Genomic DNA, 144,179 nt, shown 5'->3' with positions numbered 1-144,179 from the left:
CCCAGAGATTATCATACTAAACAAAGTAAGTTAGAAAGAGAAAGACAAACACCACATGATATCGCTTACATGTGGAATCTAAAATATGACACAAATGGATTTATCTATGAAACAGACTCACAGACAGAGAGAACAGACTTGTGGTTGCCAAGGGGGAAGGGGGTTGGTAGAGGGTTGGATCGGGAGTTTGGGACTAGCAGATGCAAATTATTGTATATAGAATGGATAAACAACAAGGTCCTATTGTATAGCACAGGGAACTATATTAAATATCCTGTAATAAACCATAATGGAAAAGAATATGAAAAAGAATATTTATATCCATACCTGAATCACTTTGCTGTACATCAGAAGCTAACACAACATTGTAAGTCAAGTATACTTCAAAAAAAAAAAAACTAAAAAAATTTAAGTGTTTCTTGTGTCTTGACTCTGGAAATTCATTCAACTATTGACAGACACTTGGATTGCTTCCAGTTTTTGCCTATTATGAAAAAAGCTTCTGTGAATAACCTTGTACATGTCTTTTGGTGCCAAATTCTCTTGGGCACATACCTAAGCATGGAATTGCTGGGTCATAAGGAAAGTATATATTTAGCTTTAGTAGATACTGTCCAACATTTTCCAAGATGGCTATATTAATTTATATTCCTACCAGCACTGTATGAGAGTTCCAGTTGCTCTATGTCTTCTCCAGCAGTTGCTATTATCCAATTAAAAAAATTATAGCTTAGGGACCATTATAAGGTACCATCCCCAGAGAGCCTTGTGTGATTCTTCTGGGGCAGGACTCATGCATTGGTACTTTTGGAAGTTCTCCCGGCTTATTCCAATGTTCAGCCAGGGCTGAGAACCACACACTAGAATGATGCCTAAATTTCACAATCAGCTGGAGAAATTTAAAAGGTGTAGGTTCTTGGGTCTTACCCCAGACCTACTGAATCAGATTTTCCAAAGGAGAACCTATGATTGTAACTAGTTCCTGGAGGTGATTTGGATGCAACTAGCCTTAAGTTAGGAAACCACAGATTTAAGACATGTTTATTAAAAATTTTAGCAACCATTTTTTTCCAATTGAAAAAGTAAAAAGCAAACAAAAAATAAAAACCGTTCATTTATATAGACAATGGAAAGTAGGTCTTTCTTTCCTAACTTAGACTCCCAGTGATTCTCCATAGAGGCAACCGTATTGTTGAGTTTCATGTTTTGTGCATATCATTCTAAAAATTTTCTGAACATACTGTATTTGTTAGGACCATTTATGTTGCAAGTGGTCAAAAACTCTTTGCATACTGGCTTAAATTTTAAAAAGAAAACTTGGAGAGAATTGCTGTGTATAACTGAATAGTCCAAATTTAGCCCTGGCTTCAGGTACAGTAAGATCCAGAGACTCAAACTCTCAGTCTTGGTTTTTCACACGTTTTGGCTTTTTCTTTATCATCATGCCCATTCCCTTCATGGCAGCAAAGTGGCTACAGCAGTTTTTGACCTCAGAACTTCACTTCTATTCTGAATGGTCAACATAAATCCTAGTAATCCCCCACTTAAGACTCACGAACTCTAAAATTGGAAGATTTGTATAAGCAATCCTAAAAATGGCTTCCTTCCTATTTCTAGTTACCATTTGTGGCTGGTATAATAGATATTGTCTAAAACTAGAGCAGAAGTTTTACTAGTTTAAATGGATTAGTAAATAGTTTTTGGAGGGTGGTAACAATATTGGAAACTCGTGTATACCACAAACTTCCTTATATACACTTTATATTACCTGCCCATTTTTGTATCATAATGCTTTTGACAGACGTAACTTATTCCAGCTGACTCTCCCACTACAATTATTACTATTAACTATTATTATAAATTTGTTTATTTTTTTTCTACCTTAACAGTGGGAATCCTCTTCTTTTTCTTTTCAAACACTAATCTAGAGCTTTCCAAAAGTATTCTTGCTTTCTGATAGTTTCAAAATGTTTTCAGCCTATCTTGCTTTCCTTCTTAGACAGGTTCCAACATCCTCCAAGGAACTCTGGCTCCTTTTAGTGAAAAAAAATGAGATCGGTCAGAAGGTGGAGTCAATGCTGCACTCTGGATGTGACTTCGACTTTGGCTGCAGGAGTGACAGCACCAAAGCAGAACATACCATAGAGCATGGTTCTCAATGTGGGTGAATTTGTCCCCCAGGAGGCTTTTATCCAGGGACATTTTTACTTGTCATGACTTGACTGGCACTGGGGGTGTTTACTACTGGCGTCTAATGAATAGAGGCCAGGGATGCTGCCAAATCTCCTCCAATACAGAGAACAGCCACCTCCACAGAGAATTATCTGGCTCCAAATGTCAATAGCGTTGAGGCTGAGAAACTTTGCCTAGAGCATTAGCTCATGTTGATGCTTTCAGTGTACCTGCTCTTGTTCCTTCCCTTTGTTTTTCTAATATTTTGTTACATACATAGGTAACTTTGCAACCCTTTTGTATATACTTATATGTACATATACATGATTTGTATATATTCCTATCAAATTTGACACTTTATGTTACACGGTATCACACCAAATCCTATATTTGAATTACAGTGCTGATGGCTTCATTTTAGGTTTTAGGGTGACTAATATGATTTACAAACAGAACACATAGTGGAAACTTCATGGGAAAGTGTGGTGGTCATGCTTTTCTTTTTCCTTCTTTCGTCCTTCCTTCTTGACCTTCAGTTGAAATGTCCAGAAATTAAATCCAAACAGTGGAGAGTCTATGATCTACTGGTTGGTACTATCCAAGAGTAGCACCAGCTGTCAGAAAAGGAAAACAAAACCCAACCTCTACTGCCCACCTTCCCGGGGCACCACCGTAATCATTAGGGCTGGCAGCCCTAGAATGACAAGAAGAGCCCTGTTATGGAACCCATTTTTATATTTTCCTGTTAATAGTGCTATTTTTTCATTCCCTCCTTATTTTTCAAACATTTTTTGAAATATACTATACATACAGGAGAGCGCACATAAGTGTGTAATTCGATGAACTTTAAAAACCTGATTACATGTATGCAGCTAGCACCTAGACTGAGACCATGACTAACAACCAGAAATCCCCTTGCATTCCCTTTCAGTCTCTACCCCACACCCCCAAGCAAGAGTCTAGTAACTTCTAACAGCATAGGTAAGATTTACCAATTTTTATAGTTTTCAATAAATGCAATCATACAGGATGTACTCCTTTGTGTCTGGTTTCTGCCACCCAACATGATGTTTGTGAATTCATTCACACTGTTGCTTGTTAGCTGATAGATCCCTCACTCTCGGTGCTGTACGAATATATCACACTATCCGTCCCACTGCTGAACATCTGTGCAGTTTCCACTTGGGGGCTACTCCAAATAGTGCTGTTATAAACATTTTTTTGGCTGTTGTTATAAACATTTTTGTAAATGTCTTTTGGTGAACATGTGTAACACATGTATGCATTGCTGTTGGCTCCTAGGAGTGGAATTTTTGCATCATAAATAAGCATATGCTTCACTTCAGTATATAATGCCAAACAGGTTTCCAAAGCAGTTGTGCCAACTTACACACCCCTCATTAATGTCAAAGAGTTCCATTTGCTCCCTATTATCACCAACACTTGATATTTTCCATCTTTTTCTTTTTAGCCATCATGGTGGGGTTATCGTGGGGGGAAACCATGTATTGCCACATGGTTTCGATTTGTATTTTCCTTATGATGAATGCAACTGGACATTTTTTCATACAGTGCTTGGCCACTTAGATATCATCTTTTGTAAGACGTCAATTCCCTATCTTTTATTTTAAAAATCTTATGGTGTTTTCTCCTTCATTCTTTTTTATTTTCCTTGCTGTAGAAAGACTTCCTCTTTCTTCCTGCCCTGACACCTAGGGAGTCTTTATAACATCTAAATTTTTAGGGTAACATTCTTTCATTTTATTTTTGAGCCTGTACTAATTCACTCTTGGTTCCTTTTTTTTTTTTTTAATGAGGCGTATTTTATTTTAATGATCAGTTGTTAGGGCACTAAAGATATAAGATAAAGGACTTCTTTTTTTCTTCAGAAACTTAAAATGTAGAAGTATGACCTACTAGGCAAAGCAAATCCTGCTCACAAGGTTTTCTTTCTGGCAGATAGATTAATTTGAAATGGGATAAAAATGCATATAAAGATTTTTTAGTGAGTGCGTACAAGATTACGGAATACAAGGCTACTTTCTTCCTCAGAAAGCTTACATAGAATGATAGACTCATAGAACAGATTAGTAGTGCTAGAGGTGTGGGGTAGGGAGGAGAAATAGATGAAAGGGGTCAAAAGGTACAAACCTCCAGTTAAAAGACAAATAGCTTGGGCTTCCCTGGTGGCGCAGTGGTTGAGAGTCCGCCTGCCAATGCAGGGGACACGGGTTCGTGCCCCGGTCCGGGAGGATCCCACGTGCTGCGGAGTGGTTGTGCCCGTGAGCCGTGGCCGCTGAACCCGCGCGTACGGAGCCTGTGCTCTGCAACGGGAGAGGCCACAACAGTGAGAGGCCCGCGCATCGCAAAAAAAAAAAAAAAAAAAAAGACAACTTCTGGGAAATAAAGTACAAACATGGTGACTATAGTTAAAAACACTGAATTGTATTTGAAAGTTGCTAAGGAAGTAGATCTTAAAAGTCCTCATCACAAGAAAAAAACAAGTTGTAACTGTGTGTGGCAATGGATGTTGAACTTGTCTGTCTTAAACTAATACAATGTTACATGTCAATTACATCTCGGCTTAAAAAGAAAGAAAAGAAAATCTCTCAACTGAAATATGACAGATTTTTAAATTGTTAGAATATTTGTTTTTACTGACTTTTAATTTTTAAGTCAATAAAAGGTTCAACATTACTTAGTGAATACATTCATTAAAAAAGGGAAACAAAACAAACACACACACACACACACACACACACAAAATAAAAAAGAGAAACAAACTGTTACTCTTCCCCTGCCCACATTATAGCCCATCAGGAAAAAGCACTGAGTTCAGGCCAAAATCATAAAAACTTTCAATTAAACTAATAATTGCTGGCATGTTTCCGTTTAAATTTCCTTGCCTCATTATCTCTGATTGCTTTTCACACCGTTAGGTCACTAAAGCCTGCTTTTGAGACAAAAACTATTCATTCCCCAAAAGTCAGGGGAACAATTAATGATAAGGATTAAGTTAATTAACACAATCATTTTGTCTTAATTATTTAAAGTCCAGTTTTATTCCTCCAGCACACCTGTCCCCTAGCTTTCAGAACCATACTGAGATCTGTAATTTTTCACTGATTAATTTATAGCTTTCACATACACAAAGAGAAGAAATAGAATCTTAAAGGCAAGGCACACAAAAATTATTGTGTCAACACACACATGCCAACTTTTACACACACACACCCCTACATATTTTTAAAAGATGTCTTCTTTAATATTAACAATGGGATTTTTGTTTCCAACTAAACAATTTTAGTAATTCTTTTGAGACACCTTTGCTATTCATTTTTTTAACTTTATACTCTTTGAATACTGTAATTTTGTTTTTACCATTGTAACCATTTTTAAGTGTACGGCTCAGTGACATTAAGTACATTCACACTGCTGTGAGACCATTACCACCATCCATCTCCAGAATTTTTTCATCTTCCTAAACTAAAGCTCTGTTCCCATTAAACATGACTCCCTAATACCTCCTTCTCCCACCATTCTATTCTACTTCTCTCTGTGTTTGACTACTCTAGGTACCTCATATAAGTGAAATCATACAGTATTTGTCCTTTTGTAGTGGGCTTAATTCACTGAGCATAATGTCTTCAAGTTTCAGCCCTGTTGTAGTGTGTGTCAGAATTTCCTTCCTTTTTTAAGCTAATATTCCATTGGATGTATATACAACATTTTTTAATCCATTCATCTGTTGATGGACATTTAGATTGCCTCTACCTTTTGGCTATTGTGAATAATGTTGCTATGCACATGGATGTGCAAATATCTGTTTGAATCCCCGCTTTCATTTCTTTTGAGAGAAGTGAAAAGAATCCTGGAAGTGGAATTGCTGAATCCTATGGTAATACTATGTTTAATTTTTTTGAGGAACTGCCATGGTGTTTTCCACAGGGGCTAAACATTTTACATACCCACCAGTTATGCACAAGGTAAACACTGTATTTTATTTGTATTTTAAATCTATGAACTCTGAATAGCTTTTGTACACATCCCATGACCCCAAGACCAGCATTTGTCTGTCTGTCTGTCGATCTATCTACATAGATATTTAGAATGGAAACATTAATTTGCAACTGGTGGAAGCACCCTGAGTCAAGACGCAGTTTTGATTGGTTTACCTAACTGGGCCCTCTCTTGCTGGAGGTCTCTTATTCTTCTGGGTATCTGAGGGAGGTTGGGATGGGCAGACAGATCCCCCTACCCAGCTCTGTAGCCAGAGGGGCAAGTCCTGGTGACTTAATTGCCCTGGGTGACAGAGATCTGGTCTCTCCCAGAGGGCTTTTCTATGGGTTTATAACAGTATTCTAGAGGTGGTCTCCAAACAGCACTGCCCGGAATGGCTCTTTATTTGCAATTTACTTCATCTTTGACAATCTAGTTGAATTCTCCTGTTTTTCCCCGTTTAGTCTTCTAATTAATTTAATCATTTGTCTTCTAGCATTTTTGCCAATACTTGTCTGGGATGGGTTTCCTTGTACCCAGATCTTTTACACCCTAGGCAGGAAGCTGCTTTATGAAAAACTTCCAGAAGGTGACCTGCATTTTGATGAGTATTTGTTAGTTATAATTGTTGTGCCCATGGGAATGGCAAGAGGGTTTTTTATACCTGAAATATATGGGCTGACAGACTTGCTTACGTTTGGTGTGTAGAACTGACTTTTGTCACTTGCGGTTGGGGAGAGGTGCAAGTAGCACAGGGGTTTATCTCACTGGAGGGAGTGGTTCTTTGGAGTCGAGCCCTTGTATTTCTTTGAACTGTTACGGCCTAAGGATTCTCCTGTGGATGTTTCTCTAGCTTCCCTATACCTTCTGATAAGGCCTTCTTCCAAATAGGACCGTGGCTTCTGTGAGGGATCCCCTTATTCACAGTCTCTAAATGGTTGGGGTCCCCTGGCACTCTTAGACCTCTTCTCCAGTCCATTTACATTCATTCCCTAGGTGATTTCTACCAGGCCCATGCATTAAATAAATCTGTAGGCTAATAACTTCCAGATATATATCTCCAGTCTTGCCCTTTCCCCAAAACTCTAAATTTGTTTATCTAACTGCCTATATAGCACCTCAGATTGGTTGTCCGAGAAGAACGTTGCACTGAACATACCTAAAACCAAACTCTTTATTTTTTCCACCCAAGTAAATGTTCACCTTCTTTCTTTTCTAGTTCAGTAAATGGTTCCATCTTTTATCCAGTCGCTCAGGCCAAAAGTCTTGTTGTAATCTTTCACTCTCAACTGTTAGGTCGAATTCAATCTGCAAATCCTGCCATTTTTACTGTCAAAATACATCCTAAAGCCTACCACTTCCCCTTCTCGCCACCTTCACCGCTCACAACCTTTCCCTGTGGCCATCGGCTCCTTCCTGGATTCCTGCAATGGCCTTCTAACTGGTCACTCTGCTTCCATGCTTGCCCCTCTATAGGCTAATCTCCATAGGGTTCCCAAGATGGATCTTTAAAAAATAATATTCAGATCATACCACCTCTGCTCTCATACTTCTAAGGGCTTCTCATTTTATTCCCAGAATACAACTCAAAATCTTTGTCACGACCTGTAGGTCATGTAAGACCCTATGTGAATTGTCTCTGTCTCTGGCTGCCTCTGACATCTTACCTCTTACTGTTCTTTGCCTCCACACCTCTACTGGATCCACACTGGGCCTCTGGATGTTCCTGACCCAGACCCAGCATCCCTCAAAATCTTGTAACTTGCTTTTCCCTTATAACTTCCCTTATAACCTCAAAATCTTGTAACTTGCTTTTCCCTTATAACTTTCTGGAACACTCTTCCCACGGTTTTTACATGGCTCGTTCCCTCACCGTGTCCCGGTTTCTACTCATATGTCAGCTTCTCTGAGAGGCCTTTTCTCACAACCTTAGGTAGAATCTCACCCTCCCAACAGTACTGCAGATGGCACTGTATGAAACTGCCCTTCTTGTAGGTCAAAAATGGTAGAATATTGTCAATTTCAATAGCTTTAGTGCACACATATAACATTATTGTACTTACCTGTCATCCTTTATATATTTACAGGTTTATTGTTTATTTATTGGCTTGTTTATTTATTACACTTCCTCCCCAGAAGTGTAAGTATATGGAAGGCAGTGACTTGGGTTGCTCCTCTCTAGACAGTACCTGAAACAAAGAGGCGTTGACACATCGTCAGCTGTACACTTCTTCCATCTTTTGCCCTTTGGTACGTTAAGCTCATCAAACTGCTCTCTGTGCAGGCACACTGGTGTTTTTGGAGGCCAATCCCTTTCACTCCTCATCAAGAGCCACACTCTTACATCCTTAGAATTTTATTTTTGAGATCCTGTCATCCTCTTATACAGATTTCTCTTTCTGATTGTCTGGTTATGGGACTAGACTACACTTTCCTCTGAGCTTCTGAGAGCTGTATACTGACATTTAGGATTCATGTCAGAGCCTCTCCAGAATTGCTTTTCTTGGGCATTTTAATCCCCCATGTGAAAGACACTCCCTGATTCCCAGTCCTCTAGGTTCCTGTATTCCTGCTTCAATAACCAGTTCTTCCTGGGAGGTCAGAATTAAATCTAGGAGAAAAGTTCTTTTTGTTTCTTCCTCTTCCTCTGCAAAATGCAATTATCACCAAGACAAGGTCAAAAATATATCATATGTTCTGCTTTTATAGAAATGAGATTTCCAGTCAAAACTCAGAGCTGGTAAATTCCCATTTTGCTATGACTTGCAATGTGTCAATTCTGTGATCTTTTTAGGAACATATCAATCAGCGCTCCATCTTACTTAGCTGAGGCTATCATATTCACTTATGGTAGGAAAGGTGCTTTCCAAACCGCTTAACAGTGAGTGGAATCTTCAATAATCAATACAGTAATGTTTAGGACTTTCCCCAGAAAATGTACCGAAAGACTGTAACTTGAGTTCCTAGTTACACTTGATTCAAACTGATTTTCGAGTGTCCATGTTAATGAAAATAATATTTAATGACACTTGTTAAAGATGGTAAGGTAGGGCTTCCCTGGTGGCGCAGTGGTTGGGAGTCTGCCTGCCGATGCAGGGGACACGGGTTCGTGCCCTGGTCCGGGAAGATCCCACATGCCGCGGAGCGGCTGGGCCCGTGAGCCATGGCCGCTGAGCCCGCGCGTCTGGAGCCTGTGCTCCGCAACGGGAGAGGCCACAACAGTGAGAGGCCTGCGTACCGCAAAAAAAAAAAAGATGGTAAGGTAGACTTTATTCAGGACCATCATGAGGGTACAGGGACCATGGCAATGGGATTTTACTGTGGGAGAGAGAGACTGGGCTCAAGGCAAATGGGATTTGTAGCCAAGGAGCAGGAAGCAGGGGGTCAGTGGATGGAAAATTATCTCTAAGAGGAAGCATTAGGGATAAAGGGGGTTCTGGCTAAACTGACCTAATAGGATTCTTGCTGAAAGCAAGCCAGGGTGATCAGACATCACTTGGTGGGACATCACTGAACTGATCAGATATCCAGGGTGATCAGATATCAAGGGGAGTAGAGGAATCTGGTTAAACTAACTTAGCAGGGTTCTTGGTAAAACTAGGCAGCGCACTGATGGCCTAGGAGAAGTTTCAGGAGCTTGAATAAAGTTTGGTCAAGCAAAGAATCTTTGTCACCAGCTTGCAAATGGGGGTGGACATGGAAGGGAATAGCACAGAACAAAAATCAAGGGCCTGCATTTGGAGTCAGACATACTTCTTTCTGAATCTTATTGCTCCTATGTGTAGTAGTCAGAAACCAAACCAATAATTTTAACAGAAAAGAACTTAATAGTGGGAATTGGTTAAAAGGATGTCAAAGACCCGAAAAGGTAAAAGGAGATATTGGGGCACCAGGAAGATAGTAACTTTAGGAAGCAGTTCCTGCCCCCAAGGCTAGTGGCACAAAGAGAAGAGGATAAGGTTATTAGAGCCCAGAAGCTCGGAGTAGAGGCCTTTATAACTGGAACCCAGACCTCTGGGAAGGGGGTGCCAGTTAACTGATGTTGGTATTTCTGAGGGGCTGGTTCTAGGAATGTGGAAAATTACTGCTGCTGAGGTGAAAAACCACTACTGGGGTGATGCTGACAGTACCAGGAAGCAAGCAGGGAGAAGAAAGTCCCTTCTTCCTCATCTAGCCTTAGACTGTCCTCACATGCCAAGAAAGAGCCACAGACAAAGCAGAAATGTGATTTTCAGAGTCCTAGCCGCAGCATCACAGAACAGAGCAGAGAAGAGAGGTTTTGAAACAGAAAGAAATTGCATAATCACGAGTTTAATGGTTTTAAAGAAATGACATAATCTCTCTTTTTTTTTTTTCTTGCGGTATGTGGGCCTCTCACCGTTGTGGCCTCTCCCATTGCGGAGCACAGGCTCCGGACGCGCAGGCTCAGCGGCCATGGCTCACGGGCCCAGCCGCTCCGCGGCATGTGGGATCTTCCCAGACCGGGGCACGAACCCGCATCCCCTGCATCGGCAGGCGGACTCTCAACCACTGCACCAACAGGGAAGCCAGACATAACCTCTTTAAGCCACAATTCCTCTACCTATGTAATGGGGAGATATGCCTCCTCTTAAGGTTCTTGTAAGGATTAAATGAGTGATGGATACAGATGACTCAAGTGCATTGTCAGTAGCTTCATCTTCAACCTTACTCCAGCATCCAGAGGGTGACAAGGAAAAGGAGAAGGAAAGATGGAAAGAAGAGAGAAGAAAGAAGATGAGAACAGAAGAAGGGGGAGGGGAGGATGGCAGAAATGTGACCAGTTCGCTGGGCATGTGTAGCCACTTGTACAAGTGGTTTACCACCACCAGAGAGAAGGGCCAAAGCCCTGTGGACCATCCCTGGGCTCCTTGGGAAGGCTTTTCCCACTTTGAACAAATTACATGCTCCAGAGCTTTTAATGATTCCTGGGGGTTGGTGTTATGATTTCTGCAAAATCATGGAAACTAATAACAGTAGCTGGAGGCATGTGATCATTTTCTAAAAAGTGAAGGCTTAGTGGCTTGGCAAAGGATGACAGCAGGAGGTCTTAATGAGTTAGACCACAAATTAATCCTGCCTTATTTTTCCTTTAACTGTTTTTTTTCCCACTGTGTCTTTGGCTAGCTCCAGCAGCTGTTCTAACTGTGTAATCAAGTCATTTCTAGGAAAGCTGAGCAGCTGGGTCAGTACTATATGTCTAGTGATCACTGGCTGTCAGGTTGAAGCTTAAATTAATATTCTGAACAGTTATCGAATTTCGGCTGCCCCATCTTCACAGAAGCCAGCAACTGGAAATGTTACTGGTACTCAGGTTTCTACTTTCATCAACACATTCAAGGAGGGATGAAATCCAGAGCCAGCCTGATACTGCCAACAATATTTCTTAGAGTTGCTGTTGATGTGAAAAATAGATAATACTAAGTTGGGTCCAAGGAACTGAAAATGTTACCATTCACTATGTTTGCCCGAGCTGAACAGGACGACTGTCATCCCACCATGCTGAGCTGTCTCCCTTACCTTTAGGTCTCGTTTCCTTCCTGGATAATAAACATAAATTCCCTATAATGAGACCTAAATAGACATTTCTCCGAAGAAGATATACAGATTGCCAACAAACGCATGAAAGAACGCTCAACATCACTAATCAATAGAGAAATCCAAATCCAAACTACAATGACGTATCACCTCACACCAGTCAGAATGGCCATCATCAAAAAATCTACAAACAGTAAATGCTGGAGAGGGTGTGGAGAAAAGTGAACCCTCTTGCAGTGTTGGTGGGAATGTAAATTGATACAGCCACTATGGAGAACAGTATGGAGGGTCCTTAAAAAACTAAAAATAGGGGCTTCCCTGGTGGCGCAGTGGTTGAGAATCTGCCTGCCAATGCAGGGGACATGGGTTCGAGCCCTGGTCTGGGAAGATCCCACATGCCGCAGAGCAACTAGGCCCATGAGCCACAACTACTGAGCCTGCGCATCTGGAGCCTGTGCTCCGCAACAAGAGAGGCCACGATAGTGAGAGGCCCCCGCCTGCCGCAACTGGAGAAAGCCCTCACACAGAAACAAAGACCCAACACAGCCAAAAATAAATAAATAAATAATTAAACAAACAAACAAAAACCTAAAAATAGAACTACCATACGACCCAGCAAGCCCACTACTGGGCATATATCCTGAGAAAACCATAATTCAAAAAGAGTCATGTACCATAATGTTCATTGCAGCACTATTTACAATAGCCAGGACATGGAACCAACCTAAATGTCCATCGACAGGTGAATGGATAAAGAAGATGTGGCACATATATACAATGGAATATTACTCAGCCATAAAAAGAAACAAAATTGAGTTATTTGTAGTGAGGTGGATGGACCTAGAGTCTGTCATACAGAGTGAAGTAAGTCAGAAAGAGAAAAACAAATACTGTATGCTAACATATATATATGGAATCTAAAAAAAGAAAAAAAAAGGTTATGAAGAACCTAGGGGCAGGGTAAGCCGGGATGAAGTGAGAGTGGCATGGACTTACATATAGTACCAAATGTAAAATAGGTAGCTAGTGGGAAGCAGCCACATAGCACAGGGAGATCAGCTCAGTGCTTTGTGACCACATAGAGGGGTGGGATAGGGAGGGTGGGAGGGAGACACGAGAGAGGAGATATGGGGATATACGTATATGTATAGCTGATTTACTTTGTTATAAAGAAGAAACTAACACACCATTGCAAAGCAATTATACTCCAATAAAGATGTTTTTTTAAAAAAATCCCTATAATGGGGACTTCCCTGGTGGCACAGTGGTTAAGAATCCACCTGACAATGCAGAGGACACAGGTTCGAGCCCTGATCTGGGAAGATCCCACATGCGGCGCAGCAACTAAGCCCGTGCGCCACAACTACAGAGCCTGTGCTCTAGAGCCCATGAGCCACAACTACTGAGCCCACGTGCCACAACTACTGAAGCCTGTGCACCTAGAACCCATGCTCTGCAACAAGAGAAGCCACCGCAATGAGAAGCCCGTGCACTGCAACGAAGAATTGCTGCCAGCACGCAGCAACAAAGACCCAATGCAGCCAAATAAATAAATTTATTTTTTAAAAAGTAAGAAAAAAAAATCCCTATAATGCAAAAGGACCACTTTCGGGAAGTGTAAATGGAAATATGCTGGCTGTATAAACTTGTGAAATTAGTTTTGCTGGTGGAAGAAATCTTAATTAAAGGGCTGCTTTGAAATAAGGAAGAGTAATAAAGCATTTTTCATTGTGTTCGCCTTGGCACCAGCCACATTCACTTTAATGATCTAATTTCCATTTTTCTTATTTAATGGATGACATTAGATTAGCTTTCCCAACACGTTCATTTCCAAAAATTTAATGAAGTGAAGCTAAGTATATATGGTAAATCATTAGTATTTCTGTTTAGAGCCACCAATATCCCACAGTCCTGGATTCTACTTTCTGTTTGCAGACAAGATAAGATTTATCAGAAAAATTTGTACTTCTCATACTAAATGGCTAATGTCCTCTATATTAGGAAATCAATGAAATATCATAACTACAGAGGAAACAGTACCTTTTCCATCACCTCCAAATGAGTAAACTTGGCATGAGATTAATTTTTGTGACTTTCCATAATAAAGAACTGAACCAAAGTAATAGATTTAATGTATGAGAATCAAAACTTGGGAATTTAAACTTTGATGTATAGGAACCACACAACAGGGAGTGAGGGACGGGGTTTTAATCATTTATTGAAACAATTTTTCATGAAATCTTTTTTTTAAAGGTGAGATTTTACCCACTCTCTCTTACATCAGGCTTCTTAAGGAAAGAGCACAGCTTTGGGGGTCAAAGATCTTGGTTAGTTAGTCTGCCATTTCCAGTCAAGATGAAATAACAGAGACTAGATTTACAATTCCTGCCTAAAGCAACCAAAAAACTAGAAAAAAAAAAAGTGGTTTTCAAAATATGAGCATTAGGAAACAAAGGGCTGTGACACTTGAGAGACAAACAATCCAATTTTTAAAATGGGCAAAAGATTTGAATAGACACCTCACTAAAGAAGATATATGAATGGCTAGTAAGCACATGAAAAGATATTTATCATCATTAGTCATCAAGGAAACACAAGTTAAAACCACAATGAGATATTACTACATACTTATCAGAATGTATAAAATGGGAGAGACCAACCATACCAAGTGTTGTCAAGGATGTGGAGAAACTGGAACTCTCATATGCTGCTGATCTGTAAAATGTACAACCGCTCTGGGAAACAGTTTCCCTGCTTCTTAAAAACTTAAACATACACCTATCACAGAACCCAGATATTCCATTTCTGGGTATTTACCTAGAAGAAATGAAAGCCTATGTCCACTACAAGGACTGGCATGTCAATGTTCTCAGTGGCTTTATTCATAATAGCCCCCAAATAGAAATAATCCAAATTTCCATCACCAAGGGAATAAATAGATTGTGGTATATCCATATAAGGGACTATTCTTCAACAATAAAAAAGAATGAACTAGTTAGTTTCAGACGTATAGAAAAGTGATTCAGTTATACATATATACACTCTTTTTCAGATTTTTTTCCATTATAGATTATAGAATATTGATTATAGTTCCCTGTGCTATACAGTAGGTCCTTGTCATTTATCTATTTTATATATAGTATCAAACACATTTCTTAATCTCTCTGAACCCAAATTCCCTCAGGGGTCAAATGGAGACTCTAGCAACAAGCCCCTCGCAACCACAGGGAGTTGTATCAGGTGAGACCCTGTAGTGACAGCCCTTAGAGAAGCAGTAAGTACATCAGGCAGGGAGAGCGTCTTGTCCTCTCCGTAGAAGACTTCATTTTCTTATTAATCCCGCAGACAGTGTTCTCTCTTGAGGTCGTATCTTTTATCTTCAGTAATCAAAGGATATGCTTTTTGAAGCTAAGGTGGCTCAATCTCTTAAAACGCCTTTAGAAACAAAGTCAGATGGGGAGAAGTGAGAATACATGGGGGATTAAAAAGTAACAGCCCAGCATCTGTAGCTTTGTCGAACACTCAGGTGGAAATTTGGCTTTCCCTGTTATCAAGGGACAAAATATATTCAAGCTATCGGGCCTACGTGTGACCCTCCAACCCTGCCTCACATTCACATAACAAAAATTATAAAAAGAAAATACATTTAAAGTGTAAAGACCATATGCTTTGGAGTCACACCTGACTCATCACTCCCTGGGTCTGTGACTCCCTCTTGCTAAGCCTCACTTTCCTCACGTGTAGACCCACTATCCCACAGGATGACCATGAAAAAGAAATAGGAAAAGCACCTTGGCAGCACTTGACACAGGGGAGGTGCTCAGTACAAGTTTCCCCAGGGTAACACATTGGATTGTGGTAGCGCTTGAGTAGGAAGCTCCTGGCCCTCATTCCATTCCCTTTTCACCATTCTCTGTTGCTAGCTCACCTGGCTGGTCTGTGATGGGGGGTGATTAGGGGACTTAGCTCAGCCTGGGTTCTTGCCACTGTGCAAGAACACCATAATGGATCAGAATTCATTTATCAATTAGGGAAAATGGCACCAAAAGATAAAATCATATTGGTTGGGAGATCAGGAAAAATCTCTTTGGACCCTACTCCAATGCGATTCATGACCAGCTCAGCCCCCAGCGTCTCTCCACGGGTACATTCTCTGACTGCTATGGGCCCTGACCCAGAACCCTTTCCAGAGCCGTACATCTGGTAACCCCGGTGCCGGACTGGGCAGGATGCTGTGGGTGCATTATTGTTGCTGTGGCAGCCCTCCACCACAAGATGGCACACAACTCTCTTCTTTCAGAAGAGAAAGGCTAGCAAAACAGTGGAAGTCTGAAACCAGGCATATTTCAAATCAGATGAAAATGCTTTCATTTTAAAAAGTTGCCTCCCTCACCCTTAAAATGGTAAGGACAAACCAAAGAGCATGAAAGGAGTTCTGATAAGGCATGAAAGATGATGGGAGAAGGGGAGACTGCAGTGGGAGACCCAGGAGGGTTGCTTAGAAGCTGAAGGACTTGCCTTCTTGGTGTCTGTGCTTGGTCTTGTCACCTCCCTTTTTGCCCATATTCTTGTCGAGCTCATAACTCCAAAATGGGCTATACTTGGGGTCTCCATCCTTGATCGAGGGTCTATTTGAGTCTTGACTAGACTTTAAAAATCCTGGATTCCTCTTCTACTCATACGAAGATGCAAGTGTGTTTCTTATTTCTTTTCCCATAATGACAAGGGCATGTTTTTCACATTTGCCCCCATGTCCTCTGCTGCTGCATGCCTTTCACTTCAGACATTGTGCATTGTCGTTGTTATGCCGATACAGGGTTCTGGGAGCCGATTCTAATCTCCAGCTCACCTTGGACGCACCTGGCCCGGGCTGCAGTGGTCCCTCCTATCCTCCAAGCCACGGCTGTATGTCGCCCTCTGCTGGTAGGGCGATCATCTTCTTTCCACGTCCTTCCTCCTCTCACAGCTTGTGAAAGGCATGTATGGAACCTAAAGCGTTGTCCTACCTCCTCAGTAGCTCATACATCTCACTTAGCAAGCAAGAGGGTATTTTGATTGCTTAAAGTAATTCAAAGACCTGAACTTAAATCTGGTATCAGCATCCCTCCTATTACATTTTGAGGAAACGTGCTATAGGCACATAGACAAATAATTGCAATGTAAACAGGAGGGGTGGAGAGGGTAGGTGAGAGATGGTTCCCAAAGACCGCGCAGGAGTAGCTAAGTGTAGATGGGTGGAGGAGTGGGGCTGGGATGAGGAAAGACACTCTCCTTGGACAGCACTGCCTGACGGGTGGGAAGGAGACACAGCAAAGTGCAAGCAACACCCACAGGCAGTCCTGTCATGCTGGAGAGTGAAATGCATTGAAAAACAGCCCCTGCCATAGGCAGTTGCTAGATAGAGGGGCCTGTGTGCCATGTTAAAAGGCTGGGGTTCTGCCTCTAAGTGATGGACTGAACCACTACAGAGTTTGATGAAGGCAGTTCATATTTTAAATAGATTGCTCCACCCTTAAGGTGGAGGACAGATTTAGGAAGGATTTCCCTGTGTGGAAGGAAACCAGTTCAGATGCTATGGCAGTAATTTAGGCAGGAGATTATGGTGCCCTGAACCAGGACGGTGGTAAAAGGTATAGAGATGAGCATTTAGGCCCACTCAAGAGGACCCCATCAACCAACTGAACGTGCGTGATCAAGGGTGATTCCTAAGTTTCTAGCTTATAGGAGGAAGAGTTGATCTAGAAGCAAGGTGATAAAGGTTTCGTGCACATTGATTCTGAAGTGCTTAGAGGACATTTGGGTGAGATGACCGCAGGCTGGTGGATAGACGTAGCCAAAGCCTGAGGGAGGGCCTAGGCTAGCAATACTGATTTGGGAGACAGCAACAGGTAAGTGCAGTTAAAACCAAGAGAGTGGATGAGATTGTTCTGGAATAGAGTGAAGAGGAAGAAAAGCAGCGGGTCAAGGAGTGGGTCAGTGTCAATCCCTTAACATCAATATTTAAGGGATAAGGAGCAGAAGACAAGCTATTGGAAAGAGAAGTCCACAAAGGAGACAGAGAAGGGATATTGGTCAGAGAGGTGTAAGGATGAGCAGAAAAGTGCACTGCCATAGACACCAAATGATTAGAGACCACCCCCCGCCCCCAAGGAGGGAGGATACAATGGTTTCAGAAGCAGCAGAAAGGCCCATACAGACTGCAAACTCTCCCCAGTATCTGGCAATGGGGAGGTTGCAGAAGTCACATGGCAGGGGACTGGGGAGTGAATGGAAGGGGAGGATGTGGAGACGGTGAGGGCAGGTTACCTTCTGGATGGTCCTGGGTGAGAAGAGGAGGAGAGAGATGGGGTGATGGCCCATGGGCTGGGGACCCAGCAGGGCTGAACTGGATATAGGGTAAAGGAAGCTTTGGGATTTTGTTTGTTTGTTTTTTAAGTACAGGTACTTTTAAAAAGTTTTTGTAGATTTAAAGAAAGTTGCAAAGACAGTACAGAGAGGTCCCATGTATCCATCATCCAGCTTCCCCCAGTAGTAATGTCTTACATTTCTGTAGTATATATTTTCAAAGCCAGGACATTGACATTGTTACAGGCTACAGACCTTATTCAAATTTCAACAGTTTATGCATGAACTCATACGTGTGTGTATGAATAGTTCTACACAACTTTATCATCTGCATGGATTTGTGTAACCACCACCACAGTTACATACAGAACTGTTCCACCACCAGAAAGAGCTCCCTCGTGCCCCAACCCTTGGCGACATGCATCTGTTCACCATCCCTATAATTCTGTCATTTCGAAAGCATTATACAAATGGTACCATATAGTGTGTAACATTTAAGCCTGGCTTTTTTTCATTCAGTTTTTTCCCCACGACATCAGCATTGCTGGAAGTATCAAGAGCTTGTTTCTCTTTATTACTGAGGAATATTCCATCATATGGATATACCACAGTTAGTTTAGCCATTCACTCCCTGAAACACATTAGGGTTGTTTCCAGTTTGGAGCTATTAGAAATAAAGCTTCAATGAACATCATGTAGACATTTTTGTGACATGAGTTCACATTTCTCTGGCATATATGCCTAGGAATGCAACTGCTATATCACCTGGTAAGCATATGTTTCATTTTCTAAGAAACTACCAAACTATTTTCCAGAAGACTGTACCATTTTGCATTTCCAACAGCAATTTACAAGAGATCCAGTTTTTCCATATTCTCACCAGCATTTGGTATTGTCACTATTTTTTATTTGAGCTGTTCTAATAGGTGTATGATATAAGAAGCTTTTGTTGTGGTGTGTTTTATTTGTTTGTGGGTTTGTTTAGTGAAGGAGAGCGTTTGACACGTTCATGGGTTGAGGGGAAGGAACGAGCAGAGATGATGAATTGAGGGTGCAGGAGAAAGGAGGTGAGTGGACAGAGTCCTAAGGGCTGGAGGAGAAGGGGTAGAGTGATGAATGAGCTCCTACGGCTGCATGCCTTATCCTTGGAGATGGGAGGAAAGGATGTTAGGGTGGGTGAGTGTGGAGAGATAAGTGTAAGTGAGATGTGAGAAGTGGACTCTAGCAAGAGAGCAGCAGAAACACGATTAGAGGTGGAGGCCTGGGAGGACACTGTCACCTGCTGGGTGACAATGAGTACTGGAGTCAGGCTGATGCCAGCTCCCACAGTTTCCAGCTATTTCACCTTGGGCACGTTATCTAACCTAAGGACTCAGTTTCCTCATTTATAAAATGGGGATAATAATAAATACGGGTAGGATTATGGTGAGAATTAAATAAAATTCTATGCGCTCGGTGAATGAGAGTGACAGCAATGATGATCACGTAGTGAATCAAAGACCTAAACATGCCAGATAAATTCATAGCCCAAATAGTTTGATCAGTTCTGGCTTATGCGTCTTTCCACTGCCTTCTGCAAGACTGAAAATAACTTGAGGGTAGGAGCCAGATGTCTTACGTTTTTCTGTCTTCCTAGCATCCAGCTCAGTGCTTTCCTCACGGAGGGCTCTCAGTCATGTGTATTAAACACCTGAATAACTGGACTGCACGTGGTCAACCCCGCAGCAGCTCAGGGTGCTGCCTCTCAGGCCACTTCCCTTCCACTGACTCTCTCGGTCGAAATTTCTCCTCTCTGCGTTTGCTCCCTTTGTTACACTAACTCATCTTGCTTTGCGGTCACTGGCCGAAAGAATCATAGCTCCCTGATTTGGGCTCTATATTTCCGTTCTGGAAACGCAAAGCACGTTATTATTCATCACTAAAGTCAGGTGATCTCTTTCTGTTGGTTATAAATGCCCAAGAATTAAAAAGGAAAAGGAGAGAGCAATATATCACTGGAGAGACTTCTTTAAATTACCTCTTTTTATGACCACTTGCATCCTGGGCCTGAGCTTCAGCAAGTTGACGGGATCAGTGTCTGGACGCTGAGTGAGCCACTCCTAGACCCCGAGGGACAGAGGAAGGGCTGCCGCAGCGGTTCAGCCATTTTGCCGTCTCGCTCCATCCTCAGTGGGTTCAGGTGCGCCGGCCAGGTGAGAGGCAGAGTGGGACCTGGGCTAATGAGGAAAAAGGCTGCGGCCCACATAATAGCAGCCACAGGCACACCTGTTCTGGTTGTCAGTTTGCTAACCTTGGCCATGCCCCCAACCTTAAAAAGAAGAATGTATTGTGAAAACACCCAACTTCTTGTCTTTCTCTCTCCCCCTCTCCTCCCTCCACGGAGATGCAGAAATGCAGCTAAAATGCCGCCTAGAGATGTCTGGGGAGGAACACTGACAAGACGAGTCAACGATGGAGGCAAAACAAGGAATTTAGAAAATCCATAACCTGCGCATCACCCCTCCTCAAATCATCTCAGTCTTGGCAATCCCACCACTTGCAAGCAGAGGTGGAGTTTGTTATAACTTTTCCTGGCATTGCAAATAGCCAAATGCTCCGGGTCCCTCCTACCAAACCCCTCGCTCTGACCACCAGGGGTCAGGCTGCAGCCAGGAACAGACAGCGAACACCCCAGAGCCGAGCTCCGTTCAGTTCCCCCCAGGCCCTGCCCTGCCTGCCTGCCTGCCTAGGAGCTCACCAGAGCGCATCCAGCAGTGGCCTGTGAGATTCCGTTCCCATTTGTAATCGAAGCTGCCTGGAGTTGGGATAGGTCCCCAGGTGAATCAGATCATTCCCTCATTTGCATTTGTTAAGTTTGAGAACCACTCACCTAAAGAATCATGTTGGGGGGTAGGGGGCGGTGGGAGGGTCGGGGGGAGCTTATGAAAAAGCGGATTCTGGGGGCTGCTTCTGGAGGCCCATTCTGGGGTGGAGGAGTTGCCTCCCGAGCACCTGCCTGTTATGCAAACTCTTTGATTGGTTCTGAAACAGACGCTGCAGAACCACACTTTGTCAGGGTGCTTGAAGCCGTTGTTCCAACCCAAGAAGTCCCTAAGTGGAGCCTTCACCTTTGTGCCATGCCCAGGACTCCAGCAGGCAGAGGACTGCCCACGTGCCCTGCCACCCCAGTGCTGTAGGCCATCACATGTATGGTCTCTGGCACACCTGAGGCGACACAGCTACTCCTGGCACATTAATAAACACCCAAGGTGGGATGAAGGCGGCAGGAGAGGAAGGACAGTTCATACTGCCCAGCACCTGAGGAACACCACTGCCAGCCCACCCTGCCCTCTCCTGATGCCCTTTCTGCTCTGTATTCCTTCCAGCTATTTCTCGGCATTGGTTTCCTTATTTTATGCCCTTTGATGTGCCTCCCTCCTCCTCATTGCTCAGCAAAAGCATCCTGGATTTAGAGGCAGCTAAGCTAGAGAGCTCAGGATAATGCTTGGTGTCCTTCATTGATGCTAAGACACAGTTTATAACATGAGCACCCTGATGTGCTAACAGCTTTTCAGGGAGGATGGGAGTAAACGGCAACATCACATACGTACATCGGTTGTAAGATGCAGCGCAGGTCCAGAATCAATAAAACGTGTGTCGTAGAACTGAGGAAAGTGTCTCTCTTGTTCTCATAATCTAATGCTGCTTTGTTCATTCGACTCGAATTCATGGACTGCCTGCCTACTGGGCCAAGAACCTGTTCCAGGTGCTGTGGGTGGAGAGTTCAGCCGTGCTGATATTATGGTGTAGGAAGCAGGTATAAGAATAAGAATAAAGATAAGAATAAGAATAATAAACGAGTTAGGAAATCAGAGAGTTAGAGATCGTGACATTTGTTATTAGAGAACTAAATAGGGACAAGGGGTAGAGATGTAATGGAAAGGCCAACCTCAGATAGGGTGTTCAGGGACTATTTCTGAGGAGGGGTCATGGAGCTGAGGTTGGAATGAAGAGAAAGACCAGAGGAAGACCTTTCCAGGTGGAGAGGACTTTCATGTGGTTCTGCCAAGCCCACCTGGCACCCTGGCCCGTGGCTGCAGACCTTCCACTCATTGCTGAACTTGGCATTTATCAAGCACCTTTTCTATGCCAGGTGATGCTGGTCCCTCAGGCTGCAGTTGTGAGCAAGAAAGACGTGGTTTCCACCCTCAAGAAGTTTATAACTTGGTGCAGTTTATAAAGGTAAGGTTCAGCTGACCCTGAATTTCTACATTTACCGTTTATCTTCTCCATCATAGGAAATCTGTTTTAGATTTTGGATTAGGATGGCCTTGATGGGGAGGGCTTTGTGACCACAAACACTAGAATCCAATAGGGAAACCAGCAAGAGCCTGAACACAGCATCTGGTGGCTCAGATAAAACAATAAATCCAGCCACTATTCCCATTTTGGGCTCTTTGCTCTCAGTGTTCTCATATTATCCCAGGACTGTGTGATCTGGGTGAGGAGAAGACACGGGTTCCAAAAGCAGAGCTCACATCTTCCAGAACTGAATTTAGCCCATTCCTGTACCATCTTTGTTTCCCCCTCTTGGTGCCGAGCACTACACAGACCTTGGAGGCTGTCAAAGGCGAAAGAAATATTTGTCTCTGAACCTCTCAGTTGCCTTTCAGAGGTTCTCACTGAAGGTGAATGATGGGAATAAAAATGGCGACAGTCTAAAGGAGAGCTTTGCTCCTGCGCCTCCCAGGAAGCACCTGCTTCTCCTATAGCACAAATTCATAACTGACAGATGTTGTCAAACCCCTGCAAAAAGCAGATTCCCCCACCCCCACCCCGCTCGCCTGGGTTTCGGAGAGTTTCTTTTGCATCTGAACAGCTAGTAAAGAAGAAAGAAGAGAAACAGCTCAAATAGAGCGAGGACTGCCTTGGAGTCATGGGCAGGAGTGGTCTGGATCCAGCTTGCACGTGGGCTCCCAGGGGTGGTGAGAAGAATGCATGTGTGCATCAAAATCCTGGGCCTTACCCCTGGAGGTTCTGATGAGCAGGTGTGATGTGAGGCCTGGAAATATATCTATCTTTCAAAAATGCCTCTTTGAGTCTTTCTGAGTATCACTGAGGTTCGTGAACCCTTGAACTAGGGAATAGACGGATCAACAGTCTCCTCATTAGCTCTCCTCCCATCCTGATATCCTCTGTGTCTCCCTGCCTCCCTCAAAACCAGGCCTCAGGTTCAATCTTCTGCCCCGCTTTGGGACAGAAACCTGAGTCAGCCCCAGCCCCCGGCCAGGGGGAGCAATTGACTTGGGCCTCTTCAGTAGAGGCTTTGGGTTACCAGACACCCATCTGCTGCCTGTTCTCACTAAGGAAATGGGAGCCAGATCACTTTCACTGGGCATCAACCCCACGCCTCCCAGTCTGCAGGGAGGAAGGGAGAACCACCCGCCTTCTGGTGCCTTCACTACAAACAGCTCCCATGTGACTCCCCCAAGCCATTTTCATTTACATCTCAACACCTCCCAGAATAGCCTGCATGCTTTCTCAGGAAGAGCCCGTGTCTGAGAACAACGGTCCCCTCTCCCATTCCGCCTCCTGGGCTTGGCACCCAGGTCTCTGTTCATTCAAGACAAACTTATAGCCCAGTCCTCAAAACAAAGATTGACCTCCACCCCACTGGTGTCCATTTGCCAGTCCTGTACTCTTTAGGGTCTCTGGGAACCCAGGGTTCTATGCTAGTGACTGAAATTAGTTTTATCTCCTTAAAAAGAATGAAAAAGGAAGGCTTCCCTGGTGGCGCAGTGGTTGAGAGTCCGCCTGCCGATGCAGGGGACGCAGGTTCGTGCCCCGGTCTGGGAAGATCCCACATGCTGTGGAGCGGCTGGGCCCGTGAGCCATGGCCGCTGACCCTGCGCGTCCAGAGCCTGTGCTCTGCAACGGGAGAGGCCACAACAGTGAGAGGCCCGCGTAACGCAAAAAAAAAAAAAAAAAAAAAAGAATTAAAAAGGAATTTTAAAGTAATACATTTACATAATTTGACAGTCCAATGTACTATAAAGCCTCTAACAAAAAGTAGCCCCTGGGCTTCCCTGGTGGCGCAGTGGTTGAGAATCCACCTGCCAATGCAGGGGACACGGGTTCGAGCCCTGGTCTGGGAGGATCCCACATGCCGTGGAGCAACTAGGCCCATGAGCCACAATTACTGAACCTGCGCGTCTGGAGCCTGTGCTCCACAACAAGAGAGGCCGCGATAGTGAGAGGCCTGCGCACCGCGATGCGGAGTGGCCCCCGTTTGCCACAACTAAAGAAACCTTCAAACAGAAACGAAGACCCCACACAGCCATAAATAAATAATAAATAAATAAATAATTGCAATCTCCCTAATAAATAAATAAATAAATAGCCCCTCCTTCGCTCCCTAAATGCTAATACTTTAAACTCTTGAGGTGGTTTTAGAAGAAAAATATTTACCTTCATATTTCTAAGTAACATTCTTATAATACATGTATGCTGCTTTTCCAATTTGGAATATTATCTGTCAACTTCCTATCATGGAAGATAGAAGAAAGCACTTTTACACACATTCACTCTGTCCCACCACCCCACCTAGAATCTCCCTCTCCTCCCAATAGTTATGTCACATTTTTGGTTAAATCAATATTATACAATGTTTACTTTATGCTTACGCAAGTATTAATTGTTAAGCCAGTTGTAGAATATTATGATGATATATTTTTCTTCAATATTTTTTTCTCAGAGTTAATTTCCTCTTTTTGTTTGCTCAGTTATTCTATATGTGTATCAAATTTTCCCACATTCCTCACAGAACTATGAAGCCCCTCTCAATATCCTGTTCTACTTGGTCAAATACATTGAGTGAGCCATCAGTTTTATTTTCCCTCTGGAGACGCCTCTCCTAGAACCCTCCATTTTCCTGTTTCTACATGGACTGGTTGCTTCCTGAGTCTGCTATATGGCTGACAACCTATGCCTTCCCTTTGCTTCTCTCCTGTGCTGGGTCCCATGTTTCCTGGATCTCACATCTATCTTCCTCTTAATTGACTCACTCCCCCATCCTGTGGGAGCACATCCTTCAGTAGCTTTCTGAGTATGAAGATAGGGGAGATAATCTTTAAAAGACTTTAATGTCTTTATTGTACTTTCATACTTGATTTATTCTACAATTCTAGGTTGAAAAACATTTCCCTCAATTTTTAAAGTATTGTTCATTGTCTTCCAGTTTCCTGTGTTACTGTTGAAAACACTAATTCCATTCTGTGCCCTGATTCTTATATATGACTATTTCCTTTTTCTCTCTCTCTTGTTCTCTCCTTCCCCCTTTCTCCCTCCCTCCCTTCCTTCCTTCCATCCATCTTTCTTTCCATCCTTTTTCTTAAAAAATCTATAATGTGTGGGGGCAGAGGGTATATGGGAAATCTCGGTACCTTCCCGGTAATTTTTCTGTTAACCTAAAACTGCCCCTCCCCACTCCCCAAATAAAGTCTTAAAAAAAACTCAACCAGGGGTTAGGGAGGGAATATATGGATGCTTTTAGGATCTTTTCTTTATCCCTAGTTTTTAAAATGTTATGATGATATGTTCCTGGATTGGTCTTTATTACTTATTTTATGGGCATTCTTTGCATTTTTTCCAGTTTGGAAATGCATATCTTTCAGTTCTGAAAATTTTTCTTGTAAGATTTTCCCTTCATTTCATGTATGTACATAAGCTATCTATTGGTATGTATGCATGTATGTTAACATCTACCATTGCTGTTTTCGTTCTGCATTCTGAGAAATTTACTTTATCTTCCAACTTCCCCACTAGAACATTTATTTTGGCTATCATATTTTGAAGAGCTCTTGTAATTCTCTACATCTCTATCCATATAGCAGTCTTCTCCAATTGTCTGAGTGCACTATTTTCTATCTCTCTGAGAATATTAACAATAGGTTGTTTTTTCCAAAGTATTGTTTTTACTCCCTGCGATATCTCTGTTTTTTTCTAAGGAGAATATGGACTTAAAACAAACAAAAGAAGGTAAGTCCCCTTTCCTACCTTGCCTTTAATCACTCTCCTCTTCAGAGTTACCCATAGTTTAGTTTGTTAGATGTCCTTCAAGGTCATTTTTCATGCACTTACTTACATTTAAACATACACATATAATTACATGCCTTGTTTTTTTTTGTGCTACACTAATGTGCTGCATTGTGCCTTTGTTTTCATACTTAACAGCATATGCTGAAGATCTTTTAATGTCTGTACATCTAAACTACTTATTATTTTAACCTGCTGCATACTATGCCAAAATAAGACTGCGCCAGTATTTACTTGACATTTAGATCATATTACATGTTTCTCTTTTCAAATCAATACTCAAGTTTTATTTTAAAATATGTTTTTATTTCTGTAGGATAAGCATCTAGAAATAAATGGCTGAGTTGTAAGTCAGCTTTATTCAAAATTGTCCTATACTGCTAGTTTATACTCCTGTAAAAAATTATGAAAGGATCTATTTCTTCACAGTTGTACAAACACTGGATATTATCAATTGTTTTATTTTTTGCCGATTTGGTTGGCCAATTTGCCAATAGGCAAAAAAAAATTCTTAATGGTATATTAATGTTGGTTTACTTTGTTACTGGTGAAGTTGAACAGCTTTTCATGTATTTATTAGCTGTTTTTTAAAAATTTCTCCTTCTGCGAATTGCCCAATAATATTTTCTCCTATATTTCTACTGTGTTGTTTGTATTTTTCTTATTGATTTATAGAAGCTCTTATATACTATTGATACCAATTATTTGTTTGTTTTAAAAGTTGCAGATATTTTCTCCCTGTGTGTCTCCTACCTTTAGGTGACATCTACTTTTAGACAGTATACAGGAAAGTTTAAAAAATTTTTTGTACTCAAATTTATCAACTTATTTTTGTGACTTGTGACTATAGTGTTTACTTTAGGAAACGCTTCCCCTCACCCCAAGTTTATAAATACATTTTTCTTCACTGCCCTCTACTTTTCTAGTTAAATTTTTAAATGTTTAGCTCTTTAATTAACTTATTTTTGTGAATGATACAAAGTTGATTCTAATTTTATTTTTCAAAAGAAACAAGCTAATTTTTCTTGCACTAACTGCTGAATAATCCACTCTTCCCCCTATGATTTGAAATGCCACCTATTTCATATACTATGTTCTTTTTTATATGTTGGTCCACTTCTGACCTCTTTGTCTATTACACTGTTCTAGATCAGGACTGGCAAACCACAGCCTGTGGGCTAAATGCAGCCTGCTGCCTGTTTTGTAAATAAAGTTTTACTGGAACTCAGCCATGCTCATTTGTTTACATATTGTCCGTGGCTGCTTTCACACTACAATGGCAGAGTTGAGAAGTTGCAACACAGGCCATATGGCCCACAAAGCCTAAAGTATTTATTTGGCTCTTTACAGAAAAAAGTTGCCAATCCTTGCATCAGCATTATCAATAACAGGACTTCTATAGTGCGTTTTGCAGCTGGAAAAGTAAATATGTTCTTGCTGGGTCTATATTTCAAAAAATTCTTCACTATTCCTTGTAAATGTCTTTGGGTGAATTTTACATTTAATTGATTGTTGATATGGTTGGGTTTAAAAGTACCAGTTTTCTATTTGTTTTTTACTTGTCCTAGTACTTCTTTGTCCCTTTTTTCCTATTTGTCTGCCTTCTTTTGGGTTTAGTAATTTTTATTATTCTATTTTATCTTTCATGCTTTTATTTTAGTGGTTGCTTTAGAGTTTATAGGATATGCCTTTAGGCTATCATAATCCATCTTTAAATAATATTATACCACTTCAAATATAGTATAAGAAACTTACAACAGTATACTTTCATTCTTCTTTCCTGGTCTTTTCGCTATTGTGGTCATACAATTTACCTTTTACATATGTTATAAACCCCATAACACATTGTTTTTAATTTTGCCTTAAATGGTCAATTATTTTTAAAATTTTCAATTAGCAATTATTTTCAATTATTTTTTTAGATCTAAAATATGAAATAAAATTGTGTTTTATATTTAACCATATACTTACCATTTCTGGGGCTCTTCAGTGCCTGATCTGCTGGTGTTGAATTCTTTCAGCTTCTGTAAGCCTGAAAAAGTTTTAATTTCATCTTTGTTTTTGAAAGAGACTTTTGCTGGGTACAGAATTCTAACTTGACAATACTTTTCTTTCAAAATTGAAAAAGGCTTACTTTTTACACTTTGTTAGGCAGGACCAGAACAACGTTTAGTCTTGGAAAATACCCTTCTGAGTACTTTACGAGATGCCCCATGTATCACAAGGTTTTTTCACTCTCACTGGTGGGAACACAAACTATTTCTGACCCTATGTAAGCTCCAGGGATGGTTTTGCCCCTTTCTCGTGGTTCTCTTCCCAGCCCCAGGTGCTTTCCTCAGATGTACGTGCTGATTAAGCGCTCAGCTGAAAACCTGAGGGGAACCTTCTGCAGATCTCCAGAGAACGCTCTCTCCTTCTCCCTGCCCCCTGCTCTGTGCAGCTCTCTCTTCTCTGGTACACTGTCCCTTGAACTCTAGTTACCTTGGGATCCCCAAATTCTCCACTCTGCCTTCTCAGGGAGACCACTCCCCCCTCCTTTTGGCCTGGAAATGCTCTCCAGGCAGTAAGCTGGGGCAGTGATAAGGCTCATCTATTTCTCTCCTTTTGGGGCTTAACACTACTGCATTAGCTGTTGTTGAATGTATAAAAAACATTTTCATGCATATTTTTGGGTTTTTAGCTGTTTAAGGTGAGAGGGTAAAACTGGTTCTGATTACCCCTTCACGGTTAAAATGTTTCATTTGGGATTTTGATTGGAACTGATGGGAAAAATTGACACATTATTGAGTCTTTCCTTTTAGGAACATGGTATATTTATTTAGGTCTTCTTTTAATTTCTCCAGTGGATTTTATGGTCTTCCACATTTATATTGATGTTGCATTTAAAGGCCCCAGTATAGGCTCCTTATATTCTCTCTTATAGCACCTTATTTATACCCTGTAGCAAATCAGGGATAGAATCTAAGACCCCGGGGCTTCTGCTTTGCTGGGAAGCTCTTACACGGATCCATTTCCTCCCATCCCTGTAGATCAGAAGGAGAGGGCCTCTGACTTGACCTTAGGTGTTGGCTTCATTCCAGCTGACTCTTTCATGATGGCAGACCAGGGTTGAGCAGCTCTGAACTAGGGCCTGGGGTGTGCATGTGAAAACACTAGAAGCACCCTTCGTGGAACCCCAAGGTAGAAACTGGCTTAGAGATGCTTCATTTGGGCATGGTTTGCCCGAAGCTTTGTTTCCACGTTTATGTATAGCTGGATATGAATGTACTCTGAGAAGAACCTGAAGACTGAACTATTGGTCTTCTGGGGGGTGCTATCATCTCCATGTGTTTGTGGGGTCACTCCACCTACCTTATTTATACACTGAGCCTCTTCTTTGATAGATAATTACTAATGCACAGAAAAAATAATCATCTCTAATAATCTCTCTGGGATAAACAGGCATTTGTGGGCTAGTTAGGGAAGTTTGGGATGTGTATTCTAAATATTAAACAAGCAATTTAGGAGCAAACTTGGAACATAATTCTTTCCTAAGCTGGCAGAAATCCACCTCTTGCCATAATGACAGTAATAAATTGAAGAGACCTTAACTGACTATAGTTGACACCAGATGGGTAAATACCCATCCTAAGTAATGAGTTGGTTAATTATACCAGTGCCATGTTTATAGACCTTCGATTAATCTCTTGAGAGTATATGACTCCATCACCTACAATGGCTCATAGCATCTAAGCAGGACTTTTCAGAGCTCAGGCTCCTCCATTAAGTCAAAATATATGTCTTAAGAATCAAAGGGTTGGGTGGAATTTAGCTTACTATTTTCATTACACCTCTGTGTGGGGATCAACTTGTATAAAGCATCAGAGAAATGATGAGGCAAATCAAACAGCGACAGGGAGGAGATTTTAAAATATTTTACTGGTACTCACATAACCGCCACCCTCATACTTAGCCAGACTTGGTCATATTTATGTAACACCCAGGTCTCTAGTATGTGGGTGCATTCAGACTTTCTGAAACAGTGAGTTCAGTGCCTCACTCTCTGACAGTTATGTTGGCGAAAAGAAAACAATGCCACTCTCACAAAATGCAATGCACCTGGACACTCTGGAGACCCAACCCATCCCACGTGTGGATCACTCTAGTTCAGGAGCAGATAACTGGTTGGTCCATATTGCTTGGGCTCACCTAATGACTACTAGGTTATAACCCTGATGCATGTAAGCATCACTTGCAGAACTTTTACTGGCACCATGCCCACCGCAGACAAAATAGACCAGCAGCTCTGGTCTGGGCCCCAGGCATTGTTCTCTGTCATTCTAATGTGCAGCCAGGGTTGAGAACCACTGCTGGAGACTAGAGTAGTTGAAGCCATTGTGCCAATTTTCAAAGTATTCATGCAGAGTATATTTTAATTCATAATATAAAGCAGTAATGAACTCTTTAGTTCTCTCAAGATTATTGCCAAGTATGGCAAAATTGCCTATTTCTCCAGTTTTTAGCTTTGGGGGTGACCACGTTGTGTGTGTGGTGTATGTCTGTGAGACAATCCTGCTATTCTGCTTCCTACGTAGCTTTTGCATCTTTTCCTTTGCCTCCCTGCTGCCACATCCTTAGTTCAAATCGTCGTCTCTCTAGTCTTGCTGCTCCCTCCCCACCCCTACCTGCACTGTTCCCATTATTTCCCTCAAACTCCAAACACATCTTTCTTCTTATAACCCTCTTCAATGGCTCCCTGCTGTCCAGACACTCAGTGTCTTCACCTGGGCATCCAAAGCCTCTCGTGAGTAGGCTGGGGGGATCATTACTTTAACCAAAGGGTCCCTCGCAAGTCCTGAATGAGCACTGTTGTCCCCAGCTTCTAAGCCCCTGCCTGGACAGCTTGTACCTCACCCATCCTGCCAGAGGTCCCCATTCAAGGCTCTTCTGAATAAAAGCTTCTCTGATCTTGCCACCTCCCACTCCCAGCTCCTAGGTCTTCACTGCCTATGTCAAAGCAACATCTGATTACGCCTTGTGTCTGGCAGACAGTGGGTGCTCCAAAAGAAATAGTGAACAAATAAACTCCATTTTTCACAGTATCAAAATTGTGAGTTTGTCTTTCCTATTAGATACTGAGCTTTCTCTGAGAACACTGGGTAACGTGGTGTATGTAGTAGAGAAAGCAAAGCCTTTGGAGACGAATTTATGTTGAAAACTCTGCTCTATCACTTACTAGTGGCAGGATCTTGGGCAAATTGAACTGCTTCCTCAGCTGCATAATGAGGGTGATGACACCTTGAAGGGCTGTGAGGATTAGCCGTGACTTGTATGGTACCAGACACATAGTAGGTGCCCATATATTTCCTCCCCTTGCCTCCAACTGACACAACTTACCAGATACTCTGCAAAATTCATGGACAACACCCTGCTAGAAAGCTTCTGCTTTGTACCTTATGCTTCCAAATGACCAAATGACTCAATTCTATAAAAGTTAAATGTTTGTTAGAAGGCTTGAGAACCCTCTTCTCTCCCACCCTAGTCATCAGGGGCATATTATACCCATTACCTTATTTAATCTCCAACAGTCCTTTGAATTATTCCTGTTTTACAGCCGAGAAAGCTGGAGCAAAGACAAGACAATGGATTCTCCTTTAGGAGCAGGGCTCTATACTTTATGTCATGTTGCTCTCACATTTGGTCTTGTGAATGCATGCTTTTAAGTGCAATCACTCATTATTCTGAAATTAGAACCAATATTCCAATAATGTCTGTAGAATGGGTAAAAGTTAAAGTAGCTATTTTATTATTATTAAAATATTATTATATTTTAAGGAGAGTCCTTTCAGCCCCACACTTTGGGACTGAATAGTGGCTGACTGCCACACCCTCTCAGACGGAGCCTCTTGGAGCCTTGGTTCCTTCATCCCTAACTTGAGAAGAAGAATAGTACCTGCCTTATGGGAATACAAGGATTCAATGGTAACACATGAGCTTCTAACACACGTGGAGCGGGATGTGGCACATGGCAGGGCTCAGTATCGGCTATTAGCATCATCTCCACAAGGGCCATTTTGCTCAGAATTCTACCAGGTTGTCCTTTAATGTGCTCTATTATAGGAAAGAAGAACAAAAAGAGAACATTCACTCTTGCATAACTGAGAACTCAATTTAAAAAAGGCACTTTAAAGACAAATAAAAAGTAACTTTATTGACTGCTAATCTTACCATGAAATTCCTATAAGAATAATTACAAAATAATGCAGTTTTTTTTTTCACACACTTTTGGTATCATCTTGATATGATGATCCTTTCACAGAAAGGATTATTTACAGTTTATGTAGATATAAAGTTCATTGTTGCAAATACAAATGTAGATGTATAGAGGCAATATATACCAAATTGGTATACTGAGTAGCAATGGATATTAACAAATGCAGAATAAATAACAGCTTTATACTTCTTTTTTATTTTTAAAACAATTTCCAAATACAAAAATGTAGATATTCAAAATGGATTTTCACATACATATATATAATTCTGCTGCAAACAGTGGATCAAAAAGCAAAAATGTCCTTAGCATGTTTCATTTTTGAAAACCCACAAGACTATTCATAAATGCAATTAGAAAGAGGGTGTGCAAAACCACCAACGATGCTGGAAAAACCCTTAAGACCTGATTCTGTTTGAAGTAGAGAGAAAATAAAGTATAAAGCACTATGTACTTAATTAAATATATTTTTTCTTAATGTTTAAACAAGAAACACTAGGAGCTAAGGAAATGTACCACATTATGAGCTGGGCTCTTTAGAGTCAAACTTCATCAGGATTTGTCTCTTAAACATCTGTAAGAAATGGTGGATTATTTAATGACATAAGTAAAATAGTCATTAGATGATCCTTTCATACTTTCATCTTTTTATACAAAGACTGAGATACTTTTATACATTCTGATACCTGAAACTTTGGTTCTTTCAAACATTTCATAAAAGCAAAATCATTTCATGACTATAGAGTGTCATAGAGTTTTTTTCCTTTTAAAGTGTCAAGTTAAGCCAATTTGACCAGGCTTGAGTGTACACACTGCCCTGTCACGTCCACGGCGGGGGCATGCTAGGGACAGTACAGGTGGAGTTTGTTCTCGTTCTCCATGTGTTTATAATACTGACTCCCATCCATGGGGAACACTGCAGATGCTGCCGTACCCTAAGTCTATTTCTTTGTTACCTGAAAACTTAATTTTGTATAAAAATATGACTGTTTCTTTAGAAAATAATATAGTTTTTTTTAATAAAACCTGGTAGATAGAAAAAATGGTATATCAAAATATGGTAAACAAATGTTGTAAAATATGAAATCATTAAAAACATCTCATAGAAAGACATTGTGCTAAAGTACTTTCCTGAAGTGTGAGCAACACTGTTACTGTACATCTAAAGGTTACTAAGTTCAATCTCCTGACTTGGTTTCATTATATATCCTAACAGCAGTGGCAGTAACTGTCTTAAAAATGGTTCTTTCTCAAACACTAACATTTTCTGTATACTTCAAAATTAATGAAAAAGATATCCTCTGGATCGGTGGTTTTCAATCCTGTTACATACTAGCTCCATCTGGAAACTTTAAAAGAAAAGGCAATTCCACCTGGGTCTCACCGCAAGGGGCTGATTTAATTCATCCAAGGTGGGACCCAGACATTGTTATTTTTTTAAAGCTCCCCAGATAATTCTATGATGCAACCAGGGTTGAGAACTATGGCAAAAGACACATGAGAAAACAGTTGTTCTTAACTCTGTATCTATCAACTGATTGTCTGTAGGCATCATTCATTTGATGACATATCCTCTGTACCAAACAAGAAAGACCATGTATATGAGATAGTCATGGGAGCCAAAATGACAAGTTAGTAAGCTTTAAATACATATAAACACACACAGTCTCATATATTTACATATGTATAACATGTACGTATAGTTAGGGTATTTTGGTTAAGCAGAAACCAGCATGACCATACTTTGCTCTTGATTTAAAAAAAAAAAAATCCACCAAGTACAGACATATTTTAAGACATTTCCATAGTTTTAACAGAAACTGGTTTTGGAAACTCCACAAAATTCATATGGCATGAACACAACTGATCCATTACTTGGACAAGGGGCTCAGCTGAGTCCTAGGGCTTTCTGGAAGAGCAGGAGGATGACGTGGCACTGACCAGGTGTGAAGGAGTCACAAGGCATCACGGCATGCACGGTCTTTTGGTTATTGCTTGACTCACATCTTCTTGGCCCTCGGCTGCCCTTCTGGTGGAGGCATCTTTGGCGTGCTGGATTTTGACTGCTTCATTCGTGTTCACTTTGGTACAGCCCCAGTGGGGTGGCAATGGCTGTGAGTAGGTGACGGTCTCTCTACTAAAAAATGAGAGCCTCTTCTCTCTCTCTTCCCTCCAACCACCGGCATTTCATGACGGAGTGGTAAAAAAATGTACAAGCAAACAAAGGAACCCAACAACATCTTTCACATGATAAAAAGAAAAAAAGTGTTGTTACACGTAACTGAACTGGGAAACAAAACAATGAACAAACACACCACAGTTGGATATTCTGAAGGCTTGGTAACCAGTAAAGCACATTTCCTTCCAAAGGATCAGTGAACTTCTGGGCACTTGTCTTGTGTACATTCTCTGTAGTCCTTTTACTTCTGTGTAATACTTAAAGTGCAACTGTCCCTCAGCTTTTATTTCTGTCGCAAATATTATAAAGAAAAAGCTATGTTTGGGGTGAAGAAAATATGGCACAGTAATAGGTAAAGAAAGAACCCATGGCTTTCACAGCCTCTAGCGAACAGCAGGCTGTCTGTACAGTTGCACATAGACGTCCTTTATACAACAAACTCTGGAACTTCATCGTGGGTGAGATCCAGAGAGAAGTATTTGCTGGTTCTTTTGACTGGAAAAGCATCTTGGATGTTGACACACTGCTGAGCCAAGCAGCTGCTGCAATAGAGGCCTTCCTCATCTAGCTCATGGCCGCACCCAAAGGTGTAACTCTGAGCAGTGTCCTGACACAGCCCCGCAATGCGCAAAAAGTCTTTCTGATACAGTCTGATGTCATCGAGGCTCAAGCTATGTCGATCGGTGGAGGTCTTTGGCTTTCGACATATAGTCTACAAGACAAGAGAAGGTTGAAACAACTTTAAGAGCATAGACTAAAGCAAAAGTTTAGCACTATTTGCCTTGTACAGAGAGAAGCTGCAAAATCATAAAAGGTTAAGGAATCCTTATATGTTAGGAAGTGGTTCCCAGTCTGTGGTCTGTGGGCCCTGAGGCCCTGTGGAGCAAAACGTCACTACCACCACCACCAAATAATAGCAGCTAGCATTTACTGAGCCCTTAGTGTGTGCTAGACCCTAGAATTCATTTAATCTTCCCATCAGTCTGTGAGCCAGGTGCTATTATTCTCCCCCCTCTACATATGAATAACCCAAGGCACAGGGAAGTCAGTGCAATGTGAATCCAACTGTCTCTAGCATCTCAGAAACCAGGCAGTTATCTTAAAATCAGGTTGCAGAGGTAAAGATACTGTTTCTCGGTTTTTCCATGAGGATATGGCAATTCAGCACGGCAACACTCTCATGCTGAGGTCTGTTATTCTTTTAATAAGAAATGGGAAAACAAACCAATTATTACTCAAGAAACACAGTTTAAAAAACTATTTTTTCAAAAGCCACAATTCTTGGGTAGAAAAATAACACGAAGTGCTCTTGGTATAGCAAATGTTGGGAGACAGCCCCAGGATAAAGAGGTGGGCTCCCGAACACTGCAAGAGGTCACACTCTGACAAATGCTCCACACAGCAGGTAGCAGACTTTTAGAACTCATTATCCCAAGAGGTGGTTCCAGCTGAAAATATAAGTAGGTTAAAAAATGGTTCCAATAATTACATGAATGGAAGATCCTTAATGGTTACTTAATGAAAAGAGGCATTACAGTTCTAATCTACTTCTGCGGCTGAAACCACAAAGGCCAGCCTTGTTAGAATAAGATATCATTTTTGCTGGAGGCAAAAGTACCAGGAAGAAAGAACAGAGCCTGAGCTCAACAACATTTTCTTGGAAGGGTCAGGTCTGAGAGCCTCCTGAAGATGACGATCCTTGTACTGACGTCTTCTGAGGCTCCACTGGAATTTCACATAGAATTCATCAGGTCATCGCCACAAAGCATCAAGGCAGGCACACGAATGCTCTTCCCATCTGGTAGATGTGGAAGCTGATCCTTCGCTGTGCCCCACAAACGTTCATGTACAGTAAGAGCTAACGCTGACTGGCAGGGCTGGGGTGCAAACCCAGTCAGTTTGACCCTGGAGCTTGTAGTCCTAATCATCATGCTACATGTGCTGCAATAAATATCACTCATTGGAGTTTCCAGAAGAATATTTAATAAAATGTCACGTTCACATTATGGTTACTTAAATGGAAAAGAAAAACAGGACACATGAGAAAAAAGGGAAGAAAGAGAGAAAAATATAGGAGGCAAAGACTGCCAGAATGCAAGAGAAAGAAAGAAAAGAGGAACACACGTAGAAGGAAAAAAACAAAAGAGACAGAGCACCCAAGTGCTTCCCTGGAGACAGAGGTGAATATCAGCAGTAGATTATATCTACATGCTGCAATGGTGTATTTTAATTTACCTATATCTTCTGATAGTTTAACAGTCTAACCAGTGATCATGGGTTATCAAATGCTCTAGCTTAGCATAGTTTGAAAATTCAATCTGAATGGAATAATCAGAGTGTGGAAACATTTCTACCGCAACACACCTGACGAGAAAATTACTCTCCCAGTTGTTGAGATCAACACACACACACATACACACACCAGAATTAACCTGAAGCCTGAAGACTAGAGGCTTCCCACCCACATAAAGTATGAAACAAAGTACATAGTTCATCCAAATAAAAACCCAGCTCAAAGATAAACAGAACTAGAAAATAAATGGACATAAATTCAGACTAAAACTAGAATGTATGTATCTACTAGGAATCATTTCATTAAGGTTTTAAATTTCTGCTCATTTATGTAATTATAAATGTAAGTTCCTATTTAAAATTTTCTATACCTTCAGCTGCTGATTTAAAATTTCAACCCCTTCCATACCTGTGGGAGAGAATCAGTACTCTGGCCTCGAAGTTTGACCACCGTCTCTGAAGAGCTGGAGGTAGAAGAACCAATTTCTTTCACAATCAACCCTAAAGTGAAACGCAAAGGAAAACGAGTGAAGACTTCAAATTATTCATCCCTCTTGCCACTCATCTGACATATACTGCTACCAAGAAGGAAAGGGCAACTATTAACCACTGCCCACACATCTCACTGTAGCCCTTTGGCAGCAGATGACCAGGGGGATCACATTCTCTCCTTGTGCTGCAGTGAACAGGAGGAGTGAGATACATGTGGGGTTAGAGCACAGGACGGAGGTTAGAAACTGCATTTCCTAAAATAAACTTTTAATTAAGCTATTTATGATGCAGTTAGGAATGAACACAAAGGCTGAAGGTGCAAAGCAATCTCTTTACTGTATCTCCTAAAGCTCCCCCCACTCTCCACACAACACTGACTTTGAATTTAACCTGGACACAGCCTCTAGGTCTGGCTCTACTTAGACAAGCAGTGGGTAAGTGCAGGGCTCGGGCCTCCTCTGGAGTCACACAGATCTGGGTGGGAACTGGGTTCAGGTAAGTTAAGGAGCTGTGTGTCCTGGCTAGTGTCTGTGTGTCCTTGTGTCTGTCTGCACCTCTTATAAATGGCGCTGAGCCTAGCACCCATCCGACTGAAGAGCAAATGCCCACAAAGGGCTAGGTCCAGGACCAGCATATGGAACACACTGTGTTCCGGAGGCTCCTCATGGCCAGCGGGAACACTGTGGCACAGGCCTCCTGCAGCAGATGCCACCGGTGAGACACCAAAATGGGAGGCCACGGTGAGAAGTCAGTTCTGGGGCTCTGAGGTCAACGGAGCTCCTCGTCACCCCAGTGCTCGGGGAACCTGATAATTCAGAAACAGAAATCCAGGGGCTGACACTTCCCTAAGTGACTGTGGCATGGGAAAAAAGCATCCAGGAAAAATGTTTCAGAAGGTAAAATTGTCAATGTGAACTGGAGATGTAAGTGAAGACCACTCATACTTTTCTTGCAAACAGATGGAGCAAGTGAATAGGTCAGGCCCCAGAGCCCTAAGGCTAAATGGCTTAAGTACATTTCTACCTGATAAAAAAAGAACCTTGAGTAAGTAATGTGATTTTTATTCAGCCACTGCTAGTAACCTACAGAAATGACTTTTTGTATTCTATCTCTTTAGAAGGGTCTCATAATAATTCAGTGTCTAGAATGTACTGTTTGATGATTAGTTCAATTAAAAAATGATATATGTACATCCTTGGTTTACATGTAGACAGTTTAAATTATTCTCAGATGACACTCATGTTTTGGGGGTTGGTACAAAGTGCTTGAGTAGAAGATCTTTCTCTAGATAGCTCCTTATCTTCTAAAAAGCCTTAAACTTTTGAGTCAATCTTCATAGGAAGAAGATGTGGACTAGTGCACTGGTTGGCACTGGGTATGGTTCCTTTTGAATTTCCTTGTAAATGTGCCCTTTTCTGCCTATAAATAATTTGCTCCAAAACCCAGAACCAGCACTAGAAAACTCAGTATCAAGCCTGGTGCTCAGAACACTGAACAGACTCCTGCCAAACTTCCACAAGAATGAAGGACAGAGCAGCACACTACGTCACTACCCAACCTTAGCTCCATGTTTTAAAACAATGGGCTCAAATTGTAGAGATTTTGGCAAACTAGGATGATGCAAAGAAGAAAATAAAAACATCCATAACCCCATCATCCAGAGAAAAGGCTATTAATATTTTATGTATATTTTGTCATATACATGTAAACTTTTTTATAATTTGAGATCATACTATCTAAACAATTTGTACTGTTTTTCTTACCTAGGTTTCTTACATTATTAAGTATCCTCTGAACCCACTAGCTAAGGAGAGGACCTTCCCGAGGGAGCTCACCAGAGTGTCCATTCAGCTTCCGAGACAGGAGCATGTCCTCTGTGATGTAGATGCACATGTCTGGGCTGACTTCCAGGGACTCTTCATTCATCCTCTCCAGGTCCCTGGGGTCGTCAACCAACATCTCTATTTCTGACAAAGAAAGAAAAGACATTTAGTGACATAAGGGGAAATGGCCACTGTAATTCATAGCCACACCTTGAGGGAGGTTATTTAATTATTCATATTTTAAAATAAATCTGCTAATGAGACTCCACAACAGGAAACTCTAGCGACAACTCTCAACTAGATGCTGCTTCTCTTCTTCACAGGACTGCTGTGTTATCTACAAGTCTGCTAATGCCATGATTTGACTGTCAACAAGGACAGAATGAGTAGTGCATGAAGCTCCCCATCACCCATAGCTGCCTCCTCTCAGAGCATTTAGCAACTTGATTTGATATCCACGTGAATTCTATAGTAAGCACACGTATGTTCTGCAGTTTCCCTTAATGGAATCAGTGTATCTTTTCCCCAAACCTGAATGCTACAGCAATTATTTGAAACAGAAAAATAAAAAAGATGCACACAAGTACTAAGTTTGGCTGATACATGCTATAGGTCTGATCGTATCTTAAGCCTTAACACAGGTTTAAGCAGCCAAATGCTGTTTCTTTCTTCTCTATTACTACATCAATTCTACAGAAACAATAATGCGAAAAACTGGAAGAGAAAAAGCAGAGCATCCCAGACGACAGGTCAGCACCGTTAGCTCGGAGGGCCTGGGGGGCAGGTTACCATCGTCCTGCAAATCCTCCTCCAGCCGGTCCTTGCCGCCACTCTCCACCCCGGAGGTGTGGGAGCTGCCGTGGCTGGTCATGGAGCTGCAGGTTTTCAGCTTGCGGTGGATGGCGCTGCCGGGGTAGGCATCTTCGGGGCCCGTGTCCCGGGCCTTGGTGTCGGCCTCGATGCCCGAGGTGTGAGAGCTGCTGTGGCTGGCGGTGGAGTGACGGGACAGGCGCTTATGCTTCATGCTGCCCGCGCTGCTCCCGCTGGCCCGGGACCGCTTCTCCAGCTGGTCCATGTCGAGGTCCAGGTTGTCGCTGATGTAAGATTCCCGGTACTGCTTCTTCTCTGTGTGGTGAGGAAGACACCTCGTCATTATATTCAACCAAGGCAGAAGGAACAGCTGATTAGCGGGGGTCAAGCCAAGAACAAGTACAATTTCACATTCAGAAGTGAGTGGAAAGTGCTCATAATTCTGATAGGAGCTCAATTTAAGAAGACTGCAAAATGAACAAAAACCAGTACCATAGATATGAGGCGAGTATTTAACTACTCAAAGAGTTTTAAAGCTTCAAACACCATAGAAGAATGATACTCAAAGTGTAAGATGGCAGATCACTTCTTGTCTGCAAACTGTTACTGGTCCACAGTGGAATAAGTTCAGGAATTGAGAATGAACATTTAGAAACTTTTAGAGTGATCTGACATTGCCAGGACATACACGAATGTGATTTTGAACTTTGCAAAAGTATCGGTCCACAGTGGATTAGAAGTTTTTAAAAATCTGGTCCTTCCCCACAGATAATTTCAAAAGGACTGCTACAGAAACAGTTCAATAAATCTACTTATGCTAACTGCCTTTCATTTGATTTGTTCATTTGTTCAATTTGGGCCATTGTTAGCTTAGCTCTAGCTGTTGACAATTTAAAATAAAATTATTCTTCTGAGAATTCCTTTCAAAAAATTCTAGAATTTGGATTTTCATGGATGAAGATTGCTTTTCTCCATTTAGGCTGAATCAGTGAGGTTTTACCATCTATTAAGAACACATAGTAAAATCACTACTGGTTTGATAATTTATACTCATGTAGCCTCTGATTGATAAAACTGTTCTTTGATTTAACATGTCAGTACACCTTTTTAACGTAGCAAAGACACAATATTGGAAAGTCCCTTTTATCGAATGCTAAACTAACCATTACATAAACGCACAAAGTTACAACTGAGCTATAGGTGTACAACTGATACAAACATACTATTTTTGTGCTTCAAGTCAGAAATTTAAAACAAAGAAATAGTTAAACTGCCTTGTATCTTTAATACTGATGAGATATAACACATCAGAACAATGTTAAAAATGGAGAGTGCATTTGGGGAATGTTAAATTGATATTATTTCAGAAACTGCTGACTACTAGACTAATTGGGTTCTCAAGGGCCTGTTAATGGATTTAATTGTATTGTGTCTTGGTTAAGTAAAAATACTTGCACTCTTGATGTTTGAATCCAGCTCTGAAGTATAATCACCACAGGCTTCCCCAGAGAGGGAATGAACATCAGCAGGAAGAGAAAATATGCATTCCAGGATGCAAAATGGAAAAAATGCTTGGAGAAGGCTGTGTGTACATTTCTGGGCTTCAGCCCTTTCATGTCAATTCTAAGGAATCGAGCTGAAACACACAAAGGTGAGTGTGTGTAGCCACACAGAGGCAGACTGGAACCAGACATCAGAGCCTAACACACACATCACTGCAACAAAAGTACATCCATCTACAGCCCATTTTTTAGGGTTAGACTGGGTTCTAATGATTCCTATTTTCTGAAGGCAACAGGAGTTAAGATGAAGATGAAGAACTAAAGGGGTTTGCAAAATTCTCATACTTTCTATTCACTGTAGTTTCAATACAATAGCCATGTTGCCCTTGGAAGGGCGGAAAGTGAAGAGAAAAAGTAAAAATAAAAAGTCCTATATGGTGTTCGAGTTCTAAGACAATTGAGAATTGTGGATCTAGTAATTTAAAAGCTTTTCTGTCTCTTTACAAATAGCCCTTTTACTCCCAAATTTCTTGTAGATTTGGAATCAACTACAGTTATTCTATACTCACAAGCATAGTCACTAGAAGACAAGCACTTTGCCAACTTGTTTTCTAATAGGAGCCTAGCATGAATTACTTCCTGTCAATGTGTCAGCGCAGCCTTGGTGTTCCATGTGCTGGCTTCTATTCCTGTCATCGTGCTTTATCTCTTAGACCCTCTGCAAACATTTAAGAAGCTTCATACCAATCGGTTACAAAATGAGGGAAACACTGAAATAATTCTGAAATTTATTCTGAGAGATGCAAAATGCAACCTCTCACCCCCTAGTAATCACTGGTGTCAACATGGCAAATCATCAATGTGTCAGTGTTCTATTTATTCCCTCTACTGTAAAAGCCCACAGACCACCAAGTTTTTCATATGTTATTTTGTAATATAATGCAGTCAATGTGCCCTCTTGACACAGACCTAAGAATAAGCCCTAGCTATTGAATAAAGTTGAGGTGAAAAAAAATTTTAAAGACATAAAGCATTTTTTATCCATCTGTTCTAAATACCGTAAGATTCTTGTGATCATTTTTACTATAAAATGAGAAAATAGTGTTTCAGACAAGGTGACTCTAGATGAAATCTAATTAAGAAAAATATAGATTCTTTTCATGCTGTGATTTTGGCTAATGTTAATAGCTTTTTTTGTTTAAAATGATGGAGTCCTTAAGTGTGGGTGAGATAAATGGATTCAGGCCAAGGTAAGTCCAAAGAAACTGTTTCAGGTTTTCTTCAGATCTGGAGGGATTTCTAAGCAGAGAAAACTAAAGATGTAAAGGAAAAAAAGCCATCCCCGCAAAATCTATCTATATGTATCCATGTAAAAGATCCAATCTGCACCTTTATCATTCCCTCACTGCCCCCTGCTCACATAAGCTCCCAAATGCACTTGGTGCTATGCTTGATAACAGACAAAGCCCTCCCCTCTTAACTTGACATTCTATGTAATTTTGCTTTAGAATCTGTAGGCGACGTCCGTTAATTCTTTCAAGCTCTAAGGGGCTCCCGTTAAGGTCACCTAAACAAGAATTTACTAAAATGCTGTTGGCAGAGAGCTGCAGGAATAAGTGCATTTCACAAGGTGCCAAGTTGGCCATTTAGGAATGAAGCCAACTTGGCAAAATGATGGGCTCTGAACCTAAGTTACCTATTCTCACAAGCTTCCTTGGCGCTTCCGTCCTGTTTAAATTCCTAATCTTCATATCAGTGTCAGAGAGATATATGCATTTATTATACTGATGAGTCATCATGGGAAAGAACTGGCAGTCTAGCAGCAGGGGAAGCCAATACACTTGACAGTGAGACCAATTCTCTCCGAAGACAGATGCAGTTTGGTGGCAGACAGTGGAAAATGATTCACATTCCAACTGCTACTTAAATTACAATGGCTTCTCCAAACTGGGTCTCATTTAAATTGACAGACAGCTTTTGAGAGAAATCAATCAGATGCAAACCTCTATAAGGTTTTTGTTTGTTAAGAGAGAAAATGGTACAGATGAACCTGTCTGAAAGGCACAAATAGAGACACAGATGTAGAGAAACATATGGACCCCAAGGTGGGGAAAAGGGGGGTGGGATGAACTGGGAGATTAGGATTGACATATATACACTAATATGTATAAAACAGATAACTAATGAGAACCTGCTGTATAGCACAGGGAACTCTGCTCAATGCTCTGTGGTGACCTAAACGGGAAGGAAATCCAAAAGAGGGGATATGTGTATACACATAGCTGATTCACTTCGCTGTACAGCAGAAACTAACACAACATTGTTAAGCAACTATACCCCAATTAGGAAAAAAAAGAGGACAGGTACTTGTCTCACTTCTTTAAGAAAAGTGAGGTCTGAGAGGTCGAAATCTGTTTCCGATATGGACCTAAGATATGAATCTGCATCCTAATATTCACGCAAATACCCCAAATAGAATCCAATCGAATTACCAAGAATTACTACAAAATGAGTTTGCAAAAAAGTCGAAGATATTAAAAAACCAAATATGCAAAGTAGCATTTTTGGGGATTAGAAGCTGGAGTGTGCCGAACAGGGTAACCACAGGAGATAAAGAGTTAACCATTAGGTTAATACTGTGAAGTTGAAGTCTGCTGCTAGAAGCCCCCATCCCTGTCTTCCTCTCTTCACCATGACTTGACCCCACTTTCAGGGCCTGGAACTCTGAAGCCCCAAAGGCACTGCTCCATTCTGTGTCTCAGCAAAGCTCCCACAGGACTGGCTGACAAGATCCTCAATTGTAAACTTCTCTCTCCTTTGTTTGTCTTTCTTGCTCAGCCAGACACGGGGCCTCCTAGCAGTCAACAAGAGGCTGGAGACATTCTGTGACCCACCTTTATTGTCACTCTAACCTAAGGAATAATCACACTGGAAGGAATTCCAGATAGCCTGTGGATAACAGCACCAAGGTGGATCAGTGTATAAACAAAGCTCTGAGATGCAGATAAAAGCTGATATGCACATAAACCCTGGCCTGCACCTTCATGTGGTGGCTTTCTGCAAGAATTCTCAAGCCAAGTGTGGGGAAACCTTACAGAGACTGTTCTCGAAGGTAGCTAAATGGCAGGGATAATCTCGGATATGCTGACTAGCACTGTGGGCCTTCCGGGACGGTGCTGAGATGAAACAGGAATGCTGCTGGGGATCTGGAGACGCCGGTCCTCAGGTCCCACTCTTCAGAAGACTAAAGCCCCAGTTCTTGGCAGCTGTAGGGTACGGGGCCCCGGGTGGCAAAAGCACCATCTGCTTCCCGCCCGAGACCCTGCAGGACCTTCGTTTTCCTCCAGCTTCCGGATGTGGCGCAGGACAGGCTGCAGGTTCATGTAGAGGCGGTGGCTGTTACTCAGGAGCTGCAGAAGGTGTCTGGAGCGCATGGGGCACCCTGTGTAGTAGATGAGCTTCCTGGCTGAGGGCAAGCCATCTGGCAAAATCTCAAACTTCTTCCCCTGTGGGGGGAAGGCATGAATCAGATCAGGAAGAAAAGTATCCGATGTGCCAAGCTCCCCTTCATTTTCTAGTTAGTAAGGAAAACTACAGACTCAGAAATAAATGTATAAAGCTCCATCCAAAATTCCCGGAGGATAAATTACTGTTTTCCCTTTCAAAAATGTCACAGGACAGAGGATTACCAAAAATTCAGGGAAGTGCCTAGCCAGGGTCTTCTGGTTCCATCTTTGGTATCTCTGGCTGGCCAGGCCATTTACATAATGGAGAAGAGAAGGGCCCATCACAAAAGCATCCTTAAATGTAATCCCAACACCCTAACTCAGTAAACAAGACAACAAATTCTAGAAGGGTAATGCATTCAAATATCTGTTGAACACTTACAATGTACCGAACACTTTGCTAGGCCCTGGGAAAATAACAGCGCAGAGGACAAAGTCCCTACCCCTATGTCACTACATTCTGGTGGGAGAGATCGTAAATAACCACACAAAATAACTGCAGCTTATGATTAATTCTGGTAAGGAAATAAACAAGGAGCTATGATAGTGAACAATAAAGGATATCTATTTAGGGTTTAGAAAAAATGAAAAACTCTCTAGTTGGATAAAAGAGGGAGCTGGAAGCCGGAAGGACAGTTAGAGGGATGAGACAGGAAGGAGAAATAAGAGATGGAAGTAGCCTAAGTATCTTTCTGTCAGTAGAGGAATCTCATTCACTAGGTTTGGGATCATTCACATAAAGCTCTAAGTTGAGGGCAAGGGTTTGGCAAAGTTCCTTACAGTTATGGAATGTTACTAACTCCTTTAACTTTCCTGACAATGAATAGGGCAGCAGGACTACAGAAAGGAATATTCCAGGCACAGTGATTCTCAGCTGGAGAGGAGAGATAAAACAAAGAGGGAGGCATATTCTAACTACACAGTGCGAAGTCAGTGCAAAACTAAAGTCAGTGCAAAGCAATATGGGTTTGTGTAACTCAGACATGGATGGAATTTACCTCTCGACTTCCCATTTTAAAAGGAACCAACATTGGATGTCAATGCTAGAATGCTCATAACTTACACTTAATGAGCACTAAGCATGTATTAACTCACTTAATCCTCACAAGTCTATGGGGTGGGGGGCGGGGACAGTCAATTATCCCCATTTTGGAATGAAGAAACCAAGGCACAGAGGTGTTAAGTGATTTGCCCAGGGTCACACAACCAGGCAGGGCTGGGCTGGCTGCAAGAAGAATCATCTGGGAAGTTTGCCAAAGTAGATTCCTGGTCTCCGCCCCAGACCAACTGAATCAAAAACCTCTTAGGTGAGGATGATGAGGCCCAGAAATCTAAAGAAGCTCCTCAGATGCGAGTGATGCACAACTAGATTCAGGAACCACTGGGTGCAGGACCCTTAAGGAATTCAATTTCTATAAATGTATTTTATTACTTCTTAATTGGGGACATGAAGGGGGCAAGTGGGGTAATAATTTGCTCATTTACAAATAGCTCCACTCCTTTCCCAAAGAGCTTGAACGAGAAAGAGCCAGTGAGTAGGAGGCAGGTCAGGCCTCATTTAATGTATGAGTGAAGTGAAATCAGATTGGACTGTGCCCAATGTAAAGTCAGAAACAGGTCTTTTAACTCCCAGGGCAGTGTGGAGTCAGTGCCCAAATGCTATCTGGCAACAGAGCCCTTTATTTATATAGGCCATCTTCCTGATGGAAAGAAAGAAGCACATGTGTCCTAATCCTTATCTTCCTCCTTTCTTTGTGTATTTTTTCCAATAATTTCTGAACAAAGCGAAATTATGAATTTTAACGACCACTAGAAATACATATAATTAACTGTAATTCTTTGAACCCTCGCCCAAATGGATACAGCTGACAAAACAGTGAAACAGCTGGGAAAAATCAAGAATTTGCTCCAACAAAAGAAAGTGTATCATTCTCAATAATCTAAAAGTAAAAGTACTTTTCCCGTTAAGAATTGCAGTCCTTTCTTTATAATGATGAGTTTCAACAGACAGATATTAATAGAAACATCTTTTTATATCACTCTTTATTCTTTGCTCAAGAGAAGTTAACTTCCACAAGAAATGGCCAACCCCCATGCTAAGAGTAATTTACCCTCTGATTACAGCTTTCTGTTTTCTAATCCCTCTGCTGTACATTTTTTAAAACAATTCTGTTTGATGAATTCATCTTGAACTTTTCCCATCACATTTCTTCTGAAACTAGAATAACTTAGGGTAGAGTGGTGGGGACCAGATACACAAATTAAAATTAGTAATTTCTTTTGCTATAAGACTCTGTGTTTTAGGTTCACTACTGAAAAGTGGCAAGGATTATAATTATACCACATGCATAAGAATATAAGACAGCTAACTATTTTCATCTTCAATTTTGAGAAAATATCAAGTTTTGTGCCTGAAACAATATTTTGTTTAAAAAAACAAAACAAAAAACAATACAAGTCCACAAAAACAAAAAACTGAGTATTTTAAGTCAGTTATTTTAAACTCACCACAAACACCAACTTTCCAACATTGGTCCAAGGGAAATCATAAAGTAATTGTTTCTCTTCATCCAAATTCTGTGGAAAGAATTATAAGAGTTACTTATAACTCTTACAAGTAATGCACAGAGAGTTACTGAGGAAACTGACAGATATTCTAAAATAGCTCTAACTTCTTTCCCAGAAAACTAAAATACAGTAATTAAAATCTGAAAGAGGTCCCCAACTCTCTTTGGAGATATGCAGACAGTAATTAAAAGAGGAGTGATACAATTCTGTCGCTTTTGGTTCCTGAGTGACTGTGTTAACCTGCCCTTTTAAGGCAATCTTTTCCCTTCTGGCCTATCCCTAAATTTAAATAAAAAGTCCAGAAGACTCAGGCATTCAAGAGATGAGATAAGGCACTCAGACTTTCATAACTGGATATTTTGCCTATATCGAAGATAAGGCATCCTTATATTCTCCCAGGTCTCACAGAGGGAGGCATCTCTCTCCCTTGTTTATGGCTGTAGCATAAAACCATCCCACTTGTAAAAGGATGATGGTAACTACTTACTCAAGGGACAGGTTTTATCAAAAAATTGTAACGGAAATTGAAATGTCTGGTCAGTCACTGTATTAAAAAGTCATTTTTCTTTCCACAGTTATAGATGCACCAGATGATAAAAAAGAATATTAAAAATTAATGACACACAAAGAAAAATGTCTGGATATTAATGATCTGTGAGTGATGAACTGCGGCCAATCTTTGGTTTGTTGTTTTCTATTCTAGAGGACTTATTAGTGTCAAGGATCAGACTGCTTCACTTCGACTATCCCACCTTATCTACGTCTGTACTAGACAAATAGGAAGTAATGACCAATCAATGGCTGGAAATGGACCAGTGAACCTATCACAGGACCAGGCAGGCACACTGCCAGAGTAACACATAGTGGATGCCATGTGACACTTTACTTCTCATTAACTAACCTGAAAAATCTGTATTCCCCGCATGGTCAATCCAAGGGTCAGAGAAGCTTCAATTTCCCTTTTATCCTATAGGAATAAAATTGTATGAAAAAGTATATTTTTCTTCTATAATGAACAATTCAGCACCAAAGAAAAGAACCAAAGATAAATTTCAGGATTAGAAAGCTTTTGACTTAAAATAACTTTGCTTGTCTTTCTGCATTCCTTGTTTTCTATAAGATTTAAGAAAAGCATGGGTACATATTAAATCAGTAATAGTATTTTCTACTTTCTAAATCCCTGCGATTTCAAAGTTTTAGTGTTTTTACTATATTATATACACTTTCATATCTGACAATATTCTAAATATTTGTGTTACTGAGAACTCCAGTAAGACTATTTTGCTGCTTTTACATCATTTTTTTAATCTTCTCTCTTATGCTTAATCTTTTTTCAGAAGTTAGAATCTTGAATATAAGGTCGTAGTTGTATTCTGAGATGTACTAGACTTTATGTGTTTAAAACTGGTTAAATCTCCCAACTCTGAAAACAAAGTCAGAGGCAAGCCTGAATAGTTAATGCTCTTTCATGAAGGTAGCTAATAAAGTTATAAAAGCTTTACATTCAGTTAGTCTTGAAAGAAAATACTTATGTTTAAGAAGTTCAATTATCACTTGCCAATATGATATACATTCTACCAGCTAAACCATAAACTAAAAAAAAAACAAAAACTACTACAACAAGTATAAGGGAAAAAACTGTTCAATTAAGAATGTATTCTGAACTTGGCCACATCTTCTAAGTGCTCATCTGTAACAAGTGGATATAAGGTATAAAGTTCAAAATAGAAAACAAAATTGCTGAGTAACTATTTTCATTATGAGATTTCTCAATAAAAACAATAAATGAGTACATGCAGATCTTTATTACATTTACTGCCAGTTTTTGCATGATCATGGAAAGGAATATTTTTAGAAATGCATCCTTACCTGGCATAGTAAAGAGAAGCCACAGCCTATTTTCACTATTGGGGCTTTTTTTTCCCATTAATACTCTTTACATCAAGAAAGGCACACACAGTACAGGTTTAACAGGAGAAACCAATCCATCACTATGAGCTTAGGCCAATTTCCCTTTCAAGGCTGTTCTGATTGCTTCCTGAAATAAGATTGTGCTCATAAAAATGCTGGTAGTGCGTGTATGAGGTGCATATTACTGGGAAAGAGGCACAGAGGTTTTTGTTGTTGTTCTTGTTAAGTTTCCTGTCTTCTGTCTCCATTTTATTAACAGGCCTTAAATGAAGCAGTTTTAATGGCAGCCACGAGATTTCTTTAAAGAATGAAAATTCTGCCTATAAGGAAAACATACGTACTTCCCCACCTCATTCAGTTCATTAGTATTAGTTATCTTGTTTTAAGCAGACCAGAATGATTTTCTATGACACATAAAAGTAGTGCACTTTAAGCAAATTGAAAAATTAATTTTTACATGAAAGATAAATTGGAGATACCTACTTCACTAAAGGATTCCTAATAGGAACTTAATAGGATTCTTTAAAATACCAAAGCTTCCCTACAAAATAAAAAGCAACCAATATTTACTGAGCATTCACTAATGTGCCAGGCACTCCATCTGGTTATTTCAGATTCACCATCTTGTTGAATCTTCCCAACCTGTGATATGTATAGGATCATTCCCACTTAACAGATGCCCAGGATTGTAGCAACAGTTGCCTAGGATCCCTGCAAGAGTGAATGCTGATGGAGGGTTTATAAAGCCACAGTCTTTCTGATATATCATTCATACTTCTAATACATTTAAAAATATAAATTTATTGTCAAAAAATGTCATTTATTTGCATTTTCTCAGGTAAATTGAGGTGTCACAATGAACTCCCTTAAAAGAAAAAAAAAGAACTCAGTCTTCCAGGAATTTAGCTGAAGAGATCTTGTGGAACTCTATGCCTTTGAAAGATGACAGGGCATTAACAATGCATCTCTTTCGCATGAAAGAGAAAAAATAACATCCTTTGCTCTCTTTTTAAGTCTTTTGAACCAGCCAGGAAAATTACCCAGCAATATATCCAAACTACGTCTAGTCTCCAATTGTCTAGTTATGTTAATCTTACCACAAAGGATGTAGGAGAGATAACAAACCTAATAATAACAATAATAATGGTAAAGGCAACACGTTTAATTTCATGCCTAACACGTGCTAGGTACTGTTTTAAACACTTTTCACCCACTAATTCCTTTAGTCTTCAATAAACCTCAGAGTTTATTGGCTTTGTTACCATCCCCATTTATCTACGGGGAAACTAAAGCACAGAGAGGCTAAGTAACATGCCTAAGGTTACACAGTAAGGGGTGAAGCTGGGATTTAATCCCAGAAAGGTAGGCCCAACAGACCACACTCTGAACCACTTCATCCTAGTTGGTTGGAGAATAAATATACCTTTGAATACTCAAATGGGAATTCAAGGGTTCTTGCCATGGAAGTGATACTTGTGAAATAGGGAGAGGAGTGGGAAGGAGAAGCAGGAGAGAAGACAGAACGTATTGCCAGTGATTCCCTGCAGAGCCCGCCGCAGTTATTTGGGTCTGTGACTTCTGACCCAGGATGGAAAAATGAGGCTAGAGACACAAGAACACAAAACACAAGGACACAGGAAAAAGGCAGTATCAAACTTCAGAGTGACAGCACAGAGTCAGTGGTTTAAGCACACAGGCTCTTGTCAAGTAGACCTGGGTTGAATCCTGGCTCTTACTAGTTTTGTGATCTTTGCTGTGTATCCTGGTCTGTAAAATGAAGATTACAGTCCTATCTTATAGTTATGAGGATTTTTAAAAGAGGATAAATATAAAGTGGCCCCATAAACAAAATACTCCATAAACATTAGCTATCGTGGTGATGTTCTTATTACTAATGGATACATGCAGGTACGGCTTCACTTCAAGGAGTATTAAAAATTACTGATCGAACTGCAAATGTTACTCCCCAAGGCAGAAATGCAGATTTGGGAAGGAGAAAAATAACTATTTCATAATCACTGAAAAGCCAGATGCACAATTTACAGCCACTTGTTATCTCAATACTAGGACCATTAAAAAAGACTCCAGGGCTTCCCTGGTGGCGCAGTGGTTGAGAGTCCGCCTGCTGAGGCAGGGGACATGGGTTCGTGCCCTGGTCCGGGAAGATCCCACATGCCGCAGAGCGGCTGGGCCCGTGAGCCATGGCCGCTGAGCCTGCGCTTCCGGAGCCTGTGCTCCACAACGGGAGAGGCCACAACAGTGAGAGGCCCGCGTACCACAAAAAAAAAAAAAAAAAAGACTCCATTCTGCTCCCAGGACTGAGGAAGCATCATTGACTCCAAGACTGACCAATGATGACAAACAGCGGTTGAAATGAAATTCTTTTGAAAGCCCATTAAAAAAAATTAAAAAGACAACTTTAAATAAAAGCTTCTCCTGATCAAGGAGGTATGGCTGCAGACCTACTGCAATTTTGTACCTTATACAATCTGTAGTAGTGAACGGCAACATCATCCAGTCGGACGGCCTCTTTGATATATTTAAGATGAGCCTCAGAAGCTGTCAGTGCGAACTGATCTTTGTGCATGTTTGGAATGTGCTTCAGGATGTAGTCCTTCCCTCTCTTGGAAACAACCTGTTGGAATACAATGGGAGCGCAATGCAACATTTGTTGGAGGGATGCAAATACTACCCTCATCCCCCAAATGATGAAAGGATGAGAACCGAAAATACGCCATGTAAATTGGCTGATTTCCATTAGAAAATTCCCACGCTTATTCTTTTTTGATCATCTGTTATGTGACCTGGCTGAATCAGCTAATACTAGAAGCTACAGAGTCAATTTAGCTGTAGTACTCCATATCTAAGAAGAAAAATCACAAGAAATGGGAAAAATATGTTCTCTTGGCTTTAAAATCACCAACAAAGAAAAACCATGCAAACTTGCACAATTTTGTCCACCTCACTGCTTATACTTGCAGAATTATTGGTACCATGAAATGCAGCCACTGTCAGCACATCTTCAGGGTCCGGATCCTACTTAACTCTTCTAAAATTACAGCCACAGAGTGGGAGGTTCTAAATGTTAATCCGAAGAAAGCAGGGGACTGCGAGGAATTCTCAGAAACATTTCTGGTTTTTGCATAAGAGGCTGATATGAACACTCTACTCAAATGCTTATGAGAAAACAGTTTCACTCAAATATTCATTACAATTCACTGCAACTTCAGTTTTCAACAGACAGTAGTCAAAGCTTTTAGATATCAAAAATATATAGTATCCAGAAGCTGCAGGTTCAAAGAAAGGTGTTGATAAAAGTCTTAGCTGATTTCACGAAGATTATAAAATATGGAAAGAATTATGCAAAGTGAACAAAAAGCATTTTAGTGCTTAAAATGACCAGGATTTGAAAATTAGAGAATTTTTAGTTTTATTATTGTTTTTATAGTTACTGATGTTTTGTTTCTTCCTATGAATATTCTAAGGAGAATTAAACATGATGAGTTATTATTGGCCAATAATCAAGTTTTGCTGAGAACTCAAGTTACAGATTTTTCTTTCTAGGTTCCTTTTACATGGAGATCACCTAAATCAGTACTTGTCAACCTTTTTCAGGTCAAAGAACCCCTAGAAAATAATATCTGTAAGGGCAATGAAGTAGATGATTTTGGTGATCGCAAGGGTTGAGGAAGCTGGTATCTCAGCACCCTGGCACACTAACGGGAAGCTCTGCTTTAAAGACCAAGGGTCATTCAGTACCTGATGATAACTAAGGGAATGTAAATACAGGTCAATTTTGGCCCAACAGACATTGCTATGTAATAGCCTGACATCTTTTGTGGGTTTTCTTGAACAACTGAAGCACTGTCAGCCAGTGAACAAAAGCTTATATTGAGCGCCGTGATGTGAAATGCTGAAGAAACAGAAAAGGTTAAGTTTATGCCTGTCCTGTAGAATATGCTAAGAAATACTTAGATCACTGGGTGCAAGAGACAAACAGAGCATTTGAAAATAAAATACTTATGTTCAGGGTCTTATTGAGCCCAGAGGAGGGGCACTGGGCACCTAGACAGTCTGCCCAGGGAACCACACCTGAGCTGATGAGCAGGAGTAGCCAGGTGAAACAGGGAGGGGGCCTCACCAGCTAAAGGAGCTGCAGACAGAAAGGCCCAATGTGTGAAACACCACCGGAATTGCTGGGTGTTGCTAGAACACAACACACAAGGTGCAGGACAACCAGAAAGTAAGCTGGAAAGGCTGGCAGGGACCCATGCTGGGAAGTTCCTAGGTCATGCTTGGGAGCCTGGGCTTCACTCCAAAGATGAAGGTTTAAATCAGAGGCAAAAACAACTCCTCTGCAAGCTGTGAGTAAAGCCTGAAGCAGGGACAACAGGGACAACTGCAGGAGTGCTGATGAGAGCTGAAGCCTGGGAAACATGAAGAACCACTACGGGGAGGACACGTGGTAATGTTTAGGAAGTTAAGAGCAACAAAAATACAAGCGAACCTTATTTCTTAAGCTGGGTGATGCGGAATCAAGGGTTTATGTTAGAGGATGTTCTCGTTGACTGGATGGGGCAGGGAGAAAGAAGGGTGATAGGAAAGAGCCCCGAGTGACTCAAGTTTCTAGGTGATCGGGTGGATGGCAGTGCCACTGGCTGAGGTTAGGAACACAGGGGTAGGAACACAGAGAATTGAGGTGTGAAGAAGATGAATTTGATTTGGGACATTCTGAGTGTGAGGTGCCTATGGGTAAACAGCTGTCTTACAGACATAGGGGAGAGAAACAGATTCAGGAGGTGCCAGTACATAGGTGGTTGTAAAAAGCATTAATTTGGAGGAGATCTCCTGGAATGTGAGTGACTAAGTGTCAAATGCAGCAGAGAAATTCAGGAAAAGAAGTGAAAAGTGTCCACCGGATTTGGCAATTTAAAGGTCATTGCTGGCTTTAAGGACAGCACCATGAGTGGAGGGGGTGGTGAGGAAAGAAGGCAGATGGATGTGGGTTGAGGATTACACGTCGAAGTAAAGAAGCTAAAAAATCAAATATACATCGTCACTTTTTCAAGAAGCTTTACTGAGAAGGGAAGGAGAGATTGGTAGGTCTTCTTTCCCTCCCTCCTTTCTTCCCTGAGGATGGGGAGGTGTGAAGCAAACAAAGTATGTCCTGACTTAAGAAGAGTTAGTTGGGGTAGAGGCTGAAGATACGGGAGAGAGAGATGTCTCGGCAGAGACCTAGAGGAAGAATGGGAAGCGATATCAACAGGGTGGGGATGGAGAAAGGACCTCTGAGACAGTCAGTGCTCAAATAACCTAAGTTTTCTTGCTGAAATAAGGGGGTTGCTCCTCTTTTGAGAGTGAAGGAGATGGTGGTCAGATCAAGCAGTTTACTTATATTTGTTTCCTCAACACAGGAGAAGCTGTGAATGATCTCACCTTTTAAAGAGTAATGTGTTTCTCCCTTCGAAGGGAAAAAATGCTGCTTGAACTAAGAGTACATAAGACGGTCAAGGCCATGTAAATGCCAAAAGAAGGCTGGCAAATACCAAGTTCCACCATCTTTAGGATGGATAGCAATCCTCTTCCTCCTAACCCATAAGCAGATTGAGTCCATCGAGAGACTGTATGTGCCACGCTCTCAAGTATGGAATGTGTATCTGGGCGTCATGGAGGGTGTACTGGCCATCAAACATCTGGGTTCCCAGTTCTTGTAGCAGCATGACTACCCACACAATGAACTAGAAATGTGCTAGAGAAAACACTTCAGAATTTGAAAACAGTGCCTACCCAAGATGGGAAGTAAGCCTCGGGCTCAAAGTATTTTCCATAGTGCTTATTCCTTTTGAAGTTCCCAAGATCAGCCTGCAGAGCGAAGGCTGCCAGCAGGAAGTAGGCCTCCTCTCGGAGCACACACTGGGAATGAAGAACTTGTTTTCTCAGGTGCCAGTAATAATAGTATCTTGCTGCTCTGTCACTAGGAAAATAAAACAGAACTCACATTTTGATGGAACAATCTAAAGGCATGTAAACAACCCCAATCCTGCTATCCATCTGGTGACAAGAGCTCTTCTGTTCCTGCTCCCTCCTCCCCCCTCCCTCCTCACTCACTGAAAAGGGGGAGGTTGTAGCTAATACCGGACTGCTGCCTTACTGCTGCTTCACCAAGGTCGCAGGGTGTCAGGACCCCAAGTCAGACTACCCAGACTGCAAAAATAATACTTCCTATGGCCAATAGCATTTGACTCATTCAGAGAATGGAAAACAGATCTGAATCATTCCACTCCAATGTGGGATATACTACATTGAACAAGTATTAGAAGCCTAGGCATCTGTTGTCTGTATTAAAATAATTTTGCTACAATAATGCTGCACATTGACACAAATAAGGACAAATCTGAGGAGACAATCCTGGCTTGAATGTTATGCTGTCCTTTTTTGTTGTGATTTTCATCTGAGCACATTACAAATACACTAAGGTCCTTTTCAAAATATTTCTGTTTATATGCCCTACTAGAAAAGAATTTGCCTAACTATGAATAGTCTTTTTTTTCCTCTAAGAATGAATAAGCTGAAAACTCTCCTTAAATCTTTTTTTTTTTAATTAAGTGGCTGTTACTTTATGGGTGTGATTTTATAGGCACATGTTGTAAGAATCATGATAGTCGTCACAAATGGAAATACAAATAGTGCACTCATTACAACCCATTGAGGTCAGAAATAAATACAGTCCCCATTAAATACACTGAGTAAGAAGTGCTGATTGGGGAAAAATATGGTCAAGCTCCAAAAAATGTCACAGGCAAACAGGACGCCTCTGTGATCAAAGTAAAAATGCAAGAAAAAAATGTGTGTGTGTGTGTGTGTGTGTGTGTGTGTGTGTGTGTGTGTGTATGTATCTAATGACTATTTGTCTCCCTATTACTTTAGGTTGAATGTTCACCTGAGATTAATAGCTCATTAGTTGATGATAATAAAAACATACGGGTTTACTTTAACCAAGACTATGTTTAAAATTTAAAAATAAAGCATTTATGTAACTTTTTTTTCCCTTATGACTTTTCAGAGCACTTCTTTTTATAACGTTGAGTACACAATGATTGGACTAGCTCATCACTGGGGAAAAGGGCAGAAGTATGGAGATCAATTAAACATTCATTAGTCCCAGGGGGCTAATTAGTGGCTAAATAATATATTTTCCTTCTTTCCAGCACATTCCATTCCAATTAAGTAAACTTAGAAAAAGTTTTATATAAACTGAGAATAACTAGAAAAGTTTCTCTGCTTTAAAAACATTCTTTACGGGCTAATATTTTTTTACTTTTTAATTTGCATGTGGCAGTAACATAAATATTAAGAGCAAATCTCAGATACAACTCATTAGCCACATGTATCTTTGTCCCTTTTACGTGGGGTTTCTCAAAATTTAAAAATAAATAAGTAAAACACAGAGTTCACATTTCTAGTATTTTCTATCAGCCAACAAAATCACCTCTGAAAGTCTTCCAGCACTGAATCCTCCTATACAAATAATAAACTGAGCTTCTAAACTGGGGAATTCTGAGTCTGTATCATGAGTACAGTATTATTCATGCACCTGCCTCCAGAAAAAGAATCAATTACCTGCCCTTGCCAAACTGCATCTAATTCTCACAGGATACCTCCACTGGGCGTAATCTTAGCTTTAAAGCTACTGCCAAGAACAGAAGCAAGACCCCAAAAGTGAAAAGAAAACCAGGCTATATAAACACCCATGCATTTTTATAGGAACGAGTTCCTGCTGCTGTTCCACTCCTCACACCACCACCAGAAAAGAATATAATCCATTAACCAACCTTCCACTTTACACAAGTGCTAGTTCTCTCTTAAAGGAAATATTTTTGGTGACTGATTTGTTATTGAAAATGTGGAGTAGAGAAAATGTGAGCTGATGAGATTGTTAACATTTTCACTGATAGTCTAACATTATCACTCATTCATTCAACAAATGTTTATTGAGTGTCTACTGTACCTCTGTTTTAGGGACTGAAGATACATGCGTGCATAAAAAAAATTTTTTTTTAATCCCTGCTCTTTTATATTCTAGCAGGTGGAGACAAACAATAAACACAAGTACTTTATCTGATATGTTAGAGGATGAGTACTGTAGAAAAATAACGGTTCGGAATTTCTTCCTGTCCTCATACCTGATCAATCGGCCATTTTCCACATAGTACTGCACGCGGAAGTGGATGATCATAGGGGGTCCAAACTGGTCAATACCCTAAACAAAGACATGCGTAAAAATCAGGCTGTTTTTAGTTACTTCAAAAGTGGGTTTCAAAAACAACAAATACCATTATTTACAAGTAACTTTTTAAACACTGAAAGGTTTGATCTACTTCGAATGAGCAGGGGCTTGCAGCGGGTAGACAGTTGTCTCAGTTGCCCTAGATGGATACCAGGTTTATGTGAAAACGGGAAGTTTTATAACTATATCTGATACTCATTCACTGTAATGCCAATGACAACATACGGGAAGATAAAAATAAATGCCAGTGGAAATTTCTAGCTGAGATCCAGCTCCTCTCTCAGCTCTGTCCCCTGTGGTGACCATTTGCTCCTCATTACAATGTTCTGTTCATCTGACATTCCACATACCAAATGCTAACATGCTGTTTGTTTATGTAGACCTTCACGTTCCTTACTTTGTAGTTGGCTTTGAAGTAGCCTTCCAGTTTACTCCAAGAATTCTTAAATACAAATTGGAGGATTGAGGATGAGACACTGGGGATTATTACTGATTTGCGAGGGGGTGATCTTGAAAACACTAGGTAAATTCCCAGTGAATGCTCCCCTATGCAAATGGAAGGCACTGGTTCAATAAAGTAACAAAATATCAAATGTAAGGACAGTAAAAATGGATTTTAAAATGACTAATAATTTCTAGACCATCAGTTTTGACAACTAACGTGGCCAAAGAACAGGAACAAATACTTTTTCCATGCTTTTCATTTCAAAACATTATCCCAAGATTACTAAAAGGTTATTATCCAATATTATTTTAGCAGATATTCAAAATCTATTGCTACATGCTATAAGCTATTAATACTTCACTAATGTGATATTTTAGAACTTATAATTCATTTCGCTTTCCCAATATTTACTGTATAAAGTGTTAAGATATTTTTCTAATGTATAATAATTAAAATAAACCTTTTAAAAAATCAAAAGAATTTTGCTCATAAATGTAATCTCACCCAAGTGACTTCGTATTGTCGTACCTTGCTGGCCTCTTTCTTCCATTCTTTTGGACAATACTTATAAAGCTTTTGTGACAACTCCATATACACATGTTCATTATCTGCACATTAAAAAAAAAGGAGACAAGGTGATAAAGGATAGATTTTTTTCAAAAGAAAAGAAATGGGTTTTTCAAAAAAGCCTCCAGATTTGTGAATGTACTCTGAATTCACATATTACCAAGAAAACTCAACAGGATATTAAAAGATAAAAGGTTCTGTGGGATAGACATTAATGATAAGCTTTATGAATTATTTTGCTTTTGCAATACAGAACACGTCTCGTTAAAAATATGTTAACATTTAGAAGAAATATTAGATTCCAACTCTTACTTTTATTTAGTTTCTGGGGTCGTTATAACTTACAGTTTAACTTCCAACACTGTGGGTGTTACTCGGTTTTAGAAAAACATGCTCTTGTTTGGCTCACAGAGAACTCATCTCATAAGTGCAAAGTAATGAAACAAGGCAGAAACACCGCCTTAATTGTTACGTAAGAAATTAGAAAACACTGATGAGAACCAACCCATTTCCAAGTGAGGAGCCTGACCCATGTGTTTTGTGAAGAATGGTCTTTAAGACCCATGTGCTTTGTGAAGAGAAGTCTTTTAGACTATTCCTTCTCTGTCTCCTCCACATAAAACAGCATGAAGAAATGATAAAGCATTACTCGCACTGCCTTTGGGATTGACCTTGTGGGAAGAGAAGAATCTTATGCAAAACAAGAATGAATGCCAAAATATTTCTTCAAGGGAATGATGTTCTTAAGATGAACAGAAAATAAGACTGCTAAAAAACCCATATAAAAATGATCTAAACATGTGAAAACAAGCTGGTAAAAAATGTAAAAATTTTCTGATTTCCCAAATGGACTCTTTTAAAGAGAGAGATATTTCATATGAAAAGCCTTCCTATCTTGTACAGTTTTCAATCTTTTTTAAAAAAGCTCCTTCTTTTTCCTCTAACCATCACTATGGGGGCATGCTCTTGGAAAGCCCTGGATAAAAATGTACTCATTCTGGAAGAGAAGTGTGTCTCTTTGACTACTTCAAGGATAACACACTTGACCACGCTGTCACTCACGACTGAATGTTGGAGTTTGACTGGAAAAGCGTCATAAGAGAACAGGAAGGGTAAAGCTACTTTTTGTCTATGAATGGCATATTAAGTCAACCAGTTTGGACGAAACGGGTAAGGAAGAGGTCCCCAAACCAAGAGGACGCTACTAAAATCCACTTATCACGTCAACTAAAACTATCTCCCATCTCTCTTATGTTACCAATTAAACATGAAATGGACAAGATCAGACAACCTTACTGTTGAATCTGATTTGTGTTTGGCTTGAGTTCCTGTCTGAAGAAGCAACATAATGAATAGAACAGACTGTTCACCATAATGGCACATACATATTTTTTTAAACTATCACTGTGTCTCTACCATCTGACAGTTTGACCAGAGCTTTGAACCAGGTCATCTGATTCCTGTTCCAATGTTTTTTTGCCATCCTGCAATCTCTCTTTTAAAAAGGACATCTGAAAAACTCTTATTCTGAAACCTAAGGAAGCTGTAAACTGGTTTTATGAGATTGACTTGTTCAAAAACAAAGATCAACAGTCTGGCTGTAGCTGCAGTAAGAAGAATTAACTCTGAGTACAAAATAAAAGTAAGGTTACTTAGAATCTGTAGGGCATCTTATACCCCCAGATCCTTCCTTGAAAGAATGACTGAGGTGTATACTAATACAAGGATAGAGCTGAGCATCTGTGTTTTTATTGCTTTCACTACCACAGGAAGAAACTGAAGAGCAAATGGCTGGTTCCTCACTTCCTGCTCCATGCTCTCTGGCCTCTCCAGAGCTGTCTTTTTAGACAACTGAAAACTGCTCACATTTTGGAGCTGAACTTGTTCATCAGTTGATCATGATATACTTTCCAACACAGCAGACCTAAGCACTTTATGGTACTAACCAAATTCTCAAGATATCATAAGCCTTTAAATTGAAACCAATTCCAGTAGTATAAAATAGTTCATATCCAAATATAAAATATAGATAAATTTCACAAAAAAAAGGTCTCCTTGGAAAACTGAGCAAAGATTTGAAAGGTTTTTGTCATCTAGAAGACTAACTTAGAGAAATCTTAAAATATGATTTGAAAGAAGAACGTTTTAAGGAATGGCTGCACTTAAACCCTGGGAACTTAACTCTAACTAAGGTGTTATTGGCAGAGAAAGCTTATATGGAGCCCTTTGCTTGAAAATCTTTTCCACATAAAGTATACAGAAGAAACTGATCCCATTTCTCTAAGTCATGTGTTCTGACTGGAAAAAAGAGAAGGGGCAAGGAAGGAAAAACAGAAAATAAGAGTAAATTAATAGATCACTTTGTTATACTATATATTCAACAGCAAGAGAAGCTGAATAGAGGAAAGTCAGTTTTATTATGTCTAAATGTCTTTTAATGTTAAAAATTATAAAACAAATTAAATTACAAAAACATCCAATTTCCTACTAGCGCCAGCTGCTCCCTGAGTGCAAAGAAACAAAAATCAATCTTAGTTCATTAAAACATAAAAGAGCAAACACATAAAACCCAGACTCCTAAAGAGGAACAAATTTTTAAGTTCAAACCATAATAAATTCGTGACCTAAAATTCTAAACTTGTAAGAAATACAGAACAGTACTCATGTTAAAATATGAGTACTAGATTAAAACTCATGATCAGTTTATGGGTATTTTGACAATCATAATTACATAACAATATGCTCAATTTAAGTTACAGCTATAAAATGTCATTTCCTCAGGGACAGTTGGCTAACTCCATCAGAGATGGGATTGAGACTTACTTTGTATAACACTGAGTCCAAAGAGGTGACAGTCCTTTAGCCTGAGTAGGTCACACACCTGGACCAGCAACTGGTGACACAGAATTTTAACCTATAGGAAAAAAGACAAAAGCAAACACACATTTAAGATAACAATTCAGCCAAGTCCAGACAGTGAGCCACAATCAGGCAATGTAATGCATCCTAAATACATGCCTTGAAGGGACAAGCTGACACTAGCAAAACGACAGTTGGTTTACGGAAATCACTTTAATCTGCAGCTGTGTTTCAATAATAATGATCACAATTCAAATTTCTACAACCTGGTAATACAGCACCACTGCAATCTTGTACAAGACTCATAAATCTTAGGATACATGGACAAGGCCTTACTCTATAGCCGTGGTGCATGCTAAATATGTATTTCAGAAGGAACCCCAAACAGCCTAATCAGATTATCAAAATTATTAATTTGGCAAGTATCTTTACAAAGAAAGTTTTCCTCTTGATGGTCTAAACAAAATGCTCACATACTGCACAATGAGTGAATACCTAGCTTTTATTTACTTTAATAATTGACACATCTTGTAAGTACCTAAACCAGGTTCTTTTTCTGAGTCCTAGTATAGTTCAAACATAATAAAACCATATTCATTAGGAACTCTGGGGTTAAGTTATTCTGAAAAGTCACATGTTGAACGATAACAGTCTTTAAAAGATACAGTTCTAATGACTTTTCAAGTGTTTAATGAAGTGTTTTGGGAGACAATAATTCTAATGGGTCTGCCTTGTTGAATTCAGAACCACTAAAGCTTATTAGTATTGGGATTGACACTAAGAGACCACGTGGGTCAATTTCTTCATCTGATAGAAGTAGAAAAGAAAAGCCAGACAGCTTGCAGTCATGTAGCTAGTAGTGGCAGAGGCAGCAACTCACACCTTTGCTCATTTTGTATTACAATATTTTTGTATATGTATATTAATAAAATATGTGCAACATGACAGTTTATCGGTCTAGGTACATATATTATGTGGCATTTCCCCTCGCATTTGTAATATTAACTTGCAACTTCTTTCTTCAACAATGATGACAGTTACAGTTTTAATGATTACAAATTCTAAATTAGTTAACTCTGAATTAATGACTTCTTATCATACCTTAATATGTAACTCAGACTCAGAAAATAAAAACCTGTTGAGATCTCTTGACAATTGAAAGCCAAACAATTCAAAATGGTGACAATGTCAACTGGAGTAAGAAAAATAGGTTTACAGCTCTTTTCCACATTCACTGTTAAATGGCAAATAATCTGAAGCACCTTATCCACTAGAAAGTGCAAAAAGTATTTACGTAAGGCCAGAGAGTACCACTTAGGCTGTTTTAGAAGTTACAGGAACTCAGTGAAGCTGGGACAGTGTCTTATTTTATATTCAGGATATACAACAGGCACTCAGTAAATGTCTGATGAACAAAAGCCAGGGATCTGATTTTCCTGTGGGCTCCTCACCTTCCTTCTGTTCCATGACTACAGACTACTCTCTGACCCACTGAGCAGATCATTTAGTAATGTGCCACGTAAGAATTTAGGGAAAATGTATCAATACGCATCCACCAACACCACTGGGGGAATACATTTGCCAATAGGAAATCAGTATCATCTTCGTTCACTAAAAAGACTTTGGATTTGAGTTCTATATTACTGTGATTCCACTTTACAAATAAGCTTAAATAAAGAAAATGATAAAGTAATGGAAAAAGTGTCTAATGTTAAATAAAATTGAATTAGATACTACAAATTTGAGACTTCAGATGTCATATAGTCTAGGACTTCTTTAATCTTTAGATTTGACTATATTTTAAAATGTCGTGGGACTTCCCTTGTGGCGCAGTGGTTAAGAATCTGCCTGCCAATGCAGAGGACATGGGTTTGAGCCCTGGTCTGGGAAGATCCCACATGCCGCAGAGCAACTAAGCCCGTGTGCCACAACTACTGAGCCTGCGCTCTAGAGGCCGTGAGCCACAACTACTGAGCCCACGTGCCACAACTACTGAAGCCCGCGTGCCTAGAGCCCGTGCTCCACAACAAGAGAAGCCACCGCAATGAGAAGCCCGCACACCACAATGAAGAGTAGCCCCCGCTCGAACTAGAAAAAGCCCGCACACAGCAACGAAGACCCAACACACCCAAAAATAAATAAATAAAATTTAAAAATATAATAAAAAAATAAAATAAAATGTCATATACAAAGCACTCTGGGTAAAACGTGATAAAACGTTAAAAGAAAAATTCCAAACCACACGGTGTATGCAAAATGAACTATGTTGTAACTTTGTGTAACTGCTGTTCAAATAATGCTGTGCATTTCCCCCCCCACACCCTATATAATTATTATTGTTCCGCTAGTTTAAATCAACTATTTGGAGCCTAACTGATAAAGCTCTTTAACAACTATTAAGGAAATAACAATGTTCTTGTTTAAAAACTGTAATTAAGTAAGGTTGTGGCTCTGAAGTCTTACCTGCTGTGAAAACAAGCTTAAGTTTTTTGCATTTGCATATTATGAGTCTTTAAGGCTACATTTTAGCTGATTGTGAAATTTTTCAAGTTCTTTAATCTTCAGGAGCAATGGGAACTTTAAAAAGTGCCATAGAGTATGAGGTATTAAGAATAAGAATGAAAGCATTATCTAAAAATATACTCTATATGGAACTTTCTAATAAAAACAGCATTTGATTCTCAATGTCAATGGTTTGATATTGAGCAAGAATGTTTAAAATATGCTCCAGAAAAAGAACTGTTCACTCTCTTCTCAGTGAAGAGGTGTAACCTCTTACCCATAATTTATATCACTCAAAAATTTTGTGGCTCCTACATTTACCATCATTTGATTTCCAAAAATTTCCAAGTTCCCATATTTATTACCTGATGATTAAAACCATTTAGAACAGTCCCTATTAGTTCAACTCATGGAGAATTAAAAATGACCAAAACACTAAATTTACCCCACATGCAGAAAGGCAACATTCTATCAACTACATTTGTCAGGGAACAAGCTTTCTTTGTTTAAAAAAAATGTTGAGAAATGATTTAAAAAATGAGACCATTAATGAAATAGTTTTGTTGCAGTTAATTTGTTCTACCACAACTCTACAAATATCAGCTGCTATTTTCCAAAGACAAAAATAACACTTTGTAGAACACGACAGGCCTTTGGCAGCCCTGAGCTGGCTTTCTAGCGAGGAGGGAACTCCATACTACTTAACCCAGTTCCTCCTCCCCGTCCTTTGGTCCAACAGCTTGCTTGCTAATGAGGAGTCGGGACATGGCAGGGCCATCTATGGACCCTGGAATAAGAACAGGTCTACGTGGGAGTCAGACTCCACAGCTGAGTTTCACTAACAGTGAGAACACAGCTCAAAGAAATGAAAACAAGTGCTACTCTATTAAGTGCTCATTCACTGAGCAATTCCCAGGTACCAGGCACTGTAATAAGCATTTATTCATGTTATGTCTTTATATCCTCACAATGTCCCTGTGAGGAGAGTAAGATTATCTGCACTTTATAGAAGAGGAAACCGAAGCCAAAAAACTAACTTGCCCAAGGTTGCAGAGTAAATTGTGAAGTACAGATTTCCACCTACATCCCCCATCCTACCCTAGACTTACTAAATCAGCATCTCCAAGGAGTGGAGTCCAATAGTTTGGGTATTTAACAAGCTCTCCAGGTAATTCTGATGGACATCAAGTTGTAAAATCATTGATCTACAGGAACGAATGGACTGGCTATCTGCCAGTCTGTTCTCTGTAATTATCTTCCTCAGCTAAGATTTTAGTGCAAATTAATTTCTTAGAAAATTATAGTCAGCTCCTAGTATTCCTCATGAAGTCAGATTAGTCTTCCTTCTAACTTACCTGAGATCAGTAAGGTTTTGCCCCATATCCTGTATATGTGCATACACACACATGAACACATGTATACACATTCCACCAGATGAAAAGACAGAAGAAGTGGAATGGAGAGAAGTTTCTTAAGTGCTTATGCTTATATTTATGTATATTTAAAAAATTTAATTGATCTTTTTATATAACTGTATAAAAGAACTCAAATAGCATATTCATGTATACATGTAAATTACATTTTGATATATTCTGACAGTGCCCATACTGACAAAGAATGATAATGTTGCCAAAAATAACAGCCTATCACTTCACGAAACCAAAACAACTTCAGGTACCCTGAGTAGAAATGTAGCTAATCAATAGAAATTCTGCCTAACGGATTGATAAAGTTCATTCAACAGGCAGGTTTGATGCTCAGACAATTCCTGTGAGCAAAAACAAGGTTACATTAGTAAATCTGTGAAGAAACTGTGGTGACTGACAGAATAAAACCAAAATAATTATGGTAATAAGCAGAACCTTTTCCTATTTAAACTTTTAATGGAGCTATTTAAATGTCATATAGCTTCATTATAACATTTAGAAATATTCTTTTATACAGCAATTGGGTTAAAAATATAGTTGCATATAGCAAAGAAAACTAATTCAAGGCATGCACTGAGGCAATTTTTCCCTTAATTCCATCAGAATACAATCCGTGAAAGAATATGGAAGTTGATAATAGGGAGAGGGGTTGAAAAATGCTAGGCATGATTGTGGTTACATAAAACTGTTTGGCAGTCTCTACCAAAGCTAAACATATGTGTACTTCATGATTCACAATCCACTGTCGGGTATAAACTCAGAAATGTATACATATGTGCCTATACATAAAATGTTCCAAACAGTTTCATTTGTAACAGCCCCAAACTTAAAATAACCCAATATCCATCAATAATAGTTGGAAAAGAAACTGGACATATTCATACAATGAAATATTATACAATAATGAAAACGGAATTACTGTCACATGTGATAGAATGGATGACTTTCACAGGCCAAATGTTGAGTACATAAAATATACCCAGATATAAAAGTGAGCATATCACATAATTTTAGCTGCATGAAGCTCAGAAACAAGAAAATTACTCCATGGTGATAGAGGTGGGAATAGTCATTCCCCTTGGGTGGAGATTACTGACTAGGAGGGATCACAAAAGATCTTTCTGGGGTACCAGAAATCTACTATATCTCAAGCTGGATGATGGTTACATGGATGTATACACTTGTAAAAATTCACTGAGCTGCTCACTGAAGATTCCTATACTTCGCTGTAAGTAAATTATAAGCCAACTTTAAAAGTAAAAAATACAAAAAAGTATCATATTTCTCTATGTCCAGGTTAACTGAAAGAGTTAACTCTGACTCATGAACCATAAGCAACAGTTTAGTACTCAAATACACAGCCTATTCTTGAAATTGGCTAGACTTAGGCTACAGGTTACTATTAAAACAATGATCAAGCACGTGTTAAAAAGCTAGCAATTATGTATTGCCATTTCACGTGTGTAGGTGACAACTCAAAAGTATTTAAAAAGCAAACTCAGATATCCATAAAAATTATATTTCAATAAAGGTTTAAAAATAGCAAAGTGTTCATGTTTCTATAATATAATAACCAAAATTCTCTTATTTTACCAGAAAAGAGAATGCTGAAAGCAGCTAAACTTAAGCCATAATTCAAAGTTTATACCTGTGTAGACCACTTTAACACCCCAATTCTCCCACATTATTAATGGTCTCATTCTGTAATGATTTCATCCTTAGCCAAGTCATAATTTGAATGTGGTCACTGGTGGGAACATCATCATTTAGACATTTCTAAAGTGGGATCTACTCACATTTATGATGATGTTCAGAGATTCATCGTTGGGAAGGAAAATACACACACTCCGGCGGTCTTGCATGACTCTGTTGTTATGGAAGTTCAATTTGTTCATTGTGTTGTGGGCTCTCTAGTGATCAGGGCTGGGCTCCGAGTCCTCGGCAATTCCTCTGGTTCCGAGCACTCCAAAGCCAAACTCTGCTCCTCATCACACGCCCTACAGAAGAAGCATCATGACGTTCCACTACGTGGGTTTCATAGCTGTAAAAAAAGCCCAAAAGGAGGCTGTGAATAAAGGCGGTAAGGTTGGTGAGGAGAGAGAGGAGGAGAGAGACGAGGAGAGGAGCAGCAGCACGACTGGTCTCGTTGGCACAGGTACAGCACGTCTCACAGTGAGGGCTCCCTCGCTTAATCAATGAGAATGCACAGAAACGTACTCTGTGCTTTGCCCGCTATCAAGTGTTTTAAAACTTTCAGGGACTTCCCTGGGGGTCCAGTGGTAAAGAATCCGCCTTCCAACGCAGGGGATGCAGGTTCGATTCCTGGTCAGGGAACTAAGGTCCCATATGCCGCAGGGCAACTAAGCTCGCGTGCCACAACTACTGAGCTCACACACCTCAACGAGAGAGCCCGCGTACTGCAAACTACAGAGCCCACGCGTCCTGGAGTCGGCGTGCCTCAACTACAGAGCCCACGCACCCTGGAGCCGGCACGCCAGAGCTAGAGAGAGAAAACCTGCAGGACACAACTAGAGAGAAGGTTGAGCGCCATAATGAAAGACCCCAACTGTCTCGGTGAAGATCCCGTGAGCTGCAACTAAGACCCAACGCAACCAAAAAAAAAAAATAAGGAAAATAAATAAAATATTAAAAAACAAACTTTCATTCAGTCATGAATTAAACATAAACCCTCTACATTTAAGGCAGTACTGTGTACTACAGGGCTCACAGAAGCAGAAGCCTGCCTTTGAGAAGTTTCCAGTCTCACATGGGAGAAAATGAAGGGTTCTGGAACAAACAAACAAAATGACAAAATTGCAACAACAACAAAATTATCAATCTCTTTCTTTTTTTCTTCCATTACAATCAAACTCAAATAAATGTCCTGGCTCTTACATTATATTCCTTCTTCAACCGCTGAGGTCTGGCTTCCACTTCCTTCTCTTCACCAGCATGGCTTTGCTACAGGAAGCCAGTGATCTCTAGACCATCAAGAGAATCCACAGGATTCATTTTGATGATCTCTCTATGTACAACACTTACTGAGGTTGTTAAGCCCTCTTTACAACTTTTTTCTTCCTGAGTTTTTATGGTGCTGCTCTCTCTTCTGATTCTCTAACCTGACAATGCAAACTTAATTTTTCTATATGTTATTTCACCAACCAGTTAATACATAGAAATAACATGACTGTATAAACTATATTTGTATACCATGGATTTTGGATACCTCTCATATGTAATCAGTTTATTAAACCATGTCATTTTATTTTTTAACTTCTCTCAGATTTTCAGTGTATAGAATTCTGTTTGCAAGTAATGAAGACTTTATCTCCAATTTTCAATAATCACACTTTTATTTCTGTTTCATGTCTCACTGCATTGGCAAGACCTTGAAGAATAATTTTAAAACAATGGTGGATATTTTCTATATTTAATGAATGTGTCTAGTGTTTCATATATTATTGCTAATATAACACTATTCAACCAAGGTATGTTAAGACTGTCTGTCAAACCATTAGTAATTATTTATATTGTTCCTTTCCAGCTACATTTGTAGGATATGTAGGAATTTCCAGGCAGAAAGTATAACCATACAGTTTTAATAGAAGAGCTATTATCACTGCTGACATAAATCAAAGCATACATGAGTCTTATTTGCTTAAGGTTCAGTTTCCATCTGTTATCAGCAGGAAGACGGGACAGAATATATTCTTAGATGGCACCATGAGTAAATATAAACTAGTATTTCTTTTTAAAGTATGAATGAAATACCATCCACAAGGGAGCTACTCAAACTAAGTAAAAACATATACAGTAAGTATTTCCTTATTAGGAAGGTGACCAAAAGCCCCTTAGGAGTATTCTGCTTCTCTTAAAGCATAATAGCAATTGTTTCACATTAGGTTGTAGCCAGTACATCACCCTACAGGGTCACCAGAGGTCAGTGCTATAGTTCTCTCCAGTATGGGATGGTTAGCCCACGTGTTCTATGACCACAAACTAACTGCACTCCAAATCCAATCATCAATCTGCAGAACGCACACTTTTAGTTTAATAGTTCCAACGCACCAATTGGAGGACCAGTGTCGGCTGCATCAGAATCACCTAGATGTTTGTAATAAATACAGAATCCTGAGCACAGTGACATTGCTACTGACTCATAATCTCCAGGGTCAGGGCCCAGGAATCTTAATCTTTTTAAAAAGCTCCCCAAGTATTTCTGATATGCAGTCACATATGGAAACAACACTTTAGCTAAAAGAAAGAAGTTGCTGAGCAGAGGGTTGGATATAACACCTTCATAGAAGATACTGGGAAAATATCTTGAGGTACAGAATTAGGGATAAGCAACTATGTGAAATATAGCACACATCATCACTATAACTAAAAAATAAAGTCCTCAACATTTTCAAAGGTATGAATTCCTAAATCAGGTCAAATTTGTGTACTCAGAATGTTCTCCTAAAAAATGTAACTAGGTGAGGAAACAGGATATCCTGTATAACCTCTCTTAGCAATTCAGAAAGCATTGAAGGCTCTGAGAAGTCCTACGGGCAACTTCTTAAATTTAACTTAATAATTCTCAAACTTACTTGGGCACAGAATATTTCCCCGCAAGAAAAATCTATTAAGGTCCTGTAGAATAATATTCTCAGGCATACCACCTGAGAAATACAGTTCTGAAACAATTTCATTGTCAAATATTATATTTCATGGCAAAATTTTTCCCTATGAATTGATATATTCCAACATTTAGGCCTCCTCTCTGACATTAAAATCTTTTCAAGAAATTATAAGCTATGATTAAATGTAACTTGTTTAAATTCAAACCCTTAAGTGATATTAATCTCAGTATAATTATTCAAATTTATACTTCAAATTGAGTTACTCATATAATTTTCCATTTCTAATTAAACTAATTAAAGGGGGATAATTCTACTGACCTAATTTCTAGAATTTAAAAAATAAACTAGGGAAAAATACCTTCTGAGTTTTGGGATGTTTCCAGAGCCTCATTAAAATAATTTTAAAATTTCATGGATATGATTTTTATTTACTAGTTTGTTTATGGTTCAGATAGTGCAGTATTAAAAAAAAACGACTAGAAGAGGATTATTGAAGAAAATTTTATAAAAGCAGAGTCTTTAAGAAGCAGTGCTGCTTCATTGCTCCTTTTTCTGCTTTGAGGATAGCAAACTAGAAAAGCCCTGAAAGAGAGATAGTATTAAGATTTTACTTTACCCAGGCCTGCATTAAAGCTGATTAAAAGGTTCCACTGAAATAGCAAAATACCCATATCTCTAATGTGCTTCGGTATAAGATTTAATCTTAAGTTGGAGAGTCCTGGGGGAAAGAATTCGACTAAATTTAAACTAATTTTAATCATAGAATTTAGCCTCTGAGCCATTGGCTACTTATTCTGTATCCTAAGCTAAATCCCAACTCAGTCCCAGGAGGGCACGTTTCCTACTCCAGGGCAGCCCTTGTCTGTTCAACCATCTTGGGATAGATTATCTATGAAGAACAAACCATGTTATAGTACCATATTTCCCAGACAACAACAAAACAGCTTAGATACTGATCAAACCCCATCCTGCCATCTTTACAAACACCCAACTTACAAATAAAATGTTAAGCTATAAGATTTCCCCACTTGAATTTTAAACCCACATTATTGTAAATTCCTTACTTTCTGATAAGCCCCATTGGTTACAAAGTTACTTCATTTCTTTTAAGAATCAGGAAGCTACCACCTAGTATGGACATTCAATATTGATTTTCATTTTTTAGAAATTATTGGATGTAGGCTTTAAAACTGGGTCACCCTGGAATAAAAGTATGGGCTTTAGTTCATTATAATGTATCAATGCTGGCTCATTACAAATGCTCCACACTCATGTAAGAGGTTAACAACAGGGAAAGTGGGTACCTGTGGGCTATAGAGGAACTCTGTGCTATCTTTGTAATTCCTGTATATCTAAAATTCTAAAGTTAAAAAGTTTATTAAAAAAAACCCTAGGTCACCAGAAACTTCCTACCCATACAATATGTATAGCCTCACTTTGAATGGAGGCAAAGGAGGATTCTCAATTCTGAGACTGTTGCCCTAAAAAAAGTGAACAGGTGGTTAATTTGATAAGAAAATTACTATAATGCAAGCAAGGCTAATAGGCATATTTCCACAGTCAATAAGGTATCTCTGTTACCTAACAAAACTAAGGCAAACATTATCTTGAAAAACTGGATTGCAGACAGCCCTATCTTTTAATTTAATCACTACACATTAATGAAACTCAAGTTATACACACAGCACTGTAGTATTTACTTGGTGAAAAGCAGAACACAAAAGCAATAGGAGATGTGCCCCTATACCCATGAATTCACCATCTAGTTAGGGATATAACAGGGCCAAGGTGCTTAAGGTGATGACGTTGTCCCTGCTTGCCAAGAGCACACAGACTCCAATGGGCATTTCTTATGAAAAGACATAACAGATGACAGCATTAGGTATATGAATACTGTAGCTAAGATCATTTTGGAAAAAAAGGACATGGTCTTTTAATGAATGGTATCCTAAAAGTGATACCAAAATGCCTTTGGTAAAATTAGTTGGCTTGTTGTTGTTCACTTATTCATTCATTCATGCAGCATATATGCATTAAACACCTACTATGTGTCATGTGTTGTTGTGAGTGCTGAGTACACAGCAATGAACAAAACAAATGTTCCACTCTAATGGAGACAGACAATATAACGTAGATGGTGACATGTACTATGAAGAAAAATTAACCCAGAGTAGGTGAGAGAGTTGATGAAGATAATGTGGTAGTGTGGACTGCTATGTCATACACGGTAACCAGGGGAAGCATCTCTGACAAGTTGATGTTTTAGCAGATACCAGAACTAAGAGAGGGATGTAATTTATTCCCTCCCTCCCTTCCTCCTTTCCTTCCTTATTTCCTTTCATTCATCCATCCATCCCAGGGAAGAGTTTTCCAAGTAGAGGGACAGTAAATGCCAAAGCTCACTTACTCTTCAGAAAAGGTAAAATAATAGCACTAATGATAGCTAACATTTACTTACTATGTGCCAAGTGCTGATGGTTAGTACTTATGGTATATCAAAGAAAACTGAAAACTCTTTGCCATGCTTCCCATGGAGAGGCGGGATCTGTTTCTCCTTCTCTTGAACCTGAGCTGACCCTGGACTAGTTCATGCTCCGTCAAAGTTCTGCCTCATGGATGACTCAGTAACTTGTAGTTGTTATTCTTCTTGTCTATCTCCTCTATTCAGATCTTCTTAGAGCAGGGTCACTAGCTATGTGTGTATGTGTGTGTGAGAGTGTGTGTGTGTATTTTTAATCTCCAATGGCAGGCATATAGTACATGCTCATTAAAAGTGGGTTATATGGCTTACTACACACATGTCCTTGGACAAGGAAGATTATACAGCAGGGTTTCTTAACCTTGGCACTACTGACATTATGGGGCCAAATACTCATTGTAGTGAGGGGCTGTCCTGTGCATTACAGGATGTTCAGCAGCATCTCTAGTCTCTACTCACTAAATGTAGGGAGAATCCCCCCACCCCCCAGTTGTGACAACACAAAATATCACCAGACATTGCCAAATGTCAACTTGCGGGCAAAATCACCCATTGTTGAGAACCAATTGTTGAGGACAAGTTTCCTTATTGAGTCACTATGGGCTACTTTTACCATCCAGCTATTTTTTAGGTAGTAGTATAATTCTTACCAAATAAACATTTTCCAACTAAAGGTCAGCAACTAAGTTCCAAACTCAGAAATCTGGATTGAACCTTGAAGTCAAATTTTTCAACGTCTTGAATGTCTAATGGCCTCTACCTTCAGAACCACTTTGAAGTTTAGCCTTCTTGAAACTTCAATTTATTATTTTTTTTTATTTTTATTTTTTTTGCCATACGCGGGCCTCTCACTGTTGCGGCCTCTCCCGTTGCAGAGCATAGGCTCCGGACGAGCAGGCTCAGCGGCCATGGCTCACGGGCCCAGCCGCTCCGCAGCACGTGGGATCCTCCCGGACCGGGGCACGAACCCGTGTCCCCTGCATCGGCAGGCGGACTCTCAATCACTGCGCCACTAGGGAAGCCCGAAACTTCAATTTTTAATGGAGTATATTGCCAAGCTTCTCATGTAAGTAGACTTTCATTATTACCAGGTACTTGTTGCTGGCGAGTCCTATTATTATTATTTTTTTTTTCGGTACACGGGCCTCTCACTGTTGTGGCCTCTCCCGTTGCGGAGCACAGGCTCTGGACGCGCAGGCTCAGCGGCCATGGCTCACGGACCCAGCCGCTCCGCGGCATGTGGGATCTTCCCGGACCGGGGCATGAACCCGTGTCCCCTGCATCGGCAGGCGGACTCTCAACCACTGCGCCACCAGGGAAGCCCGAGTCCTATATTTTGAGCCCAGTATCTAGCAATATAAAAACTGACCTCGAAACAAATGATACCTGATTTTCAATTTGTCTGTATGCTCTCTGTATTACGAGAATACTTTCTTTCCTAAGTACGAGTCATTTGCTTACAAGGGTCATTTTGGATCCACAGAATTATTTTCCTCATATAATTTTATGAGTAAGTAGGGCTCCCCTGGTGGCACAGTGGTTAAAAATCCGCCTGCCAATGCAGGGGACACGGGTTCGATCCCTGGCCCAGGAAAATTCCACAAGCCGCGGAGCAACTAAGCCTGTGCATCACAACTACTGAGCTTGCACTCTAGAGCCCGTGAGCCAAAACTACTGAGCCTGCGTGCCACAACTACTGAATCCTGCACGCCTAGAGCCCGTGCTCCGTAACAAGAGAAGCCACGACAATGATAATCCTGCACACCGCAACAAAGAGTGGCCCCCCACTCGCCGCAACTAGAGAAAGCCCGCACGCAGCAACTAAGACCCAACACGGCCAAAAATAAAAAATAAATAAAATTTTTTTTTTTAAAAAGAGTAAGTAAATTGTACATTTTATGGACTCTTTTGCAGTTACTGTTTTATCTAAAAAAGAAAGTAACTGACATCTATCAGCTATCTGGAGCCAAACCCTCTGGAAAGAACATCAGACTCTTTTGTTGCTGTCTCTTTCCCACCTCTAACCATTGTTCTAGTAGATAAAGGAGGGACTGAAAAGCTGAAGATCACCTCCCATATGGTTGAACATCAGACGTTTAGAGACAATATGGACAGAATACTGATTAAGAAGACAGACTTAACCTCCCCAGACAAACCTGAATCCTACCTAGATTCTACAATAAGAGCTGTATGAACTCGGGCAAGGAACCTAATCTGTGAGCCTGACTCTTCATCTGTAAAATACGTACTACTGGCCTACTAGGATTATTGGTCAGATTAAATGAGACAATGGACATAAAGTACTAGATATCAGGTTGTTGGGGGGATGCTCATTAAAATAACCGTCATGAGTTGCCAGCTCATGAGAAGACACATCTACAACTGATTGACAAAAATACATATCACCTAGAGATCTAGAGCTTAGAGCCAGAGGCAGCATCAGGGCTAAACTTTGGGATGTCTATTTGCGGTGGGGAAGTTAAGTCTACTGTTGGTTGTAAATGGGACAGCTGTATTATTAAGGTGGTAATTCCTCTGAAATTTTATGTATTGAAAAAGAGAAAGTATGTATGAGTGTATAGGTTCAAATGTGTGTGCTTGTTGATTAAAGGATGGAATGTAAAAAAACATCTGTTTTCATCTGCTTGGTACCATCTCTCCACTGGGGAGTGTCCCTCTCCCATCCCAGATATTTCCAGTGGAGCTATCAATCACAGTGTATACTCTACTCTGGAAGGGTAGGGATGTGACTCAAGGCTGACCAAACTGGGTACGTCATCTTCAGTCACAGTGCTTGGTCTAAAGGAAGAACATATAACTCAAGGCCAGAATTCCTCCATAAAAAAGTATACAAATGGAGAGGGCTGCTCCTCTCTTTGGATTGCTATTTGTGAGAATGATATGAGCCTGGAGCTGCTGGCAATCATCTTTACATGGTAAGAACTTTCCTGAAGAAGGAAGACATCACAGATGAAAGAGAAGCTCAGAAAGCATCCTCGTTACATCATTTGAGCTGCTACAACCAGCTGTGTCTGAAGCCAGAAACTACCCCTAGGAATTTCCATAAGTGAGTGAATAAATTATTCGTTCTCTTCAGCTAATTCTGCCACTTGCAACTGAATGAGTCTTTTTGAATACAGCCCATCCAAACAAGCTGATATACTGCTTGATACATTCATTCATTAATTCACTGAATGCCTACTATCACTGGCTACCCACATCAATATTTACTTGAAAAAAACATTGCCCTAAGCTTTAAAGTTTTTCTCGATTCTAAGACAAAGGAGAATATTCTCTATGGTGAATATTCACCATTAGCAGAGAAGACCTGAGAGGCAGGAAAAAAATCTGAGTAGATGAAAAGTTTAGGTGGTTGAATTGCTGGTCAGATACCATCATTCTCTAAGATCATTACATACAGCAAGTGATTTATGGGTATAATGCATAAATTCATTCAAGGCAAACAAAGTATACAGGGCAATTAATTCATAACAGTAATTTTCAGCAACAAGAGAATATCTTATCTGGAATACTAATTTGTGGGTGAATAATCCTCTCTTATTAAAGACCACTGTGTTTTTACGGAATTGTGCTGAGTATGCTTTTATTATGTTTTCCACTTATAATAAATTACAGTAGCTGCAAAAAAATGCTTTTTCTGCAAACAAAATAGCTAGAAAGCATCGTTGATATATAATTTCGGAATTGATCAGTTTATAGTATAGTTGTAGCAATTGTGCAAAAGTTGGTAAGGGGAAAATCATCAAGTTAATTACCAAATGCAATCTAGTATGGACTATAACCTGACTGTAACATTATTACACTATACACACTATGTAAGTGGCTGTGTATGTCACTTGAAATGCGGTTATTATAATATATAGTTATTGTATGAAAAGTTTGCAGATATGTAAATATATGTATTTATTTTAAATATGTAAGTATACGTATATATTTTTACATAAATAGCATATGTATGTAAATATGTACATATAATACAAGTGATAACTACACGTGAAATGTAGCTATTGAGTCAATGGAAAGTTTAAGTCAGGAAAAAGGCAATATAATGTGCTGCTTAAGCTTGGACTCTGTAGCCTGACTGCTCCGAGTTGGATGCCATCTCTGACACCTGCCACTTGGACGCCCTTGGGCAACTCTCTTCACTTCCTTGTGTCCATTTTTTTCACCTCTGAAATGGAATTGTTGGGAAGATTATTAATTGGGTTACTCATTTGCTACTAGGTAATGTTACTGACTTCCTACCATGGAAAGCAAGTGGAGGAATTGCTTTTTGGTAATATGTGTTGGTTCTAATCTATCTATTCTGTCATTAATCATATCTTGAGTTTTGCAAGACACAGTATTTTTCTCCTGTTAGTAGCTAATAAATTATTTCATTTTTGTATTTAACCAATGAGATTTGCTGCACCTTGAGGCTGGGAATGGAAAAGAACCTTCCAATTAAAGTGGACTTGAACTGGTGCCAAGTAATGCTTATCATGCTCTAATGAATAAAATTATATGGCTACTCCTTGGCTATAGACAAGGGAGAATATAAGAAAGGTAGGCAAGGAAGCTTTGTATTGCAATAAGGAGAAAAATGAGTGAAATGGATGTACTCATAAGCTGTAGTTAGCATTGTAAATCACTGTGACCAACATGACTCTAGTAGGAAGCATAAAAATGTTCATACCTTTCGACCCAGTAAGCCAACCTTGGGAAATGTATAAGAAGGAAATAATTCAAACAGAGCACCACACTTTTGATCAAAGGTACTTAAGGAACCATTATCCATCAGAGTAAAAACTGGAAAAAAAAATCTAAATAGTCTAACAACAGCAATGGATTAGTAAACTATTTTATGTCAAAAATAACATCAATAATAAAAAACACCGGGCTTCCCTGGTGGCGCAGTGGTTGAGAGTCCATCTGCCGATGCAGGGGACACGGGTTCGTGCCCCGGTCCGGGAAGATCCCACATGCTGCGGAGCGGCTGGGCCTGTGAGCCACGGCCGCTGAGCCTGTGCGTCCGGAGCCTGTGCTCCGCAACGGGAGAGGCCACAGCAGTGAGAGGCCCGCGTACCGCAAAAAAAAAACCCCACCATTTACTGAGTACATTCCCCCCAAATCACAAATACCCACTATAGCCAAAAATTACCCTGTTTCACTATATGTTTTTAGAACAGAACTTGCAGGAATAAAGAAGTAAAGAAAGTCTCTAAATCTAAGAGGTAGGGAGAAAAAAAGAAAGAAAAAGATTGCAAGTATTCTGTTAGTCCATGAACAATCATAAGCCAACTGGCATCTGAGTCCTATAACACTGTTAAAGTTTACTACTTTTTGTCTCTCATATCATTTCTAAATTCTGGCCCTTAGAGACCTTACAATCTCTCTGAAGAGCTGAAATTAACAGTAGAAAGCAATACAATTGTATTTTAAGTTAAATGCTAAACTGCACGGTAACATAATGGTTGCGTGATTTGAGAAAAGACTGAGACCTGAGCAGAGTGCAGCATTCAGGCCAATTTCATGGAGGGAAAGGAATGACTTGTATGCGGTTGGGAGAAGAAGGAAGAACTGCAAGGGTGGAAAGCGACACAGTTAAGGCCCCGGGAGGGGAGGCAGGAGAGAGGCCTGCCCACCCCCCCGCCCCAGCAAAGGCCAGATGGATGACATCAGGACTTAGAGCTCCCCTGCATCTTAAGGCACTTTTTTCAGTACCCTGAGAGGCTTCTGGCTCATCAGGACATCATACAGTGGGTCATTTTTTTCAAAGTTGTGTTCTAAGTTAATGCAACCAATCACCTCCTCTAGCTCTGGCAATGGTTTTGCACACTGTGGTATTCTGACTCCCAGACCTTTGAATTTTCCCCTTCTTTGACATTATTTTTTATGACCATACTCACTTTATTCACTCAATTATAGAGGCAAAGCAAAGGGTAATGATAACAGTGATACCTGGGGAAATAAAACCACCACTTGAGATTAAAAACATATTTCTGCAAAGCACCATTCTAGTATACTCTCCCTAAACAGAACAGTTATAAGCATAATTCTTTTAATCAACAATTACAGTGGCTTCCCCCCTGGAGTTCATAAAAGAAGTAATGGGAATCTTCAGAGTTATTTTAAATATTTCAAAAAGTCTAATAAAATTGGCATATGTACCCATGGTGATATCTCAAGGGAAGTTAAAAGAGCATTCACTTAAGTAACTTTAATATCATTTTTAAGTGCTTCTTTTCATAGCACAATTAGTTTTACCTGCCAGATTAAAAAAGTGAAAACAAATGACTTAAATGACTTAAATTTCTCTTGATAGACAATTTTTCCAAATCTAAAGCCAAGGAAGGTGGGAGAGAAGGATAACAAGTGATCCTCAATGGTTGAAAGGTTGGGATAGATTTAGTTGCTATATATACATTTAAAAAATAACCTTAGTAAGGAAAAAAAAAACCCTTCCTTCTGTCTAGTCTATCATTCTAGTGGCTTTCTCCCCTGCCATACCTCCTCACTGTGTTCTCACTTGGATTTCTAAATGTTCTGTCTTGTCTCATTCTTTAAATCTACCACCCCCGCAATGCTGCCAGGGTGACCTCATTAAACTGTACATCCGATCTTGCATATCACACCCCAGCTCACATTCTTCAGGGCCACAGCACCTCCACAGGATCGCATCTGAACTGTGAGGCACAGCAAACTTTCACCATCAGGTCCCCTCCTTCCTCAGTGTGGCCATTCTCCAACTCACGTTTTATATTACTGAAATTCTTTTCCTTATGGTTCCCTGAACAAGTTTTGCTCTCATATTTCCATGCTTTTGACCATGGTGTTTCCTCTGCCTATAATATCCTCCCTTGCCTATTATTCCACCCACCTCCAAAAGAACAAAAGCAAAGAATCTTCATTCTCTCTGGAAAACTCAAGACACTGGTCTGTGAAGCACGTCTCCACATCAGTAGGCAGCTGAGGAAAAAAGCTGCACTTTTATCACCTTTGTACTTGTTAGCAAGTCTGTCTCCCCAGATAGCACTGGAACCTCCTCAAGGATAGGCTCTGCCAGCATCTCTGTGTTTCTAATGCCTGGAGTAGTACTGGGTCTGTAACAGGCACCCAGTAAGGTATGTTGACTAAATTATTTAGAAAGTCACCAGAAATGTGAATGAATTCCCTAGCAATTAAGATTAAAATTAGGTTCTTTAAGAAGCACTGCCCTCACCCCAGCAATGGGAGTCAGTATTGGTCACAGCTTCCTGAATATTTTCTGTATGTTAATTACAGGTGAAAGAGGGCACCTTTTTTCTTGTCTTTAAATTTAGTGGACAAACGTAATGTCAATACTGTCAACAAAGTACAGTTTTTAGGAAAGTCTCCATGTGTATCAGGTTAAGCCAACTTTCTCCATGTGTATCAGGTTAAGCAAACACATATAAGAAACACTGGTTGGGATGCACTAAGTTGCAAGTACCCAAGATATCCAAATTGAACTTGGACTCTGAAGCCACATTGCCTGGGTTGGACTCTGACTATTTACTAGCTGTGTGACCTTGGACAAGTCCCTTCACCTTGCTACATCTCAGCTTCCATATCTGTAGAATGGAAATAATAACTGTATCTACTTTAAAGGGAGTTATAAGGCATATGGTAGACACTATATAAGTGTTAACTACTGATAGTTAAACTAGTTAAATGATATAAGGGGAATTTATAAAAATTAAAGTAACTGGAAGCCTAGAAGTAGGATGGGTAAGCTTGTGGCTGGTTTGATGTAGTAGTTTAACATGTCATCCAGGACCTAGTTTCCTCCTGGCACCTTGGAATCGCTCCACTTCAGGGCTGGCATCTCTCGGAGTAGCCAAATCAACCAGAATGTAGAGGCAAACAAGAGTACTGATACTCTGACTGGATGTCTTAGGCTACAAGCCCCCTATCACCGGGCAGGGGCATGGAATAGTTAGATTAGCTGAAGCCTCCCAGGGCCCACCTCCAGAGCTAGAGATGGGATCAACTTCCCCTGAAGTACATGGACATCAAAACAAAAACATGGGAAGTTGGGAGATGAAGGCAGATGCTAGATAAGCAACCAACAAGAAGAACAAAGGCAATGGTAAAAATTCATAAATTTTAAACCACTGAAACTTCATTTTTTCATAGCCATCTGTATTCAAAAGTCATATCGGTTTAGCAACTAGGGCAAAAATTCCTTTCAACCAAGATGAATTTCTAGCATGACATCGCCAACAAAAAGTGCTGTTCTCAGGGAAAATCCTCCAACTTAGAAGCATCTGCTTCTAATTTCCACAATGAAATCTCTGATTCCTTCATTCATGGTAGATGCATTCAATTCCCTCTGACACAGAACTGCAGCTTTCTAGATAATAATTTTGCTGTGAAATTCTCATTATCTGGTGGTAGTATATGGAGCTCTTTAAAGATTGAATTAAGCATTTGAGAAGCTGCTAGCTTTCTTATAACACTGAAAAAGGATTTTACATGTCATGAAATGGTTCTTAATAACAAGAATGAAATAAACATACAAACTGGAAATGCAAAAGCCCACTGGCAGTAGAATAGGTAAATAAAGTACGGTACGTTAACACAATTCAGCACCGAACATTAATGAACTACAGCTACACATTAACAAGTATGAATCTCAAAAACAGTGTTGAACAAAAAAAGCCAAGTTGCAGAAGACTATATATGCTATGATTCTTTTCTATGAATAGCAAGTTCAAAAACGGGCAACCAAACAATGATTCATTTAGGGATACATACATATGCGGTGAGACTATAAAGAAAGGCAAATGAACAATTAACCTCAAAATTGTAATAGTGGTACTGAGGGGTGGGGGAGGCTGAGGTAGGGAATGTCTTCAGGAAAGGGTCAGGAACTTCAAAGGTGCTACAGAAACAGTCTTTTTCTTAAGCTTCGTGGTAAATACAGTGGTGTTCTTTTATAACTATTACTGTTTAAAATGCACATAGACATTATAAACACTCTTCTATGTGTGTATTTCGCAATTTAGAAAAGTTAAAGTCGGAGGTACTGATGTTAAAATGCTGTGAATAATCACATACCACTGATTAAACTTTAAAAAGATACGTAACAACCAGTTATACAAGGGTTAAGTCAAAACCCACGTAGTCACTAACCAACAATGCATCTTGAAAGGAATTCAGGATGAAAAAACAGGATGAGGCATTCCGTGCTTTAGATAAACAAGCTCCTAGATAGTTAGATGCAAATCTCAGGAAGAATTTCAAAGACCCCAGCTTCTTGCATCTTCCCATACATAGAAAAGCACTAGAATCATTAACTTGTGATATCTGTTCTTTGTGATTGTAGTAATCTTTTACCAAGATGTATGCTTGACTATCTGTATTTCCTAGCCCCAAAATTCATATACATACTGGCTCCTCGCCTACCTCTTCAGAGCAGTTAACTCAGAGCTACTGAGTGGCTGTTTCCTGGGTTATATATAGTCCCCAGTGAGAATAAAACTTAACTGAATAAAACTTAAACTCACAACTCTCATGTAGTGTGTTTTCCTTTAAGTCGACAGTGGATTATGCATGGGTTTCTATCTACTACTAAGTGAAAAAGTAATGCAATAAAGTACAATCAAATGAAAACCTTACCACTGAATCAGATATTCAAGATGGTTCAGTCCAAATCCTTAATTTTATAGGTTAAGAAACTGACACTTAGAATGACTGGGCCAAGATGATACCAGGTAGTTTCAGGCAGCTGGTGTGTTTTCCTTCCAGAATTTTTCTTCTGTAAGTTCTATTCAAAAACTCCCATGGGTAGAAAACAATTTAGTTTAAACTAGTCTCTTTTCAAAGTTCATATATTTAAATAGAAAGTTAAGAAACATGTTAAAATGATTCACTAAAGTAAACATACCCAAATGCTAGTAAAACCTGCCTTTTATCCTAATAGTTGTAGAATTATATGTAAAAAAAAAAAAGTTTATGAAGCCAGAAAAAGACTTTGAAATGCTAAGAATCCAATTTTTACACTTATACATAAAAATTATGGGCTGAAATTGTTTTAACCGGACACACCCAAATGAGCAGCATTACCTGGACACACCCGCACACACGCACACATACTGTGCATGTGTCAAACGTGCAGAATGGTGTGACGTGAGACTCACAGGGCCAGGCACCCTCTACAGTAAAAGATCAAAAGCACCATCTACAGACTTTCAAGTAAAAGATTCCTCTGGACATTCTAACACGGCTTTATAGTGCTACAAAATCTTATTTAACATTCCTTTAGGGGTTTTGCTGTGAATATGTAAGTTAGAAACAAAACTATCACATAAATATAAAAGGCATCTGAAAATATCAATTTAAAAAGAGAAAAACAATGATTATTTTAATCATTAAAAACCCTCCTTAGAACTCTGATTTACAGTTTGAAAAATCCTTAAGGGAAATGATACATGTTTGTTTTATATATGGCTTCTTTTTTTTAAACTGAAGTACTATAGTTGATTTACCATTTTGTGATAGTTGCAGGTGTACAACAAAGCGATTCAGTTATTTTTATATATATATTCTTTTCCAGTATAGGTTATTATAAGATATTGAATATACTTCCCATTGCTATATAGTAAATCCTTGTTATCTATTTTATATATAATAGTGTGTATCTATTAATCCCAAACTCCTAATTTATCCCTCCCCTTTCCCCTTCGGTAACCATGGTTTCGTTTTCTATGTCTGTGAATCTGTTTCTGCTTTGTAAATAAGTTATTTGTACCGTATTTTTTAGATTCCACATATAATTGATATTATATGATATTTTTCTTTCTCTGTCTGACTTACTTCACTTAGTATGATAATCTCTAGGTCCATCCATGTTGCTGCAAAAGGCATTATCTCATTCTTTTTTATGGCTGAGTAATATTCCATTGTGTGTGTGTGTGTGTGTGTGTGTGTGTGTGTGTGTGTGTATACTACATCTTCTTTATCCATTCATCTGTCAATGGATTCTTATAGGTTGCTTCCATGGCTTGGCTATTGTAAATAGTGCTGCTATGAACATTGGGGTGCATGTATCTTTTTGAATTCGTTTTTGTCTTTTTTAGATATATGTATGACTTCTTTATTATAGCTTTACAAAATATTTACCATTGCTATTGTCATGCAGGGATACATCTCCAACACATTAAAAGACACTCATTCCTAACAAAGCTTTCAGTTACCATTAACCAGAGACTAACAATCTAAACTTTAAAAACATCTCGCCACCCACTTCCACCACCACCACCCCCATTCCTCTGGGGCATCACCAAATCATTAGCCAATCTACTCTAAGGAGAGAGAAGCGGCTTGTGTCATTCTGGAGAAACATGAATCCAAGACTGTTAAGATTGCTATGGGGAACTTCACTGGGAGCCAGGGCTGCGGCCTTAGGTTTTTCCCAAGGGAATCGTCAATCAGAAGCTGGCTCTCCTCTACCTGCCATCCAGTGTTTAATTCCCTTAGCTTCTGGAAGACAACTACCATGAATTTGCCAGTTCTATCAAGTGTGAAATCTGATTTTCCAGTGGTACTTACCTATGTACTAACATTCTATTTCCTATATACCAAATCACAGGCCTTATTTCTGGAACTCTTCTCAACTAGGGTTTTGAAATAAGATAAAAACCAAGGTCTACTCAATTATTACCCACATATTTCAAAGGGAATAGATATAAAAGCCACTTAACAGTGAACCTCTGGGCTCCTTGGTGTGTGAAGTCAACAAAACCCAACAATAAGTCACTAAATAGCCCATTTGACCTACCTGTTCATTGGATTTTCTGGTTCTGTGCTGTGCATTCCCCCTGCACATTGCCAAAAGAGAGCATTCCTTCCTACAGTAATCATCCTCTAATGCTGTGAGAAAGACTTCAAGTATGGTTTTTAAAGGGTGTGGAGGAAGGAGACCAGAATTACACCTTGCCCTACACTAACAGGGTTAATCCTCCATGAAAAATGGAACCACAGCTCAGCCTTGAAGGTTAGAGTTAAAAACAAACAAGGAAACCAATCAAACAAACAAAAAACAGAAACCACCCTACCTCTGCTCAGGACTGAGTTTTTTATATGGCTCTAATCATGCTGGAATGGCAACTAGTTCTGAGGCTGACCTACAGACTTTTGTCCTGGAGAAACCAGATGAGCAGCCTATTCCAAGGTCTCAGCCATCACTCCTGACGAGACAGTTGTGTAAAACCAGTAGTGCATCACTGCCATTTTACTCCCTTAACCCTACCAAAAAAAGGCTATATTTTGCCAACAATTGCCTTGGAATCATCTCATCTTAGATCCAGAGGCAAAACTATTCAAGTGTTCAAAAAGTCATTAGGAGAGAAATGCCTCTTTCCCTTCATGACTTTCTCATTTGGAAGAGTGAATTAAGAAAACATGGTGTTGGTCCTAGTCATGGGCTTTCTATGGAAAGCTGGATGAGAATTCTTTTTCAGATATAAGGTTTGGAAAGTTTTAAGTTATCTACTGGCTTTGCAACTTCAGTGAAAGTCTCAGGGAATTCAGGAGATAAAATCCTGAAATTCCCTCTAAAGAGTCTTTCAAAAACATCTTCCAATTGAATTAATCTGTCTACAATGTGGAAATTCTTTGCTCCAAGAGTGTAAAAAGTCATGACAGTTTATGAAAAGTTTACAGCTAATATTACACTTAATGGTGAAAGACTGAATGGTTTTCCCCCAATATTGGAAACAAGGCAAGGATGTCTGCTCTCACTACTCACATTCAAAGTTGGAGGACTTACTAGCTGACTGTCAGCCTTATTATAAGGCATACGAACAGTAATCAAAACAGTATAATATTGGCCTACAGACAGACATATAAATCAATGGAATAGGACAAATAGTCCAGAAATTGAGCCATACATAAAAAGTCATTTGATTTTTGACAAAGGCGCCAAGGCAATTCAGTGAGAGAATGAACTCTCAATAAGTGGTGCTGGAATAATTAGATATCCTTAAGGAAAAAAACGACCTCAACGCATATATAAAAATTACTTTAAAAGGATCACAGATCCAAATGTAAAAGCTAAAACTATAAAACTTACAGAAACTTCTAGAAGAAGATCTCTGTGATCTTGGGTTTTTTAGGGCTCAAAAAACCATGACACATTAAAATATAAATTGAACTTCTTTATAATTAAAAATTCTGCTTTGAAAATAACATAAAAATGATAAGGCGACCCTCAGACTGAGAAAACTATTTTTAAAATACTTCTCTGATTAAAAACTTAAATCCAGAGTACATAAGTAGCTCTTATAACTAACAGAAGACAACTCTCTTAAAAATATGGCTGAAAGACTTAAATAGTCACTTCTCCAAAGAAGATATACAAAGGGCAAATGAGCATTTGAAATGATACTCCACATTATTAGTCATTAGGAAAGTGTAAACAAAAACCATAGTGAGATACCACTACACACTCACAAGAATGGTTAAAATTAAAAAGACAGAATACCAAGTCTTGCTGAGAATTTGGAGCAACCAGAACTCTTAGACACCGCTGGTGGGAATGTTAAATGATAGTCACCTTGGAAAACAGTCTGACAATTTCTCATAAAATTAAATTCATTTACCACGCAACTCAGGTATCTCATTCTTAGATATTTGCCCTAGAGAAATGAAAAGATAGTCACCAAAGACTTACACATGAATGTTCATAGTAACTTCATTCATAACAGGTCCAAACTGGAAACAATCCAAATATCCATTAATAACAGATGAATGAATAAACGTATTGTAACAACTGAATAATACCCAACAATAAAAAGGAACTACTGATACATGCAACAAAATGGATGAATCCGAAAAGCATTTTGCTAAGTGAAAGAAGTCAGATATAAAGGCAAGGCAGAAAAAACTAGATGCCATATGATTCCATTTATATGAAATTATATAAAAGGCAAAACTAAAGATGAGTAGTTGTCAGGGATGGGGAGGTAAGGGGGAAAGGCAGAGAAGAGAGGAAGTGGTGGTGGGGGAGAGGCTAAAAGGTGGCTGTAAAAAACTTTTTGGCAGGACAAAAATGATCTTTATCTTGATTATGACACTGGTAACGTGATTATATACATTTGTCAAAAGTCATCAAATTATCTACTTAAAATTTGTGAAGTTTATTCTTATTGTATGTAATTCATATCATTAAAAATGCTGATTTAAAAAAATGTTAATGAATCTACACGTTCATTAAAGTGCCTTACATGTTAAGTAATACATCACCTCAAACCCTTCACTGCATGACGCAGAACATAAACAAAAGTGAAACAATACATTAGATAAACTGGCTAAATCCATGGCTTCAAAAAGTTTAAACCAGACCTTAGAATTAAAATGTAGGAAGTCACGGTGATTTGGAAATAGACTATAATTTTAAAGGATACTAAGTAAAAACAAAGGTTGGCCTTTTATGTTTATCAAAGGTTACCATCCAGCAAGAATTCTGGAGAGACAAAAGAAAATTTCTTGTTAAAAATTGCAATAGCAGAGTTTTTAATTGGTAGTATTTCACTTGTCACATGGTATAACTGTTCATTTGTTTGTCTGTCTCCCCTCATCAACCAGGCTCTAACTTCTAGAGGACAGGTCCATGCATTGTTCATCACTGAATTTCTAGCAAACTGCTTGGCACATAAATCATTGTTGAATGAAAGAATGAACTGCAGATGTTCTCATGCTAAATTAGGTTGCTTCTCCAAAGTCCACATGTAAGTAGAACTTCCTGCAGGAGAGCATATGGTAGATGCACTTCCATAAAACATTAGCACTATTTTATTCAAGCTTCAGAGTGTTCTTTATTGCAATTTAAAAATTACGAAGTTCTAAAGAGAAATCAGGCAACCGATGTCTCACCTTTAAATATATGATGTGCAATCATTTCAAAAAATCTTTAATTTCCCTTTATGAGAACAGGTTCAAGATGGCAGAGTAGAAGGACGTGCCCTCACTTCCTCCTGCGAGAGCACTGGAATCACAACTAACTGCTGAACAATCACCGACAGGAAGACACTGGAACTCACCAAAAAAGATACCCCACCTCCAAAGACAAAGGAGAAGCTGCAATGAGATGGCAGGAGGGGCACAATCACAATAAGATCAAATCCCATAACTGGTGGGTGCATGACTCACAAACTGGAGAACAATTATATCACAGGAGTCCACCCACTGGAGTGAAAGTTCTGAGGCCCACATCAGGCTTCACAACCTGGGGGTCCGGTAACATGAGGAAGAATTCCTAGAGAATCAGACTTTGAAGGGAAGCGGGATTTGACTGCAGGACTTTGACAGGATTGGGGGAAAACAGACTCCACTCTTGGAGGGCACACACAAAGTAGTGTGCGCATAGGAACCCAAGGGAAGGAGCAGTGACCCCTTAGGAGACTGAACCAGACGTACCTGCTAGTGTTGGAGGGTCTCCTGCACAGGTTGGGGGTGGCTCTGTCTCACCATGAGGACAAGGACACTGGCAGCAGAAGTTCTAGGAAGTACTCCTTGGCGTCAGCCCTCCCAGAGTCCACCATTAGTCCCACCAAAGAGCTCCGGTAGGCTCCAGTGTTGGGTAGCCTCAGGCCAAACAACCAACAGGGAGGGAACCCAGCCCCACCCATCAGCAGACAAGGGGATTAAAGTTTTACTGACCTCTGCCCACCAGAGCAACAAACAGCCAGCTCTACCCACCACCAGTCCCTCCCATCAGGCAACCTGAACAAGCCTCTTAGATAGCCTCATCCACCACAGGGCAGACAGCAGAAGCAAGAAGAACTAGAATCCTACAGCCTGTGGATCAAAAATGACGTTCAGGGCTTCCCTGGTGGCACAGTGGTTGAGAGTCCGCCTGCCGATGCAGGGGACACGGGTTCGTGCCCAGGTCTGGGGAGATCCCACATGCTGCAGAGCGGCTGGGCCCGTGAGCCATGGCCGCTAAGCCTGTGCTTCCGGAGCCTGAGCTCCACAACAGGAGAGGCCACAACAGTGAGAGGCCGGCGTACCGCAAAAAAAAAACAAAAACCGACATTCACAGAAAGACAAGATGAAAAGGCAGAGGGTTATGTACCAGATGAAGGAACAAGATAAAACCCTAGAAAAACAACTAAATGAAGTGGACACAGGCAACCTTCCAGAAAAAGAATTCAGAATAATGATAGTGAAGATGAGCCAGGACCTCGGAAAAAGAATGGAGGCAAAGATCGAGAAGATGCAAGAAATGTTTAACAAAGACCTAGAAGAATTAAAGAACAAACACCTTGAAGAATTAAAGAACAAACAGAGATGAACAATACAATAACTGAAATGAAAAATACACTAGAAGGAATCAATAGCAGAATAACTGAGGCAGAAGAATGGATAAGTGACCTGGAAGACAGAATGGTGGAATTCACTGTTGTGGAACTGAATAAAGAAAAAAGAATGAAAAGAACTGAAGACAGCCTAAGAGACCTATGAAACAACATTAAATGCAACAACATTCACATTATAGGGGTCCCAGAAGGAGAAGAGAGAGAGAAAGGAGTTGAGAAAGTATTTGAAGAGATTATAGTCGAAAACTTCCCTAACATGGGAAAGGAAATAGCCACCCAAGTCCAGGAAGCACAGAGAGTCCCAGGCAGGATAAACCCAAGGAGAAACACGCTGAGACACATAGTAATCAAACTGTCAAAAATTAAAGACAAAGAAAAATTACTGAAAGCAACAGGGAAAAACGACAAATAACATACAAGGGAACTCCCATAAGGTTAACAACTGATTTCTCAGCAGAAACTCTACAAGCCAGAAGGGAGTGGCATGACATATTTAAAGTAATGAAAGGGAAGAAGCTACAACCAAGATTACTCTACCCGGCAAGGATCTCATTCAGATTTGATGAAGAAATCAAAAGCTTTACAGACAAGCAAAAGCTAAGAGGATTCAGCACCACCAACCAGCTCTACAACAAATGCTAAAGGAACTTCTCTAAGTGGGAAACACAAGAGAAGAAAGGGACCTACAAAAACAAACCCAAAACAATTAAGAAAATGGTAATAGGAACATATATATTGATAATTACCTTAAACGTGAATGGATTAAATGCTCCAACCAAAAGACACATGCTTGCTGAATGGATACAAAAACAAGACCCATATAGATGCTGTCTACAAGAGACCCACTTCAGACCTAGGGACACATACAGACTGAAAGTGAAGGTATAGAAAAAGATATTCCATACAAATAGAAATCAGAAGAAAGCTGGAGTAACAATACTCATATCAGATAAAATAGACTTTAAAATAAAGAATGTTACAAGAGACAAGGAAGAACACGACATAATGGCCAAGGGATCAATCCAAGAAGAAGATATAAAAATTATAAATATATATGCACCCAACATAGGAGCACCTCAATACATAAGGCAACTGCTAACAGCTACAAAAGGGGAAACTGACAGTAACACAAAAATAGTGGGGGACTGTAACAACTCACTTACACCAATGGACAGACAGATCATCCAAACAGAAAATTAATAAGGAAACACAAGCTTTAAATGACACAACAGACCAGATAGATTTAATTGATATTTACAGGACATTCCATCCAAAAGCAGCACATTACACTTTCTTCTCAAGTGCACACAGAACATTCTCCAGGATAGATCACATTTCGGGTCACAAATCAAGCCTCAGTAAATTTAAGAAAACTGAAATCATATCAAGCATCTTTTCTGACCACAATGCTATGAGATTAGAAATCAATTACAGGGAAAAAACCGTAAACAACATAAACATATGGAGGCTAAACAATATGATACTAAATAACCAAGAGATCACTGAAGAAATCACAAAGGAAATCAAAAAGTACCTAGAGACAAATGACAACGAAAACACGACCATCCAAAACCCATGGGATGCAGCAAAAGCAGTTCTAAGAGACAAGTTTATAGCAATACAAGCCTACCTCAAGAAACAAGAAAAATCTCAAATAAACAGTCTAACCTTACACCTAAAGGAACTAGAGAAAGAAGAACAAACAAAACCCGAAGTTAGCAGAAGGAAAGAAATCATAAAGATCAGAGCAGAAATAAATGAAATAGAAACAAAGAAAACAATAGCAAAGATCAATAAAACTAAAAGCTGGTTCTTTGAGAAGATAAACAGAATTAATAAACCATTAGCCAGACTCATCAAAAAAAGAGGGAGAGGACTCAAATCAATAAAATTAGAGATGAAAGAGGAGAAGTTACAACAGACACCGCAGAAATACAAAGCATCCTAAGAGACTACTACAAGCAACTCTATGCCAATAAAATGGACAACCTGGGAGAAATGGACACATTCTTAGAAAGGTATAACCTTCCAAGGCTGAACCAGGAAGAAATAGAAAATATGAACAGACCAATCACAAGTAATGAAATTGAAAATGTGATTAAAAATCTTCCAACAGGGCTTCCCTGGTGGCGCAGTGGTTGACAGTCCGCCTGCCGATGCAGGGGACACGGGTTCATGCCCCGGTCCGGGAAGGTCCAACATGCCGCAGAGCGGCTAGGCCTGTGAGCCATGGCCACTGAGCCTGCGCGTCTGGAGCCTGTGCTCCACAATGGAAGAGGCCACAACAGTGAGAGGCCCGTGTACCGCAAAAAAAAAAAAAAAAATCTTCCAACAAACAAAAGTCCAGGACCAGATGGCTTCACAGGTGAATTCTATCAAACATTTAGAAAAGAGCTAACACCCATCCTTCTCAAACTCTTCCAAAAAATTGCAGAGGAAGGAACACTCCCAAACTCATTCTATGAGGTCACCATCACCCTGATACCAAAACCAGACAAAGATACTACAAAAAAAGAAAATTACAGACCAATATCACTGATGAATATAGAGGCAAAAATCTTCAACAAAATACTAGCAAACAGAATCCAACAACACATTAAAAGGATCATATACCATGATCAAGTGGGATTTATCCCAGGGATGCAAGGATTCTTCAATATATGCAAATCAATCAAAGTGATACACCATATTAACAAATTGAGGTATAAAAACGATATGATCATCTCAATAGATGCAGAAAAAGCTCTTGACAATTCAACACACATTTATGATAAAACTCTCCAGAGAGTGGGCATAGAGGGAACCTACCTCAACATTATAAAGGCCATATACGACCAACCTACAGCAAACATAATTCTCAATGGTGAAAAACTGAAAGCATTTCCTCTAAGATCAGGAACAAAACAAGGATGTCCACCCTCACTACTATTATTCAACATAGTTTTGGAAGTCCTAGCCATGGCAATCAGGGAAGAAAAAGAAGTAAAAGGAACACAAATTGGAAAAGAAGAAGTAAAACTGTCACTGTTTGCAGATGACATAATACTATACATAGAGAATCCTAAAGATGCCACCAGAAAACTACTAAAGCTAATCAATGAATCTGGTAAAGCTGCAGGATACAAAATTAATGCACAGAAATCTCTCGCATTCCTATACACCAATGCTGAAAAATGTGAAAGAGAAATTAAGGAAACACTCCCATTTACCACTGCAACAAAAAGAATAAAATACCTAGGAATAAACCTACCTAGGGAGACAAAAGACCTGTATGCAGAAAACTATAAGACACTGATGAAAGAAATTAAAGACGATACAAACAGTTGGAGAGATATACCATGTTCTTGGATTAGAAGAATCAATACTGTGAAAATGACTATACTACCCAAAGCAATCTACCGATTCAATGCAATCCCTATCAAATTACCAATGGCATTTTTTACAGAACTAGAACAAAAAAATCTTAAAATCTGTATGGAGACACAAAAGACCCCGAATAGCCAAAGCAGTCTTGGGGGAAAAAAAACGGAGCTGGAGGAATCAGACTTCCTGACTTCAGACTATACTACAAAGCTACAGTAATCAAGACAGTATGGTACTGGCACCCAAACAGATATACAGATCAATGCAACACAATAGAAAGTCCAGAGATAAACCCACACACCCATGGTCAACTAATCTATGACAAAGGAGGCAGGATATACAATGGAGAAAAGACAGTCTCTTCAATAAGCAGTGCTGGGAAAACTGGACAGCTATATGTAAAAGAATGAAATTAGAACACTCCCTATCACCATACACAAAAATAAAGTCAAAATGAATTACAGACCTAAATGTAAGACTGGACACTATAAAACTCTTAGAGGAAAACATAGGAAGAACACTCCTCGACATAAATCAAGATCTTTTTTGATCCACCTCCTAGAGTAATGGAAATAAAAACAAAAATAAACAAATGGGACGTAATGAAACTTAAAAACTTTTGCAAAGCAAAGGAAACTACAAACAAGACAACCCTCAGGATGGGAGAAAATATTTGCAAACGAATCAACGGACAAAGGATGAATCTCCAAAATATATAAACAGTTCATGCAGCTCAAAATTTAAAAAACAAACAACTCAATCCAAAAATGGGCAGAAGACTTAAACAGACATTTCTCCAAAGAAGACATACAGATGGCCAAGAAGCACATGAAAAGCTGCTCAACATCACTAATTATTAGAGAAATGCAAATCAAAACTACAATGAGGTATCACCTCACACCAGTTAGAATGGGCATCATCAGAAAATCTACAAACAACAAATGCTGGAGAGGGTGTGGAGAAAAGGGAACCCTCTTGCACTGTTGGTGGGAATGTAAATTGATACAGCCACTATGGAGAACAGTATGGAGGTTCCTTAAAAAAGTAAAAATAGAATTACCATATGACCCAGCAATCCCACTACCGGGCATAAACCCAGAGAAAACCATAATTCAAAAAGACAGATGCACCCCAATGTTCACTGCAGCACTATTTACAACAGCCAGGGCGTGGAAGCAACTTAAGTCCCCCTCGACAGACGAATGGATAAAGAAGATGTGGTACATATATACAATGGAATATTACTCAGCCATAAAAAGGAACGAAATTGGGTCATTTGTAGAAATGTGGATGGATCTAGAGACTGTCATACAGAGTGAAGTTAAGTCAGAAAGAGAAAAACAAATATCATATATTAACGCATATATGTGGAACCTAGAAAAATGGTACAGATGAACCTGTTTGTAGGGCAGAAACAGAGACACGGATGTAGAGAAGAAATGTATGGACACCAAGGGGGGAAAGTGGCGGGGGGGGCGGGGTGGTGGTGGGATCACTTGGGAGATTGGGATTGACATGTATACACTAATATGTATAAAATGGATAACTAATAAGAACCTGCTGTATAAAAAATAAAATTAAATTAAAAAAAAAAGAGTGAACACATCAAATAACCATCAGACAAAATAGTAAAAAAAAAAAAAAATTTCTCGTTACTAACCAACCCTACAAATTAATAGATTTTTTCAAGGTAACAAAAGGATTGATAGTGTGAATTTTTATGCATATCTTGTTTTCTTCAGACAAAATCCAATGATCTGGAATTTTGTGCCAAGTTAAATGCATTATCATGGGAAGTAGAATGTTTGAAAAGATTATCCTATCTAGTTCAGAATGACACAAAAATTCTCTATGGCAAAATCAATGTAAGCTAATTAAGGGCCACACGTTTAGTATCTGGCAGAAACTAAATTCACTTAAATAGGTAGTTAAAAAAAAGAAAAAAGAAATCAAAATGTTGCACCATATTTTACAAACACTCTAGAAATGTTTTATCAACAGGGCAATTGTGACTGACGTGGCAAGAAACAAGCACAGGTCCCAGAGTTAGAAGAAGAGTGTCATGTTCTGGTTTTGTCACAAATTGAATCAGGTAAAGGTGTCAAATCATACAAGTCATTTAACCTCCTTATCTGTAAAATGGAGAGACTATTACTTTGAGGACCAAATAAAGTAACCAAGTAAAGGTTCCATTTATTAGTAAAATAAAAAATGTCCTACAGATATATATTATTATGATGCTAGAAAATCTGGTTAAAGGAAATAAATGCTTACCTTCCATTAATTTTTTTTTTTTTGGCCATGCTGCGCTGCTTCCGGGATCACAGTTCCCTGACCAGGGATCGAACCCTGGGAATGAAAGCGCTGAGTCCTAACCACTGGACCGCCAGGGAATTCCCACTTTCCTTTAATGTTTAAGTAAAAAATACCATACAGTATATGAATCATGGTTCTTATATAATCTGATAAATAGTATGCATCCCTGCCCTACAAATGTGTCCATGCACACATATAGGACATTTGTGTTTGATTTTAGAATTAGTCTCTCATGACCTACAGTCTAGGTTAAACACCCTGCTGTAGGCTGGCCCAGGTACACTATGATAATTTCTACACTCTTCTTTCTCCTACAGTATCAGTAGTAAATGACTATCCAGATAACTGTGATTAAGACTTTGAGGTGTGTCTATACAGTATATCATTTACAAAGCACTTTCAAATACATTATTTCATCTTAGTAGTATATTCCAGTTGCTAATAATTCTTTAAGATCCATGGCCTCACTCAAATATCAGATATAATTTAACTTCTGAACTGTAATTTATTATAATACTAAACTATAATGGTAGTCAGAATTCTTAATCATACTGTATGGCTCTATTTCTATCTACATTTAGGCAGAAAAATCTCACTAATTAAGGTGCATAAACATTTATGAAAATCTATTTTATTTTACATTTTAGCATCTCAGAGAATTGAAAAACCACCATTTGTAATTATTCTTATGATTATATATAATTATTCTCATAATCAAACATTTAAAATATATAATATGATTTTTTAAATTACCATAGGAACCTCATCAATGACATCTCAATTTCTTTGAGGAAAATGTTCTATTTTATAGCTACAATCTATTGGTAATCTTCAAAATTCAATCTTTATAGTTTTTGAAAATTTAAACAAAATATTTTTCAATTCTACATTAAATTTAACTACATGTTACTTTTATTCATATTTTACTCATATGTCAGACTTGGAAGGTACATACTTGGCTTTCATAAATACATTTTTAAGTTTGCTTTATGGGTCAAACTGTTCCCCCTGGCTTGTGGAAGGTTTAAATTCATAAAAGTACTCACAAAGTAACTTTATTAATATACTCAGGGGGAAACACACACACACACACACACACACACACACAGTAAAATAAACTAGAAAGGGGTGGAATCTCTATACATGATTTTAGTTAATTTCTTATTATCCCAATATAAAACATACCATATGCAGAGATTTTGTTTTCTGTAAGAATAGAGAACACACAGGTGGACAGATGAAGCAGGAACAGAACATAGAAGAGGGATGAAGAACTAGAGGTCAGGGGAAGCTAAAACTCCTATTTCCAAGTAAGTCAAGGCAACAGCAGAGAAGATGGGTGGCCCAGCAACACAAAAGTTTTATATTAAATAATCCCAACATTTTGTGTTTTTTTGTCCCTAATCTGAAAGAAAGGTAAGACCAATATAAACCCTCTAATAATAAAATATGACATCCATTATCATCTCATTCCTAGGCCACAGGGCCAAGCATATCAACCCAAATGGTCAGAGGTCCATGTCAAGTTAAGAATACCTCCTCATGGACAACTTGATCACCACAACATGAGTGGACACCACCATCTGTCAAGCCAAGGAGAAAAAACTGCAGGAATGGTCAAGTGGACGTTTTCAATGGATTAAGCTTATGCCTTGGCCAACCCCAGAAAAGCAGAGGAAATCTGTGTACACTCTACCTTCCGTAAGCTCACAGAAAACTGATGGCATGAGGAAACAAGAATCCCTGTTCTTTCACGGGCCAGGAAGAAACCCCAAATTAAGGCATTTCAAAAGAGACCTTGTTTTTCTGCATCGAGAAATCACAGATAATTTCTATCACTGCATTCTATTGTTAATGTTAAAAACCCAATCTTATGCTCTTTTGAAAGTTTAAGAAACAAAATTTGTATTTTCACAGGCTTTTGAAAATTTAAGCAACACAATGTATATTTTTGAATGCCAACACTAAATCTGAATACACATGACTGTTATGGGAAGAGTTATATTTTACTTATATGTCAGACTTGGGAAATAGGCATACGGGTTTTCATAAACACATTTCTGTTACTTTTCTTTTTTTTTTTTTTTTTTTTTTTTTTTTGCGGTACGCGGGCCTCTCACTGCTGTGGCCTCTCCCGTTGCGGAGCACAGGCTCCGGACGCGCAGGCTCAGCAGCCATGGCTCACGGGCCCAGCCGCCCCGCGGCATGTGGGATCCTCCCGGACCGGGGCCCGAACCCGTGTCCCCTGCATCGGCAGGCGGACTCTCAACCACTGCGCCACCAGGGAAGCCCTCTGTTACTTTTTTTAATGTGTCAAATGCCTCCCTGACTTGCTGGAGGTTCAAATCTACATGATGGTTCTCTCACCTTAAAGAGATCAGAAAGAATAAAGCTGTAAACCTGTTGGGCTTAAGTCAAGAGCCAGGACTTTTCTAGGAGCTATGGAAGAATTCAGGAGAGGGAGAAATGCAGCATCTTGTCTGTCCTCAAACAGCTTACTGCCTACATGGAAGATGTGACTAACCTTAGTAATGCAGAAAATAACATCATACCAGAAAAAGATACACAAACAGGAGTCCCACTACAACATGTCTGGTCAGGATTCAAAGCACTAGAAAATGGAATTCAGATGACCACTAACCAGCCTACCCAAGCCCCCAAATAAAATTTTATATCCTTTCCCATCCCCTTGCCAATTGAGCATATATTTCAAAGTCTTCTCAGTAGAAAACAGATTATACATTAAAATGCATTAATTTAACTCCTCTATCTATAATATACTGATTACAAATTTCCTGAAAACGTATTGGTCAGAAACATGAGTCTAGTTCAAGAATCCATAAGTCAATTATTAAAGGAAGTTTTGTTCTGGGACTTCCCTGGTGGTACAGTGGTTAAGAATCTGCCTTCCAATGCAAGGGACGCAGGTTCAATCCCTGATCAGGGAACTGGATCCCACATGCATGCCACAACTAAGAGTTCGCATACCACAGCTAAGGAACCCGCAAGCCGCAATTAAGACCTAGCACAACCAAAAATAAATAAATAAAATAAAAAATAAATAAAGGAAGTTTCGTTCTATGTTATGAATAAAATAACTTCCATAAGCTTTTCCTGCTAGGTTTTATTCGACAACTGACATTTACAAAAATTTATCTTTACATTTCTCCAGGCACCAGTAACGGCAAATAATTTAGTAAATGACAAATTATCAGTTCAACATCCTTTCTACAGATTTAAAATGAATGTGGGCTCAATTAATGAATATTTGAAGTTAAAAAGATTTTAAACAGATTTATTTGGAATTTATTTTAAATTGTACATGACACTAGACATTTCTTAAAAAACTATGCCCTGATCTGATTTCCTTGCATTTCCTTAAGATCACATTTAAAAATCTTGAGTTTATTTGAACTAAACCTTCCTTAAGTATGGCGATTTTTCTGAATCTCCTTTTATAATTAGCAAGTGACATGAGTTTCTTAACAAAGATTTCAGAAGTGGCACCACTGCGGCTGACCTTTGTTTCAGTGTGACAATAAACCATGCAAAAAATTAACTTTACCACTATATTTAGATGGGTTAAGTATAAAATTCTATTCTCCTTAGGAAAAAACACTTAAAGCATGTCTGACTGTTGTGATAAAATATATGCAACCACACAAAATTCCACTCTATTTTTTGGCTCACACTTGTCACTAACTTTACTGCTGAGGTTTTTCACGACACCACATTACCTCACTCCAAGATCAGACTGATAAACTATTAATTTTTCTCAGTCATGGGCTTAGAAGTACAAAATTAAGGTACTATACACTGGTTACTCTTGAAGGAATAAATCAGTTTATTTTTTATATCCTATTTTTGAAAGTCGTAAGAAAAGTTCTTACTACAAATGCCTTTGAAATAATTACTTTCATAAAACAAAAGTTGTTTTGCAAGTTAGCCAGGTCGGAAATTTCTAGCTCAATTTCCCTTTTTCCTTTTGTTTACTTAAACAGAGTTCAACTCAAGTATTAAACAAAGACTATAGGGCTATAAATTATAATTTTTATCATTAATGCAATGTCTACAGCCAATGGTAAATTCTTTGGAAAAGTTTTTTTTTTTAAGCTCTTATTTTGTTACATAAATTACCCCTTAATTTATTTGTTTCTAAGGTTAAATTTTTACCTTCAGAATATTTTACAAACTGCTATGGAATTATGAGAAAGTCAAGGAGTTTAGAATTCAGTCGTGTTGTACGCCATACTGCAGCCCCTGCCCCCAGACCAGAGTGCTCTGTTATAAGGTCTCAGAACATGCCCTACTTCTTAATGCTTATCAAAATTGAACAATTATATACTCAATTATTTAATATCTGCCTTTCCAGCTAAAAGTTTCTGAAGAGCAGGTACCATCATGCTTGTCAAGTTCACACTTCTCCAGGGCCTTCCATATAGTGTACACACTATTTGTCAAATGAATGAGAAAATAAGCCATGTAAAACAATAATAGCCATTAGAAAGAAGCATATCTGAAATAAATAAAATGGTATGTTGTAATGTAATGTAATGTAATTTGGAAACTTCATTCATCTACCTAACAGAATCAGAGAATTGGCAATAAATGAGGTGTTTAGTGAATTAATACTCAATTAGATTACATAAATGTGATTACAAAGCTACAAAGGAATGGACATAGTAAATTAAAGTCCTATTTGAGGAAGCCGACTTTATACAAGATTTTGATACTTTCTAATCTTTTTACAGCATCATAATAATCATATATTACCATACACTGGAAGCTAAATCTAAACAATAGTTAATCTATTAAATCTAAAATAAATTTGATAGGCACTAGTAAATTCTAAGATATAGTTGTTGCCCTCAAGAAAATTCTAATACAGTTGAGAAGCTAGAAAATATATATAAAAGGATGACTTATACAATGTAGCATGTGCTCTGTTTCCATCAAGTGGTACGGGCAATAAACAGCTCAGTTCAGTGGAAGGGGTAGAGGAAGCATGACCCAGACTAACTGTGTATGTGTTTGACAGGACAAAGGGCAGAACAATTTGGCTAGACTTAAGGAGCTTCAAGATGACACTGGAAAATAAGTATTTACAACAGGAGGACAGCAAACTCACAGGCCTACAGGGACAGTTAACATGGGAGTGAAGCCTGCAGGATGAAAAATGTCAACAGACACTTGGTCTCAATGTTGGAAGCAAGAGGATCTCTGTTGGGGACAACGGGGGATTGCAGAGCACACACCCGTATAAAAAGGGAAGCTGCTATGTTGCCCCAACAGATCATTGCCATGCCTTCTAGTTTTTTAAGAAAATGTGTAAAATTCATTTTTTTTTTTAATTTAAAGTTTCTCAATTTTTAAATGCTGGAAAATAGATGTTTTCAACACTGTGTTAAAACCAAAACATGTCTGTAGCCAATCTTGCTGGTGCGCCACAGGCTTGCAACTCTGGTTTGGCATGTCGAACTCCACGCTAAGAGATCTGGAGTTCATCCTGTAGTCAATGACTTAAGAGACTTAGCATTTATTTCATAATTTGCTTAGGTTTATACCTTAGCACGCTCCAGTGTTTAACCATGTAAAACACTCAGCACTGCCAAATTATTTCACATTGGCCTTGTGTTAAGCATTTCACTGTTACAGGCCAATTTCATTCATTTAATTAACTGTAGAGTGACTTATAAGTTTCAGCTGGAACAACATTCAAACTGATACTAATAAAACAGTGTTGACAGAGCAGTACCTCAGAGAATGCTGACATTATATGTGTATACCACAACCCACTAGAAACACACATATAATCACTGGATCTCCACTTCTCAAAAAACATGTGCCATAATCCACTACAAATGAAAAGTCCTTACCCTTTCCAGCATTTTCCCATAATCAGCAACTTTCTAAAGACTATTACTATACAGTACTTTCATTACCAAGCAGCACTCAAATATATGTAACAATGTTTTAATTCTACCTATCACTATAAGCTTTTAACTACCCAAAAGCAATATTTAAGCATTAAAGGCCTATGTTTTAGCATTTTAATAAGCTTAGAGAAAGAAAAGATAACTAGTATCAGAGACCTGTTGATTCTTTCTGATGATAGTATTACAGAAAGTTAGAATTATAATTCAAAGGTAATTCCCAGATAAGAAAATTCTTAGTGCATAATTATGATATAAAATACAGAACTATGAAAATTGCTTAATCACATGCCTTGAAATAATTCACAATGAAAGTCATCAAAGCATAAAAGAAATATTAAACAAGCAAAGCTTCTATTACTCAGTTTGCTCTGGCCCCTGGGAACCCCTAACCTGAGCCATCCACTCCATGAATGAAGGTTTTCAGGCTGGTGGAGTACCATGATGTATATAGACTGGTCAGCTCAAACCTATCAGTGTTGCTGAAAAAGAAGCCAACTCAAAACACATGTCTCACTGGGGCTCTGTTTTATCCTTTTCATATGAAATGATTAATGGGTTGAATTAAAGAACATGTCGTCACTAGAAACAAAACAAAACAATCCTACCATACACTCTACTAGTGGGAAACGCAAAGGCTCCCCATCCCTGTTGTAGACCCTCATGGCCCCCAGCATTCTGAAGTCCCACCCCACATTTTATCAGACATATTAAAATGTACTCACATACAATATTGAATAGTATAAGAAACTGAACTAAAAATAAGAATTATCTTTCAGAAGCTTTTCATTCTTGAGCCCACTCCAGCCAGGTTTTTGTCCCCACCTTGCCACTAATACAGCTCTTGTCAAGGTCACCAGTGACCTCAAGGTTGTTAAATCTAATGAGCAACTCTCAGTCTTCAAGCTACTTGACTTGACACGACACCACTGAATCACTCTCTCCTCCCTGAGATGCTTTCCTTACTGGATTTCAGGTATATGCTTTTAATTTCCCTCCTGTCCTCTGACTGCTCCACAGTCTTCTCTACTGGTTCCTCCTTATCAACTCACTCTCTAGAGCCTGAAATGCCTCAGGCTCAGCCCAAGCCCCTCATCACAGAAAAAGTAACTCATAGTTCCTTCTTCCCATGGTGTGGGTCAGTAGAATTAATATCTACTAATAATAACAGTTACTTAGGGAATGGAAACAATTAGGTCCACTATGTCAGAAATATGTGCATAATTCCTTTGGCTTAAGATACATTCTTATGAGACTTCTCTTCTCCACAAACTATAAATATGGATATGACCCAAGGCTTGGTCCATGGACTGCTTTCCCTGTCTACATACATTCCCTATATGATTTCATCCAAAGCCTGCCGGCGACTTCCAAATTTCTATCTCTAGCCTGGACGTCTTCCTTAAACTCCAGATTCCTAAATCCAACAAGCTGCTCAACTTCTCCACTTGGAAGTTGAATATAACATGTCCAAAATGGCTCTTGGTTATCTTTCCCAAACCAGCTCCTCCATCAGATCCCCATCTCAGTTCATGGCAACTCCATAATTATGCAAAAAGCCTTGGTGTTATCCTTCCTCTGATCGCTATTTCTCATACTCCTCAAACCAGGAAATCTTATTGGTTCGACCTATAAAATAAATCTTGGTCATTTCTCACCACCTCCTCCACTGCTACTGGCATCTCTCAACTGGATTATTGCCAACAGCGGCTAACTTGTATCCCTGCTTCCCGGGACCACCCTACTCCATTTTTCAATCTCAACACAGCCGCCAGTGATTCTATTAAAATGCAAGTCAAATCACCTTACTCTTAGGCTCAAAACTCTCCAGTGACTCCCCATTTCACTCAGAGTAAAAGCCAAAGTTCTTAAAATGGTCCACCAGGCAGACCCTATGTGATAAGCTCCCCAAACCTCTATAACTTCATCTACTGCTACTTTGTGGCCTTCTCACTGGTCCTGTGACAGACCAGGCACACTTCTGCCCAAGGCCTTCGCTGGTCCCTCTGCTGGAACACTCTTCCCCCAGGTGTCTCTGTATGGCCAACTTCTTCCCTCATGTCATCTTCTCAATGAGTCCTACCTTGACCATATTATTTGAAATTGCCAAAGGCCCTGCTTCCCTCCTCCAGCGCTCTTAATGTCCCTTACCTTGCTCTGCTTTTTCTTTTTCCAAACACACTACTTTCTAAAATACTATAGCTTTGTTATGTTTAGTGTTTGTCTCCTAATAGGATATAAGCTCCATGAAGGCCGGATTATTTTATTTTGTTCACTGACGTAGCTACGGGGCCTAGAACAGCATCTAGCACACAGTAGGCATGTATTATGTTGAATGAATGAATGAATTTAATTAAACATTTAATAGTTTCAATTTCATAATTTTCTTTTAATATTTGAGACTTTTACCAAATCCTGAACATGTCTGTTGCTCCTAGAAAAGGTCCTTTGTACTTGAGGAATACAAAGATCCCAGCCTGACCTCCTGACCCAACCCAAATCCAGCAGCCCCAGGGAAGCTAGGGCCATCCTACCTTTGGGCATCATTGGTTCTGCTCCAGGAGTCCACTTAGCACTTACTGGGAAATATCTAATACCTCTCCAAACGCATATATTTTGTTCCCCCACCAAGACAAGAAACCCTTTGGCAGGACTTGCAGTAAGTATTCAACACAGTCCTGGATATTTCATACAGAAGCAAAACCTGTTTTTTGAGGGACCTGGTGAACATTTTTAAAGTATTAAGTTTATTAAGTTTAAGATATTATACAACACCTACCAGGGCACAGGGTTATCTGGGGTAGGCCCCCCTTTTAATGAACAGAGCAGAATGACACCCATGATTATTCTGGACCATCCTGTGCCTATTTTGACTGGATTTGTAATTATGCTATTTAGATGTAAATGTGTCTTTCTAATGTGCTTAAGTTTGTTTTTCTTAAAAACTCCTTTGAAACTTTCAGACTATTAATTTTCTTTGAATGAATGGTTTAAAAATCTTAAGTTTTGGGCCTAACAGAAAATCGTAAAGGGGTCTGGCCCACATTTTATAAACTGTGCCAATGGTGGGGCGTGGGGTTGGGAGGAATAAACAATTGCTTTATCCCAATAATAGTGGCTTTCTTAAAAAGGACTCACATGAAATCTGCAGAGTACAAGAGAAAAAGACATGGGCCACTGGTACTCTAAGTTTAAAAGTACTTTGTACAACATTATTCATCACAAAGAGAATTTTTTTAATCTGTAAATTTACTTTTTGGCAGCTGGAAAGAAATAATTAGCAAGCAGGCAGAAGCTGCGGGAATAAGACTGCTGGAAATAGGAGAATTAGGAAAAGTAACTCAATTAGTGATCAGCGGGACATGCCAGCTATTCTTAGTACAGCAGTATAGATTGCCCAATACCTGTAACTTAGAAATACTATAATTTGTTGCCTACTTAATGCGATCAAAACACAAAATAAAATCTTGTGAACAACTACTTGTAAACAAAAGCTTAGGGATTTCCAAGGGCTAGAAATCTTTGTATACATTATTTCTTTTTGTCTTAAGTAATAAAAGCCAACTTTTCTTGACTGTTTACTATGTGTCACACCATGGCACTTGCTTTACATGTGCTATTTCACTTAATCAAAACAACCCTATGAGATAGTTGCTATTATTATCTTCATTTTACAGATGAGGAAAAAGAGGTTCAGAGAGTTAAGTAACTTCCCCCAGGTTACACACTAGAAAACAGTGGAGCCTAGATTTGGACCCCAGAGAACTAATCTCAAAAATCTTGTTCTTAACGTTTATATTTTACTGCCTTTCTTCCATTTTGTCTTCAAAACTTATTACTCTTTTCTGTAGTAATTTCAGTGAGCAATTTGTCAGGCCCTATGGTGAGCACTCTTCCCCCAGGTATCTCTTACTTATCTCTTATTTGCTAAGATTATACATGCTAAATTTTTGCTGTTATAAGCTGTATCTCATTTGAGCAGGATATGTTATTTACTACCCATTTATGAAGCTTCAGGTTTTGCTCTCTTTTGTTTGTTTTACCTTTTTTTCACCTTCCTAATGAGCCTAAGTTGAAATTCTGAGTCTTTTCTTGAACCACGAAAATGTCCTTTTTCTCTTTAGGGAAACATGAAAGAAAATATCTATACCAACAGTCTTCCTTCACAAGCACTTTGTTTTACCTATCAGATTTCTCATAATCCTATGTTTTATTACAATAAGTGCTTCCTGGGAGCGGAGCACTTATTACAATAAGTGCCACAGATTTCAGCATCAGAATTTCACTGTTGTTTTTGGTAGACAGAGACCAGAAACTGGATGTTTCCAGGGATATTTAAGAAAAGATAACTTAAAGGTGGTGGGGGGGGCAGAATGGAGGAGAAAAGTGTATAGAAAGGGGGTGACATAATGTCAGGAAGAGGCAAAAAATATATATTTATATATATTCTTATTCTTAAGAATAAACTATTCTGAAAATATTTAGAGAGCAGTCCTTTGAAATTGGGGTCAATCCTAGATTGTTTATGGATGAATAAAACAATGAGCCAGGAGGGACCTCAAGATATCACCTACTTGGCGCTTATAACCCAAAGTCTCACTGGAGAGCGCTAGTAGAGAGGAGAGAAGGAGAAAGGGGTTAAACAGAAATTCCAAGGGCTCTGTACTGGGGGCAGAGGCAGAGCAGCCTTGAGGAAGTATAATTCTGCCTCACTGGGCCACAGCTCCATTTTCTCTGGGCAGGTCTTCTATCTGAACCGAGCCATAGGATATCTTTGTGTGGATCAGGAAAGGGCACCCCATGCTCCAGGCCAGTGGACTCACTGCTTGGACAACAGAGTAGTGAGCTGGGTTTCAGCCCTCAGATGGCACTAGTCTAGACTAGACTGGAAGTCAGAAGCAGCTTCTACTCTTGGCACTGTCATTAGCTGTGAGACTCTGAGTCACTCAGTCTTTTGGATCTTTAGTCCCCTCACCTTTAAAAAATGAAGGGGCTGGGCTTCCCTGGTGGCACAGTGGTTGAGAGTCCGCCTGCCGATGCAGGGGACACGGGTTCGTGCCCCGGTCTGGGAGGATCCTACGTGCCGTGGAGCAGCTGGGCCTGTGAGCCATGGCCGCTGAGGCTGCGTGTCCGGAACCTGTGCTCCGCAACGGGAGAGGCCACAACAGTTAGAGGCCCGCGTACCACAAAAAAAAAAAAAAAAAAATGAAGGGGCTAGCTGTCACCTAAGGTCCTTTCCCTCTTCCCAATTCTCAAGTGAAATCCGGCAATATCCAGTTGGTATATTCCTAAATGTGTCCCTGAAACACGGATTCTGTGGACTGAGTTCAGCCTTTATTGTTTGTGTGATATTGTATTTTTTTCTCTCACGTTTCTGATGTATTTTTTTCTTTTAACCTGAAGATTACTCTTCTTTCGATTCCAAACTGCTTGATTTTTCTTGAGCCATCAAAAGGTCAAGCCCCACACATCAGCCCCAAACTACCCAAATGTCTATCAACAGAATGAATAAACTAGGTATATTTATTCACAGAAATAAAAGAAAAAACAAGTATTGCTACCTGAATCAATTTGGACATGACACCACGTTGAGTTAAAAAAGACACGAAAAAGAGCTTATACTTGATCGCATTCAAATGCAGCCCAAGAGGGGCTTCCCTGGTGGTGCAGTGGTTAAGAATCCACCTGCCAATTCAGGGGACACGAGTTTGAGCCCTGGTTCAGGAAAATCCCACATGCCGCGGAGCAACTAAGCCCATGTGCCACAACTACTGACCCTGCGCTCTAGAGCCCGCGAGCCAAAACTACTGAAGCCCACGTGCCACAACTACTGAGCCCACACACCTAGAGCCTGTGCTCCGCAACAAGAGAAGCCACTGCAATGAGAAGCCCGCGAACCACAATGAAGAGCAGCCCCCGCTCACTGCAACTAGAGAAAGCCCGTGTGCAGTAACTAAGACCCAACACAGCCAAAAATAAATAAGTAAAATAAATAAATAAATGCAACCCCAAAACAGGTTAAAACTATCCTACGGCAATAAAAGTCATTATAGTGGTCATCCTTGGGGCAGGGATTATGACTGCAAGAAACTTGGAGCTGGGGCGGGGTGGGGGGGGTGGGGGGGAGGGGGGTGTGTGCCTGGTAAGGTTCCGTTTCTTGATTTGGATGCTGATTGCCTAGATATGTTCACTTTGTGCTGTATACTTCTGATCTCTGCATTTTTCTGGTTGTATGTAATTATTCAGGAACAAGTTCAAAGAAATAAAGCCACAGGGACACCCACTCCCTCCAAACAAAAGCCATCTACTAAAACTGGACAGCATAAGTACTGCTACCTGTAGGGAGAAAATTAATTACATTTCGTTTAATGTGAATCAGACAAAGAACCACCTGAGAAGCTAAGTGAGAAATGACATTAATTTCCTAAAATCTTCATCCAGAATCTCCTTGATTTTTATAATGATTTCCTCCCTCACATGAAACTGTGGCTATAAGGTAGTATAACATATTGCTTTTCCCTCTATCTTCACATACCAGTAAAACATTTCTGCTCAAAGTTCTATAACATATATGTACAAAGGCAGTTATTAGAAAACATCTGAAAATATCCCAGGATAATCTAATTGGAATATGGAGGCTCAAAATAGATACTTTTGATCAGAATTATCCCAATTACCACATTAATGAAATGACTTGGTTAATGACCAAATCTCTACCTAGATTCTTGCTGTATAGATTAAACTCTGCTAGGTAAGGCCACATAGGTGGGGAAAGGCATTCCAGAAAACGCTGTGCTACAGACAACTCCAAGGAACCTCCAGGAAACACTGCCTTCTCCTTTGCTCTATGTCTGGTTCATCTGTGAATGTTTCAGCACCACACTTTCCTCCTTACGTTATACCAGCTGTCAGATCAGTGATTTCTTTCCCCTCCCCAATGTTCTAGGATCCCTCTTTGATCAATACGGTATACTGCATGACTGCTCCATTTGATACATATGAAAAGTGATATACACAAAGTTGCATCAGAAGTAATTACACCACTAAATCATATAAGGTAACTGGAAACACAGATTGCATGTTTTCACTCAAAACTTTATGATAACTTCAGCCAATACTGCTGTAGAGTCCCTCTGGTCCCACAGCATGGCGGGTGGGCATCAGTAGTTCTCCCAAATGCTGGAGGACTAATTTAATATTTCTCGTATCATTAGAACTTAGACAAAAAATGTTTCCAGCCTATGAAATGGGAAGTGGGGTGGAGGTATAAGGGGGCAAGGGGGAGCAGAGGACGGTAATAAGCATCCAGTCCCTGAATGCAATATTTAACACCAAACTAGTGATTCAACACAAATGCAGGCAAGGTTTCCAGCATAAATATCACTCCGCAGCACTATTTCATGTTGTATACAGACCTTATAGGGCACCTTAATTCTAATCCTTTTTTTTTCTCAGCTAAAAAGATCTTCTTCTTTAATTTACTTTTAAATAGAAAGCTTTCCCTACTTCAGCCTTGTTCTCAATACTCATCCTTCTAAGTTTAGATTCTCCTTGCAGTTCAATGCCCAGTATTCTACTTCTTCCTTCCTCTCAAATTATCCCTTTAACTTATTTCTACTTATTTTTATAGGCCCCCAAAGCCTCTTCCTCAGAAGAATGTGCAATTCAAAAAGCCCTTGCAACTACTCCCTATATCAAAGTTTAACTACAGAGACCAACAATACCATTTTTCCTGTTTGGGTTTCAGGAAAGATACATTTTAACTAAAATTTCACCACTCATAAATTCCTTCACTAAATCTTTCCTTTCCCCCACCTCCTACACTGGATTGTTTTATATACAATCACAATGTACTCAAACACCCAAAATGTATAATTAGATAATCATACAAAGACTTCCTAAAAAATTATAATTTTAAATATATAACACACATCCTTTATAACTCTGGTGTTGGGAGTACAAGCTAAAAAAATGCTGGAGTCTTCTTATTACTTGTGTTTGCTGTTTCTTGTTGAGAAAGAATGGTAGAGGCTCATCATACAATTGCTATATCAGAGACCACAAACTGTTACAACAGGATTCTACTGAAGACTGTAAACACATTTAAAACTTTTTTCTTTAAAAGAAGAAAGTTGGAATTGCATAAACGAAAACCAAATCTTCTATGCTTTGCCCATAAGGATACACAATTCTTATAACTGGAGTTTTGTACCTCTTAATTTAAAAAAAAGAAGAAGAAGAATACACAATACTGAATACCTCCAGTTTCCCCATAGGCTTCATCTACCAAACCAGGGCATTTAAAAGGTTAGTATTAATGAGTAGTATGACAAATCCATCTCTCTATAAATGCAGAAAGATTTCTATCCTTCAGAAAACTTGAAAAAATATTAAAATGACTTTAGAGAAGGCTGGTGAAATTTAGTTCTGAACTCAGAAAACCACCTAAGGGATAATTTGTGAATGCCATCTGGGATCCAGGCAGCCTCATCAACAAAAGGGAAAACTGGTTGAGATCATCCAAATCTAAAATTCACATACATTTTTACATCTGGACTGAATTAATCTTTTCTTGGTACCAGCTTTCATGTATTAAAATAATTGTTTGCAGGTTTTAGTTTCTTAAAAAAAAAAACCCCACAGACTCAGAAATCAAAATCTGCAACATTCAAGTTGAAAACTACAAAGAATTCCTTTATCAAAAAAGTTAGTTGTGAGACAGGACTCATTTACACTAAACTCTGAACTTGACAGCTCAGTCAAAAACAATTCTGTTTGAAACTTTCATTTCAAGCATCTGCAGCAAAAGGCTACATGGTCTATTATGTCATAAGTTCTGAAAGCCAAAAGCTTTGTAAGTGTAGTTAAAAGTGGAAACAAAGTTCAGAAATCAGAAAAGCTCTACAACCCGTCCCCCCCGCCCCGCACCGGCTCAATTCAACTAGACCAGCTGAATGAGTTTCTAAAGAACTTGTAGCTAAAAATTATTACCTAGCACACTGACATTTCCCTTTCAAAAGCAGCCGTCTTCATCCTGGCCCATTCAGTTTTCCTGTAGAGCCAGGAGCATCTTAAATCTGCAAGTTCAAATTATGTGTTTGAAGCTGGTAGCTTACCCCTGTTGCCCCACCAAAAAGGAGGGGGTAGAAACAGAGAAAGATTTCCTGTCCCTTAAAATGTTTGGGGCCCTGCAAGAACTGCTGATTACTGTGGTCCATCAGTGTCAGATCTCAGGCACTCTTACAAGCAATTCAAAGGGGGATGGGGGGGAGAATTAGTTCATATTACAGGCAGTCTGCTTTCTGGAAAAGATATCCTGCAGATAACTTGATACTAGATATCCCCTGGGGGACCCATCTCATCTAATAATCCCAGAAGTCCATTTTAATATGAAATGTAAATCCAATATGTTTACAAACATACTGAAAGAGCATTCAAATGTCAGCTGTCTCATACTGTGGAGTATTTTCATTTTTAACATAATACTTTTATTTCTCAAAACCACACCCAAGGAAAAATGATTAAGTGCTAGAAGTTTTATACGACAAAGGACAACAGCCCAGGCATCTGTTTTCCTGCCTCTCTTCTGGTCTTCTCCCCTCCCCCACTCTCTATCCTGCAGGCAGTTTGCAGGTCTTGGTGCTTGTCAAAATTACCTTCTACAATAGTTTCAGAATGCTGTAGATTCTGAAAAACTTCTGATACTTTAACACTGCTGAGCCTAAATTTATGCTTTGCTCTAAGAAGAGAAATCCAAAAGTCAAAAGCCTTTTTAATGACAGATGTATTACGGAAAATTTTCCCCACAAAGTTGTGATGCTGTGAAATATCAACTCCCTGAAATCACAGAAAGGAAATGACTTACATTCTTGCAAAATGAAGCCACTAGCAGTTTTATCCAACAGTATTCTCTAATCCCTAAACTACACCCTGTGGCAACGGGGAGTATTTCGTTCAAGGACTAAATTTAAATAGATGCTTATAAAACCAATAAACAAACATCGACGGGCCCCAGAGAAGAAGAGCCGGAATCCTACATGAGAAATCCAGCGAGATACTTTTTCTGCACACTCAAAAAGGCTGGAGAGCACAGGCAAGTTAAAAGCAACCCGAGAACGCTTGCTTAAGTTTTCCTTCCCCACTGCGGGGCAATGCACAACTCCTGAGGGAAATACTGGCAAAACATATTTTTGCTAAGAAATCCAAACGAAAAGGGTGTCAAGGAGCTAATATTTCTTTGGACACTAGCTACGCAACTGCACGGCCTGAAAATCCTCCAACTTTCATTTCAACTTTAAAATGGGCTTATTTTGACAGCTTTCCATTTTTTCCTGCCTTCAAGAAAACGCCCTCACCATTAGGTTATGCTGTCCCGGGACTGGAGGTGCTGCTATAATCCCTGTAGATCTCACCCGGTGGCTCCCAGCTGTCCATCCCTGACAGGTCCTGGCCCTCCCCGATCAGCAGCTGGGGGTCTCCTCTGCCCCGGGCCGGGCCTGCGCTCCGACAGCTCCTCCAGGAACCCAAATTCTGCAGGCCGCGCCCCCCACTCGCATCCCACCAAGGCCCCCTTCCGGCGTCGCCGAGCCCGAGCTCAGTCTCCGGCTCCCCCGACTAAGGGACGATGAGGCAGACCTCGCGCCTCAGGTCCCCTCCCGCAGTCGGGCTGCCCGGGCCGGCGCGCGCACAACAGGCAGCACCCAGGAATTCGGGGCTCGGGGGCTGGCCCCGCCGCCGGGTCACACAGACAGGGCGCGAAAGGCAGGCGCCCCCAGCCCAGGGCGCCGGCGACCACCGGGAAGCCGAGCGCGCGCACCGAGCCCGGGGGCGCAGCCCGCAGCCCCGGCCGGCCTCCCGCCCTCGCCGCAGACGCGGCCCCGGAGCTCCGCTCCTCCCCCGCCGCCCGGCTCAGCTGCCCCGGGGCCCCGTCCTCCCTTCCCGGCGTGGGCGAACTCCGACTCGCGGAAAAGCGACCTTCCAGCCCGGTGCCCGACGCCCAGAGCCGAGGCAGCGACAAGAAGGCGAAGAAAGACGCAGAAAAGGGGACACCGCCTGGGCTGGGGCTCGCGACTTCCAGAAGCCCTCCTGAAGTCCCGTCCAGCCACCGCCACCCGGCCGGCAAGGGGCACAGTGAGCGGCCGGGGCGCGGTGGCCGGGCTGGGGGGGCGTCCTGGGGAGCCGGGTTCCTGGTCTTACCTCAGAGAAAGCTCGCAGCACCAGGCGACGGACTCCCGTCAGCTCTCAGTGCCTTCCTGTGGCCGCCACGCCTGCCCCACTGCTCTCAGCCCCTTGGCCTGGGCAGCCGGACGAGCGCTCCGCGTCCGCCCCGCCCCTCGCCCACGCCTCCCGCCCCGCCCCCCTGAGGCTCCACCCCCGTCGACCCAGAGGTGGTGGGGGCGGTGGCAGAGCCGCGGGAGCGGAGCTTGCAGCAGCACGTGGAGCGCCTGCAGGCCCCGCCCCGGGCCCAACCAAGCGTCCTGCGGAGGGGTGCCGCGAGTCAGGGGCGGGAGAAAGCCGAGGGCGCCACGCCTCCGGGGTTGGGGAGGGAGGCGAGCCGCAGACGGATTCTGTGTTAGGACCGCGGCGATCTAGGCCTTTCCCCGCGTGACGGAGACGGAGGCGCGAGGGGACACTGTCAGCTACCCCCCTTCTGGCCTAATGGCCCCTTCCGACGCGCGGACCCCCGCTCCCGGGATCGCTCCCTCCGGAGCCCAGTTGGGCTGGCTGGGGGCGGCAATTTGGCCTGATCTTCGTCTTATTAATTCGGAGCGACTGTGGGGAGGCCACTGAGAGAGGAGGCGGTCCCAGCGGAGGAGGCTTTGTGATTCCTTGCTCCCTCCCGTCCTCCTGTCTCGAACCCACCTGCCCACCCACTACTCAGGACGCCGCTCTTTCGCGGGTTTTATGCTGGATGGAGGGGGCGCCGCCGAGGAAGCCAAGCCTCCCCCGTTAACTCTGCCTCTCCACGTCTTCAGGCAGACAAGGCCTCTCTATCCGCTGTGGTTTTAGTGCCAGTGACCTCTCAGAAATTATATTTGGCCACTCTCGATGGTAGCCGAGGGTCAGCGCGTGATGCGAAGGGCCAGTGGAAGATATTTTTTATGGCACTAAGACTCAGGACAGGAGATGGAGATTTCTTTGCCACTTTTAGTTGTTGGTTCTAGGGAAGGGTGAGTTACGCTTCTCCAGTCAGCCTGCGCCAACTGGACCAGCTTCTGGGGACTGGAGACGAAGAGAGAACCAGCCTCCACCTGGCCCCCAGGCCCGCGACCCACAGAGCTCCAACCCTCCCACCCCCAGCCCCCCGGGCTTATACCCTCCTAGGTGTTCTGTTGCCTGCTGATCCGGTGAGCCCTGGCCAGGGGCGGCAGTAACGCCCCACAGGGCCCCTCACTAAAGGAGCAATGGGGTGGGTCTGGATGTGACAAGGAGACAAGGAAGCAGAGGACCTAAGACACCACCCTAGATCAGACTGATGCTAACAGAAGCCAGCTTTAAAACTGCCCTGCTCTTTTGATCCAAACATAAATGTATAAAGCTAGCTGTTATTGGTTGAAAGTATGCCTGTGTGCCTTGTTTGCATGGCAAAAGAAATTCCGTTTTGTGTTCACAGCTGAAGGTTCCTTGGAATAGTTGTCTTATTCACAGCTTTTACATCTTGGGAACCATGACATTAGAACTGAATATTAGGAACGGTAATCTTTTTGTCTTTCCACAATTGAAAATACATTCGGAGCTCATTTCAGATAAAGCAGAACAGTTTCTAAGCCTATGGCACTCATGATTTAAAGTCATGACTCCCGTTACGGGAAGGAGGACAAGAACCATGTTCCAATGACTGCCTTTTAAATTAGCTGTATTTAATTAACAGACTAAATTTAAATTTTTGTTTAGTAGTTGATTACAATGTTGGCATTTAAAAAGTGGAGGATTATACTTTTTCTCTCATTTTTGTCTTTAATATGCATTCAAAATAAGTGCATATTGAACAGTAGTTGTTAAGGTCTTAAATTAATTTGATGTGAAACAAGTGAGGAATTTAATACTGTCTTGGAAAACAGTTCCTAAATCTGATTTTTTTTCAGGCTTCATGCATAAAAATCTAGCAGATAAAGAATAACATATTGTTAGATTGTAAAACATTGCTGCAATATGAAATGAATAGGTAACCCAAGGAGCAAAATATTTTAAATATGATATCACTTATATGTGGACTCTAAAAAAATCCCAAACTCATAGATATAGAGGACAGATTGGTCAGTTGCCAGAGGAAGGGGTAAGTGGGAGTGGTCAAAATGGGTGAAGGTGTTCAAAAGGTACAGACTTTCAGCTATAAGGTAAATAAGTACTGGGGATGTAACATACAGCATGGTGACTAAAGTTTAAAACAACGTATTGTATATTTGAAAGTTGCTTAGAGGGTAGATCTTGAAAGTTAACACGCATGCACACAGAGAATTTGTAACTATATGAGGTGATAGATGTTAACTTATATTGTGGTAATCATTTCACCATCTATAAGTATATCAAACCTTCATGCTGTATACCTGAAACAAATAAAATGTTATATGTCAATTACATCTCAACAAACCTGGAAAAATGGTAAATTTTATGTTATATATGTTTTACCACAATAAAAAAATCATATTATCACTCCTACTAATAAAAAGAAGCTACAATTACATTGAAAACAGAAAGAAATCAATAAACCTCTCAGGATATATAAGGCAAAAAAATAAAATATATAAACCCCTTTTTTAAAACATGCGTTTAAGCTTGGGTTTATTGTCTAGAATTTGATTATAGCAAAACTTACTGTATGAATTTTTTTAATCATAATGATCATGTTAACAGCATGAATACCATGATAAACATAGACTCTTAACATGATACACTTTGTAAACTAAGTACTTTATTTATTTTGACCGCGCCACGTGGCATGTGGGATCTTAGTTCCTGGACTAGGGATTGAACCCCTGCCTGCTGCGTTGGAAGCACGGAGTCTTAACCACTGGACCTCCAGTGAAGTCCCAACTAAGTACTTTAAAACTCTTAAAAATCAGTTTTATAAACCCCTGAAACATCATAAAATTCGGAAAGGATTGCTTTGGAAAACAACGCATAATCCACTCAAGATGGAAATAGAACTAAGAAAGGATGGGTTGTTTTAGATGTTTCTTATCACAGGAAACATTTTTCTGTGCTTATTACAATAAAGAATGAAGTTTTGTAGGTAATCAAAGTTATATTTTATGATTCTTTTTGATGTTGAGATATAGATTTATTTTCATTGGTTTGATGAGATGTTTTCCTAAATATGAGACATTGCCCATCAAGTGAAACATTATCCTAAAACACATCTTAAACTAATACTTTCTCCATAGCATATAAATATTAACATAACTGTATGTTTTTGCTTTACTTTTATTAGGAAGAAGTTATTCGTTCCATGAATTTATTTATTGAGTACGCCCTTACACTAAGCACAGGGTGAGACTCTGGGATTCAGACGTAAACATAGACTCTTGGAGTAGTTTGAGGGAACAGGTGAGCAGGTAAACAGATACAATATACTTTTTACTACTTGCTATGGTAGAGATATGCAGGAGGAGTAATGGGAAGGCCTAGAACCTTCAGGGAGGGCTTCAGACATGCCCTGTCAACTGAGATGGGAAGGATGAAGGACAGTTTGGGAACAAGTTGGCTGAGGTGGTGGTTCTCAAACTTGGCAGCATATTGCAACTACCTGGGGACTTTAAAAAGAACTCCTGATGCCTGTGTACCAGGCATGTGATTTAATTGGCCTGGGATGTGACCTGGGCTTGGGAGTGTTTTCAGAATTCCCAGATTATTCTAAGTGGAGACACATGTGGGAACCATGGGTTAGGGTATCTTAGGAAGAGAGCACAGAATGAGCAGGTGCACGGAGACATGGTTTTAAAGGACAGTGGCCATAGCCTCATTTTGGAATTGAAGAGGCTTAAGCTTTGGTGGGTGATAGTTACACACTTTTATGGAAGAAACACAGTTATATAGAAAACTAAGAGATGTGAACTGCTATAATTTACATTCCTTTGTAAGTATTGATATTTTCCAAACACCAGAATAGTACGTTAAGAATTAAGATGAGTTCAGTATGTTAGAAGAAAAAAGCTTAGTTATTTTTCATCTTTTATACATAATTCAAGGGAATTTGGGACTCACCGTATGTTTTAATGCTGAAATATAAATTCTAGTCAAAGGGAGAAGCCAGTAATTTGACATATTAGCTTTTAAAGAATACTTTCCCTAAATTAAATACTGTTCATCATTCTGGCTGAAGGTCATAATAAAGAAATTAGGTTCCTTTTTCTTTTTGGTAATTACTGAAGTTCATTGAAAAAGCAAAACAAAATGCATTTTAAAGCAAAATAAATTTAAGTAAGTCCTACTCTAAGGTCTTAAATGTCCCTTTAGCTAATGTATATCACTTTGAAAGAAAAAAAGAATCACTTGTGGAAACAAATAGTGCAGTGATGTAGTCCTGGTTTTCACTGACTAAAACTCAAAGTGCCCTTTTTATTATTCTCAGCTAGTATATAAATTGTGTTCTGTAAAATAAAAACACCAAAAGATATTTTAATTCTCAAGGAAAGGCAGGAGAATTGATTAACAGTCATTTAATCCAGCTGTCTCATTATTATGTACCAGGAATCCCTAACCAGGACTAGAAAAAATTACATTTGACCCCTGAACAGCACAAGTTCGAACTGCACAGATCCACTTAAATGTGGATTTTTTTTCAATAGTTAATACTACAGTACTACAGGATCCGCTATTGGTTGAATCTGCAGATATGGAACTGCAGATACAGAGAAACCACACACGTGGAGGAACTGAGGGTATGTGTGTATACGTGGAGGGCCAACTATATACTTGGATCTTTGCACAGAGGGCTGGTTCCCCTAAATCCCACCCCACACCCCTCGGTTGTTCAAGGGTCAATTGTATCTTGCAGAGACAGCACAGCATTGGGATTAATATTATGTACCTCTAATTCAGGAAGATTTACCTTTACCCAATTTAGAGATACAAACTTGAAAAAAATCTGCATTCATTAAATTCTGTTCTCTTGGACATCAAATTTTGAGACACTGTTTTTAAATAGGTTAACTTGATTATCCTGGGACAAAGTCTGGTTTTAATACAGTATATAAAAGTTTACAGGAGGTACATTTGAAGAACTTCTTTCTTTCTATTCTGTTATGGTTTTAGTTTCACCACAGACACCACATTCCAATTCCTTGAGGGCTTGAATTCTTGAATACTCCAGACAAAAGTTTCCAGAAGACCGGGGAGACGGGCAGGCCAGGCCCTTTACTCCTGAGGAGAGGCCGGTCTAAGTGGTACAGCGGAGGTATTAGCTACACAAGGTAGGAGAGCCCAGCACAGAGAACTGCACTGAGATCTTGGAATTAAGTGTGAAAAGAGCACTGCTGCCTTATGCATGGGCTTCACATTCTAGAGAAGACTGAGGACAGGTAGAAGGGCCCTCATACCAAAAACTGTCTAGTAGAAGGGACAAGACAAGGGGTAGACTGCCTACAGTATAAAACCTGCTGATGTATGCCACCTGTGTGTTTATATAATGGGCCTTTAAGGTCCCAGAGCAGTTTTTCAGTTCCGATTCCTTGATTACTCTCCGAAAAGCTGAAAGAAAACATTCCTACCCCCCAGAGATGGAAGGCAACACCCTCCACTCCCCATTGGGGGAGACAGATGAGAAAGGATAAGAAGTAGGACTCCGGTGACAGACTGGTTACTCTTGAGTTATGCCTCGGGCACACTGATGATCTTTATCTGGGATAGTATTCTAGGTGGTGTCACTTTGAAACACAAATGATAACAGTACAGATGTCACTGAAATTCTCTTCCATATTTAAATGCCATCTTATCGATTTGTGCCTGAGACACATGAAACATACTGAACTAGAACGGGGGAGGTATGAACGTCCATCTTCCCAAACGAATACAGACTTACAGCCTGGCTGATTCTGGCTTTCTTGAGGGAAAGTCCATTTATGAAGAAGGTTTAAAATCTGTTCAGTCTGTTTTAATTTGGTTACCTTGAGTAGATTGTAGGCATAACAAACATGCTCTTAAACTTGATTTTAGTTGCTTAAAAAAGAATGATGGATAAAAGTGCAAATAAGATGTGCTTGCTCTGGAATTTCACAGGAGATTCACTGAGGCTAAAGGACTCTGTTGGTGGGGCCTCCAAGAGACAGCCCTACCCATCTGCAGTGGTTGGGATTTTGGTTATAACACAAGGTCCTGGCGTGCTGGTTATTATTAACTGGTAGGATAAAAGGGAGAAAGTATTTGTGAACACGCACATTAGATTGATGTTTCCCTTTCACCTGATCCTAGTTTAGAAACAAAACCTACAGTCACTCTTTTTTGGCTTGCCTGTGGAATCTAATGCCAAAAAAATCTTAAGAAATTCTTCTGCAGGCAAAGCAGTGGTTCCATTTTTCTTTTTCAAGGGTAGTCTAATATATCATTCTGTTAGCCTAAACAGAATTCTTATGCTCTAGTTCTTTGAAGAAGGGACACTGGTAATTAGACTATGGAGTTGGAATTAGGAATCATGGATTTGAGATTGTTCTCAAAGGACCTCAGACCCTGAAGTTTAGTTTTGACAGGCCAGGAGAATAAAGTGCTGGTTGGTAGCACTCTTAACTAGATCTTGCTTTGAAGGTAAAACCATTTGGGGTTGGGGGGGGAATAGGCTTTCTTAAACTTACTTTCTGTTAAAAACTTTTAATAAAGTATTTGTGATTCATATATCATTAAGCCAAATATTCTATGTGATTTCTTGAGCAGAAAAACAGAATCAGCAAATTAATGACTTTCTCTTCTGCCTATAGTTCTATATTGGATCATAATTTTTGTCACTTTCACCCCCAATTTCTTAAATAATGGGGATATATATACCTACTACATGATAATTATATATGTACAGACTTAATATACAAATAAATATAAAATATTTTATTATCACATCACTTATTTTTTTGGTAGCATTTTCACAATCTGAAATTACTTATGAATATGTTCACTTGTTTGTCAATTATCTCTCCGTTTAGAATATAAGCTTCATGTAAGCACAGATCTAACCTCTCTGACTGCTGTGGCCCCAGCATCTAGAACAGTGTCTGGTACATATTTGTTAAATGACTGAATCCCATAAACTATGCGTAGGGAGGGTATGTATTTATGTGTGTGTGTGTGTGTGTGTGTGTGTGTGCACGCGTGCACGCGCGCACACACAAGCGCACATGGCTGCTTTGAGAGTGAGGTGGAGAAAAGAGAGCAGGCCCTGAGATGAGAATGGGAGAGGATTAACATTTGCTGAGATGGTTCTTGGACAGATATCCCAGGTAATGATTAGAAAGAATCAATCCCTTAAGAAGACTTTCGGTTGATTTGAATGGGACATCATACATCAGCCAGTTTACCTAATGTTTATATTTAAAGTATAAACATATGGTATAATTATCAATGTTCTTTCTCTACTGATATTCCTGGATGTGTACTTTATTTCTGTGTGAGCCTTCCCCCTGACTTTAACTACTCACCTACAGCCTTTTGAGATAGCAAGAAGAACGTTAGAGGGATTTTACTAGAGCAGTTAATCAATTATTGAATTCCTTGCCAACAAAACATTTTGATGAGATACCCTTGGGAACACAGTGGTTTGAATTGATCAAGAGGAAACGAAGTGGCCTTGCTTCCATTCCTTTCTGGATTCCCCCACCTCCATGTGAAGTTTAACTGGACCTTGTGTCATCTGGAGCTGCTCCATCTCTGAACACTGGAAACTGCTTTGTCCACCACATCCTGCCCTTCCACCTCTCCCACCAGAGCCGTTGTTTGACCTTGAGACTTTCAGTCACCAACCCGCACCCACCTCCCAGTTCCTTCAGTTTATTAGCTGTTTTGGGCTTCCCTTCTTAACCTTTGAGTTTAATGCCTGGGCTTACCACTTTGAATATATCCTCCCCTTAGTCTCAACATCCCATATCTCTTTGACCTTCTAATGCAGCTTTCTTAACAATCCCCAAATTCAGGTCAACTCAATCATCAGTGTTCTTGCGTTTTGCTTTAAAGTCACTGAGGAAGATTAAGGAAAATCAAATAAATGAGTCAGTCACATCACCAAGACAACAGTTGCGTCAGTGGAGTGCTCACAGATGTTTGGTCAACTTTTTACTCATTCCTGGTTGGCTTCCTTTTCCTTTCACCACAGTGATCATTCAGATTTTTATGGCTCTTAAGTCCCTCATCCTTCTCTGAAACCCTGCCACTCTCAAGAGTCGATCTAGCTTGACCCTTGGCTGGTCATTGGTCTAAGAGGTTTATAAGTATTACCTCATTGAATCCTCATGACAGCCTTTTGATGGAGGAACTGTCATTATCCCTGGTTTACAGATGCCCAAGATCTTAAAGAAAACAAGTGGTTGTGCCAGGATCTGAACTCAGGAAATCTGACTCCAAGCTCATGCTTTCTCCCTAAATTGCCTTACTTCTGGTGCAGAGTTGATCAGGCATCTTCTCACTTGGGCTTTAGTCCTCTCCACTTCCAAGCTTCCATTATCTTCCTCTTAGGCCATTCTCTCCTGACTCTTCTCAGTCAATTTCCTCCTACCAAAGCTCTGTATCTCAAGTCCCCCCAGCTGCTTGAGGGCCTTCTCCATCATTCGTTTATTCACTTAGCAAATTCTTATTAAGTACCTATTGTGTACCAGGTGTTGGGGACACAGAGGTAAACGACACCTAATCTCCCATCCTGTAGTTAAATTTCAATTATCCACTCTCCCTCTTAAATATCCAATATCTGACCCTCTCCTAGACCCTTCTTTCCACCTACAGAATGTTGAAGTCACTGTATATTTCACACTACATCTAGCACCAATCCTGACAAGGCAGCACGTATGTGTTAGACAGGTAGATGAACAATTCCAGGTAAAGTCATCAAGGTTTAGAAGTTTGTTCTTAGTCCTCCTTCTGAAAAGTGGTCCACTTGAGGTGATTTGAGCAGACCTGGGAAGGTTCTGAAAACCAACCTTTTGTATGTATGTATGTACGTTATGTATGTATGTATGTATGTATTTCTGTGGCTGTACCGCATGGCATGTGGGATCTTAGTTCCCTGACCAGGGATGGAACCTGTGATCCCTGCGGTGGAAAATGCAGAGTCTTAACTACTGGACTGCCAGGGAAGTCCAACCTTTTGTCATTATTGACTGACTAGTTGCATTTTAGCTGAAAGTATTCCCACAAAGTTAACCTCAGACTGATACCTATACAAGAATAGGTACAAGTTTAAGCCTTGTATTCTGCGATTGTGGGAAGAAAGATACAAGGTCTTATTACAGGAAGTTCAGCATTTTTAAGGGGGGAGATACATATTTTTGAGATAAGGCACTTTTCAACCCCCTATTTTGCCACTTCTAATCTGGTGGTTCTCAATCAGTATGTGACTTTTGCCCCTCCAGAAATATTTGGCAGCGTCTGGAGACATGTTTAGTTGTCACAGTGCGGTGGGGGATGCATGGTGAGATGGGTGATACTACTGGTATTTAGTGGGTAGAGGCTAGGGATGCTGCTAAACATCCTACAGTGTAGGGTACCTCATGATAAAGAATTATTGCCCCTAGTTGAGAACCACTGATCTAAAGGGTGAACTTGACTGGAACATTTAGGTGCCCTGTGAGTTGGGATGAGGGGAGGTTCCCATCTAGGGATGCTGGCTGAGCCTACTGAAGGTCTGTTGAAAAGAGTGGAGGTGAGGGATCATTTGGGACCAACAGAGTGAGGTATTTAGGCTCGGTTTCTCCATCTACTCTTCTAACTTTACCTGGATCTCTTTCTCAGCCCCAAGACTTGATACACATTTTATGTCTTCCTGTATCACCTTTATAAGTATACAGTGATTTTTGAGAGGGAAAGAAAATAGGATAATCTTTTTATCTGACGAAAGCATTGTTTGCATTAGCATAATTTCTATCTCTGGCTATAAAATTTCTAAGGTGGTAGAACACATCCTCTTTGTCAGCCGAGGTATGGCAAGATTTATCTCAATTCATATTAAATGATAGTGATGTCAGAGAAGAAAAAAGTTGGAAACACTAAAGCTTTTCACTTCAGTGAAGAATCAACTTACTGAACTAAAATTAGTCTTAAGGAAAAGTTATATTAATAAAGTATAAACTTTATAATTTAACCAGACCTGCCTAGTTATTAGTTCTCACAATGAATAATTGTAATTACTTAAATAATTTGCTAAATTTTATTTTAAAATAGTGTGATAGAAATGCACTTAATAGATTAAATATTAAAAATTGTTTTGAACAAATAGCTATTGACAAATACTACATAGAAATGAACTTTGAAAGGATTATTAGGGCTATCAAAAATTATTTGCATAGGGGCTTCCCTGGTGGTGCAGTGGTTGAGAGTCTGCCTACCGATGCAGGGGACACGGGTTCGTGCCCCGGTCCGGGAAGATCCCACATGCCGCGGAGCAGCTGGGCCCGTGAGCCATGGCCGCTGAGCCTGCGCGTCCGGAGCCTGTGCTCCGCAACGGGAGAGGCCACAACAGTGAGAGGCCCGCGTACCGCAAAAAAAAAAAAAAAAAAAAAAAAAAAATTGCATAAATCATATTGATCACATTCATATTGACTACAGCCACTTCCTTATCTCTATATTTCCTTACATTATTCTTCATATCACTAGCATTTTAAAATAAAGAATATATATGTATGTACTCAAATATATTCAAATTCTCATGAAAGCAAAACCCAAGAAAAATAGCTTTAAAAAGACATCAGTAAGTACCTTTTACAAATATTGCCCGATTTCCACTTAGACTTATTAGCTGATTTATTTTAAATAGCGGTTTCCAAACCCATAAGTGTATCAGAACCATTTAAGAACTAGTGACAGGGCTGGGAATCTCAAAAAAAGTAACAAACTCTCCAGATGATTCTGACACTCATTTGTGACCAGTTGCTCTGTTAATACCGATGCTAAAGTAAGATTTAAACGAAGAGGCCAGATTAAAGATACTTTTGAAATGTTTCATTTGAAAGCCCCAAAATACTTTAGGTACTGTTACTCCACCAATTCATTTTATCCAATGAATAAAAATGTGTGTTGGTGGGGAGGTAATGTGTTAAGATGTGTTAGTAATCTTTTTATCACAATAAGGACATTGATGTCAGTGCATCCAATTCAAATTCACAAAGGGTTGCCTATTTTTAATTTTCTGTGATGTGACTGGAGTAACTAAAACTGTGATCATTAGTTTGGTCAATAGGAAGCTGCTGACCTTAAACAAATAGACTGCCAATTATTTCTCCAGCAAAAATGGGCTTACTCAGGACCAGCAAAGCATTGCCATTCGGGGTCTGCACCCATGGTGAGTCACTTGCAAGCCCCACACAACAGGGAGAGGAGATCTCTTTCATAAAGGGGAAAAGGAAGTTGGGAGGGTTATAGTAAACAGAGTCCATTGGAGCAACTGAGAGTTCAAAGTATAAGTGGCTTTTCATTGGCTGAGTCTCTCATTGGCTGAGCTCTTGCCAGGCAAGAAGAGGAAGTCCTTCTTCTTCCTTTTGGGCTCTGCTATCGTTGTAGGGCATTTTAACCCAACTCTAGTTCAACTGAGGTTTCTGTTTATTAATTTTTACAAAGTCATTCAACTAAAGATAAAGCAATAGAGACTACCAGTCTTAGTGAATAATATGAATAACATGAATAACGCATCTCCGGAAACATCACAATAACATTAAGTCCCCAGAAACTTCCACATGAATCTAATAGCATGTAAATGAATCAGAGTCTTAACTAACATTTCTGTAAATATGCTGCAGGGCGGCTCTGAGAATATAGACTGAACAGAATATATAAGCATCCCAGTTTTTATTTCTTCCCATTTCATAGCTTTGCTCTTTTAATGCTGTCTGATAAACATCTATATATTTCATGACCACTGCACTGGCCCACTCAGGGCTTTGGAAGGTGACCGACACCTCATGGATAAGTGCAAGCCTGCATGGATAGATGCTGTTTTGTTCTATGAATGACGAGTGACTTCAAAAGAGTGGTTTCCAGGAATAAAATAAAATGACAGTTGATGGTTTATTATTTACTGTGTTGCAGGTACTGTGGCAAGGGTTTTAAATTTATTATCTCATTTAATCATAGCAGTCACCCCCTGAGATAGGTACCATCACAATTCCTACTTCACAAATAAGGAAACCAGGGCACAGACAACATACCCAAATACAAAATGCCCCTTAGTATTAGAGTTTGTAAATAATTTTTTTAAAGCAAAATGGAAAAGTCACATTTTGCATCTGCATTCAATACAATTTTTAAAACCTGACACTAGAGTGTCCACTTTTTAGCAAAGTGTTTGATTTTTCAGACAGCAAGCTATGGTATCAGAAAACTTTGAGAAATACCCAAGATCTGTGCCCACTCAAAGGTGTGCAAACCCAGATTTGAGACAGGAAGGGCTGGGGACAAAATTCTCAGCCCTGTTGCCAGTGGACAGATCTATTTTTAAATAATTATAAAGAATTAAATGAATTTATAAAGAAATATATATCATTTGACAAGAAGGTGTCAATAGGGCAGTGCCTGATGGCACCCCTTCCACCCTAACAGCTTAAGTTTGCCTGGGTTTTAAACTGATAAACTGAAGGAAGAATGACAAAGCTCTCAGGTAAGTTGCCATTGTCTCTGCATTCTATCTGCAGCCTAGCTTTTCCCCTTCGGGTTTCCAGTTACTTCATCTGAGCCACACACACAACATAAAGGAGAGAGTTGGACAGTGCAGGGTCCATGTAGGGAACTGATGGCAGTCCCTGGAGTCACCTTTGCCTTTCGTTCCTATGGTTTTGTTTATCATTGCTAGAGCCGAGCTGTAAAATGTAGCACGCGACAGGAGCCTCCTCTGTCAGCTGTGGCTCCCAGAGTGACCGTCAGCCCTGCCCCGACAGTCTCTAGGAGGAATGCGAACAATGCAGAACCACCCACAGCTGGAGGCTCCCAGTCTGAATGGGGTGGTAGGGACCGAATTACTGTTCCCACTGATGTTGAGGATAAGGATCGGGCACCATGCTATCCTATCTCACTCCAAACCCACGGAAAGAATTTGGCAAATGTTCCATTTCTTAAATCAGAGATTTCCCCATTACTCTTCGCCAACTTGGAGAACTAAAAGTCCTTGAGTTTCAGGAAAAGCCAGGCATTAAAACCTTTTGAGAGATTTGGGGAGAGATGAGTTAAATTGGAATGATTTTTTTTAATGGTTTTAGATGGATTTATGGATTACCTTCCCAAAGATATAAAGATATCAACTTGTCTTGTGAATTTAATCTTTAGCCTCAGTTTTTGATATTGCCCCCATTATTTGTAATTCCTACTTCAAACTAAAATCCCTCTAGCTTTGTGACTTATGCTAATTAACAAGGAAAAAATGTTTTCCCTGTTCTCCATTCCCTTGAAGCTTGTTTTTAGATACAGGGCACTGTAAGTGTGTGCGGTTGGGCAAAATGTTATTGCTAATTGTACTGTTCTGGCTGATTACATGCCATTTGCTTGATGTCAGTTTTTTCCCCCAGCAACTATTTCCAGCCAGTGGTATCACTCTTATGTATTATGCTTCCAAAAAAAAATTGCAAAAATATGTTTCTAAAATAAAGGAATGACACATACATTTAACATCATTCATTAACATACGAAATGGGGGCACATCAGTTGTAGAGTAAAACCAGATTTTAAAGGATTTTGATTTAATGGTTGTGAATTCAAATGTTTATTCTTTCCCTTAAATAGGAGACATATTCATATAAATTTCCTGTCAATAATTTTAAAGAAAAACAAAAAATTTATTTTTTAAAATGTAAAATACAATTACTGTTTACTTAAAATGTTTATGAATGTGAGGAAATAGTTCAAAATGAATATGGCCTTTTCTTCCCTATGGTGCCTTCATCTTTTCATTCCCAGCCCTCTTGGGGAACAGGGTCTCTCCTCTTCCCCCTCAGGCCATCCCTCTCATTGTGCCAAATCAGGACAGAGAAACAACCACTCCAGGACCCATGGGACATGAGCACAGTCCCCTGTAATAATGAGAGACCTTCCAGAGGTCACATCCCACATTCTGGCCTTTTCCCTTTAGATTTTATCTTCAAATTGGACCTTACGTATAATAAGTGACAGCATTTTGAACAGCATTTTGCAGCATTTAAACCACAGGCATTATCTCATGGGCCTTGCAAAACAGGACAGGGACTTCCTGAACCATCATTTTCAACACAAGTCAGCATTTCACATGGCAACTTCTGTAGAGCTGCCCAGAATGGGCCAATAGCACACAGCTAGACAGATGGTTAACTTTAGGCAAATATGATGACTTGACTAAAGTGATTTAGTTGGTTGCAGAGTGGAACAGAACTCTAGGGTAGGAGTGACCAGGAGCAGACAGGCTATGATCCCTTGCCTGCCTTCCTCACTTATTCTGCATATGTAAATGTAAGTAGCTCAGAGCAAAGGGGTAGGTACACACCAAATGAACTCTTTTATTGTGTTCTTTAGTAGGAAAAAACAGTTGTTTCCTAGATAAAGGATATTCGGGAAAGACCAATGGTAGCTGCTTTATTGAGTGATTACTACATGTCAGGCATTCTCCTAAGTGCTTTGCAAGTATTGTTTTTCATTTAATTCTTATGCCTCCCACAAACCTGTGAAGTAGATAGCATTTTTTTTCTCTTTGTAATCACTTAAAAAAGATGAGGTAATTAAGTCATGGAGAAGTCCCTTGTCCTAAGATCTTTTCTCCCCAGCTTTGAGATATAATGGACATATAACATTGTGTAAGTTTAAGGTGTACAGTGTGATGATTTGATACACGTATATATTGTGAAATGACTACCAAAATAAGGTTAGGTAGCACATCTATCCTTGTCTAAGTTCTAAAGTTAGGATTCAGTCCTAAACAATCTGATCGCCGAGAGTCGTCCTTAACAGCTAAATGTACTGCCTTGCGATAAAATTTAAAATATTAAAGGAAATGAGAGCATTTTAAATTGTTTTCTGAATTTATTTGTTTGAAAATTGAAAAACCGAGAGCCTTTACTTATATGCCAATGATTTTGTTTGCCAGTACCTGGGCTCAAGTAATTCAGAATGGCTCTGGGTCCATACACTGGACCATGCCATACTCTGCCTACTTAGTACTGGAAAAGACCTGAAGCTTCATACCAAGCACTGCTCAGGAGTCTCTGGGAGAAGAATCAGAAAATAGAATTTTAGAGCTGGAAGGAAACTTATAGTTTAATCTCACCTTTTCATTTTATAAATGAGAATACTGAAGCTCAGAGAGATTACGTGACTTTACCAGGTTATACATTGCTAACTAGTGGCAGAGCCAGGATTTGAGCCTGGGCTTTTTGTCTGCATTCTTTCAGTTACATTAAGCTGCCTCCAAATCCGTGAGATAGGATTTTCCATTTCCTTTTCCAGTGTTTTAGGAAATGTCAAAAGCTAATATCCATTATTTAAATAAATTTATCTAAATTTATTTTTGCCTCGATTATATACATTGGTAAATGAAAATGTGTTTGAATTTCCCAAGAGTACTTGAATTTCATGAGTTTTACATTTCCTACAAAGGGGCCAGGCTCAGCAATTTAATTTTCATGGGCTAAGAGCTCTGATTAAAAGCCTTTACCTTGACAAATAATTGGTTTTGAGAGTAGGGGCTAGAGATAATTCAGAGACATGATTAGCACTCATTAATTTACTCAGACATGTATTGCATGCCTGTTATGTTTTAGGCACTGTGCTAGCTACAGGTCATACAAATATAATTACGACGTAACTTCTTCCCCTTTAGGAATCATTTTCCCCTTTCTTTCCTCTTAGCAAAGGATCTGATATAATCTTGCTGCTCTTAAATTAGGTTGATGTTTCCCAAGGTGTATTAAGGGTACTCCTTGTGGTATGCCACATGATTTTAGATGGTAACAGACAAGCATTTAAAAAGAACAGTTATGAGTTCATTTCAATGTAATATTTTAGAAAAATGAAAACAGCTCACAAACCCATATTCAATGGATGTGATGGCTTAGAACATGGCTAATTATGCTGGTGACTACTTTCTGCAGACCGTATGCACCACAGCATGACACTCAGCCCCGTTATGTAAACCTTCTACCATAACATTTAGAAAGTACGACAATATGGCTTTTTGAAAGTACAGCTGATATGGTTTAATAGCATGGATTCTGCAGGTACTGAATTTCTGTGTTCATCACTGTGTTCTTTTAAAAGATACATCAAAATGTCACCTCTGAAGGTTGACAGTCATTTAGCACGTGAAGTATAATATATAACTTTATTATGCTGACCACTCATAGTGGCCGTTCTCTCTAAGGAAATTATTTTTAGGTAAATGTGTTAGAAATTGATTAGGGTTATTATTTATACTGTTTGCTTTAAAATGTTGTATTTGTAAAATACAATACTTTTTTATTACAACTTTATGGTTACCTTCTAATTACGGCAAATAATTATTCACTTTATTTTTAATTCAAAGATGTGCCACTGTGTTCATATTACAAACAGTAAACACCAAAACTAATCAGTAAAAACAAGTCATGTTAAACTTGTTTAATGAGATGGTTGAGGTTTCAGTTAGCATCTGTAGCCTCACCCTATATATCTGGGTGATAGGCTTTCTCCTATATTCAAACTACCTTACACACCTACATCACTGCCAAGTACTGGGCTGTGAAGGATGGGGCAACGTGCAAAGGCTATAACAGTCTGGAGGAAGCTAGCAACTCAGCTTTCCTAAAAAACCCTGATACTACATATGATTTAAAAAAAGAGAGTGAGAGAGAGGAGGAGGGAAACAACAGCAGACTTTCAGGCCCAATCTTCAGAGAGTTTGATTTAGTAGATCTGGAACTGATAAATCTTCATTAAAAAAAACACTGTCATCAAAAAATTCAAACTGACAGAAAACTATTGTAAAAAAATCCCCATATATCCCATTATTTAGATTGAACAGTTATTAATATTTTGCCATATTTGCTTCCTCTATTTTTTGAAATTTTGTTTGTTTTTTGGCTGCCCCACATAGCTTGCAGGATCTTTGTTCCCTGACCAGGGATTGAAACCAAGCCCCTCGTTAGTGAACGCGCGGAGTCCTAGCCACTGGACTGCCAGGGAATTCCCTGAATTATTTTAAAGCAAATCCTAAACATCATGATATTTCACACTAAACACTTGAGTGTATGTCCTTAGAAAACCAGATACAGTTATCTGGTTACACAGCTAATAATAATTCCTTAGCCTCCAAACTTTCCACTTATCCCCAAAATATCTTCTTATAGTTTGTTTGTTAGAATCCAGGTCCAAACAAGTTCCATGCACTGCATGTAGTTATTACACAAGTTAGTGTTGTTTGTTTGTTTGTTAGTTTTTGTTTTTTAATGAAGAATTCCTCTTTCACATGAAGCCACCATTAATCAGTGTCTCAATCAGGCTGGCTCTCTAGGCTTTTAGAAGATAATTCAGATTTAGAAAGGGTCATAGGTATCATTCCTCTTTCAACATCTTTCTATGCTCTATGGGTTTACCAATCTGGGTCCTGGTTGGAGATATTAGAAGATGGGTGAAATGGAGAGTTGCCTGGATATGTGAACTTTGGGTAGGACAAGAAAATATACTCCTAAATCAATTGCAAATTTTCTGTGTCATCTTTCCCCAAAATGTTTCACGAAATGTTTCTGTGATTAGAAGTTTTTCTTTTCAAGCAGCTCAGAAAATCCCCCTATAGCATCCTCCTCTTGAAAGCTGATAATGCACATTTAATATATTAAAGTCTTTTTGGTGTTACACAAATTTCACTCCGTGTTTCCCAAATGTATTTGATTATGGAGTTGGGTTTTTTTTTCCCCCACCACAGATCACCTGTTAACATGTTTTAGAACGTAGTTCGGAAAGTGCATTGATCTATTGTACTATTATTACCACTTTTATTAGGTACACCAATAAACATTTGCTCTGGCAAAGTACCTTGTAATCACTTTTGCTAGTTTTTCCCCTCACTCTGAGATCCTGTGGTGTAAACTGGTATTTTTATTCCCATTCAAAAATAAGAGCTATTAAGTATGTAATATGAGCTGAGTAACAAGTTTGCTGCCAGAGTCAGGATTTAATTTAAAGCCCTAAAATTTGAAGACTTAATTGGCAAAAATCCAAATTGTCCCCAAATACTAGAGTTTGTCTTGGTTGTTAGAGCAAACGTAATTTCACAGAATACTACTCACATTCTCATCTCTCGTCCCCTGTCCCTCTTACCACATTCCCAACCTAAGCATGAACAACCCCTAACTTGATGCTCTAAGGACTAGAAGAACTAAAGGGAGGCAGTGCTACTTCCCGTGAAACTAGGCATCCTAAAGATGAGTTACCACTTTTTCTTTCATGATGACCATATACACATTTATGGAAAAAAATGGAGTAAGAGACACGTAAATCAAATATTCCTAAAGACAGAGATTAAGGAGGCCTCCACTGTGGAATCTGTAAATGTGTTTCTTTGAGACAGCTCCTCCAAGTAACCTCTTCTAAATGCTCCACCCTATTTCTCTACTGCTATGACCGCCACCTCTCAGGGATGCCAGGTGATGGTGGGTGGTGATGACATCAACAAAGGTTCCGCTTACCCGAGGGAAGCAGAACTATTAGTCAAAAAATGTACCAGGTTAATTCTGGAACTTCTCAGTTTCTCACCCTGGGTGGTAAAAATGTCTCTGTGGTTTTTCTCTGCACTATCTGGGCAAGTGCTCAGAATGAACAATCTTTTTTCAGCTGGGAGAAAATCAAATAAGCAGGAATACCACTCCTCCCTGAAGCTTCGAGTTTGATTCCTAGTCCCCAGGGTTTGAACTTTGTATATGCATAGGCACCAAAGTGTGGAAATAATAGAAGCCCTGCACCACAAGCTAATTGTTGGCTGTATAATTTAGACCATTGTTAAATCTCACTGTTATATTTCCTCACTAGTTAACATTTACATGACCTTTTTTCTCCCTGTTTCTGAGAATTTTCCTCCCTTATTTATTTCTTCTCAGTTGGCATACTGAAATAAAATTGGCTCGAAACTACTTGACCTGGGCTTGAATCCCAGCTTTACTCGCTGTGTGACCTTACACAATCTACCTAACCTCTCTGAGCTTTCACTTCTTCACCCATGAAATAGTGATCATAAAATTATATCAAAGATTATGAAAATTTCATGATGTGAAAAATATGAAAATGCTTATCTCATTTCCAGTGTTGGGGCAGTTGACAAATGTTGGGTTCTCTGCTTTCTTTTCTTCTCCTCTGCTTGCATTATTTATCACCCAATCTCACCATTTGGGGAAGAAAATAAAGAATAAATTACTTCCCTGAATTTGTTTGTTTGCTTGTTTTCTTTGAAATAACACCATGGGCTATGAGAGGATTATCCTAAAGGGACCTGCTTCAATTTGCTGGAGCAGAGGAGGATTTGTATAGGAGCAGCAGCTGGCCCACTGGCCCGGGGGGAGAAGATAGTCAGTGCTGAGCCTCCATCCCTGCCCACATAAAGTGCTAGGTGTGTGTGTATGCATCTGAACTTATTCTACTTGTTTGGCCAAAACAAGAAATAGCAAATAAGCATTCCTTTTATGTTTGTACAGACATCAGAGGGCCTGTTTCAAGTCGGTAAATGACCTCTGGTCATTTTAGGATGCTTATGATCCTATTGAATGGGTATAATTAAAAAGACAGAAAATAGTAAGTGTTGACAAGGATGTGGAGAAACTGGAACCCTCTTACATTGCTGGTGGGAATGTAAAATATATTTTTCACTTTGAAAAATCATTTGGCAGTTTCTTAAGAAGTTAAACCTCACCAGTAATTTTGCTCTTAGGAATTAACCCAAGAGAAATGACAACATATATTTACACGAAGACATATACATGAATGTTCATAGCAGCATTATTTATAATAGCAAAAGATTGGAAACAATTCAAATGTCTATCAATCGTGCATGGACAATGGAATACTATTCAGCACTAAAAAGAAACAAACTACTGAAGCTTGCTACAAACAAGGATAACACTCAAAAACATTACACTAAGTGAAAGAAGCCAGGTGCAAAGGACATACCGGATGCTTTCGTGCACATGTCTAGAAAAGGGAAATATGTAGGGACATATTTGGTGGTCACCTAGTGTTAGGGGTGGAAATACGGATTAATTGAAAACAAGCATAAGAGATCTTTGGGGGATGTTGGAAATGTGCTCAAACTGGATTGTGGTGATGATTACACAACTCTCTGAATTTATTAAACAGTCTTTACACTGTACATTTAAAATAGATGATATATCAATTATACTTAAATAAAGCTGTTTAAAAAGAATGCTTATTGTTATGCAATTCATGAAATGATCTCCTTATCAAAAGTAACATTCAGAGGTTGTGGAGAATATGATAATCAGGGTGTATTCTTAGAAATAGGGACACATCTGTCTTTCAGCTCACATATTCATTATTCTCTGATTCTAACAGTAAACAACCCCAATGCTCCAACTTCCCAACTGGGTAAGCTGTGAGCAGAGGAGGGAAGCAGGACCGGGTGATGTCAGCCACAGAAGAGAAGGTGCAGAGGGCAGATAAGCAGACCGGAATTACTTCTGTACCTTGATGTCAGGAATGGAGGTGGCAGCACACACCTGCATGGCCTGACCTTTTGCAAACCAGCACCCAATATGCGCATCCTGCCACTTCCTATCTTGGCCAGCAGTCTCTCTTTGCCCCACCCTATCCCACTCCTGCTTTTCGATTTCCAACTTCCTCTGAGCTGTGCTTCTTCATCTATTAGTCCCTCAGTCACCTGCGCACCAGGGTGTCCTATCTGGCTAGATCCTCTGAACTGTCTTAACCCCTGTATGTAACAGTCCAAACCAAGGAAAACCCTATCTTCCAATTATTATTTTTCAGTTACTTATCAAACTTCTTTCTAGGTCTCATCCACAAACATATACCTAAGAAGCTAAGATTATTAATTTGCAATTTACATTATTGAAGAAGTGAATGTGGGTGAGAATCTCAAAAAATAGTGAAGTTTGACTAGTTCAGGACTTGATAATTTAATAATTCTCCCTTTTACTTCATCCAGTTCCAGTATTTCACAGGAACATAATCACGAGGGAGCAGTGTTACACAGGTGAAAGTGATGCACTCCTAATCTTGATGTTTGTAATTCTACAGGCCTAAGAAAAATAATCAGGCATATAAAAAAAATCTCTACAGGTATATAAAAGAAATCAGAAATTGTGTGAACTTCACACAGAAAATATGAGATAATTTGGCATACAGTACTTATTTAAAGTGGAAGCCTATTTAAACCTACTTAAAATTAAAAATGCCCTCCCAAACCTATCTGCCAATTGAAGAGTTTGGATTTTGAATTATATGGCTTTTTTTTTCCATAAGAAGCTTAGAGTACTCTGCAAATAACAGCTAATAATTATTGAGTTATTGTGATGTTCTACGCACCTTATTTAATCTTCATAATGACCCTATGAGATAGGAACAATAATTACCCCAAGTTTACAAATGAGGAAAGTAAGACATAAAGAGGTTCTCTGCTCTAAGTGGCCGTTGAGAGGTAGTACAACAAGGATTCAAGTCCAGGTCTTTCCGACCCCAAAGCCAGAGTCCTCAGTCACTACATTATACATCTAAGTAGACCTCATGATAATATCTTGTAAAAACTGTCACCCTCATTTTTACAAATGGAGACGCCACAAGGGGCCAAGGACGTATGACTCCCTCAAGAATAGGCATCAAGTCGGTTTCTATAGATTTCTGTCGTTGAGCCGTGCGGGCCTCCCCTTCAGTGTTTTATAAATTGTTCACCAGGTTGTAAGACTCTCCTGAACAGGACTCTCTTCTTTTAGGGTACTCACCTAAAAAGGACCATTTGTGTTCAGGTTACCAGGTCATTAGGACTAATTAAGTAGCAACTTTGGTTTACATTCAATGCAAACATTTTGGCATCCGTTCCACTGAGGAGAAGACAGGAGATTATGGGTCAAGAACATTATCACATGGTGGATATATGCACATATTTTAAGTAATTAAAACTAGTCACTTGACTAAAGGTAAATCATTGCATCTCAAATTCCTTTAAAATCTCCCTTTGGTGTGTTTCAGAATTGTTTATCTTCTTAATCTGACATCAGGCAAGAGTAGCAGAGAAGACTGACAAATCCTGAGAACAGAGTGAATGATTTGCAGAGGAATATGCTTTAAAACCTTTCATTGTGAAGATGTGACTCCTGCTATATTCACTGCAGAAAACCCCAGTTCTGAACCTGATGCTGATAAGTAAAAAAAATATTCACACAGCCTGTAACATGCTGCAACCTTTTCCATTTTCCCTACAGATTTCTCTGATCATGAGGTCAAACAATATTACTCAATAATTTTTATTTTCCCTCAATAAGAGAAATCTCAAAACTCTTCCATCTGTTTGGCAAACGAATACAAAATAGAATCATTATTTTCCAGGTCTTGGTATATAACCAATAACAGCTTCCATTTATTGACAGCCTACTATATAGAAGGCACTGTACTTGGCATTTCACAGTATTTCTAATCCTGACAACTTGGCAAGTTAGGTCTTCTCATTCCTGTTTACAGGGGAAAAAAAGAAAAAAACAGAACTAAGGGAGATTAAAAAATTCTGTCTGACTCGAAATTCATGTGCTTTCCATCATGCTTTCTCATTCTTCATCAAGCCTTGGAGTACCACTAAGGATTAGATAATTTTGGGGGCTGCTTGAACAACCATTTATAAGTTGCCTATTTAATGCCTAACAAGTGTAGGAAATGAGAATCCTCCAAAGTAAGACATGGACTTTGTTCTCCAGAAGCTCACAATTCAGTAAAGAGAGGAGAAGAGAATGAAGTTCTATGAAGAATGATTCAGACAGTAAGTGCTAGTGGAGTTTAGACAGGGGCCCAGTTATGAGCTGATGAGAATAGCGGGGAGCCTCCTCAAATGACGTGAGGCCTCGCTGAACCTGATAGAAGACACAGTTTGGATGAGCAGAGAAGAGAGGGAAGAGCATCCTTGGAACTAGGAATGAGCATGCTGAATCCCAGAACAGTGAGGACACCTACCTGGTTGGTGTGATGGGGCTTGTGCTAGGGAGCAAAAAGACTCAAACGCTATAGTGATTTATCCTACGGCAGTTCATTATGACACTAAAGAAGTTACGTTCCAGTCCAGGTCCAGGGAATAGTTATCCAGGTACTGCTTCCTGTCATGGGTAGAGCTTTGTCTATTTTTTGCCATCATTCAGGGAAAAAAAAAAAAAAAAGTATGGGGAATCCCAGAAAGGTCATGGGACAAATATGGGTTTAGAAATCAGAATTTCTGGGTTCCGTTTTCAGTTTCAGTCATTTCTTCTCTGAAAATGCAACGGTAGAAATTACTGAACTTCTTCTGAATTAGTTTCTGCTAAATGGGAAAAAATATATCACCACCTCTCCCAACACAGACAAACTCATCCCATTCTAAATATGCAGACTGTTGGAGGTAAGATACCAAGTGTTTCAAGTACTGATTTTGGTAATGAAAGTGCCCCCAAACTGCCCTGCTTCAATTCTGTATCCCTATACCTATTTCACAGCTCATACTATGCTGGAGACACGGGCAGTAAATGACGTGGTTTTAAAACAACAATGTTGGCATCTTTTAGTGAAACAGGAGAAACAGCTTTAACTGTCTTTATAGTCTTCAAGCATAGTTTCTAGATACAATGTAATTATTGTCATTACGATTTTCCTACTACCTGGACAACTTGAAAACTTTCCAATGTGTATAATTACACAGTTTTTAATTTGTGCAAGATTGGGGTGAGCAATTCTGTTAGTGAGTTTTAACAAAGCAAGTTAGGCTTCCAGACAAATTTTCCCAAGCTCCCTTGGCTCTAATCTGGACCTTAAAAATTCATTTTACTAACTTGCTGAGCATAAAATATTTGGTGCTGATGTTTAGCTATCTCAGTGCTCCAGTTTAGAAGGGCAAGTGAAAAACATCCCTCGGGGCTCTTGAGGCTGGACAGAAGCAGCTTCAGACTCTGCTCGCATTCACTGGCTAAGCTGTGCCTAGCAGAGGCTGTTTTAAAAATACAGAGCAATGGGAGAGACATATATTCCATCGTGGGATAATACACATACACACTCACCCTACAAATCCATCTTGCTTTTAGGAGGCCAACAATATCAAACACCAGGAAAGAGAGTCCAATTTACCCTTTTATATATCACTCAAAGTCTCCCAGACTGTTGAAATTTTCTTTTATCCGAATCTGTGAATATTTTGCCCATACAGTGTTCCCAAAAAGGGCTACAGTCTCTTAAGTTGGGAAACATCAAAATAAAGTTCATAGGGAATTCTTTGAATCTATTTCCAGAGCCACTAAGTCACAGCTCATGCCTTATTAATGATCTACAATACCTTCTTGCTTTCATTCATTTGCTCATTTATTCAACATTTATTGACTGTCTACTACAACTATAGTAAACACAGTCCTTACACCCAGATTGCTCCTAGTGCAGTGGAGTAGACAGATAATAAATGCAGTGTAGAGCCCTATGATGTGATCAGGAGCTAGGTGCTAATGGTGATGGGCGGAGGGCAGCAGTTCTCAGGAAATCTTCCTGGAAACTGTGATAGCTAGGGAAATTGTGAAGGAAGGAGGAGTGGCCCAGAGGGAGAAGTTGTAAAGAGGCATTCTAACTGGAAAAGCAGCATGTCCAGAGGCATGAGAAAATGTGCATGACCTTTGCAAAAATATGAAAGATGACAGAGCTGGAAGAGGGCTGAGAGGTTTGCAGAATTATAGCTTTCAGAGTCACCAGCCAGCCTCTAGTTTTCACAATCTAATCAATTTGAGTGTTTGGATCTGTGGAATTCAGGAGCCCCAAAGGACGTTTCCTTGATTGGCAGTCAGGAAACATGAGGGCAGACTGGTTCAAAATGCTTAACTCCTTGGGGCAAAGATTCTGCAATGTATCCAGTTGGTGATAAAACAAGAGTATCTCACTTCGTTTCTTGAAGTATGATCAGGAAGTCCATCAAGATCATTTTTGTGTTGTTTTAACAATCACCTATTCTTTTCTCATACTCCATGCACCTAAGGTGTTGCTTTAACACATAGAGGTCAGCTGATTTTAAATTTTGATCTATTTTTTTCAAGGAGATGCTGGCATTATTTACTTTCATTGCACATCCAAGAAAACTGAGGATCTTATGAAAAATGGCAGAGCCACAAAATAAGTCAGTGCAGAGAAAGAATTAGATTGAAGGACTCCCAAAGCTCGGTTTGGGATGAATCTTTAGGGTACTGTGAATAGGAGCAAATACCCTGGAACAGGAACAGAGCTTATGTGAGCTGGGGGTTGGGCAGCAGCAGAAGCTGGGTCAGGGACTGACTCTGAGTGAAGCTCTAGGGCGGGAAATAACTCTACTAATGGGGACTATAAAAAAGACTTGAAGCTCACAAACATACGATAAATCATTTTCTTCTGTATTTCTTCCTATAACTAAGGATTAGGAGTCAAGACTACTGCTACCCCTTTTCTATCAGCTATGGCCCTCAGCTCCAGCTGGGAGATTGATTTTCTTCTCTTGAGCTGCCCTTAATGAGCATTTTATCCTAATTTCATTAGTATAAACACGGTGAGGGTAAGAAATAGCCTATTTGCACCCTGTGGGATGATGTTGATCCCTACTTCTCTCCCCAGACTGCCCCACCTAAGCAGGTGCCCTTAGCACAAGGTATGAAACCTGAGGCTTAAATAACTTGGGTGGAGGTGAAGGGGTGGAAAGGGGGATACTCTTGAATAAAAAAATTATGTATTATGCAAAATTAAGTACAGAAATGAATAATGATTTAGGAAAGAAATCATAACAGGTAACCGAAGCCTTGGAGATCTGGGACGTTTCCTAAAATATCTTTAGGGGAGTTACCAGCATTGCTTCCATAGAGATGCTTCCAGATTGCGTCTGGCTTTCCCTTCACACCTGCAACACTACAGGCTCGGTCCACTGCCAGCACTCACAGGGACCAATGCAAGTGAGGGGACTCGAAGCTTATGCTTCATTGGTCTCATGGTTCACCCAGATGCAGTACCACTGAAAAAGGCTGCTGGAGAATGACTTGGATGTACGTCCTGGTTTGCCAGAAAGTCCCAGGTTATGCCTGTTATTCTTGTTTACGTTTTTTTCCAGTTTTATTGAGAAATAATTGGCATACATGGCTGTATAATTTTAAGGCTTACAGCGTGATGGTTTGATTTACATAAATTGTGAAATAATTACCACAATAGGTTCAGCTAACATCCATCTTCTAGCTACAATAAAGAGAAAAGGAGGAAGAAAACCATAAAGGAAAAAAAATACTTCTCCTTGTGATGAGAACTCTTAGGATCTTCTTATAACGACTTTTCTGTATAACAGGTAGCAGTGTTAGCTGCAGTCATCACGTTGCACATTACGGTTCTTAGAAGTTGTTCATCTTATAACTGGAACTTTGTATCTTTTGACCACCTTCCTCCAATTTCCCCTCCCCGTGACCACAAGCCTGATCTCTTTTTCTCTGAGTTTGACTTGTTGTTGTTTTCAGGTTCCACATATAAGTGAGATCATACAGTATTTGTCTTTCTCTAACTTATTTCACTTAACATAACGCCTTCGAGGTCCTTCCATGGTGTCGCAAATGTTAGGATTTCTTCAATTTTTGTAGCCGAATAACATTCCATTGTGTATATATATACCACAACTTCTTTATCCATTCATACATCGATGGACACCTAGGTTGTTTCTATGTCTTGGCTATTGTAAATAATGCTACTATGAACATAGGGGTGCAGATATCTTTTTGAATTAGTGTTTTTGTTACTTTTAGATATATTCCCAGAAGGAGAATTACTGAATCATATATGGTAGTTCTGTTTTTAATTTTTTGAGGATCCTCCATGCTGTTTTCCATAGTGGCTACACCAATTTACATTGTGCACCTTATACAATGTAAATTGTGCACAATTTACAACAGTGCACAAGGGTTTCCTTTTCTCCACATCCACACCAGCACTTGTATATCTTGTCTTTTTGATGATGGCCATTCTAACAGATGTGAGGTAATATCTCATTGTGGCTTTAATTTGCATTTCCCTGATGACTAGTGGTGTTGAGCACCTTTTCATGCACCTGTTGACTTTTCATAGATCTTCTTTGGAGAAATGTTTATTCAGGTCCTTTCCCTATTTTTAAATTGGGTTATTTGGGGTTTTGAGTTCTTTGTATGCTTTGGATATTAACCCCTTATCAGATATATGGTTTGCAAATATTTTTTTGCATTTTTAGGTTGCCTTTTCATTTTGTTGATGGCTATGCAGAAGCTGTTTAGTTTGATGTAGCCCCCTTGTTTATTTTTTATTTTGTTGCTTGTGCTTCAGGTGTCAAATCCAAAAAATCCTTACCAAGACCCATGTCAAAGAGCTTCGTTCCAGTGTTTTCTTCCAGGAGTTCCATCGTTTCAGATCTTACATTCAAGTCTTTAATCCATTTCAAGTTAATTTTTGTGAGTGACGTAAGATATGGGTCCAGGTTTAAATTTTAATAATTTCCTTTTCATTCAACAGTCCTGGTTTGCCTTGTAAAGTGTATGGTCACCCTATTTATGTTGGGCACCTCTGTGACCACACAAGCTGGTCCCAGGTAGGAGCTTTCAGTTCTGGCTTTAGCATCTTCATTGCCTTTCTGCCCCAAGTAGGTCTGGTAGAATCCCAGTTTCCCAGTCTTAAAGTCTTAATCACATGGACCTACTTATTGTACGTTGAAAGGAAGGTTCCTATTTTGTGTTTTTCTATTTTCTTAAGAGTCATCGTTTTGATATTATATAAATTCACACTTTAAAAAATTTGTCAGAGGTGTGTAAGGCCTCTTTCACATCCAAGAATCTGTAAGTAGCACCATCTAATCCAGTAGCTTTAGTTCTCTCTGTTATGCTTTCATGAAGATCCACCCACCTTCTTGAACAGCCTACAGGGTGGAGCAGCAGGACATTCAGGCCTAGTTAAAAAGATAGGTCGGTGCCTATCCTTTGGGTGAAACACTGCATCTGAATGTGCTGGTGGAGTTAAGGAAGCATTATCCCGGCAATAGCTTGGCCTTGCTGGGTCACACTGTGTCAGTTCATCACTATTAGAGAAAGTGAAAATAACTGCCCCCATGTGAAGCTGGTTTGAAGGCTGGACCAGTGAGAACAGCAACACAGCTCCGTTGTGGGCAGGCTACCAGATCCAACACACCACTTCAGAGCCTTGGAGTCAGACGTCAAGCGCAAATAACCAGGCTTATTTTCCCTGCCAAAGTCACATGCAATGTCGAGGTAACATCAAAAAGTTTCCTCTGAGTGATGATTTGGACACATAAACAGTGGCATGGTTAGATGCCACTTTGTGTTTAAAGTAATTATACTACAGTGCTGGAATGTGGCGATGTGAAAGCCCCATTGCAGCAAAGTTGATTCTATTCAGCAAACTGGCAAGTCAGCTGGCCCGGATCCTGCTTCTCCCTGAATTTACTACTTCCTGCTTGGGAACTCTCTCTGGGAAAGTCAGAACTTGAGGACAAGTGTGGGTGCACGGCCCAGCTCTCTAAGGCTGGTGCCAGCTTGCAGCCAACAATATGTCTGGGACACGGCTTGCAGACGTTGGCCCATAGCAGCTGTGGTCACTCATGTTCAGTGGGAGCCCTTGGAAAATTGCTGAGGCCGATGGGAGTGACAGTGGCCGTGGCCTGGGTCTGTGTCTCACCCTGTCTTGCCAGATCTTGCTGGGGCTGGACAGTTATTGCTCAGCAAGCTGGAGAAATCCAGCTAGAGAAAGGCTGGTGGTGTGGGCAAGGCTTCCTGGGAAGGTGATTTCCCTAGAAGCGAAGATGATGTCTCTCAGCTGCTGGCTGCAGAAGCCCTGCCTTCATGGGCACAGGCCAATGTCTGACTGGTGAAGTCTAACTTCATCCTAAATACAGGGACACAGGGCCTCTTTTATCCCTTTCCACTTTGGAATCCTGCCTTTCTCAGGGAAAAAGACCTAGTAATTACCCCTCTACCCTATGTCCTGGCACCCAATCCCCAACCGTGTGCCAAATCAGTGGAACTTTTCTTGTGTCTGGGGTGAATCATTTCCCTTTATCCTCACAGAACTTCCTTCATAAGTTAGTGCTGGCAACTATATTCATGCTAATTAGCCGCCCTTGATGGATTTATTTCATCCAGTTGTAAATTTTAGAGGAGAAGTTCCCAGGCCAACTTAAAAGTAGAAGTCACAGGACAAGCTGAGTGGAAATCAGGTTTGGATGACCTCCACAGAGCAAGTTAAGCCAATTCCCATGGGGTTTAAACACAGTGTTCCCAGGGAGGCAAGTCAAAGTCGAAGGAAGACCTGGAAGAAACCTCATGGAGACCATTTAGTTCAGGCACTTTGCTTTACAATGAGCGACTTGGGGCTCATAAAGGTGAATTAACCTGCCCAATCACGTCGCTATTTACCAGTCACCACTGAAAGTGCAAAGGGCATGGGTGACACTATTGACTACAGGGGTAATATCTGTTTGTCTTCTGGGGCAAATTAAATACAGTTGTCACAAGCAAAGGCCTTGACTGTTTTTCTCAAGTTCATCTTTCTTTTCACTTGTTTTCATGGAGTAATGTTATACCCCTAAAGAAAGCACGTGGAATCCAGCTGATGAGATATTTCAGACTTTCTGAAAAGTATACCAAGTTGCTGATGTAATTTTGGTAGGTACGGGGACCAGCTGTTGGAAAGTATGAACTCTCCAAACATCTGGACTGATCTGTGTCCTAGGCTCCAGTCATAAACTGTGCATTAGCTATAAACCTTTATGCTCTGAGTCTGGAATATTCTCTGACTCCCCATCTGTCTCTGGTGCTTTAAGAGTAGTTAGGGAAGGTAGTGATGGTAGGGAGGTTTGTTTTATGGCGTATTTGGAAAGAAATCTTTCTTGTTATGTTTATGATAACTCTTCCAAATGGTATTTTTTCTTTATGTATTGGCAACAGATTCAAGTGAAAGTCAAGATTTTCTCTTATTTTTTCTTTCTCCTTTCTCTCCCTCCCCCTTCCCTGCTTGTTCTCCTTATTCTTCTCTTTCTTTTCTCTTCTTTCTCCTCCTTTTCCTCCTTGTACCTCAAAGCTCAACTGTGCGATTTAATAAACAGTCACTCACAGTCACAGCTTGTGGAAGGGATACTGTATCAGTCGGTCACTTGTTGAGCCCTGGCCTCCTGTGCACATATGAAAGATAAGGGCTCCTTTATGTTGCCCAGCTTTCGTATAGATACTATGAATATTCATCTTCTAATATAAATACGAGAAGACTCTTCATTGTATAGATAATCAAGACCAGGAAGTTTTAGTACAGAGCTCCTTGTCATGAGAAATTTCTGTTTTGTGCACAGAGCTGTAATCTTTAAGTTTAAATGATGCCAGAATAATGGTCAAGGGGGTACTAAACCACCAGATGACTGATCATATTTTTTGCCTCACAACCAATTACTTGAGGTTCTTTAAACATAGGGAGTCCAAGAATCATCCAGATTTCCTTACTATTATAACTATATATCTATATCAGATGAAACTTTGTCAGTTTTTCATAAAATATACATCATAATTGTATTATAATTCTTTACTGATCGCAATGGGTTACAATAATTTGCATTTCAATGAAATGATTTTGAAAACAAATCACAAGTACTAATAATCTTCCCCACCAAATCTGTTCCTCCAACAGACTTCCTCATCTCCATGGTTGGCTGCACCATCTACCCAACATCTCAGGCTAGAAACCTGGGAGCCGTTCTCGGCACCTCTCAGACCTCACCCTTCACATTCAATCCATCACCGAGTCCTGCCAATTTCACTTCACAATATATTTCAACTCTGCCTAATTTGCTTCTCATCTCCCTCTACTCCTGTCTTCCCAGGCCACCATCATTTCTTTGCCTTCCACCTGGTCTCTCCCACCCTTGCCTCTCTCCAATCTGTTCTGCTCACAACAACCAGGGTGACCTTTTAGAGAAGTAAACAGGAGCAAGTTGTGCTTTTGTTCCAGATTCCTTAATGCAGGTCTAGATCTCTTGCCACTTTTCCCTTGGCTCCCTAAACCCTAACTGCCTTTACTCTTCTTTTGGTGTGTAAACTGATCTGGAACATTTCCTCCTCCTCCCCTCCACCGCCACCCCCATCTCTACTTTCTTTATCAGGCAGGTCTTAACTCAACGTCAATCCTCAGCAAAGGTTTGTACCCAGACCAACATAGTTCCCATTGTAATGCTCAAACATAACAACTGGTTCTTCTCTTTCAGAACCCTCGCCACGATTGTAAATTTTTATAATATAATACATATTATAATGTAACATATACTATATTATATTATTCTATCATATATAATGTCTAGCTTCTCCTGCAGACTTTAAGTCCTATGTGGGTAGACACCATGCATGTCCTGGCTCAGTGCAGGCATATAATAAATGTTCAATAACTATTTGTGAATAAACAGATCGTCATTATAATGCATTTGTACACTGCATGTTTTATTCTACTTTAAGGTGCATGAGTATTCTAATTCCCTTACGTTTATGTACCTATTGACCAGATGATTTTATCCCCTTTTTACAGATAGTAAAAAACAGGTTTCAAAAGGAAATATAAGTTAGGAAAGGCGACTTAACGTCCTCAAGTTCAGAGCTGCCTAATACATAGAAAAAACATATTAACAATAGCAATGATTACCATTTATTGTTGTCTTATGATGTTCCAGGAGTGCTCCAATAATATTAACTCATTTAATCCCTATAACAACCCTGTGAGGTAGGTAATATCTCTTTTATTTGAGAAAATGGAGGTTAGGTAACTTGCTCAGGGTCTTAAACATATATATATGTTCATCATGTTAAATGTTTTTTACATACGTATTCATGTTGGTTATCTCACTGACATTGAGCTCTACTCAGTCAGGGTTCTCATTAGTGAGGAATACTGCAGGTAGCATGATTTCTTTTCTTTTCTTTTTTTTTCAACATCTTTATTGGAGTACAATTGCTTTACAATGTTGTGCTAGCATCTGCTGTATAACAAAGTGAATCAGCTATATGTATACATATATCCCCATATCCCCTCCCTCTTGTGTCTCCCTCCCACCCTCCCTATCCCACCCCTCTAGGTGGTCACAAAGCACTGAGCTGATCTCCCCGTGCTATGTGGCTGCTTCCCACTAGCTATTGATTTTGCATGTGGTAGTGTATATATGTTATTGCTACTATCTCACTTTGCCCCAGCTTACCCCTCCCCC

At 39.8% G+C, this 144,179-nt stretch overlaps 1 protein-coding gene across 2 annotated transcripts; it reads right to left on the bottom strand.

Moving 5' to 3' along the window:
- Positions 1 to 32,342: 32,342 nt before the first annotated feature.
- On the bottom strand, positions 32,343 to 111,957 carry FRMD6 (FERM domain containing 6). 2 transcript variants are annotated; one of them, XM_029239302.1, is made up of 14 exons: positions 111,821 to 111,957; positions 67,362 to 67,606; positions 61,601 to 61,691; positions 58,739 to 58,818; positions 57,662 to 57,738; positions 55,266 to 55,452; positions 51,958 to 52,113; positions 48,469 to 48,534; positions 47,508 to 47,576; positions 44,825 to 44,999; positions 39,971 to 40,306; positions 39,194 to 39,325; positions 37,276 to 37,367; positions 32,343 to 35,286 (listed from the first exon to the last, which is right to left on the bottom strand). In XM_029239302.1, the coding sequence occupies exons 2-14, from the start codon at positions 67,458 to 67,460 to the stop codon at positions 35,002 to 35,004; spliced, it is 1,845 nt and encodes a 614-aa protein (XP_029095135.1). In that variant the 5' UTR covers positions 67,461 to 67,606; positions 111,821 to 111,957; the 3' UTR covers positions 32,343 to 35,001. The 2 variants fall into 2 exon arrangements, with proteins under 2 accessions (XP_029095135.1, XP_029095134.1); XM_029239301.1 differs by having other exon boundaries at positions 58,715 to 58,818; positions 111,821 to 111,892.
- Positions 111,958 to 144,179: the final 32,222 nt, after the last annotated feature.

Source organism: Monodon monoceros, unplaced genomic scaffold, assembly GCF_005190385.1.
Source record: "Monodon monoceros isolate NGI ecotype Baffin Bay Population unplaced genomic scaffold, NGI_Narwhal_1 Super_Scaffold_21, whole genome shotgun sequence".
Taxonomy (NCBI): domain Eukaryota; kingdom Metazoa; phylum Chordata; class Mammalia; order Artiodactyla; family Monodontidae; genus Monodon; species Monodon monoceros.
Note: the sequence above shows the minus strand (reverse complement) of the source record. Positions and strands in the feature narration are given on the sequence as shown.

Coding starts and splice junctions, on each gene's coding strand:
- FRMD6 (XM_029239301.1), bottom strand. CDS start 67,460: ATGAACAAATTGAACTTCCATAACAACAGAGTCATGCAAGACCGCCGG. Junction 48,535..51,957: donor ACTACTACAGATTGTATAAG/GTACAAAATTGC, acceptor TTATTCCTATAG/GATAAAAGGGAAATTGAAGC. Junction 39,326..39,970: donor GGAGGATTTGCAGGACGATG/GTAACCTGCCCC, acceptor TTTCTTTGTCAG/AAATAGAGATGTTGGTTGAC.